Source organism: Natator depressus, chromosome 18 (assembly GCF_965152275.1).
Source record: "Natator depressus isolate rNatDep1 chromosome 18, rNatDep2.hap1, whole genome shotgun sequence".
Taxonomy (NCBI): Eukaryota; Metazoa; Chordata; order Testudines; family Cheloniidae; genus Natator; species Natator depressus.
The window spans coordinates 4273041-4416876 of NC_134251.1; the positions used below are offsets into that span (position 1 = coordinate 4273041).

A 143836-nucleotide genomic window follows, 5' to 3' on the forward strand; every position below is an offset into this window, starting at 1 on the left:
CAGCAATCAGTTCTTGGCCCTACACTGTTTAACTGTATTTGCACTGTATTTTTATCAATGACCTGGAAATAAATATAAAATCATCACTGATAAAGTTTGCAGGTGAAACATAGATTGGAGGAGTGGTACATAATGAAGAGGACAGGTCACTGATACAGAGCAATATGTCTCATTTGGTAAGATGGACTCAGGAAAACAATATGTGTTTTAATACAGCCAAATGTAAGGTCATACATCTAGAAACAAAGAATGTAGGCCATGCTCACAGGATAGGGACTCAAGGGTCACGGTGGAGCTCCCAATGTGACATGGAGGCCAAAAGGGCTCATGTGATCCTTGGATGTATTTGGCACCGGTGCAACTGCTGCTGGAATTCTGTGACCAGTTCTGGTTGACAAATTGGAGAGGGTTCAGAGAAGAGCCACAAGAATGATTAAAAAACTGAAAAACATGCCTTATAGGAAAAGACTCAAGGATCTTAATCTAGTTATCTTATCAAAGAGAAGGTTAAGGGGTGACTTGACCACAGTCTATAAGTATCTACAGGGGGAACAGAAATGTGATGATAAAGGGCTCTTTAATCTAGCAGAGAAAGTTATACCATGAACTAATGGCTGGAAGTTGGAATTAGTCAAATTCAGACTAGAAATAAGGTATGCACTTTTAATGACCAGGGTAACTAATCATTGGAAGAATTTACCAAGGGTTGTGGTGGATTCTCTATCACTGGCAATTTAAGATTGGATGTTTTTCTAAAAGATCTGCTCTGGTTTCAGCCCAGCTATGCGACTTGAAGCAGGAATTAATTCAGGGAAGTTCCGTGGCCTGTGCTATGCAGGAGGTCCGACCAGACAATCAAAATAGTCCCTTCTGGCCTTAAAATTTATGAATTCTCATTCAAAGCCAACAGCCTGAGAGATTTCCCAACATCCTGGCCAGACTCCCTCACAGGGTCTTGCTTCCCACTCAGGCTGTCAAGAGAGCAGGTCATTTGGGTGAGATGGGGGGGCCAAGTGAGATCCAGGGAATAGCTCAGCTCCAGCAGTGGTAGTAGGGTAGACAGCATCATCCATTGGGAAGAGAGTGGAGAGATTGTAGGGAGATAAGGCTGCACCCAAGGCCAGATCATGACCTATATGAGGTGGGGATGGCATGGCCCATTGGGAGGAACATGAGGGATGCTGAGGCTCCATTCCTGTCCTGGGTGATCCGTTCAGATGCACATAAGATGGTGAAAGAGGCCAGAGGGTGCATTGGGAAGTTGGAATGGTACAAAGGAGGGTGGTTAAGCACTGGAATGGGTTACCTAGGGAGGTGGTGGAATCTCCATCTGTCAGGGTTCCCTCCCCACTCTGAACTCTAGGGTACAGATGTGGGGACCCGCATGAAAGACCCCCTAAGCCTACTTCTACCAGCTTAGGTTAAAAACTTCCCCAAGGCACAAATTATTCCTTGTCCTTGGACAGTATCGCTGCCACCACCAAGTGAGTTAGACAAAGATTTAGGAAAAGGACTACTTGGAGTTCCTGTTTCCCCAAAATATCCCCCCAAGCCCCTTCACCCCCTTTCCTGGGGAGGCTTGAGAGTAAACAAGGTGAACACAGACCAGACCCTTGAGTTTTTAGGACACTAAAACCCCAATCAGATTCTTAAAAACAGAACTTTATTATAAAGAAAAAAAAGTAAAAGAAGCACCTCTGTAAAATCAGGATGGAAGGTAATTTTACAGGGTAATAAGATTTAAAACACAGAGGATTCCCTTCTAGGCAAAACTTTAAAGTTACAAAAAAGAGGGATAAACCTTCCTCTTAGCATAGGAAAAATTCACAAACTAAAATAAAAGATACTCGAACACATTTCCTTGCTATTACTTACTATTTCTGTAATTTTAGATGTATCATTCAGTAGGAGCTGGATTACTTGCTTGGTCTCTCTCTTTGTCTTGGAGAGAACAACAAAGAGAGCACAAACAAAAACCTTTCCCCCCCAGATCTGAAAGTATCTTCTTTCCCCATTGGTCCTTCTGGTCAGGTGCCAAGTAGCTTAATGGAACTGATTAACAGTTTACAGGTAAAGGAGGGATTTTATGCTACCCTTAGCTGTAAGTTTATGACACCATCGTTAGAGGTTTTTAAGGTCTAGCTTGACAAAGCCCTGACTGGGATGATTTAGTTGGGGTTGGTCCTGCTTTGAGCAGGAGGTTGGACTAGATGACCTCCTGAGGTCTCTTCCAACCCTAATCGTCTATGATTCTATGAAAGTGGCAGAGCCCTTCATACAGAGGGCCGTACAGAGACACTAGAGGTTGCATTGCTCAGCTGCATCTGAGGAACCAGCAGAGCCCTTGGGAAGAAGGGAGTGGGATGTTTGGGTGTGTAGGTGGAGGGACTTCATCAGAAAGCAGGAGTGTTTAAAACAGGTAGGGATGAGGGGAAGTTCATGGAGATGCCCAGGTAATGCAGGGCATGTGCTCAATGCTTTTTTTGCCTCTGTCTTCACTAACAAGGACAGCTCCCAGACTGCTGCGCTGGGCGTCGCAACATGGGGAGTAGATGGCCAGCCCTCTGTGGAGAAAGAGGTGGTTAGGGACTATTTAGAAAAGCTGGACGTGCACAAGTCCATGGGGCCGGACGAGTTGCATCCGAGAGTGCTAAAGGAATTGGCGGATGTGATTGCAGAGCCATTGGCCATTATCTTTGAAAACTCGTGGCGAACGGGGGAAGTTCCGGATGACTGGAAAAAGGCTAATGTAGTGCCAATCTTTAAAAAAGGGAAGAAGGAGGATCCTGGGAACTACAGGCTGGTCAGCCTCACCTCAGTCCCCGGAAAAATCATGGAGCAGGTCCTCAAGGAATCAATCCTGAAGCACTTACACGAGAGGAAAGTGATCAGGAACAGTCAGCATGGATTCACCAAGGGAAGGTCATGCCTGACTAATCTAATCGCCTTCTATGATGAGATTACTGATTCTGTGGATGAAGAGAAAGCAGTGGATGTATTGTTTCTTGACTTTAGCAAAGCTTTTTACACAGTCTCCCACAGTATTCTTGTCAGCAAGTTAAAGAAGTATGGGCTGGATGAATGTACTATAAGGTGGGTAGAAAGTTGGCTAGATTGTCGGGCTCAACAGGTAGTGATCAATGGCTCCATGTCTAGTTGGCAGCTGGTGTCAAGTGGAGTGCCCCAGGGGTCGGTCCTGGGGCCGGTTTTGTTCAGTATCTTCATAAATGATCTGGAGGATGGTGTGGATTGCACTCTCAGCAAATTTGCGGATGATACTAAACTGGGAGGAGTGGTAGATACGTTGGAGGGCAGAGATAGGATACAGAGGGACCTAGACAAATTGGAGGATTGGGCCAAAAGAAACCTGATGAGGTTCAACAAGGACAAGTGCAGGGTCCTGCACTTAGGACAGAAGAACCCAATGCACAGCTACAGACTAGGGACCGAATGGCTAGGCAGCAGTTCTGCGGAAAAGGACCTAGGGGTGACAGTGGACGAGAAGCTGGATATGAGTCAGCAGTGTGCCCTTGTTGCCAAGAAGGCCAATGGCATTTTGGGATGTATAAGTAGGGGCATAGCGAGCAGATCGAGGGACGTGATCGTTCCCCTCTATTCGACATTGGTGAGGCCTCATCTGGAGTACTGTGTCCAGTTTTGGGCCCCACACTACAAGAAGGATGTGGATAAATTGGAGAGAGTCCAGCGAAGGGCAACAAAAATGATTAGGGGTCTGGAACACATGACTTATGAGGAGAGGCTGAGGGAACTGGGATTGTTTAGTCTGCAGAAGAGAAGAATGAGGGGGGATTTGATAGCTGCTTTCAACTACCTGAGAGGTCGTTCCAGAGAGGATGGTTCTAGACTATTCTCAGTGGTAGAAGATGACAGGACAAGGAGTAATGGTCTCAAGTTGCAGTGGGGGAGGTTTAGGTTGGATATTAGGAAAAACTTTTTCACTAGGAGGGTGGTGAAGCACTGGAATGCGTTACCTAGGGAGGTGGTAGAATCTCCTTCCTTAGAAGTTTTTAAGGTCAGGCTTGGCAAAGCCCTGGCTGGGATGATTTAATTGGGGATTGGTCCTGCTTTGAGCAGGGGGTTGGACTAGATGATCTCCTGAGGTCCCTTCCAACCCTGATATTCTATGATTCTATGAGGCAGGAGATGTAAAAAGATGACATGTACAACCCCCAGAGGTAGTTTGGTGATGGCATATGGGATGTTCCAGGTAGTGGCAGCATACTTGGCCTGTCAAGTGGTGTCTTCAGGAGCCTAACCTGCAGGAATGAGGGGGTTTGAATTGCTTCCATAGTGTGGGGATGGATGTGGAAGAGCAGAGATGTAATTATAAATCATGTATACAGCATCAGAAATACACATGGTGCTTTACAGGACACAGGCACCTACAGGCTAAGAGCAGGCAAACAAACATTCAATAAAAAGGAGTACTTGTGGCACCTTAGAGACTAACAAATTTATTTGAGCATAACCTTTCGTGAGCTACAGCTCACTTCATCCGATGAAGTAGCTCACGGAAGCTTATGCTCAAATAAATTGGTTAGTCTCTAAGGTACCACAAGTACTCCTTTTCTTTTTGCGAATACAGACTAACACGGCTGCTACTCTGAAACCAAACATTCAATAGCAGCTTCTCTACAAGCTGTGCCTGCAGGACTGACTCTGTCCTCTGAGCCATGGGGTTTACAGGTGGTCTCCATTCTCTCTCTGGGTGCATGTCACTATAGAGAATCACACCAGTACGAAGTGTGAGTAAAATGCTACCATTTCATGCTGCCTACTAGACAGTATGTTTGATTGAAGTGTTTGGGAAATTTCACTTGAGACAAGAAGGCTGGTGCATAAACATTATTCTTTGCTTGAATGTCAGACTTCATATGAACTTGGGCTATACAGTGAAGGAACTGGGCAGTACAAGACACATATCTCTGGGATAGAAGTCTGGAACTAGAGAACTTGCTGGCATTGCTCTGCAGTTTAATTCTTGAGTATCTAGCAATAGCACTCAATACTGTATACTTGCGGGCAAATTACATGCGAGAGGCTGGGTGTGGGTGGAAACTGGAGGGGTGGCTGTTCACCAGCAAAGCACTATAAAAGGTGTCTCAGGCTGGAGAGCTGACAAGACACAGCTGTTTTGTACCCTGGGGAATGTCACAACCCTACCTACTTATTTTATTCTATAAACATCAAGGTCTAATCTTCATCTGCAAACAAAAACTAATTTCTAGAAAGTTAAAGGGAAGTGATGAAAACATCAAGGTCTTTGTCACGCCTATTACTCCTAGCAGACAACAATAAGCATAAGCTTTAGTTTTATTTTGGAAGCGTAGATTTAGTGCTGGTGAAAAATATTAACCTATTTGACTTTCCATGGGCTTAATTTGGCCCTTGAGCGTATGACTTAATTTACAGTTTTTAAATCTGACTGTTATATGCAATGTTGTAGCTGTGTTGTTCCCAGGATATTAGAGAGACAAACTCCTTTATCCCAGATGGCCTGTCACCAATGCGTGAACACCATCCCAAACCACTTCCACTTGGGCTAACCTAGTAACAGCAGGAGGCTGTCAGTCCATGGGGAGGTGGACTAACCCCTGGGGAAAATCTGACCCACACTTTGCCAGTGGGTTACACACATGCTGCTGGACCATAGCTCCAGCCTAAGCCATAGGCCTGGGCCCCACGCCCCAGCTCCCGGAGTCAGGCGATCACACAAGAGTCCCAGCGCTCATTCACGGAACAGGAAGGGTCCAGTCCTCCCGACTGCAGGAACCCACTGAAAACGCGAACCAAGCAACAGAGCCAGGCCCGAGCCTGCAGCCGCCCCGACCCCGCGCCCCGGGCTAGCAACCCCGCCCCGCCCCCGGGGACAGGCCAACACACCACCCCACCTGCCGAGGCCCGACCCCGGGGGGTTTCTCGCGTACTCCCCTCGTCACGTGATAAGGGAGCCTACTGGACATGCATCACGTGACCGGCCCAGCCACTTCCGCGGTGGTACCCGCCAGACCCGCTCTCGCCACGTGACATAGGCGGCCGTGCGCGGCGGGGGGGTAAGCTGTGGCTTCAAGATGGCGGCGCGCAGGCCGGGGCCCGGCACCGCCGGGGGGAGCCTGTTGTTGAAGCTTTATTGTTCCTGCTGCTGCCGCGCCGCTCCCAATAAAGGTAACCATGGAAACGGCCGGGCCGGGCCGTAACAGCCACAGGCGCCGGCCGGGCTGTCCCGGAGCCGGGCGGGGCCTCAGGGGAACGGGGGATTCCCGCCGCCTTTCTCCCCGGCCGCGGCCTGAGGGCTCCACCCCACGAGCCGAGGGAGCCCCCCCCCGTCCCTGCTCTCTGCGCCCCGAGCCGCTGTGGGGGCGGGGTTGTCCCTTATCACCCTCCCCCTCCCCGCGTGCCGGCTGAGGAGAGCCCCGGCGGGCGTGGGTCCCTCTGCCAGACGGTGTCCTGCTGCAGTGAGAGCGAGCCGGGCCTTGCCTTGGAGCGGCCGCAGTGCCGGGGGCCTCTTTCCCCGCTCCTCCCCGCCCCCGCAGCGGCGTCCCCGGGGCCAGGCCCCGGCCCTCCGCCGGGAGGCGGGGCGCGCCGGAGGCTCGGCTTCCAACCCAGACGCCGTTCCATGCCCGGAGGCGCTTTTGCGCCGCCCCGGTGCGCTCTGGGCCTTGGTGCGGGTCTGGACCGTTCAGGTCTCTGGGGGACTCTGTTGAGAAGGTCCCTAGCGGTTTTTCACATTTTAACTGAGAAAAATTGGATGGACATAATGAGCAAGGGTCAGATTTTGTCATGGTTGTTTCTAGTAAAAGTCAGGGACAGATCCCGGAAGCCGTGACCTGTCGGTGACTTTTGCTGCTGCGGCTCCCTGGTTCCCCCACCACCGTGGTGGCTGGGAGCTGTGGGGTTCCCGCTCTGCCCATGGCAGCTGGAGCTGTAGGGTGACCATATTTCCCCAAGAGAAAATGGGACCCCCAACTGCTCCCCCTATGCGAGCCTGTCACCGTCCCTGGAACCCTGAGGAGGGCCCCCTCAGGAATCTGTCACCTGTCCCAGGAACTTTGCAGAGGCCCCCTGTCGCTGCTTGTCACTCCCTGCCGGGGCCCCACTGGCTGTCAGCCCCAGAGTCCTGCAATCCCTGGGGCTGGAGCAGAGACTGTCAGGGAGGTCTCTGGAAGTCAGGGATTCAGTGACTTCCATGACCTCTGTGACATAAACGTAGCCTTAATAATTAGGGACATTCCCAGATCTCGTAGTCTGGGCCCGCAGCTCTGTCTGCTCTTCTAAAATGTTGAAAACCAGATTGTCGTATTTGTCTCATCTGACAACATGAACTGGCTTAAAAATTGCTGCACTGGTTGCTGGGCTTATAAAAATATTTTAAAACTACTTAGTGGGATAGGAATTAAAATCCCAGTTGCTGTATGTGTGGAGTTCTTCCAAGGATTTCACAATTGTGCTCCAATTCTTAGAATGCTGTTAGGGTTCAGAATTATGCTGTACACTTTATTATGATGATCTCCTCATTCTTAAACATATATCATATAAGGCACGCTTAAGAAAGCTGAAAAGCCTGTCCTACGCAGTCAGGTGTGCCCAACTAATGAGTGTTACTCAGATTCTTTCTTTGCAAGGTGGGGAGAGAGGTCACTTTATTTAGATTGTTAAATACAATGTTTATTTAAGCAAATAAATTAGAATGTAAATTTATGAAGAAAAAAACTAAATATCTTCTTTAGTTACTTTTCAAGTATAATTTAATTCATGATCGAGGACCTACTTATATTTGCATTAGGATGATGTATTTTATTTTAAAAATGTTATAGATATTTTCTCCTTTCTTTAAGCATTTCCTTCATAGATTCCCACCCTTGGGTTGTACATATCCCTCCCCCCATATAAGCTTGTGATCTGGAAAGCGACTGCATTTATGCCTTCATATCTCTGATGTTACAAAAATAAAAAATGAGGGTTTATAAAGAGCCATGGTCCTTAACCATCTCCCAGTTCTTTTTGCGTACCATAAAATCAGAACCCTTGCTAATCCCAATAATCTCTGCTTTATAAGCCATCTTTAGTGCTGTTTTAGCTAGTGGGAGGAAGGAATGGGCTTACGTTTAAGGCACTAGACTGGGATGCCACAGGCTTCATGTGTGACTTTGGGGATGTCACATAGGGCAGATTTTGTGGGGGGAAAAAAAAAAAGTTCAGCATCCAAAAGCTTCCATTTGGACACTCAAATAAATGGCCAGATTTTCAGAAAGAGTTAATTTCCCATTTGGGCATTGTTCTCAAAGGGAGCTGATGAATACGAAGTATTTTTGGAAATTTGGCCCTTAATTGCTCTGTGCTTCAGCTTCCTATTTGTAAAATGGAAATAGTAGTAGTATTTCCAACTACAGAGGGGAATTGTGAGGATACAGTCATTAATAACTGTGATGGTGGCCTTATCAGTACATAAAGAGAGAGATTTTAGGGTATAAAATCTTAGAAGATGTCTCCATGGCCAATGCTGAGAAGACAACCAGCTGTGAATCCTCTGAGGCCAAGATGCTTCTCTTGGGGATAAGTACTCCTGGGGGAATTCTGCAACAAAAAATTAAAAATTCTGCAACAAAAATTTAAAAATTCTGCTCACAATATTTCAAAATTCTGCATATTTTATTTGTCAAAATAACACAATATAATCACACCACTTTCAATTATTTTTGGTCATTTATTTCAAAATACCTGTCAGCAAGTATGTCTGTAACGATACAGACAACAACAAAGATTCAGGAAATGTTTTCTGACAAATAGATTCCTTACTAGACATATTAATACAGAACTCTCAGTAATAATTCATTTAAACTACAATACAGAATCGTATTTCCTGCACTCCTCAGAAGCAGTGTAAAGGCTTGGGGGAGTCAGGGGTAACAGAGGAGCTGAGGGAGATGGAAGTAAATTGCTGGGAAGGAGCCTGAATGTGAACTTGGAGGGTTGCTGGGTATGGGTGGGAAAAGTATGGAACAAGTTTTTTGGGGGGTGGGGAGGGATTGTTAGGGAGTTCTGCCATGCAGACCCTGGGTGATCCCTAGCTTCTCTCATTCAGTCAAGAACATCTGCCCCCTGTCCAAATGTGTCCCTGCACCCCCTGTCCATATGTGTCCCTCCACCCCCACTCAGACACCCACTTCCCCATCCCCATGTGGTCCTGCACCCCTCCCCCTGACCCTATGTGGCTCTATACCCCTTCCCCCCATCACCATGTGTCTCTGTGCCCCCACCCAGACACTCCCCTGTCCCTATGTGTCCCTGTACCTCTCCTCCTGTTCCCATGTATCTCTGTGCCTCCACTCAGCCACCCCCATCCCTACATAGCTCTGCACCTCCCTCCCCACTGTGGACCTGTGCCTCCACTCCCATTCAGCTCCTGCCCCAGTCTTTCTTCCCCCACTAGCCCTTATGAGCCCCTGTCTGATCCCTCTCCCCCCCCCCCCCCCCCAGCACCCTAAGCTGTCTGTCTCCCCATAGCCCCTGTTTCCTGACGTGGCCTGACAGGCGCTGCAAAGAAGGCAGGTTCTTTCTCTTCCCTAGCTGGCCTGGAGCTGCTGCTTTGTTCTATCACCACAGCGCCCTCTGGTGGGCAAAAGGCAGAACTGGGATGTATAAGTAGGGGCATAGCGAGCAGATCGAGGAATGTGATCGTTCCCCTCTATTCGACACTGGTGAGGCCTCATCTGGAGTACTGTGTCCAGTTTTGGGCCCCACACTACAAGAAGGATGTGGATAAATTGGAGAGAGTCCAGCGAAGGGCAACAAAAATGATTAGGGGTCTAGAGCACATGACTTATGAAGAGAGGCTGAGGGAGCTGGGATTGTTTAGTCTGCAGAAGAGAAGAATGAGGGGGGATTTGATAGCTGCTTTCAACTACCTGAAAGGGGGTTCCAAAGAGGATGGCTCTAGACTGTTCTCAATGGTAGCAGATGACAGAACGAGGAGTAATGGTCTCAAGTTGCAATGGGGGAGGTTTAGATTGGATATTAGGAAAAACTTTTTCACTAAGAGGGTGGTGAAACACTGGAATGCGTTACCTAGGGAGGTGGTAGAATCTCCTTCCTTAGAGGTTTTTAAGGTCAGGCTTGACAAAGCCCTGGCTGGGATGATTTAACTGGGAATTGGTCCTGCTTCGAGCAGGGGGTTGGACTAGATGACCTTCTGGGGTCCCTTCCAACCCTGATATTCTATGATTCTATGATTCTATGAACTGCAGCAACATTTTGGGAGAAGCTTTTTTCTGCGCAATAAATTAAAAATATGCATGTCTCATTAATTATGCACACGCACAGTAGCACAGAATTCCCCCAGGAGTAGATGAGGGAGTCTCACGTACTGATCCATCTGGTCCCGCCCCACTTCTCTTCTATTAGCTGGACATGCTGGTTGTTGTGAAGTTGCTTATGAGAGCAGAGCAGCTGGTATTGCTTTTATAGAGCAGTACTGAGGGATTTGTTTTGGAATAGGATAATTCTATGGACTTTACAAACAAATTTGAGGAAAATAGGCACCATTTTGGGCTGACCATTCTTACACCGTGTCCTTCCAAAAGGTTTTCCTTTAGAAGACTTTCAGTGAGGATCATTGTGGACTGCTTCATGCCCTGTCTGATATCCGTCTCTGTCAAGGCTAATTCCCCACTCTGGCACTTGGAGTACAGAAGGTGGGGGCCTGCAAGGATTCTAAAAATTAATACTGGCCACTCCAGGCTTGTATTAAAATCTCAAGGTTACAGCTTTTCTCTGACCTTGGATTGGTAGATGCTGCCACCACCCAAGTGCAGAACCCCTTTGAGAACCAAGGAAGGCGCACTCGAGAATTCCTTCCCGTGGGGTACCCTAAAGCCCTTTCACACATACACCCCCCTCCAGGAAAGAGCTGAGAAAGAAAGAAAGAAAGAAAAAAGGAAATCAGCTGTTGACACCAGCTAATTAAACAATGTGTACACAAACCTCTTAAGACACAAAAATCCAATTCTGTTCTTAAAAAAGGTAAATTTTATTAATAAGAAAGAAAATACATCTGGAAACTTAGGCTACTGCTAGATTTTAAAAGAGCAACTACAAGAATCGCTTTCTTGAGGTCCAGCTTAAAGGTTATAAGCAAAACAAAAACACTTGGGGTTAGCACAGAGTTGTCCACAAGCCATAACGAAATAAAAAGGATAAACCGAATTGCGTCTTCCTAGACGTTTCCTGACCTACTTACATATCTGGGGTTTTAAATGAGTAGTTTCTAGGTATGATACTGATGATTTTTTCATACCTGGCCCAAGCTTCTTACAGCATAGCTGTTGCCCTGTCTTTCTCTCCCCGGGAGAACAACAACAGACGGACAAAAGGGGAGTCTTTTTTCAATTTTAAAAAGTTCTAGTCTTCCCATTGGCTCTTTTGGCCAGGTGCCCACTCACTTCCTTTTACCTATCCATAGCAGTGACACTTTTTAACCCTTTATAGGTAGAGCAATTAGAGAACAGGTACTAAGAGGGATTTTACAGCTACTGGCTGGCTGGGTGTCCATAAAAGGGAGCTACTCCCACCCCCTTTCATTCATCACAGTCTCACTGGAAGAGTATGTTCTGTGCTTTATTGAAAGCAGACTGGCACAAAGGAGCTGGTCAAAACAGTGTAAACACCACAGTGAATTACAGTATGGAATCTATATGTGTGACGTAAACATGAACAGAAATTGAAATCTGCAACTGGCATCCTGTATGTATTGCAGGTGTTACTGAAAACCTGTATAATCTCAGTATTTCTCTCAGCATTTTTGGGCACAATGAGGCATGCTAGGAACAGAGTTTCAAAGCAGACTTTCTTTCAGAGTAGTAGCCATGTTAGTCTGTATCCGCAAAAAGAAAAGGAGTACTTGTGGCACCTTAAAGACTAACAAATTTATTTGAACATAAGCTTTCGTGAGCTACAGCTCCGATGAACTGAGCTGTAGCTCACGAAAGCTTATGCTCAAATAAATTTGTTAGTCTCTAAGGTGCCTCAAGTACTCCTTTTCTGTTCTCCTTTGTTTTTTGTTTTTTAGATTTCAACAGGACTTCCATGATTGTAATTTTGTACTTTCATTAGGGCTACAGCGTTCCAAGTAGGATAGATGGCAACCCTTGCTTCAAAGGATAATGGAAAACTCACTGTGAAGAGCTGGGACATACCAATTTGTTTTTCAATCTATTTTATTTCCATTCAAAGCATCAGTGCAGACAGATAGCCTAGGAAAACAAGCAATGCTTTGGCTGTATTCTGCCATGTTTAGAGATTGAGGAAGACTGAATATAGTCAAAGTGTTGCTTGTTTTCCTCTATCTGTCTGCACTGATGCTTTGAACTGAAATAAAAATAGATTGGAAAAACAAATTGGTATGCTCTGGCTCATCATACTGAGTTTTGCATTATCCTCTGGGAGCATTGCCTGCTCCTGCACTTTGGATCATCCAAGAGGAAGGTAATGACCCCTCAGTTTCTTTCAACTCTTCAAAAGACTGTCACTTTTGGTGGGAGAGGAAAGAAAATCCATTCATGTATGTGATGTTCTGGCTTTCCAATAACCCTTTTTCTAAGGTCATCATCTTGATAACAAGAAGACAAGAAACTGGTAACATGCACACAAAAAAGTATTTAAATTCTGAGTTAAGACAGTCACTCTGTCCTTAACTCTCACATTTACACAGCACTTGATATGGAGCCTCGCTCACTTTTCAGAGACTGCTGCAATGGCCAAGGGACAGCACAGTGAAAGAATGTGACGGAACGAACATCGGCTTTCTGTTCACTTGTGTTTATTGGTTTAGATGAGAACCTTTAAAAACATGATTTGAGCAGGTGCAACATGGGCATTGACAAGGCAAGCTCACCTCTCACTGAGAGCGGTCATCTTAGGAGAGAGAAGGATGTTTGCCCCAATGACCAATTCAGGGCTTAGCTACTGTAAGCAGAGTGCAAACAAGGGGGCCCAACTAGTGACGACAGTGATAGGATATTTCATGATGCGGGCTTTAGACTCATCAGCTGTCAGACCTAAGTGACTTTTATTTATAGCTGGCAGGCTGGATTATTCTATTTGCTGATCAGTACACCTTCATTTTATATACTTTGCATGCTTTGTAATTTCCTATAAGCTTGAATATAAAATATTTTCCCCTAATGTTCTTACACTCAGAGTGTTTAACAGCATTCCCTTGTTTAGCCCCTTATTAGGCAATATTATCTTCTTTTGCACATTGCTTTTATCACCAGTGTCTTCATTGTCCAGGTCTGGCAATAGCATTTGTTAGCAAAGTTCTGTCAGCGGGGGGAGCCCACAACTGTGAATCTGTAGATTGTTTAAAAAGTAGTGCTGAGTTATTGTTTATTAATTTCTTGGTGATGCAATGGTGGTTGATTTTCATTTTTTAAAGGGTAGACAAATAAAGACACTTGAAATCCTGAAGAAGAGCTTCTCTGTCATGTTATACATTTTAAAGTTAGTCACTTTGGTTCTAATAATCTTTAAACACAATGTTTAAAGCAGGTTTTGGTATTTTTATCAGTATCAGCAGAGGTGTTGGTCAGAACTTTATATATGTTAGTTAAGGCAGTGCCAAGGATATGAGATCTTCATGAATGCAATGGCACTGGCCCTCTGACAATCCCTGATGTTAACAGCTTTCTAATGGCATGAGAGCACTAGGTACTCCTGAGGGAATTCTGTGCCAAAAAATTAAAAATTCTGTGCACAATATTTTAAAATTATGCAAAATTCTGCAGATTTTATTTGTCAGTAAATAAACATGGAGGCTCCAGCAGTGGGGAGCACAGGCCATTGGCTGCATGGAGGTGGGAGATCACCCTGCAGTTCCCCCTCTCCACTCCAGAAGGATGGGGACTTGGCAATGAGGCCGTACCTGACCCTGACACAGCACAAGGTCCTGCCCGTTCACGCCAGGTGTACCAGGTATGGGCAGGCAGGCTTAGCCCAGCAGGATCCAAATGTAGAGGGGTGTAGTGGGGGGGATCCAGGTGTAGGGTGAGAGGGTTCTGTGTGGAGAAATCTGGGTGTGGAAGGCTTGGCGACAGGTCCAGGGGGGATCTGGATGCACGGGGCTTGGTGAGAGGTTCCAGATGCAGGGGCAATGGGACTCTGCGGGGGGGTCCAGGTGAAGGTGGTTGGGGCTCAGCAGGAGGGGTCAAGGTTTGGGGGGCTCTAGGTGTAGGGGTTCAGTGGAGGGAGGGGGTCCAGGTACTGGGGGAGTGGGGCTTGGTGGGGTGGGGAAGTTCTATATGCTTGTGTTATACAGAATGTCAGACTAGATGATTGCATTTGTCCCTTTTGGCCTTGGAATCTGTGAATATGGTCCTCAGTTCCCCTCCAAGCCAGCAAGCTCCCTGCATGAGAAGGCATGAAATGGCCTGCTTTTCCTCATATGGTTCTTCCTCTCTTGATCCATGAAGAAAGATTATAAATGGGGGGCTAACTCAGCTCAGCAAGTGTCTTGGCCTTCTCTCCAGGAGACCCCCTCGCACAGCCCCTTCTTTTGTTTAGATTGCAATGGAGTAGCATTGAAAATGAACAGAGGCAGCTTTCTGATCAGAAGAGGAACAATGTTCAGATGGCTCCCATGCCCCAGAGGAACCAACAACTGCACAGCTAAGCTGTGCTGTACAGAGGGTTTGAAATCCCTAAAGAAGTGAGCTCTCAAATCCTTGAGCTTGGCTCAGAAGTGGCCTCAGCGATTCAGGCTGAAAAAGCAATAAAATTGCCTTTTCCTTTCAAGCAGGGATGGCAAGAGGCACAAAGAGAACATGCTGTCAGTGCTTAGTAGATAAATAACAAGTAATAATGATGACCTGAAAATATTCCCTGTACAGCCCAGGCAGTAAGCCAGCTTTCCCAAAAGTCATCCATAAAGTGTCTGGAAGCTGAAGCCAGACAAATTCAAATTAGAATGAAGACACACATTTTAACAGTGAGTGTAATTAACCATTAGAACAAACTACCTAAGGAAGAGGTAGATTCTCCATCTCTTGATGTCCTTAAGTCAAGACTAGACACCTTTCTGGAAGATATGCTTTATCCAAACATAAGTTATTGGGCTCAATCCAGAGGTAGCTGAGTGAAATTTAATGGCCTGTGATATACAGGAGGTCAGACTAGATGATATAATGGTCCCCTTTGGCCTTAAACTTTATGAATAAAAGATATGTAGTCTGCCCAGGGAGCTTATGCATCTTGGACAACAGTCCTGAGGTTGAACATAGCTGTCACCTTTAGTGTAAAGAAAATGTCCATTCTCTTTGGGATCACAGTGGCTCTTTAGGATTCTGCAAGTGGATGACTGCAAAAGGGGCTATGACTTAGTGGCTCAGAAGCACTGGCAGCCAGGGTCTATGACCCTCTGCTTCAATGTTGTCTGTCTTGGAGAAGGGGCAGGGGCCTCTGAGGCTGGTCTTGGATTTCTTGTATAATGTCTTGACCCTGCAACCTTATCTTCACTACTCCTGACCATTAGCATGGTGGGAAGAAGACTCTGGCTTCAGCCTTGGCACTGTGACGTTTAAGCAAACAGGTGGAGGAGACTGACACTTTGGAAAAGATTTGAGGATGGGGCTGAGTAGAGAACTCTTCTTCCAGGACATAGATGCTCCCTATTCTCCTTTCACAGGGAATATCCCTTCTTTTATTCCACACCAATCATGATCAAATCCCATTTCAGATACTAGAGATCCTTCAGCTCTAGGCAAGCAGCAGGTGGGGTAATGCTGCTGATACATTGAATCTGGGAAGGAAAATGCGCCTCCTTCTCCTCTCACATACGCCAGTGTAATTCCACTGGTGTGAGTTGTTACTCCTGATTTACAGTGTTGTGGGAGGATAATTGAGCACATATGTTTAGTAAACCTGAGCCTAGGTAGCCGATCTGGCACTTCCCACGCAATGGAGAAGAGTCACAGACAACCAGTGGTAATAGTGACACACAGAAGCCATGTCTACCTTTGATCCAGGGAACCAGAAGGTTGAGCTGTTCGGTGTTCAGATTTATACATATTCATGGAAAGGAGCCTCTATGCTGTACTCTAGGCATTCCTTGACGCATTTTGAAAATGCATTTATTTCCCCGGCCCTCCTGCATCTTGTGTAGCTCAAAAGCTTGTCTCTCTCACCAACCGAAGTTGGTCCAATAAAAGATATTACCTCCCCTACCGTCTCTCTACTATCATGGGAGCAACACAGCTACGACCGAACTGCAGACAACTCTGTCAGTGAGTCATGCTGAACCCTAGAATGTCTGAGTCAGTGTGAAGCGATGGAAACCACTACAAGCATGGTTGAGAGCTCTCCAATCATCACTACGATTCGGCGTCTGTTCTCATATGTCCTGGTATACTGAGGCACATGACATTATGAATTGCACCCATTTGACAGAATGGGCGTTCATCACCAGGCAACTGAAGACATCGGTGTGGGGTCCACAATGGGAGTTAGGTGCCTAGAAAATCACAGGAACAACACTGCAATCCACAAAGCCTGAGTTCTCACTACAAAGAATGGGGAGAGCTGGGCGCTTAATAATGTGATCCACAAAAGCCAGCACACTAGGCAGGGAGCCACGTAAGCTAGCCAGTGGAAGATGATGAGCAGAGGAGTGTGTCCTAAGCCCTTCCCCAAGTCTGGGCTACAGAGATGTGCCTATTTCTGAGAGCAATATACAAGTGGGAGCTCCTCTGCTGGAGTCAGGTGGCTTAGGCACCTAATGGGTTTCTTGTGAGAATGAGTTAGGTGCCTGACTTGCTCCACAGAAAACAGGGTGGGAGTGTAGGTGCTGCCCACCATATAACTTTTAGCCTAGTGGTTAGAACACTTACCTGAGATGTGGGAGATCCATGCTCAATTTCCCCTCTGCCAGAGGAGAAGAAAGGATTTGAATAGGGGACTTCCACCTCTCAGGAGTGTGTGTTAACCACTGAGATATAGGATATTCTGATATGGGGCTCCCTTGGTGCCTCCTGTTGAAGCTGCTCCACTGTGTATCAATAATTAAAGAATCATTGGGCCAAAAAGTAAGAGAGATATTGACTTTATAGTCAAATGGTAGGGCACTCACCTTGGAGGTGGGAGACCCAGGGTCTAGTCCCTCTGCTTCAATGATGTTTTAATTATTTATCCAAAATGGAATGCTTCTCTTCCCCAGTATGTGGATCGCTCTGGGGTTTAGGCAGGAAATAGGCATCTGGATGCCTACAATGAGGCAGTAGTGCACATACTCACAGGCAGAAACATAGACATCTAGGGAACTTTTACAGTGGAAATTTAGGTGCTGAGACAGTTTAGGTGCCTACAGTTGTTCAGTGGGAGTTTTGTGGACCACAGTGGAGCCTAAAATTGAGATTTGGGTGCTAAAGTACCTTTGTGAATCTGGACCATAGTTTATATCTTTACAGTGTCAAAGATGCTGCACAACAGGCCTCCCACTTGCATTTCTTATCAAGGAGGCAGTAGCTAACACTAGACGCCTCACACCTTAATAATTCTGTGACTTCTGAGCCCCTTTACACTGTTGGTAAGTATTTCATAGGTGTGCTTTTCAGGAATGAAATTCACCTGTGTGGAGTGGCCCAGCAAAAGTCATGGATGCCTTCAGGCTTGCTTGAGCTCCCAAGACAAGATTTAATGGGATTCGGGTGGTGCATAGGTTTTGTGTGGGCCCTCTGCATGTGGCAAACTTCACCCTATGAGAAGATCCCTGCAAGATGTCGTGTGTAATGTTCAGATGGTGGGCATAACCAAGTACAATCAAAACCAGTTTTCACTAGAACTCTCTTCTCTGCACTTGTGCTATTTCTCTGCCAAATTTAAACTCTGAGCAGTTATGAGTTAAAAGCAGATTTAAAAAAGAAGTCACAAGACTGTTTTTATGATGGGGAAAACTGTGATTTTGTTTGTATTGTCTGTTCATTCTCCCCATTCTTAAATATACCTTAATTATGGTGGCCATTCCTTAGAAAATTAATGAAAATTTTAAACAAAAACAGGAAGTTTTTTTAGCTGTTTCTTTCCACCTTGCTATTGGCTGAGTAAAGTGCTAACAAGGTATTTTGTTTTATCTGTAGCTGGTTCGCATTAAAGCAGTGTGGCATCTGAAGGAGGAAGAGGCCAGTAGACCACTGGAGCAATGGAGCTTCCCAGTTACAGCAGGCAGTTTCTACAGCAGCTTTACACGCTCTGCAAAGAGCAGCAGTTCTGTGACTGCACCATCTTCATTGGGACTGTGCACTTCAGAGCACACAAGCTTGTGCTGGCTGCTGCCAGTCTGCTCTTTAAGTCCTTGCTGGATAGCACAGACACCATCTCCATTGATGCTTCTGTGGTGGCTCCTGATGAGTTTGCTCTTCTGCTAGAAATGGTGTATACCGGCAAGCTACCACTTGGCAAACATAACTTTACCAAAGTTATCTCTGTGGCTGACAGTCTGCAGATGTTTGATGTGGCTGTTAGTTGCAAAAACCTTCTCAGTGACCTCATCAACTGCTCCACTCAGAATCAGGTAATGAGGGACAGCTCCATTCAGACAGTAGATTCATCCAGAAATAATATTGATGCTAATGAGCTACCCCAGACTGAAAACCCTCCTGCTGAAGATGCTACAGATGCTCAGCTTCCTGAAAAGGCTTCAACTTCTGTTGGCTCTGAAGAACCTGAAATGGAGACAGTCACCTCCACCACAGCGCAAGAAATTACTGTGACTCACGCCTTGGGCCATGAGGAGATTCTGGAGGAGGAAACCCCAATGGATTCAAAATCCCGCAACGAGGATTCAAATGCCCATGCTGACCACCGTTCCCCTTCCAGGCAGGACAGCTGTGAGGAAGGGGAGGCTACTGAGCCCATGAAGAAGAAAGGAAAAATTGGTGATCCAGGTGAGCAGTTGGGACTCCAGTCACAACCCTGTCTTTCAGCAATTTGCAGCTGAGCTGCTTAATTGGTTCCTTGTGTCTGGGTGGGTGGGTGGGGTTCGTTTGGCATGTGTTCCCCTGCTAATGCCTAACTCTGAAACAAGGGTCCCCTTCTAAGAATTCAGTGGATGCCCTCTTCTCCTTTGAACCCAAACAGATCCCTTCTTGCCTTGGGCGTTACAAAGTCTGCTTCCTGATGTACTGTTGTTATTTCACCTGAGCTGCTGTGAGCAAAGTCTGTTCTGCCTATATGTGGACTTCTGCATCTGACATACAGTAGAATCCATTTTTGGTGCAGAGGAAGGGAGGTGGGTAAGGCAATCTGCAGAGCAATAGGTGACCACATAAGTCTGCTAATAGTACTTTTAGCCTTCAAACTTCTGTTCACCATGGGAGGAAATAAAGGTTGCATTTTAAGTAAATGCTTCTAACTAGTGTTAAACACTTTCTCCCCTGCAGGCTGGATGGCCTGTAAAAGGAATCTGTGAGTCAGTTTTTCCGTATTATATCAGAGGTGATATAAACCCTGTGTTAAGTGCTAGTTATAAACTGATGACTGTCCATCATCTTATACTTTCCATGAATCCTTTCAATAAATGAGTAACTCGGCTCACTTCTTACATGCAGAAGCAGAGAGCAAAACCTGTAAACTGGATTTCCTGCTTCAGTATGAAGGTGTTTTCTCAGAGGCCCTTTCTGATACCAAGACCGTGCTGAAGAGACTGGATGAGTGCAGGGGAATTGAAGGGTCTCAGAGAGAGGTAGGTGGTTTGCCGGACAAGCAAGAGGCTGTTCCTCTTCCCTCACCCTTTTAATGGTCTCTGTGTAGGAAATCCCTTCCTGAAGTTTGCCAGAAATTCTAGCAAGTCAGGTGTATGTGTCTGTGTTCCTGAAAATTTTTGACCGCTGGTAGGCATCAGCCATAAGCTTTTGATTCCAAGATCCTCTCTCAGTAAAGTATGCTTGTTCTTCAGATGGACAACACAAAGCAACAGATCTACAAAACCAATCAGCAGGGAGATTGGAGTGGGCCTTTTGGAAACAGACTCTTGTGTCATGTTGCTTGAAGGACAACGCCCTTGAGAGAACGATGCCTGTGAGAGAAGCATGTGTGAAAGCAAGCTTGCTGGGGCATGTAATCCAGAGATTTAAATTTATACAGCTCCCTGAAGGCACTTTCGTTTGTACTCTAGTCAGGGGTGAAAGTAAGTCCAGTGACTTACCGGTACTCTGGGGCCAGCTCTGGCCCCCGGAAGGGGCGGGGTTGAGGGGTCAGAGCCAGCCCCAGCCCACCCTGTAAGGTAAGTGCCCCCCCCCCCCACCAGGGTAGTAGCAGGAGCCCGGGGCTCCGGGGGCTATTTAAAGGGCCCGGGGCTCCCCTCTTCTACCGCCCTGGCCCTTTAAATAGCCGCCGGAGCCCTGGGGAAGCGGCGGGGCTTCAGTGGCTATTTAAAGGACCGGGACGGTAGAAGCAGGGGAGCCGCGGGCCCTTTAAATAGCCCACGGAGCCCTGGGGTAGGGGGGGCTCCAGGGGCTATTTAAAGGGTTGGGGCTCCAGCTGCCTCTGCCGCCCCGGTCCTTTAAATAGCCACTGGAACCCTGGAGTAGTGGCGGCGGGGCTCTAGCAACTATTAAAAGGGCCCGGGCGATAGAAGCAGGGGAACCCCAGGCCCTTTAAATAGCTGCCGGAGCCCTGCAGCCGCTACCCCAGGGCTCCAGCAGCGGGGCTCTGGAGGCAATTTAAAGGGCCTGGGGCTCCAGCCACTACTGGGAGCCCCAGGCCCTTTAAATTGCCCCCGGGGAAGTCGGGCTGCCCCAGTACGGTGCACCGGCTCTTACCGGTACGCCATACCGGGGCGTACCAGCTTACTTTCACCTCTAGTCCTCACTAGTACTGGCTGCTTGCCTCCTATTTGTGGTGGTCTCTTCAGGAACAGTATCAGTTTATTATTGTAAAGGACTGATATATGAGATGGCAAAATTAAACTTGGTATGATGGGGTATACAGACTCCTCACTTACCAAGAAAGAGTTCATGAGAGCCTGTGGGCCCAGTCATCCTCACCCCTTTATACATGTGCAAGGTGTCAAGCCTGGAGGGAGGAGATAAAAGAGGAAAAGTCCAGCTCAGTGGTGGGTGATTGGGAGAGGGAGTAGACCACTGGATAGGACTGGCAAGTCCCTGCAGAAAAACTAGGACAGGATATTGGTAAATACTACTTTAAACTGGGGAAAATAAAATTGTTGTTTCAGTATACTAATGAAAATTACTGAAAAATGTTTAGGATTTTGATAATAGTTTTGCAGTAATGTGGGGTGTTTAATTTTATAAATAAAATAAAAAAGAGCCTTAACCTAAAGCTGTATGCTATTGCCTTGGCTACTTCAAACAGAAACAAAAACTTTTTAATCTAAGAATTCCTCTTCTTTGTTTAGCAATGAATATTACATGTTTGTTTAGCAAACAAAGAAGGGGAATTCCCAGATTTAGACGTTTCAGTTTCTGTTTGAAGTAAACTGCCAAACTGTCTAGTCAAGGACTCCATGTCTTAATCTGGCTGCCTGGAGTTCAGCTGCTCCCATTGGACTCAGTGAGTACGGTGACTCAAGTCAAAATATTTCAGCATGAGCAAAGATGGAAACCACTTCATAGAATCATACAATATTAGCATTGGAAGGGATCTCAGGAGGTCATCTAGTCCAACCCCCTGCTCAAAGCAGGACCAATCCCCAACTAAATCATCCCAGCCAGGGCTCTGCCAAGCCTGACCTTAAAAACCTCAAAGGAAGGAGATTCCACCACCTCCCTACGTAACGCATTCCAGTGCTTCATCACCCTCCTCGTAAAACAGTTTTTCCTAATATCCAACCTAAACCTCCCCCACTGCAACTTGAGACCATTACTCCTCGTTCTGTCATCTGCTACCACTGAGAACAGTCTAGATGCATCCTCTTTGGAACCCCCTTTCAGGTAGTTGAAAGCAGCTATCAAATCCCCCCTCATTCTTCTCTTCTGCAGACTAAACAATCCCAGTTCCATCAGCCTCTCCTCAGAAGTCATGTGTTCCAGTCCCCTAATCATTTTTGTTGCCCTCCGCTGGACGCTTTCCAATTTTTCCACATCCTTCTTGTAGTGTGGGGTCCAAAACTGGACACAGTACTCCAGATGAGGCCTCACCAATGTCGAATAGAGGGAACGATCACATCCCTCGATCTGCTGGCAATGCCCCTACTTATACATCCCAAAATGCCATTGGCCTTCTTGGCAACAAGGGCACACTGTTGACTCATATCCAACTTCTCGTCCACTGTAACCCCTAGGTCCTTTTCTGCAGAACTGCTGCCTGGCCATTCGGTCCCTAGTCTGTAGCGGTGCATGGGATTCTTCCATCCTAAGTGCAGGACTCTGAACTTGTCCTTGTTGAACCTCATCAGATTTCTTTTGGCCCAATCCTCTAATTTGTCTAGGGCCCTCTGTATCCTATCCCTACCCTCCAGCGTATCTACCTCTCCTCCCAATTTAGTGTCATCTGCAAACTTGCTGAGGGTGCAATCCACACCATCCTCCAGATCATTAATGAAGATATTGAACAAAACCAGCCCGAGGACCGACCCATGGGGCACTCCACTTGATACCGGCTGCCAACTAGACATGGAGCCATTGATCACTACCCGTTGAGCCCGATGATCTAGCCAGCTTTCTATCCACCTTATAGTCCGTTCATCCAGCCCATACTTCTTTAACTTGCTGGCAAGAATACTGTGGGAGACAGTGTCAAAAGCTTTGCTAAAGTCAAGGAACAACACGTCCACTGCTTTCCCCTCATCCACAGAGCCAGTTATCTCGTCATAGAAGGCAATTAGATTAGTCAGGCATGACTTGCCCTTGGTGAATCCATGCTGACTGTTCCTGATCACTTTCCTCTCCTCTAAGTGCTTCAGAATTGATTCCTTGAGGATCTGCTCCATGATTTTTCCAGGGACTGAGGTGAGGCTGACTGGCCTGTAGTTCCCAGAATCCTCCTTCTTCCCTTTTTTAAAGATTAGCACTACATTAGCCTTTTTCCAGTCGTCCGGGACCTCCCCGATTGCCATGAGTTTTCAAAGATAATGGCCAGTGGCTCTGCAATCACATCTGCCAACTCCTTTAGCAAGCTCGGATGCAGCACATCCGGCCCCATGGACTTGTGCTCATCCAGTTTTTCTAAATAGTCCCGACCACTTCTTTCTCCACAGAGGGCTGGTCACCTCCTCCCCATGCTGTGCTGTCCAGTGCTTGACCCAATTCAGGGTTATTCTGAGAAAGTTCACAAAGATAGCAAAGAGAGTCTTAGGTGCAGAAATTGCAAAGAAAAAGTGAGTGTAAAGGCAGACTGTATGAGGAAACATTTTGCAAAATACAGTGGAAAGAACAAAGACACCAGAACTACTGACTTTGGCTAAACGTATGGGAGTTAGAATCAGACTCTGAGGATGAAAGTATTGATATTACTGCATTGCTATTGCCAAGAATATTAAAAAAAAGCCAGGGCCAGGGCCATATCCAGGGCCATGTGCGGTTTGCTATCAGGAACCAGGAAAGCATTGAAGGACCTCCTGGCTGGTTGCTAGGACTGACTAGGGACCAAGCCTGGCGAGGGCTGCGGCAAGATAGTGTCTCCAGGGAGGAAGCCCTGGGGATACAGCCCCATACCAGGGCTGGACTACTTAAACACCACAGCCCAGGGAGGGCTAGAGAGACATGCCCAACCAGAAGGGGGCACTCATGACAGGTGGGTGCCAACCCCATTATGCCCCCTATGCCATACCCAGCTGAGAGGGGGTGCGCCTGTGCGGAGCAGACTTTCATACTTCCCTGTGCTCAGTGAAGCCTCACAGTGGAAGAGCTGCTCAGTTCTCTGCATCACGGATTTGTCCTGAGTCATGTTAGACTGTTATAGATGTGCATCACTCTGGCTGGTCGTTCCTGAGTACTTCTAACGAAGAAAGTTCCATTCTAAAAACAGGGGCTATTGGTGACTTTGCTCGATGCTCCTTTTGTGTGAAAGGACGTTTCATGTCCTGAACAGCGGCAGCCGAGCACCAGCCATCATGTGAACTCAAAAAGCCACTGAACAAACTGTGAGGTCAGTTCTAAAACAGCAATACTATTATTTTCAAATATGTATGTTTCTGTTTAACTTTTCTTTCCAATTCATTTCCTTACTGTGGGCCCAGATGTGTTTCCGATGGAGCAGTTGCTAAGACAGTCTGTCCTGTTGCATAAAGTGTCCTCTTTACATTTTCCCATGTATGAGAGTAGGAGTCTTAACTATTTTTTAACAAGGATTACTTTTTCTGCTGTGCATTCCACTGGCCTCAGTGACATTCTGCCTTTCAATATGTGGCCACAGACCCACGCACCCATCCCAAATTTCCTGAGATGCTCCAGACTGCAATATTGTTCTCTTTCACATCCTGCAGGGTTGCTCTATGTAAACCTCCCTACTTCCCCCCACATATGATGGAATAAGGTATCACTATGACAGTATGACATGCTGTCCTGTGACAGTGTGACATAGCATCCTGTTATTAGGGCAGGTTTCCCCCTTTTTAAAACCCAAACCAACGTGTTTACTCATTGGAAAAAATCTACATTACTGAGATACTAAGGAGAAGACCTTAACAGCTCAAAAGTCAGGATATTCAAAGCTCTTCTCCAAAGATCTCGGAGTGTTCTCAATCACAGGACTGTTGCCCTCAATGCCTCGAATTCTGGAGCTCTGTGAAAAGCAGTGCTTGTTGCAGCTGCACAAGTGCTATCTGGTGGCACTGAACATTCAGCATCCCAAGTTAGAGGAAGGAAGTGAAGCTCCCATTTCTTCTCTGCAGGAGAGAGCCCAGGAACCTGCCTGTTGCACCCCCTTAGGCCATGTCTGAGCACCTTCTCTCATAAAGTTTCTTATACAGTTAGTTTCTATAGATTAGTTTGGTTTTCTAGATTCTTTCTGATTTTGGTCAGTTTTAGATTGTTTTACATACTCTGATGCCTTGCAGCTCGGCTCAGGGCCTGCACCGTGACTGGAGCAAAGTCTAATAAAGGCTTTAATGCATGTTCCTCCTGTCCTCCCTTGTGCCTGATGTGCTTGTTTGATGCCTCATCTGTCTGAAGGAGGCTCATTCATCAGTTCAGTGATCTATATGCTGGGCTTTCATTCCTCAGATCGGCTTAGGCTTGAAGCCTGCCTTATAGTGGAGGTATTTAAGGCCAAAGCACAGCCTTCAAAGAGCACTTGGGCCACCATTCTGTGATGGACCATGAACAGACATCCTTGGCACTTAGACCTGTCACTTCCCTGAGGACTAAATCACTGGCTCCACCTTCAGCTTCTGCACTGTCCTTGAAGAGAGGCCTTGTCAAGGTTCCTTCCCCACTCTAAACTCTAGGGTACAGATGTGGGGACCTGCATGAAAGACCCCCTAAGCTTATTCTTACCAGCTTAGGTTAAAAACTTCTCCAAGGTATAAACCTTGCCTTGTCCTTGAACTGTATGTTGCCACCACCAAGCATTTTAAACAAAGAACAGGGAAAGAGCCCACTTGGAGATGTCTTCCCCCAAAATATCCCCCCAAGCCCTATACCCCTTTCCTGGGGAAGGCTTGATAAGCATCCTCACCAATTTGTACAGGTGAACACAGACCCAAACCGTTGCATTTTTGGAATAATGAAAAATCAATCAGGTTCTTAAAAGAAGAATTTTAATTAAAGAAAAGGTAAAAGAATCACCTCTGTAAAATCAGGATGGTAAATATTTTACAGGGTAATCAGATTCAAAACATAGAGAATCCCTCTAGGCAAAACCTTAAGTTACAAAAAGACACAAAAACTGGAATCTACATTCCACCCAGCACAGCTTATTTTACCAGCCATTAAACAAAAGGAAATCTAACGCATTTCTGGCTAGATTATTTACTAGCTTAACAGGAGTTGTAAGGCTGCATTCCTGATCTGTTCCCGGCAAAAGCATCACACAGACAGACAAACCCTTTGTCCCCCCGTCCCCGCCTCCAGATTTGAAAGTATCTTGTCCCCTCATTGGTCATTTTGGGTCAGGTGCCAGCGAGGTTATTTTAGCTTCTTAACCCTTTACAGGTGAAAGGGTTTTGCCTCTGGCCAGGAGGGATTTTATAGCACTGTATACAGAAAGGTGGTTACCCTTCCCTTTATATTTATGACAGGCCTAATTACCAGGTTTTCTAAATCTTGGGCCCTTACTAGTGCTGAATCAATGAAGAAGCCAAAAGCATTCATGTTGGTGCCTCAGCCCAGGACTTCAGTTCTTACATGAATGTCTGGTACCTTAGTGCCAAAACCTTCAAACTGGGCCTCCGGTTAGTGCAGAATTGCTCAAAAATATCCGGGGAAAGGATTACAAGCAAGGTACTGGATCGCAAAGAAAGAAGTGGATCTGAGAAGTCAAAGCAGGTTCATTAATTCCTTCATCCTCACCTGTCCTGAGGAGACTGGAACATGGCTCTTGAGCTCAAGGATGCTTACATGCATGGAGCCATCACAGGAAGCCGATCTTCTGTGGGGAAGAGGCAGGGTCAGGGCAGAGTGTTGACTTTTAGTCTATCATAGAATATCAGCGTTGGAAGGGACCTCAGGAGGTCATCTAGTCCAACCCCCTGCTCAAAGCAGGACCAATCCCCAACTAAATCATCCCAGCCAGGGCTTTGTCAAGCCTGATCTTAAAAACTTCAAAGGAAGGAGATTCCACCACCTCCCTAGGTAACACACTGATGGTGTTTGCCTCAATTCTCTGCTGCATGGACATAGTGGAGAGCTGCAGCTGCAGAGAGCCAGTTGCAGCTCCCTGTTCCTTGGCTGTTTGGCCCTGAAGGATGTTGGAGCAGCAGGGGACCTACTTGAACTTCACACTGGTGTAAGGTCTGTAATAGAGTGTATGCCAGTGGAGGATCAAGCATGGTGGATCTTGGCTCCACCACATCCCCCAGCACACCTAGCCCACCTCCAGCATGCCCTCTCCTCCAGCTGTCCCAGGACATTACACCATCCCTGTGGGCTGTGTCCTGCCTTCATTTTCTCTGACTTTGTAACTCTGCTCCTTTTATTTTTCAAACATGGTGAAGTTTGCATTCCTTTGATCCTACTGTGAGTTGGTGCGCTTGGACCCCTGGGCCCATGTAGGGCCCTTTTGACTTCACTGGGGCTCCTGCAGGCACAGAATTCTGCCTGCACCGGATCAGTTTGAAATCCGCACTATTTTTTAGCTGTTTGACTGCACAACGGCACCTGGACAATTTTTCAGCAGCTATATATAAATGCCAAATAAATGAGAAATGGATTTTCTTCAAACCTTCCAGAAAATCATTTCTGGGCTGTGAACAAGCATGAAAAATTTCTGTCCCAAAGATAATTGTGGGGGAGGAGGAACCTCAACCCATTGTAACTGAGGGCTTAGACTAAAACTCCCCACTCAGCCAGAACTATCATTTCCTGAGCTTCCTGCTGGGATAAACAGGCTCTGTAGGCACCTACTCCAAATCCACACTTTATTTCCAGGGAGGGAATCCTGGTGTCGTCTTCAGGGAAACATAGTGCTGTGTTTTGAAGTGATGCTTAAAGTGCAAGTTCACCTCAGAGAAATCTAGCTCAGGACATATAATTAAGGCTGTAATTGTGTCAGTGGTAGGATTGAAAGAGTTTTCTTTCCTTTGTGTTATTTTGCCAGTCGCTTGTTGGAATCTTTCATATATGCCTTCAGTGGAAAACCTGGGAAACTTCTGGATTTCTATGAATATTGTGTGCCTCAGTTTGCCCACTTGTATTGCTGTCTGCTTGGGGCATGTCTACACTACAGCAGCTACAGTGGCACACCTATGGCTGTGCCATTACAGTACTGTGGTATAAATGCTCCCTACATTGACAGAAGGGGTTTTTCCATCAATGTGTTAATCCATCTCTGAGAGGTGATGGCTAGGTTGTGGGAAGAATTCTGTCGACCTAGCCATGTCTACACTGGGATTAGGTCAACCTAACTATGGCACTGAGGGTTCAAATTTTTTCACAGTCCTGTACGATGAAGCTAAGTCGGTCTAATTTTTAAGTGTAGCCCAGGCTTTGGTTTCAAGGGGTACATCTACACTGCAAAAAACAAACACCCCACCTTGCAGCAGCAAGTCTGAAAGCCTGAGTCTATAGAGCCCTAGTCTACAATCTATAGCTCAGGCTGAAGGTTGGGCTCTGAAACCCTTGGGCTATTTTTAGTACTGTAGCACGAGCCCTGGGCTCTGAGACTCACTTGCACTCCTTATTTTATTGCCGTAGTCATACCCAAGGAATTAACATCTTTCCAGAGACACTCCTTGTGCTAAAGAGACAGGGAGGGGTGCCTGAGTCTGTACTTCTGAATCAGAGAGTCCTTAAGAACTATAGCCAAGTGACTAAACTGGTTCTGGCAGAACAAAGGGGTAACTGCAACCTAGGTGAAACCAGCCCTCCAAATCTCTAGAGGAGGAGGAGTGGAAAACAGAGACAGCAGTGTTCCTAAAGGCCTTAAAACCACAGAGACTGAGACGTTGAAGAGAAAGGAAGAAAGGGACGTGTTTCCTGAGTGAAGAGGAAATCTTTTTTGGTCTGGTCTACACGATAGAGATAGGTCAATGCAAAGCAGCTTATGTCAACCTAACTGTGGAAGTGTCTACATTTAAATTTCACTCCCGCCAATGTAACTACCTGGCTACGCCAACTTAATAACTCCACCTCCATGAGCAGCGTAAAGTAAAGCGTGATGTAGTTAGGCCGCTGCAGAGTCAGTGTAGTCCAGTAGAGATAAGGGAAGTATTAAAGCCATTGTACAAGGCATTGGTACGACCTCATCTGGAATACTGTGTATGATTTTGCTCACCTGTGTTCAAGAAAGAATGAATTCAAACTGCAACAGGACAGAGAATGGAGAGCCTGTCTTAAGAGAGAAGTCTGAAAGAGCTTGGCTTGTTTAGCCTAGCAGCAGGGCCGGCTCTAGGAGGTGCGGGGCCTGGGATAAATCAGCCTCCCTGCTAGTCTCCTTTCCGTCCGGCAGCATCTGCCCGACCGCCGCTCTTCTACTCACTGCCGCCCAACCACCTGCCTTCTCCCCTCCCCTCCCGCCTGCCCACCTGCTGCTCGCTTCCCTGTTCATCTCCTCACCCCGCTCGCCTGCCCGCCTCACCTTCCCACCTGCCTCCTCACCTGAATATCGGGACAAATGGCGTCCCTATTATACATCAGTCGGGATGCAGGACAAAGGGCTAAATATTGGGACAGTCCCGATTTTATCAAACTGCGGGGTCCCTCAAAGTGCAGAGCCTAGGGCGGTCGCCCCAAATCACCCTACCCAAGGGACAGCTCTGCCTACCAGAAAGAAGGCTGAGAGGGGATCTGATTGTTTTTTATAAATACATTGGGGGAAGACACCAGTGAGGTAGAGACCTATTTAAGCTAAAGGAAGTTATTCACACAAAAACAACTGGGGATAAACTGGCCATGAATAAATTTAGGCTGGACATCATAAGAAGGTTTCTAACCATCAGAGGTGTGGGGCTCTGAAACAGCCTCCCAATAGAATCATAGCATTGTAGGACTGGAAGGGACCTCGAGAGGTCATCTAGTCCAATCCTCTGCACTTGTGGCAGGACTAAGTATTTTCTAGACCATCCCTGACAGGTGTTTGTCTAACCTGCTCTTAAAAATCTCCAGTCATGGAGATTCCTCAACCTCCTTAGGCAGCTTATTCCAGTGCTTAACTATCCTGACAGGCAGGAAGTTTTTCCTAATGTCCAACCTAAATCTCCCTTTCTGCAATTTAAGCCCATTGTTTCTTGTCCTATCTTCAGAGGTTAACGAGAACAATTTACCTCTCCTTGTAATACCATTTTTTTTGTACTTGAACACTTATGTCCCCCCTCAGTTTTCTCTTCAGACTAAACAAAGCCATTTTTTTCAGTTTTCTCTCATAGGTCATGTTTTCTAGACCTTTAATAATTTTTGTTGCTCTTCTCTGGACTCTTTCCACATCTTTGCTGAAATGTGGCACCCAGAACTGGACACGGTACTCCAGTTGAGGCCTAATCAGCTCAGAGTAGAGTGAAAGAATTACTTCTTGTGTCTTCGCAAAAAGAAAAGGTGTACTTGTGGCACCTTAGAGACTAGTACTCCTTTTCTTTTTGCAAATACAGACTAACACGGCTGCTACTCTGAAACCTGTTCTTGTGTCTTGCTTATAACACTCATGCTAATACATCCCAGAATGACGTTTGCTTTTTTTTGCAACAGCGTTACACTGTTGACTCATATTTAGCTTGTGATCCACTATGGCCCCAGATCCCTTTCTGCAGTACTCCTTCCTATGCAGTCGTTTCCCATTTGGTATGTGTGCAACTGATTGTTCTTTCCTAAGTGGAGTACTTTGTATTTGTCCTTATTGAACTTCATCCTATTTACTTCAGACCATTTCTCCAGTTTGTCCAGATCATTTTGAATTTTAATCTTATCCTCCAAAGTACGTGCAACCCCTCCCAGCTTGGTATCATTCACAAACTTTATAAATGTACTCTCTATGCCAAGTAGTGGTGACAAACAACCTAGTTAGTTTTAAGATAGTGTTTGATAAATTTATGAGTGGGATTGTTTGACATGGTTGCCTTCTATGATGCGGGGCGAAGGTGGGGGGCGAGGCTTGATGGCCCAGGGGATCCTTTCTGGCCCAGTCTCTTATGTCCTGAATCTCATGCTTCAGGCCTTCAGCTAGTTTCCCCTAACGGTCAGGAAGGAAACTTTTCCCTTCCTGAGATAGTCTTATTTTATTTTTCTCTTTTTCATCTGAAGATTTAGAGATGGCTGTGGCTGGAGATGGGATGCTGTATGGTGTGGGCCAGTGCTCTGAATTGGTACAGAGTATTCTTTCTCAGCTGCATGGTGGTGGGTCTTGCTCACATGTTCAGGGTAAAACTGATTTCCATTCTGGGAGCTGGGAAGGAATTTTCTCCCAGGTCAGATTAGCAGGGACCTTTGAGCACAAGAAGTGGGGGTGTTTCTCCTTTCTCTGCAGCATGTAGTGCAGGTCATTTGCTAGGTTTACCTGGGTATATCTCACCAAATTAATTCCCTGCCAGTCCTGGGGCCTCAGTCATTGGTGCACTTTGGTCCCACCTGTTCTCTGCCTGTGGCATACAATAGTTTAGTCTCCAGAGGGCTGTAATAATTTGGTCCAGTCTGCGTTGTTGGGCTTGGTGTGGGGATGGCTAGGTGGGATTTGATGACATGTGCCATGCAGGAGGTCAGACTACATGATCTTCTGGCCTTGAATTCTATGACTCTAAGGCCACGTCTACACTACCCGCCGAATCGGTGGGTAGTGATCGATCTATCGGGGATCTATTTATCGCATCTAGTGTAGACGCGATAAATTGATCCCTGATCGCTCTGCTGTCGACTCCGGAACTCCACCAGGGCGAGAGGTGGAAGCGGAGTCGACGGGGGAGCGGCGGCCGTCAATCCCGTGCTGCAAGGATGTGAAGTAAGTGATTCTAAGTTGAGCTAAGATATGTCGACTTCAGCTACGCTATTCTCGTAGCTGAAGTTACATATCTTAGATTGATTTCCACCCCCCCCCCCCATAGTGTAGACCAGGCTTAAGTGGCTGCAGAGGTCTGAGGGGAGACTGATTCAGAGGAGAAACCATGAGCTGGAGGTCCAAGAGAGGAGACTTGGAATCCTGGAAGGACTCTGTCCCACATAACAAAGACCACTCAAGAATGTTGAGGAAACTGAGGCAGGGAATGGCATACATATTTTGAATGGCTCTGTATATCTCTTGTACTGTCGAAAGTGAAGAGTGATTGTTTTAGATATCCTTCACAAAGACTGTCTCTTTACTTCAATTATCATGTGTCTTTGAAAGGGTAAACTCTAAACCAGAGCACTCACAAGGGTGGAGTTCTGGGAAGGGTGAGAGAGGTGTGACGGGTTCAAAACTGGTCTTGGGTCCTACGGCAGCTTCCATGAAGGGGTACCAGAGAGTCTGTGCCCAGGGAGTAAGTCCGGAGGCTAAAGAAAAAAAGGGCCTGGAGCCTACTCAGACCAAAGGGGATCTTTAAAAAGCACTTGGGCCCAGCATGTGGGTCCTAAAACACCAGCTGGATGAGTGTCCAGCAAGGGAGCATGACCAGGGCAGTGATAGCAGGTAATAGCCATTTTGGAGCCACTGGAGCATACTATGAGAAGAGCAGTAACCAGGTGTGCAGGGAGCGCCTCTTTCTGCTTCACACTGCTTCATGCTAGCTACTGCTGTTAAGTCCTCCAGTCTAGGGGAGCTTTCCAACTTTTCAGAGCCTTCTTTCTCTGCTAGTGCCTCTTTTGTGAGTAACTCTTCTCTGCTGGCAAATGAAATATATGTATTTTTAATAACGTGTCAAGAGAGGGCAAGCAGACTCTGTACCATAGCTGGTAATTTTATGGCGATTTTGCAAGGATGCCCATTAAATCATAGGCAACCCTGGCTTTTCGGCTCCTCAGGTTTCAGCAGTGGTTTGCCTTGGACATGGCCGGCAATTTCTCTGTTCCTTTAGCATTTCGTATTCTTTAGCTTTTTGGACCTTTTCCTCATCCATGAAGGGGTACCTGGTTCTTTACAGTGGACACATGGCACTTCTAGGAAGGGGGCTACACTATGCTCACATTTCCCTCTATGGTGCCACTTCATTATTTCCTGGCACATCCAGTTAAGGTGTGTAAAGTCACAGGGTTTCTTCCTTAAGTAATCTTTTGGCTCATGGCTCAGTGGACCCATTCTCTTAAATCCATGAGAAATCTTAGGTCAGGTCTACATTACTACTTATTTTGGTATAACTTACATTGCTCAGGGGTGTGAATAAGCCACCCCCAAGCTACATAAGTTACACTGACCTGAGAGTCAGCATAGAGCGTCTTCACGAGACACACTACAGTGTGTGCGCTGATGTAGCACTTCTACTGTGGACTAGCCCTTAGTTTCTCCAGTTTTGACTCTACAGTCTCTGCTTCTGGGGATGGAAAATATAGACATGCCCTTGATGAGTTACTTTTCTCTTTAGGGCAGAGGTGGGCCAAGTTTTTGGCCTCGGGGCCACATCTGGGTATAAAAATTGTATGGCGGGCAATGAATGCTCACGAAATTGGGTGTCGGGGTGTGGGAGGGGGTGCGGGATCTGGGGTGGCATCAGAAAGGATGAGTTCAGGATGTGTGAGGGCGCTCTGGGGTGTGGGGAGGTGGGGTGTGAGGGCTCTGCCTGGGGGTGCAGGCTCTGGGGTTTGGGGTGCAGGAGGGTGCTTTGGGCTGGGACTGAGGGGTTCGGAGGGCAGGAGGGGGATTAGGGCTGGGGCAGGGGGTTGGGACGCAGGGGGGTGGGGGCTCAAGAGTGCAGGCTCCTGGCAGCGCTTACCTCAAGCAGCTCCCAGAAGCAGCAGCATGTCCCTCCTCCGGCTCCTGTGCCAATGGTTCCCAGCTAATGGGAGCTGTGGGGTGCGGTGCTTGGGGGAGGGGCAGCATGCAGAGAGCCCCCTGGCTGGCCCTACGTGTCGGAGCTGGAGGGGGGACATCATGCCGCTGCTTCTGGGAGCTGTGCAGCAAGCTTCCAATCCTGCTCGCCGACTGGAGTGCCGGAGTGGGGCAAGCCCTTGACCCTGCTCCCCAGAGGGAGCTCGAGGGCCAGCTTAAAAGGCCTGACAGGCTGGATGCGGTCTGTGGGCCGTAGTTTGTCCACCCCTGATTTAGGGAGATCTGAGGTTTTTTGGTTAGAATCTCTCTGTGTATCTCTCATATAAACTATTCCTATATAATTTGGTTCTGGGCTCGCTGAAACCTGCTTGGAAATGAGAAGGAGACTAAAATTGCAGTAATTTGGGGAAGCATGGAAGAGCTTTGCTGGTGTCAAATCTTATCTTCCTGTGCTGTCTTAGAGAAACTCAATTCAAATTATTGCACAGCTCATTTGTTCCATTTACTGCTAGGTTCAGATGAAGCGAAAGGAGTGTTGATTTTTCCATGTAGAGTAAATGTCACTGTGCTTGTGGATCATTTCCATTATATATGAGCCTGCCCAATTATTGCTCTCCTTTTGTAAAAGCAGGAATTTTTGAACAAAGTTATGAGGGAGTAAACTCCTTTATCCTCTGCATCCTGAATATTGGGCAATTGGCTGAAACTTTACTTTCTTTACTAAAGGCAGTGCTAGAGAAATGCTCTCTGTTGCTGGAAAAAGGATCCTGAAGTTCTGGTCTAAGACAAGGCCTTTGTCCCTGGTTTTAGTTTGTCAGTTGATTTGACATTTTGTGGGCTGAGGTTGAGATGGGGCTTCTCTAGCGACATCACCGTTGTTTAAGGATCCACTTGTCAGTTGTCCATGAGAATGCATGTTAGAAAAACAAAAAGACCTCTGGTGTCTGAACTGGCAGCATTGGAATCGGAGTGCAGATTTTCTCTATGACTTCTGTGTGCATCATGACATTTGATTAACTTTATAATTTGGTTATAGCCTGCTTGTTTTTTCTATGGTTCAGATATGTAAAATTAGTCCCTGTGCCATCCATGCTGATAACAATTCTGTCTGTATTGAGAGGGGAAGGTTCTGATGAGTCTTTTACTTTTGCTTCAGTGTGTGCACTTCAAAAATTGCTCACTAAAAAAACAACTTCCTTTCACAGAGGATTGATCATTATGTCTCTGAATTTTCCCAGCAGAAACCTTCCTTTTATAGATGGAAAGCCTTGTGTTGCAGGAGACTTTACAGCAATGCTCAGCTAGAACTCTGTGTACAGCCTGTCTCTGAGAGAATATAAATGGGAATGAATTATGGAATCAGCAACTACCTTGTTTAGGGATGACTTCGTTAACCAAATATACCTTGGATTGGGGTGTAGTAGAGTGGGATGGGGGAAGTTCTACATTGAGCATGACCCTTATATCTTGTAGTTTTCCTGAGTTCCAAGGATCCATTCTGCTGTCCCTCAGGTAATCAGTTTCTCTATGAAAGTGATGTGCAGGAGCAAATCATGCAGTAATGGAGTCACATGAGTTGCTCTGTAGCTAAGGTGTGCTAGGTATCCTGTTCTAAACTCTGGTGTGTGGTTTTTGGGGGTTTTTTGTTTTTATCACATCTCATCATAACTTTTGAGAAAATGCCCTTTTGACTTTCATTAGGTTAGGTAATCAAGCCATTTTGGGGATAGTGCAGCTGATTTTAGAGAGTACTGCTTACTGCCCCAGCTAACTCTCATAAATGTGTCAGGATTTGTCTTTCAGGAGAAGTACACGCGACCTGACTAGTAACAAGGCTCGGTTTAAAACCAAGGAATCATAGAATCATAGAATATCAGGGTTGGAAGGGACCCCAGAAGGTCATCTAGTCCAACCCCCTGCTCGAAGCAGGACCAATTCCCAGTTAAATCATCCCAGCCAGGGCTTTGTCAAGCCTGACCTTAAAAACCTCTAAGGAAGGAGATTCTACCACCTCCCTAGGTAACGCATTCCAGTGTTTCACCACCCTCTTAGTGAAAAAGTTTTTCCTAATATCCAATCTAAACCTCCCCCATTGCAACTTGAGACCGTTACTCCTCGTTCTGTCATCTGCTACCATTGAGAACAGTCTAGAGCCATCCTCTTTGGAACCCCCTTTCAGGTAGTTGAAAGCAGCTATCAAATCCCCCCTCATTCTTCTCTTCTGCAGACTAAACAATCCCAGCTCCCTCAGCCTCTCTTCATAAGTCATGTGCTCTAGACCCCTAATCATTTTTGTTGCCCTTCGCTGGACTCTCTCCAATTTATCCACATCCTTCTTGTAGTGTGGGGCCCAAAACTGGACACAGTACTCCAGATGAGGCCTCACCAGTGTCGAATAGAGGGGAACGATCACGTCCCTCGATCTGCTCGCTATGCCCCTACTTATACATCCCAAAATGCCATTGGCCTTCTTGGCAACAAGGGCACACTGTTGACCCATATCCAGCTTCTCGTCCACTGTCACCCCAGGTCCTTTTCTGCAGAACTGCTGCCTAGCCATTCGGTCCCTAGTCTGTAGCGGTTCATTGGATTCTTCCATCCTAAGTGCAGGACCCTGCACTTATCCTTATTGAACCTCATCAGATTTCTTTTGGCCCAATCCTCCAATTTGTCTAGGTCCTTCTGTATCCTATCCCTCCCCTCCAGCGTATCTACCACTCCTCCCAGTTTAGTATCATCCGCAAATTTGCTGAGAGTGCAATCCACACCATCCTCCAGATCATTTATGAAGATATTGAACAAAACCGGCCCCAGGACCGACCCCTGGGGCACTTCACTTGACACCGGCTGCCAACTAGACATGGAGCCATTGATCACTACCCGCTGAGCCCGACAATCTAGCCAGCTTTCTACCCACCTTATAGTGCATTCATCCAGCCCATACTTCCTTAACTTGCTGACAAGAATACTGTGGGAGACCGTGTCAAAAGCTTTGCTAAAGTCAAGAAACAATACATCCACTGCTTTCCCTTCATCCACAGAACCAGTAATCTCATCATAAAAGTTATTAATGTTGATGCATGTTTTGCTGTAGTACTAGTTACTAGCTGACCAAATTCAGATTTAAATAGGAATTCCAGCAGCACTTGTAAGGAATTCCTAGGGAATTTGTAAGTTCTGCAGTTTCTCTTGCATGAGTTTCTGTTAAAACTCACTGGACCAACTGTTGTGTGCAGTGTTGTTTGTCATATTGGTCCCAGGAGAAGGGTTTTATGAGCATTCTAAACAATGCTGGAAAAGCACCAACTCTCTGATGCAGATGGGGTGTTTGGGAACTTTAGTGTTTTATTCGGAAAAATTGGTTTGATGTGTTCAAGGCTCTTTACAATGAAAAGGGTTTAAAACGTTAATTTATAATAAGTGAAAGCTTAGATTCCATCTAAATGTGATATTTCTTAAGCTTTTCCAGGACCTGAGGCATTTTTAAAGTTTCATAGCCAATAATTGTAAAATGCACTATTGAGTCTTCCCCCCAAATGCTGGAAGGTTCTAGTTCTCATGGAGGGCTGTGTCTGAGAGAGGCTGTTCTAGAAACACTGAGAACAGTGGGATTCTTCATCTTCAGAACACCCATCTAACAAGTCCCAAACAAATTGGAAAAACATTCATCAATATAGAGACAAGGTGGGTGAGATAATATCTTTTATTGAACCAATTTCTGTTGGTGAGAGAGAGAAGCTTTCGAGCCACACCTTGACCAGTTCCTTAGCATATGTGCTAACTACTTATGCTAAACAATCTGTTGTATCTTGCATTTTTCTGTGATGCTTGGAGTACCTTTCCCAGACCTGTGACTCAAAATCTTGTCTCTCTCACCAACAGAGACTGGCCCAATAAAAGATATTACCTGGCCCACTTTGTCTGTCTGTCTATCCTGGGACCTACACAGCTACAAGTGCACTGCGTTCACCAAAATAGTCCATTGAGAAAGACCTGCAATCGGGAGCTTGGGTTAGCTATTCTGTTTACCTTTTAAAAAAAAATTACGAACAATGCTACTTACTTTCTCATATAAGCAGTGAAAGTCTGATCCTGGGAAAGTGCTGAGCGCTCTCAACTCCCATTCACTTAAGTGGAAGTTGAATGTGCTCTGCATCTCACAGCATCAGGCCCTTAAAGAAATGGGCCGGGTGTGCAAAACCAGAGAATTTACTAGGTCTGGTTATCAACTTTTTATTCCAAAATGCTCTTCACATTAAAGATCTTTAAGTCAATACTCCAAACATGTCTGCATCACCATTCTTCCCACAGGTCCTTTATAACGGAACCCTTGATGTCCATGTTCCTCTCTTTGGCAGTAAAAAGGCCATTAGAAGGGTAAGAGCTGGGGCTCATGCAGCTCTCCCTCTGTGGACGCTCTTTGCAATAGCTCATTGCACTGTCACACAATACTAATGCGTGAGCATTTACACCTGTTACAAAAAGCACGTACCCCATCCCCGATGGGGCCTAAAGCAGTTCTCCTCAGTCTTTTTACCAGAGAAATGAAAGTGACGATGATAGCAGAAAATGGCCGTTCTCCCTGGAGCTGGGCTATGCGCTCAACTTCAGAGGTACTTTTGTAACATCCCTGGAGTCTTTAATAAAGGATGCCTGCTCTGAAGGGACGCCTTCTCTCCTTGAGAGTGAGACAGCTTGTGTCTTAAGGGGCGGTATTTACAACATTAGTGGGCTCTAAGGAATGGCCATGAGAGCTCCAGCTTATTTTTTTCCCCTGTTATATCCCCGATTAATAGGTTCCCTAGCAGCACAAGCACATCCACCCTATTGTGCTGGTGTGGGACATAGTGATAGACTTTAGAACCCCACATTCTGATCTTACCGCTACCAGCTGAAGCTCTGTGTGCTTGGCATTGCTGAACATCAGGCACCAAACCTTTTTCGGTGTGGTGTGCCTGGTTTTCTGACTTGAGGTCAAAGGTTCCCAGACAGTCTTGCTTAAAAAAAACTTCCCTCTCTCCATGCACACAAGTGACCTCCTTGTTTTGCAGTGAAACGTAGTATTCCCCACTCCGGCCTTGAGTTGCCAAAACTGCTTTGAATGTGTTTTATTAGGTACCTCAGCACTGTTGGAATCTGGCTCATGCACAGGCTCCTGAAGAGATGTATTCAGGCCTGAAATAGGGCCACTTGCCAGCTACAATTTGTCAGACTGACAATAAATATAAAAGCTGGTCAAGTAGGCTTGTCGTTCTCCTTCCTGAAGGCTTAGGGTGAATTTAAAAAAGTATTCTTGTAGCTGACACAGAATTTGATGTGGTTGGAGAGAAGAATGTGCCCCTCCACTGGGCACCTCACCAGTCGGTGGGCTGAAGCTCTCTGCTGAGCTAGGGGCTGTGGGTGGCTGACCTTTGTGTACGTCCGCACAGGGCAGTTAACTGTGTTACTAACCCCGGCTAGCGTTTTCCTGTTGTCTTACAGATGCTAGTGGCATGCTTGGAAGACACCAAAGAACAGCCAGCGTTCAAGAGCTTGCTCAGCAAAGTGAGGGATGAGCAGAGTCTGGATGCTGAGACTGTTGTGTCTGTACTGAAGCTGTTCCGAAACACACATCCCAAGATAAAAGCAGCACTGCTAGAGAGAGAGCAGGACAGTGGAGAGACCCTGCAGCAAACAGGTAGGAGGGCAGGCACACCCCATGGGCATGAGAGCAGCTCTTCACCGGGTCCTCCAAAACCCTTCTGCCGCTCTCCCAGCACGCTGTTATTCAAGCATGCGGATTTCATTTCACTCAGGCCCTAGCTCTCTGTTGTGTGTGATATAGCCACAAACGCTAACCGAGATCTCCACGCTTTTCGGAGCAGGATTTTGCATTTCCACTCTGACTGCCTTCAGTGGAGCAATCTCAGAAATTTCTTTGCCCTTCACTCACTGTAGGTCTAAATCAATGGCTAGGTGGCCAGCATCGGCCAGTTCTCTGACTGTGCCTCAGGATTGACTGTTCCTTTCTTATTTGAGTTTGACACAAAGCAGTGGCCTCGCAAACCTGTCATTAACCTCCAGTTTGCTTTGCGGCTTTGTGCTCTGTTAGATAAGTGAGATATTTTTCTTTCATAGAGTTTAAAGAGAATAGTGAAGTGTTTTTCTCTGCTGCTTATGCTCAGGATAAGCTTTGCTATTCACTTAGATCTTTCTCTCACTGGAAAATCTCTTGCTGTCACTTTTTTTTCAAACGTGACTTGTTTTGTCTCTTGCATTTCCGAATGTTTCTTCCTCAGGGAGCACAGAAGAGGGAAAGACCCTGTCTGCTCTATTACTGGAATACAGGGAAGAGCTGATTCAGAGCGTAACACAGCTGAGCCCCATCATAGAGTTCCTAGAAACAGGAGAGGAGGGATTCCTGACTGGCTTGGAGAAGCGGGTAACGAATCTGAAAGCTCTGTATGTGTGAGGTGTGCATGTGGTTCCACAGCACTTATCACATGATTTGCCAGGTCACAGTTGCTTCCCTGAGCTGGTAACTACCTTATTTACCCTGCATAGCATGGAATAGAAATAGTTCAGTTCCTCCCATTAACTTTCTAATTGAACCATGTGAATATGAGAGCTGAATTGCAAAGGTTCATCACTGAGATGAGCACTCCCAGTCCCAGGTCTATGCACCGAATGCCCCACTGGCCAAGCTGCGGGAGGGGAGGCAGCTAGTGTTAGATATATTGGGTGAAATTCTGGCTTCATAGAATCATAGAATATCAGGGTTGGAAGGGACCTCAGGAGGTCATCTAGTCCAAACCCCTGCTCAAAGCAGGACCAATCCTCAATTTTTGCCCCAGTTCCCTAAATGGCCCCCTCAAGGATTGAACTCACAACCCTGGGTTTAGCAGGCCAATGCTCAAACCACTGAGCTATCCTGTTCTTTATAAGTTCTGGGAAAGTCCACTGTAGTGAACCCAGAGAGCAATGCACTACCACAGGGTTGTGAAGGTCAGGTCAGGAAATTAAAACTCCAGTGTTGAATACCCGCACCCCAGCCTAATTAGTAGGCATGTCATTGTGTATGTGTTTGTCTCAGTTGTTACGTTATCTTTCAGGTAACTCTCCAAAGCTTTTGGTTTACTTAAACTGGAAAAACAGTTGTTCATACGTGTAAAACATCCCCATATGCAGAACATCCTCTTCTCAATTTTTGATATTCAGCATAGTTGAAATTTACAAATTGCAATGCTTAGTATTTCCTGGTGGATTAGCAGTGTTCACCTGCGAGTGACTGCGTTGTGCACACAGACTGGCCTAGCCTAAAGGACCTTCTGTTTTATACGGTTTAGCACTTTCTGCATTGTTTGGGGAAGGCTGTTTACAATCCATCTATGTACACCAAAACTCTGAATTCTCTTGCGTGTGACCTGTGATATATTTGGTAAAGGTGCCTGCAACCTCATTTCTGTTGCAGTTAGTTGGGCCTGTTTGTTGCCCTATGACACAGTATTGCAATGAATAGAGAGTATCCTTGGGGCCATTGGTGTGAATGAAGCCTGCTTTCTGTGTGAGTGGGTTTGACTTGAGGCCACAGCACCTGAGCTGAGAATCTCTGTTCTTACCTACGATAGTCTCTTAAATTACTGTTTGTTACAGGCTCCTTTTATTAACTGCTCCCAGCAAAATATCTCTGAGCATGAACTGTGCTGCCAGCCATTCTAGAAGGCCAGAGAAGGTGCTATTATCAGAATCCCAAGTTTACCCCTCCTGGCTTTAGAGATTAGCCCAATGTTTGGTAAACTTCCTCCATTGAAGGAGACATGATTAAATGGGAGTGGGTACATGAGAAGGAAGGGTCACACAAAGCAGTGAGCATCCACCACAGGTATTACAAAGCCTGAGGCACAGATGCTCCAAGAGGTTGCATGGATCTGAGCTCTTGGTCCTTGATGCTGCATCAGGAGTGTAGATCTGTATGCATTAAGAGCAAGTGGAGCTAGCTGAAATTTTTCAATTTTTTTTTTGTTGAAAAACCATCTTTTTTTGAAATCTTAAGTACTCCCCCAAAAATTCTGTTGATTTTTTCTTTGTAGTGGTGTTTTATTTATGAAATTGTAAAATGTAATGCAGACTTCTTCGTTGAGTGATGTCCCTATGGGTGCCCCGAGCTATAATCAGAGATTTATGTTAGCAGTGCCTAGTTGGGTTGCACATATGCGGTCTCCGTCTTGTGCTGCTTTAGGCAGTCAACTGGCGTTGTGCGACCAACTGCCCTTAGTTCCTTCTTTACCGCCATTGGCTGTGAGTCGGTGCACTTAGCAGTGCCTCAGAGCTTATTTAGTGTAGAATAACCCCAGTTAGTTCTAGTACTATTAGAAATAGTCAACCTGTTTTCATTTGTTTTGTCCCTGTTTATTCCCCCTCCCTCCCCAAAATCCTATTTCCTGACTAGAAGTAGGTTTTCGTTGAACCTTTACTCCCAGTTCTCCCTTCATGGGGGGACGAAGCTCTCCTCTCAGGGGCACGCCCTGTTCCCCTGGCTTTAAACGCTGCCTCACCTGTAAGGCTATCGATACCAGTGTTGGACAGAACACATCCCTCAAAAGTGTTCGCACTGCCATAAGTTAACAACCAGGACCAGGAAAGCCAGGAACTTGTAACTAAAATTACTCCTAATGGAGAAGTCCCTCAGGCCAGCATCTGAGCTGGAAGCAAGGACACTCACCCCCTGCCTTCCCCCCCACACACACCCCAGACACAAATCACCTATGGCAACCTCTGACAGAGGCTCTTCTACTAAGGCTCAGACAACAGACCACTCAACTGTAAAGGCGGCTGAAAAGCATCCTGTGGCTTCGCCAACTCGGGAAACGGCCAAGAAAAGGCGTTCCCCGCACCAGCATGCTCAGTCTGTACCGACCACTCCATAAGCCTCTACAACTGAGGTAGCAGCACCCTCCGGTTCCATGGATACAGCGAGAGCTAAGGACTCTAAATGAGTCAGCTCTGATACAGTAGTAAGGGGAAAATGAAACCCCATGCTTCTGCACCGCCGGAGCCAACCTGGCACCCAGCAATTCCCCGCTAATGCAAGCCATGCTGCTACCTACTGGTGGTATACTGCAGCTGGCGTGCATGCCTGTACCGACACAATCAGCAGCACCAACTGCTACGACCCCAATGGCACCGCCACAGTCGGTACTGAATCAGTTCTAGCTACAAAAGGATCTGACGGTCTCTTCAATGCCTGAATTACCCATCTTCGGCACTAGCGTTCCCCCAGCTCGCTCAGTACCAAGTCACCTTTCCAGTATACCTCATTCAGCTCCCCCTCTTTCCAGCGATGATGATGATGATGATAATGGAGAGATTTATTTCTCCCAACACTCTTTTCCCATTCACGATCCGGCAGGGCATGCCCCATCACACAGAGGATATCATGCCGAGGCCAAAGAACCTCAGTGGTACAAGTACCCATGGATGACACCCATGCCACCTCCACCACAATGGTCATATTGGACACCACGGATGACACATCCCTCTAACCACTGCAAACCTCCCAGTCCATGGTACTGGGACCATCTCAGCCCCCTGAGGAGGTGCCTGCAGAACAGGATGAACCCTGTGACTAGGATGTTGAACCTACCCTCCACTTTTCTTCATCTTCTCCTGATGACACCACCATCCCCTCCGCCTGCCCCTTCCCCCTCAAAAAAACACTGGGGACGACTTTAAACAATTTTGAAGACCTCTATAGGAGGGTCGCAAGCTCCTTGGACATCTCACTGGAAGAAATCCAAGAAACACAACACAAACTTCTTGACATTCTATAGATGTCTACCTCGTCTAAAAATCTCCCTACCCATGAATGAATCCATGATGGAACCAGTTAGACTGATTTGGCAGACTCCAGCAACCATTCCACCAACTTGTAAGAGCTCTGACAGAAAATATTATGTGCCATTGAAGGGCACAGAACTCCATTTTTCCCACCCCACATCAAATTCTTTGGTTGTTGAGGCAGTCAGCAAACAGGGCAGACAACCATTCCCCAAAAATACATCATATGACAAGGACTGGAAGAGGCTTGACCTCTTCAGCCGCAAGGCTTATTCTTTGGTGACTCTCCATCTTCAAATTGCCAACTATGAAGCACTACTTGGAAAATACGACCACACAAATTATGTAAAATTAGCAGACTGTATTGAATTTCTCCCCGAGGAGAAAAAAGAACAATTTAGATCACTCACCTCTGAAGGACAACTGATTGCCAGAATGGCTTTGCAGGCTGCTTTGGACTCTGCAGATATGGCAGCCCGGTCTACAGCTACTGTGATAGTCAGGAGGAGAGCTTCTTGGTTGCATCTCTCTGGCTTCCCCAGAGAGGTGCAATTGACACTGAAGATTTTCCATTAATAGACCTAAATTCTTTGCGGCCAAAACTGATGAGTCTTTACATACTCTCAAGGACTCAAGGGCAACTCTCAAATCCCTGGGTATTTATACCCCTAGGAACACGAGAAGACAGAGCAAATATTACAATCCACAAAAGTTCCAATCTACACCATATACACAATCAAACAGGCAGTACGAACCTCAGGGTTGTAAACAAAGGTCTTTAAGGAGACAACAGTCTCCACCACAAGCTGCCACGTCCACCAGCCATCCTCTAGACAGCAAGTTCGATGTGTTGGTCGAGGGCCCGAGAACGCTACATCTTTCAACGCTGGAACCCTTTCCCTTCTCAGACCGTCTTATCCGATACTACCCAGACTTGCAGTCCATCACAACAGACGGATGTGTATTGGAGATAATCAAGATCGGATACTCCATCCCATTTACTTCCATCCACCCTCCCTCTCTATCCTCCTTAAGGGACTCCTCTCACAAACATCTACTGTAACAAGAGGTTGCCCATCTCTTGCATCTAGGAGCAGTAGAACTGGTACCATCAAAATAGCAAGGGAAGGGTTTCTATTCATGTTATTTTCTCTCTCAGAAAAAAAAGATGATGGAGACTCATTCTCGATCTCAGACTTCTCAACAATTTCGTAAAAACCCAACACTTCAAGATGGTCATGCTAGCCTCCATAATCCCGGCATTAAAAAAGGGGGACTGGTCCTCTAGGATGTGTATTTTCATATAACCATCCATACCTCATGTCGGCAGTTTCTTTGGTTGGCAATAGGACAGGATCACTTCCAATACAAGTTCCTTCCTTTTGGCCTATCCACTGCCCCTCGAGTTTCTTCAAAGGTCCTTGCTGTTGTGGCTGCCTGCCTATGCAGAAAAGGAATTATGATATTCCCATACTTGGACGATTGTCTGATTGTCAAAGCACCGACACAACAAGCGGCACTAGATGGCACAGAACAGACACTCGGGCTCTTTACAAGGTTAGGCCTCCGGATAAATGCACAAAAGTCTACACTGACACCAGTGCAAGAAATTAAGTTCATTGGAGCTTACCTCAATTCTCCCGGGGCGATGGCCTCTCTACCACAACAACAATTCCTCACCTTAACCCACCTGATTTCCATGGTACAAATCAGTCCTCAAGTTACTGCCAAGACATGCGTGCAACTACTAGGCCACATGGCCTCCACAACATATGTCGTCAAGCATGCAAGACTCCATATGAGGTGCCCACAAGCCTGGTTCCAATTGGCTTATGTCCTCTACAGACACAATATAAACAAGTGCCTCACAATATCAAACAAGGTAAAAGAGTCTCTACTCTGGTGGACTCAACCAGACAATGTCTGCCTAGGGATGCCATTCACACAAACTCCCCCAATGATGACCATCACGACAGATTCTTCACTTCTGGGCTGGGGAGCACATTTACGCCTGCATTCTATCCAGGGCCACTGGTCCCCAATGCAAATTCTTCTGCACATAAATCTTCTAGAACGGAGAACTGTTCGCAATGCTTGCTCCCAGTTCCTGTTGATCATCAAAGGCAAGACCATACAGATCCTCACGGACAACATGGCTTGCATGTTTTATATAAACAGACAAGGGGGAGCACAATCACACTCCCTCTGTGTAGAAGCCATAAGACTCTGGCAATGGTGCATCAGACACAATATCCACATTACAGCACAATATCTACCTGGCTGCCAGAACACTATGGCAGATACACGAAGCAGGAATTTCTTCCAGGACCACAAGTGGGAACTGGACACACACGTTCTCCAGAACATCTTCAAGAATTGGGGATTCCCTATGATAGATCTGATTACAACGGCACAAAACACCAAATGCCCACTGTTCTGCTCCAGGGCGGGACTCGGTCACCGCTTTCTGGGTAACGCTTCCTTGTGAAGTGAAAAGCTCCTCTCCTTTACGTAATTTGATAACATGATTTTGGCAATTAATTGATCTTTAACTATTCATGATAAATAGGACCAATGGCCTGTGATGGGATGTTAGAAGGGGTGGGATCTAAGTTACTACAGAGAATTCTTTCGTGGGTATCTGGCTGGTGAATCTTGCCCACATGCTCAGGGTTCAGCTGATCGCCATATTTGGGGTTGGGAAGGAATTTTCCTCCAGGGCAGATTGGAAAAGGCCCTGGGGGTTTTTCGCCTTCCTCTGCAGTATGGGGCACAGGTCACTTGCTGGAGGATTCTCTGCACCTTGAAGTCCTTAAACCATGATTTGAGGACTTCAATAGCTCAGACATAGGTGAGAGGTTTATTGCAGGAGTGGGTGGGTGGGATTTGGTGGCTTGCATTGTGGAGGAGGTCAGACTAGATTATCATAATTGTCCCTTCTGACCTTAATATCTATGAATCGACACGCGTTTCCCCCAACCCTCCTCCTAACCCTGGTGAGCCACAAGATCAGACATGAAAACACCAGGGTAATTCTGATTAGCCCACACATGGCCTTGCCAAACTTTGTACCCTTACCTTCTCAAACTCTCGGTATGCCCACCACGGACACTCCCGCTTCTGCCTCGTCTTCTGTCTCAGAACACAGGTCACATTCTTCATCCGGATCCCCAAAGACTCCATCTCAAAGCATGGCTACTCCGTGGCTGAAGGGATCTGAAATAATGTGTTTGAATGAAGTACAAAACACTTCACTACATAGCTGCAGAACAAACACCCGCACCACCTACCTATACAAATGGAAACAATTTGATGCATGGCGCCAACAAAAACGAACTGCAGCAATTTCAGCCCCTTTGCCACTAATACTGGACTACTTATTACAACTTAAAAAGTTGGTTCTTTCCATGAGCTTGATTGCAGTGCATCTCTCCGCTATCACAGCGTTTCACGACAAGGTAGACGAATTATCTATATTTGCTCACCCGCTCACCAAAAGGTTCCTCAAAGGCCTCAACAACTTCTACCCTGAAGTGAGAAAAGTTACCCCACAATGGGACCTTAATCTAATCTAGTCCTTCAAATGCTCACCTGCCCTCCATTTGAACGCAGGGTGACATGCTTTTTGTTGCATCTTTTCTTACGGCGATTACATCTGCCAAATGGATGGGAGAATTGGGCGCTCTCATGGCAGACCCACCATACGCAGTCTTTTTCAAAGATAAAGTTTCCCTTGTAAGATTTTGCCTAAAATTGCCTCATCATTTCACCTCAATCAACCTATCCACCTACCGATATTCTACCCCAAACCCCACAAGGATAGATGGCAGTCCAGACTACATACCTTGGATGTACGCAGGGCAATAGCCTTCTACATAGACAAAACAAAAGCCTTTTGTAAGTCTCCAAAACTGTTTATTTCAATCACTGAATGAGCGAAAGGGAATGCCATATCCACACAGAGGCTATCCAAATGGATTTTGGATTGCATAAAACTGTTACCATCAGCATGTCCAACAACCCCATTTGAGGATTCGCATTCATTCCACCATGGCCTTATCAACCCCCAGAGCATTCCTTAACTATGTTCCCATTACAGAAATCTGTAAGACTGCAACCTGGGCCTCAGTCCATGCATTTACTCAACATTATGCTTTAGAACAACATGCAACCTCCGCTACCCTGTTTGGACTCTCTGTACTCTCATCTGCTATGACTTCAACTCTGAAGCCCCTTCCACCTACCGGAGGGCAGAAGAAGAAGAGAAAGTTACTCACCTTGTGCAGTAACATAGGTTCTTCAAGATGTTTCCCCTGTGGGTGCTCCACTACCCTCCCTCTTCCCCTCTACTTCGGAGTTTCACACTAGTGCTCTGCAGTAGAGAAGAAACAGAGAGGGGGTTGGTCGCATGGCACCAATTAGCCTTCTGAAGTGGTGCGAGATGGGGACCACGCATGTGTGACTCAACCAGGCACTGCTACCATAAATCTCCAATTCTGAGGGCAGGGGCACACAAACACCTAAAGTGGAGCACCCACAGGGACACAGATCTCGAAGAACCTATGTTTCTGCAGAAGGTGAGTAACTCTCTCTTCTTCTCCCCCCCCCCCCCCACACAATGCTGATTCACCCCGAGAGCAGTTCCATCCTGTGCACTGAATGAGGCAGGGGTCCCATGGAAACAATAGTATGTGATCATGTAATTAAAAGCTATCATAATGCATACAGACAAGGGGGCTGAATTAAGGTTGCATGTGCAACCTTAACTGTGGCATTTCCTAACTTGTGAGAGCTTGACTTTTCAATCCTAATGTTCTTTTAACGTAACTTTTTGATGCAGTTTCCTAATTTAAAAAACAAATTGAAAAAATGCAAATTCCATCATGTAGAACCATGCTGACCCCCAGGCTGTGTCATTAGCAGGGTCTGGACCTTTTACAGTCACAGCACAGATCTACAACTTGAGCTAACAGAGTAATCGGTAGCAGTAGCAGAAGGAGATGAAACACTTTTCCAGTGGGTTTCACAACTATTTGCTGACAGCAGAGCAATGTAGAGTCTGCTATTTGTAAAGGGTTTTCTTGCATAGTGTCCATGCTAGCCTGTGTTTGGAATGTGGTATCTGTTATTCCTTGTGAAAAGACCATCTCTTCTGCTACTGCCTGTATTCGAGAAGTGCAATCTTGTATTCAGAGTGTGTTTTTAATCTTGTGCTAAGTATTTGTTATACCATGCATAAGGGATGGTCCATGGCTGGGTCATATAAATAAATCACTGTTAACAAATAAGGTATTTATTAAAATAATAAGGTTTCTCTCCCTTCCACCCATTTTCCAGGAGCAAAAAAAGAAAAAAGTGAAAAAACAAACAAAAAAAACTAAAACCAAAAAAATTTTTTAAAGGAAATTTATTTTGAATAAATCAACAATCTTTTTGGAACCTGCAGAATGAAAATAACATTGAAATTCTTTGTCAAAAATGTTTTTTCCATTTTTTGACCAACTCTAAGTGCCAGGTTCAGTGGGAAAACATAATCCTACTGGGGGGAGGGATAGCTCAGTGGTTTGAGCATTGGCCTGCTAAACCTAGGGTTGTGAGTTCAATCCTTGAGGGGGGCCACTTAGGGATCTGGGGCAAAATTTGGCGATTGGTCCTGCTTTGAGCAGGGGGTTGGACTAGATGACCTCCTGAGGTCCCTTCCAACCCTGATATTCTATGATTCTATGATCTGACCTTGTGCATAGAGGGAGGTCAATAAACTACATATACCTATGTGACGGGTTCCCTGAGGTGCCATCTGGAACTGGGTGCCACTGAGCAGTCTGTGCCACCAACTGGGGCTCCCTCTCATACTGTGATGCTGTGACAAGCTGCAAACCTTTCCAGGTACTGCACTTACACAACAGCAGTAGAGAGACTCCAGCCAATTCCCCCCAGCTTCCCAGCCTGACGCCCCAGGGCTGTACCATCTTGCCCTGGTCAGAAGCCTGAACAATGTAAATTTATTACTCAGTCTGCCACTTCTACAAAGGAAAGTGGACGTCCACCAGCCCTTACAATCTGAGCGGATTTCCCAAGCTCTTCAACCAAAAAGCACTGTTTTAGGTAATATATAAAACAGGTTTATTAACTATAGAAAGACAGATTGTAAGTGATTATAAATAATAAAGCGTACAGATCAAAGTTGGTTACATAAGAAATAAAAGTAAAATTGCAATCTGAGTTCTATAAACTAGACAGGATTTGAATCAAGCAGTGTCTCACCCTGATAGATAATGCAAACAGATCTTCCATACACAGGTTGGAAGTCTCTTTCAGCCTGAGACCACCCTCCCCCGTTCAGTCTTTGTCCTCCAGACGTGTTTCTTCACAACCTATTTTTCTGGTTGACAAATGTCAGTCACATATAGTGTGCTTAGAAACCAAAGTTACAGGCACCTTATAAATACTTCAAAGTATGATGTGAAATACAGCTGAAGCAATGGATACAGTAGGTGCAATACTAGAAAAAGTGTAAAAAGATTATACAAAACTAATAGAGCATTGTGTAATCTTATGCCATTTTAGGCCATCTTGAGTCATTCAGACATAAAAGTCATTAAGAATTTCTCATAACTGGTTGTTTGCTTGTTCCTTCAGGTGATTCTGGATTGCTGTGAAGGCAGCTCCCACGGGGAGGCAATGGAGAGTCTGCTCAGGAAGGTGGTGGAAGAGAAGACCCTGAAAGCTGAGAGCTTGGTAAAACTCCTTGGGGCTGTAAAAGCATCATTCCCTGATCTGCACCTTCTGCTAGACAATTTGGTGGCAGCAGCAGTTGTGTCTGATGGCACAGGTATTAATGGATTTAGCTCAACAAAGAAAAGCTAAGGGGTGACTTGATCACAGTCTATAAGTACCTATATGGGGAGCAAATATTTGATAATGGCCTCTGCAATCTGTCAGAGAAGGGTATAACACAATCCAGTGCCTGGAAGTTGAAGCTAGACAAAATGAGACTGGAATAAGATGTAAATTTTTAACAGTGAGGGAATTAGCCATTGGAACAATTTACCAAGGCAAATTCTCATCACTGGCAATTTTTAACTCAAGATTGGATGTTATCCTAGAAGATCTGCTCTAGGAATTATTGTGGGGCAGTTCTGTGGCTTGTGTTACACAGGAGATCAGACTGGATGATCACAGTGGTCCCTTCTTCCCTTAGAATCCATGAGTCTGTGAAGTCTTCAAAGTGTTCAGATAATGGCCAGAAAGTTTGGATGTTTGTCTGGACTTCAGTGCACTTCTGAAAGCTTACTTTTATAAAAGCAGAAATGGAGACTATTTTCACAAAACACCAGATGAGTGAAAGAACAATGGGATAAGAGGACCTTGCCAGTGACAATGGTCTGTCCCTCCCCAGGCCCATGTTATGATACAGAGCAAGTGTTACCATATGCAAGCCCATAACTGCTTCTTGGTGAAATTTAAATCTAATGATTTAAAGCTAATCTGTTAAATAAAAGAGTGTTTCTGTCCAGTATCTAATTACAAATAAGCTTTTTAGTTAATCACATGAACATAACAGCACTGGTATCTGCGACAAACCTAGGGTTGCATACAGTGTTCCTTTTATAGGCAGAATTGCCAAACTCCACTGTTCGATGCACTGATGTGTTAGTGGCATATTTGGCTGCTGGTACAGGTGCCCCCTTATGTGAGAAAAGCAGATACCAAAATCTCGCAGATACCAAAGCATTCAAGCACAAACATCGCCTTTCATGCCCAGTATTTCATGTTAGCCAATCTCACCGCTGAGGGAAATGAGTCTCTCTCCAGAGCTCAGGATGTGACTAGCTTTCTTTTAGAAGGCTGGTTTTGAGTGCCTTTCCCCATGGCTTGGGACTCCTGTGGAGAATGTGGGCTAGATTTTCAGTTTGTGTATATCGATGGAAATCAGATGCCAGCTGAGAATCTGACCCACTAAATTCCACAGGAGTCTCTTTGGTTCTGCAGAGCATATAAGCCCTACAGTCTCCCAGAGCTGATGGGTGTCCCTGAGATCTTTCTCAGGATCTTACAAGGTTTTATCAGAGAGCTAGATATAATTTACAGGACTAAGGAGAGAACCAGAGGTGGAGAGTGGGCAAAGCTATAACCTCTGCAGCAGATGGGCCACTTAAACAGTTACACCTTCCACATCATGAATGACCATATGAAATATAGGTTCCCACACTGAACCCAGGCCTTCCCTTGGAGCTCTTTCCGTTAGTGGCTGCAATCCTGCAGCGTTTAGTTGGCATTTATACAGTTTGTTTTGTAAATTTATAATGTAGCCCTATGAAAATCCAGCTCTAATAATCTAATCTAGAACTGGTGTTTGGCCTTACCCAGGAGGGTCCCACAGATGTGTCATAGAGTAAGTTAAAAGGGAGGGGCTTTCCTGTGTCACAGGTACATGTCGATATAGTAACATGGGAGAGTCAGTAGTTCTTTCCCAGGGACAGGACATAGGGCTGTCACATAGACTGGCACTGTTACTGTGTTTAAGCATCAGTGTGTGGTAGTAATGAGACCTTTGAAGCAGTCCCTATGTGATGGCTGCTGCTGGAGTCCTTGAGTCTGCATTAATATCTGTTGAATGCAAAGTCCTTGAGTAATTGTGCTGCTGTGTTTTGCCACAGCTGCAGTTTGGAGTAGGTTGCTGGGCAGTGTCAAAGTGTAATTGCAGCTTGAGACCACGAAAGTATGGATCACCACAGCATTGGGGAGAAAAGAGTGTAACTCCCAAATAACCACTATGAATGCATTTGTAGTCATTTCTGTGAAACATTTCAGGCTCCAAGGCATTCGATCCCACACAGGAGACCCTGGCAGATGCCTACCTCCAGTGTGCCCAGTGCAGCCCCTATTCTGGCTCCTCTATAACCTCCTGCTGAGGTTCTGGTTGCACCTTCTCTATTTAGGCACTCCCTGTCCATGGCTGCACTGAGTCACTGCACCTCCTCCTCAGCAATGTTCCATCTAATTTCTTAGATCCATGTGTGGAATGAATTTTGTTATGTGCACCAATATGGAGGAGATGTGTGGCGGGGTGGGGTCGAGGGGTTCAGAGTGTGGGAGGGGGCTCAAGGTGCGGCAGAGGGTTGGGGTACAATGGGGTAAGGGAATTGGGGTACAGGAGGGGGCTCAGGGCTAGGGCAGAGGGTTGGGGTGTAGGGGGGGCGAGGGCAGTGGCTGGGGTTGAAGGCTCTGGGGGGGGCAGGGATGAGGGGTTTGGGATGCAGGTTGCAGTGGGGAGAGAGGACTTCCCCCAGTCCTCTCTTGCTGCAGCAGCTCAGGGCTGGGGGAAGGGTGCCTCTCCTCGGCCACAGCAGCTCTGTTTTTTGAGCTCTGAGGACCATTCCTCATTTGAGTGGGGTTGGACCTTCTGTCCTATGTGGGCCTAGGTCCTCCGTCCTGGACTTCAAATAGGCCAGCATCTTTCATCAGTGCTGAAGCCACTTAAAAATTAAAAACTAAATTGAAATGCAGTGAAATGTAAATGAAAGTTTAATAGAAAGCAAATTTGTGCTCATAATACCAAGAAATCCCTCTGTGACAAACATTCCAGGCAGACAGTTTGCCTCATCATTTGTTGAGCACCATTGCTTCCCTTGAAACATCAGACTCCGAATGCGGTTAATTATCTAATGATAATACTCATTCCAGGGAGGAGCATTCCTTCATTACATGAGTTGCATATTCTGGAATTGAAATTGGAATAAATAGAAGCACAGTTCTTTACCATGGAAGTAAAGAGCAAGGGAGAGTCCACTGATACCGCACTGCACTGTGTGTCAAATTGAACAGCTCTGGATTTGGTAGAGTATTACTGTGATGTGAAATGTACCTTATTGCTATGGACAGAGTTTAAGTGACTCATACTAAGTGTGCTTGCATTTTCAGGGCTAGACATGATTACAAGATTTGGAATCAATTCTAAGAATTAATGTTTGTTTAATGAAATCTTAAACATTAAATATGAGAAAAAAACCTACTAGTTCTTAGCCCAGCTCCCTGCTCAGTGCAGGATTGTTCCTTACAGCTCCAGGATGCTACATTTAAAGCTAGATTGGGCAATGAGGCTTTCACCGCTTCCCTTGGGAGACCAGGCCACTGTCTCATTTAATTCACTGGCAGGAAGTTTTTTCTGATGTTCACTCTGAATCTTCCTTTTCTTAATTTCATCCATTAATTCCCATTGCCCCCTTTCACCACCCTAAAGAGTTGTGCTCTCTCTTTACAGTGTGTACATTTCCAATTCTTTGAGACTCTCTATCTATTCCCCAAAAGCCCAATAGCTCTGTAATTGTAACTCATTCCTTCCTTCAGCATCTGAATCTCATTGGTGCTCTTTCCTGATTCACTCAAGTTTTCAACTACGTTCTGGTGTTGCTGTGCCTACAGTGGAATGTGGCATTCTAGGTTCCTCATTTCTCAGGTCTTCAGAAGAGGCATTGGGGTTTTTTTGTTTGTTTGTTTTTTGGCTGCTCTTTTGTAATCCACAATTTGCTTTACTTTCCCCTAAATATTCTCATCAAAGATAACCCCGCCTACCCAGACCCAGATTATCTTGGCCATGTGGTTGTTTGGGAAATGGTGTAGTGTATTTAATATATTACTTGTACGCACCTGAAGAGTTACTCACAGTCTGTGACTTATAGACCATAGGCGCCCTCAATGTAACGACAACTAAAAGTCAGCAATGGAACCTTCTAACTACAGGGGAATCGAAAGGAGAAACTGTGAAGGATCGTCTCACAATATTGTCTTCATATGCTGGACTATAAGGTCTGTTTAAGAAGCTGAGCCTTTGATCTTCTGAACTAGGCGGACTGTGACTGATGCTTTGAATAGACTAGGAATATCTATCTGCAGCCAGGAGACTTATGTGTATACACACACTGTACAGTTTATAATGTCTCCTTTTATATGGATAAGTTTAGAGCTCAGACAACTGAATGGCTAATAGCCTTTGGCTAGACCTCACTAAAGGGCAGGTGGACACTGCAAACTTCTGTTACACAGCTCAGCCAGTGCAGTGCACCTCACACCTGCTGCCATCCATTCCTTCTGATCCCCGGGGCTCTGCCAGTGGCACTCCATTCTGACTGGAGTATCTACCTCTGATATTCATAGCACAGTACTACCAAGACACCTCAGACCTGTCCTGCAACCCCCTGGCCTCCAAGGCTCTTGTGAGGAGAATCTGTGCTTCCTTCAGTTTTCAGTTTACAGATCATTAGTGATTAGAACTGAAACCTATTTTTTCCTTGCATCCTGTGCTTGGATTTGGACCCAGGTCTCCCAAATGAAAGGCTACTGCAGTAACCTAGTGTGCCAGTGTGGTCCCCTATCTGCTTTATCCCCTTAGCTCTGAGCATCAGAAAGGCACAACATATTGAACTGTTGTTTTCATTTGCATTCAGCCAGAAGGACCCCAGAGGATTATGGGACCCAATTACTGAAACGATACCAAGAAAACTTTGCAGAGCTCTTCATGGACACACAGATGCTGCTGCGAGGGATCTCAGCTGCACAAAACTTAGCTCCTGGAGAAAGAGAGGTGAGAGGATTGTCTGTCTTCATATTTGACTAGAGTATGGTGTCCTAAACCCTGATTTGTATGTGGAAGGCTAAGGAGGACCTGATTATTTCATTCATCAGTGCAACCCGGTGTGGGTTTTTTTACTGCAGAAGTTGGGTTAATGTCTTGTTAGCTTTCACCAGGTGCGGCAAAACACAGCAAAAGATGGATTCATGGAGCTAAAAGTTGCCAAATAGCAACTACTCGCTCCACAGCCAAGGGAATGGCCTCAGTTTCTCTTGGTACTGGCATGTCTCATCGCACACTAGTACTCCTGTAAGTACCCAGTCTGGCTGCACATTAGCTGCTGCATGGCTCAAGCATTTTGGTCACGTGACACATGTTCCTGGTATAGGTCTCAGCAGGGCAGTATCAAAATGAGAGTCCAGATCTCCAGCAGGCAGATGGGTAGTTGGCTAGTCTGTGGCAGATGCATAGAAGTTCCTCTTAGTGTCTTGGTGCCTGTTTCTTGAAGGTAATGGAACAGATTGTGAAGAGGGAGACTGACTCGAGTGGTTTCAGCTCACTCGTATCTGCAGCACTGGAAGAACAAACTGTGTCGGTGACTGCCGTTTGGCAGCTGCTACTGGCAGTGCGAGAGGCAGAGCTTCCTCTGAACCTGCTCATTGAGGAAATCCGGAAGGAACCCGATGCAGAGTTTTTCTTCCAAACAGGTAGTGATGTTGTATTCTGGACAAAGATGCTTTCCTTCTAGATCCCACCAGATCCTCCCTGAGGTGCCTTTCTCATTGTTCCCACCCATCCTTCTCCCCCTCATCCCCGCAGACATCGGAAATGGATTATCTACAGAGCCTCCCTCCCGCAGTCAACAACAAATCTCACTCAGTCTACTTTCCTCCTATGCTTTAGAGGTGCTTTCCTCTCAGATCCCACCAGATCTTCTCACTTCCTGCACTCCCCCCTGCTGCAGATGTAGAGATGTACAACAGTTCTCACCCCAATCCTGTGAAGTGGTGACTAAATGCTTCAGAGTTCAGATAAGCATCTAGAGGTTTGGCTGTGTGTCTGAATCCCTTGGGTCTTCCCCCAACTTGGCTGGAAAAATGGTGAAAGCCATCTTTCTTGTATGACTTCCAGCACACACTCTTTATAGTTGGAGCCGTAAACACCAGAACAACAGCTTTTCATGTGGTGTTATGCATTGCTAGAATTGTGTAGCATATTGCTCATTGAAATGAGAAATAAGGGGACACAGCAGGACTGGAGAACTGATATTTACTAAACTCTTTCAAACAACGCAGCATTTGTCTCTAGAAATCAGCAAAGCTTTTGAGGCCTGGGGAGGGTGTTTGTCTTTCCCTGACTCAGTTCCCCCTCCCTGGTGTCCTGCCAGGTAACGAAAATGCAAGTGTGTCACCTCCCTGCACCTGGTTAGCACTTTCAGTAAAAAACTGATTTTGAAAGAATTCAAGAGGTACCATCAAACTGAAACCCTATCAGTTTGAAAACATAAGCTAATGGTAACTCCAAGGCCACAGCTGATACAGGTCCACTGCCTGACCCTCTAGAACTTATTTCTGCCTCAGAGTTTCCCTGCCAACTATAATTACATTTTTCTACTTTAAAATGCTTTTCTTTCCCCACTTACTGAATAATAATCTCACACAAACGAGAGTGGCGCTCAGCTGGCTGACTCGCAATGTTGGGAAAGAGTGAAGCTGACTGTACACAAACTGCTGTTAAATGCACCAGGTAAACACACTGGAAAAACTAGAGAAAATATATTTATCCTCTAATTTGTTCCACTACAGCAATCTTGGGCACTGCTGGTTACAAAAGCAGGCAGGATGCACTCAAAGAGAAGTGTGATGATTGTTTAAGTTGACTGTGTTTCTTTAAAGAAATTCCTTCAAAAGAATCACGAAACCTGTTCTTCTCACCCCACGCTCCAAAGTGGACAAGCATTGAACACTGTTACTCCTGCTTTATTTCTAATTGGATTTGTTGTTGAATGGTGTTTTCACAGCCATAACTAATGCCACCAAAGTCTTCACCTTAGTCCTTGACCCTCCCCCAGCTCTCAAAGGGAAGCCTTCCCACTGAGGGGAGGTGCCCCTGTCTGAAATGGGGTGAATAGAGATAAGAGCCTGCAGGAACCCCCTCCATTCTTAATATATTCTTTTCCTTCAGTGGCCACCAGTGAAAGTACAGCCATCGAGATAATACTGAGACACAGCAAGCTGATCACGGAGGCCATCAAGCAGAGAGCTGGACTGGAGGGCTTGGCTCCAGGAGAAGTGGGCCTCACAGAGGCAGTGAAAGAGGTACTGATGGGGTGGTAAGGTGGCCCACAGCTGTCCTCTGCTTTAATGCAATGTACATTCCATGATATTGACGGCTCCTAGCTTGAAATGTTCCATCCTGGTTCAAGTTGAAACCACTTAGATCAGAGTAGAACATGGCATACTGGCATCTGTGTTCTCGGAGCTACCCTTCTCTGAGAATGAGGGGTTGACAGACATTTTATGCAAGGTATGCATGCAGCTCTGGCTCCTGGAAGTTACCAATAGGCCCTCATTTGAGCAAAATGTGGGTGCCCTGCTGTACAGTACCAGCTCATTTCTGCAAAGTGGCATAGATGCCTTAGGGAAAGCACAGCTGTCAACTAGCATGGTGTGGACTGTCCTGTAGGTCAGCAGCCTCCAGACTGCCTGTCAAACAAGTGAAGTATTCATAGGGGACATGCTGAGAATGATATGGCTGTTGCTATGACTTGGTGGATTTTAGCTGTCTTGTAATGTTGGCGAGCCCACCTTGGCATTCACCTCTAGGAAAGGGAGACTAGGCCACATCGAGCCTGTAGAACTAAAAGAGGCAAAAGCATCTGCTGGGCTCCTCAGTGGCTGGCTGGCGGGTGAAATTTATTCACAGAGCAGCCTTCAGCTGATCAGCTCTGCTCTTCTAATTGATGTTGCAGCCTCTCTGAGGATTTGGTGTTATTTAGACTGACTGTAAATATTTGTTAAAATGGAAAGCTCTCTCAAGCCTTGACCTGATGCAAACTCCCTAGTAACATCCTCAACTCTTCCCATGCTGTTGCTTATCTCATACACAGTTAATGCTTCTATGGCCAAGAAGAGCTACAGTGGGTATAGTACCATGGGATCAGGATTGAAGGGGAGGGAAACACCCAAAGGCCATCGAAATGATGACTTTAATGTCCTATAAATCACAGCACATCAGTGCTATCTCCCAATGAAAGGCTGGAGTTACCAGTTAGCTAACAATGTCATTACCCTCAAGGAAAGCGAGCTATTGGGGATTGAAATGGTCCCCACTTCCTTGGAGCAGCAGTGCTAGTTTGGCTCAGTCCAAAAGCAGCAAATTGAAATCATGTAACCTTTTCTTTTTTCAAATCCCCAGAAGCCCTTTCAGCTGGTGCAGAGTTATAAACTAAGTAAAACACAATATCTGACAAAGGAAAGTCAGCAATAGAGGAGGTTTTGGAACAAATTAATAAATTTAACAGTAATAAGTCACCAGGACCAGATGGTATTCACCCAAAAGTTTTGAAGGAACTCAAATATGAAATTGCAAAACTACTAACTGTGGTATGTAACCTATCATTGAAATCAGCCTCTGTTTCAGATGACTGGAGGATAGCTAATGTAACACCTATTTTTAAAAAAGGCTTCAGGGGCAATCCTGGCAATTACAGGCCAGGGAGCCTGACTTCTGTACCAGACAAATTGATTAAAACGATAGTAAAGAACAGAATTATTGGATGCGCCGATGAACACAATATGTGGGAAAGAGGGAACATGGCTTTTGTAAAGGGAAATCATGCTTCACCAATCTATTAGAATTATTTGAGGGAGTCAACAAGCATGTACATAAGGCTGATACAGTGGATGTAGTGTACTTTGATTTTCAGAAAGCCTTTGACAAGGACCCTCACCAAAGGCTCTTAAGCAAAGTAAGCCGTCATGGGATAAGAGGGAAGGTTTGGATCAGTAACTGGTTAAAAAATAGGAAGCCAAGAGTAGAAATAAATGGGCAGTTTTCACAATGAAGAGAGGTAAATAGCAGGGTATTCCAAGGATCATAGAATCATAGAATATCAGGGTTGGAAGGGATCTCAGGAGGTCATCTAGTCCCACTAATCAATCCCCAACTAAATCATCCCAGCCAGGGCTTTGTCAAGCCTGATCTTAAAAACCTCCAAGGAAGGAGATTCCACCACCTCCCTAGGTAACGCATTCCAGTGCTTCACCACCCTCATAGTGAAAAAGTTTTTCCTAATATCCAACCTAAACCTCCCCCACTGCAACTTGAGACCATTACTCCTTGTTCTGTCATCTACTACCACTGAGAACAGTCTAGCTCCATCCTCTTTGGAACCCCCTTTCAGATAGTTGAAAGCAGCTATCAAATCCCCCCTCATTCTTCTCTTCCGCAGACTAAACAATCCCAGTTCCCTCAGCCTCTCCTCAGAAGTCACGTGTTCCAGTCCCCTAATCATTTTTGTTGCCCTCCGCTGGATGCTTTCCAATTTCTTCACATCCTTCTTGTGGCGTGGGGCCCAAAACTGGACACAGTACTCCAGATGGGGCCTCACCAATGTCGAATAGAGGGGAACGATCACATCCCTCGATCTGCTGGCAATGCCCCTACTTATACATCCCAAAATGCCATTGGCCTTCTTGGCAACAAGGATCTGTACTGACACATGCTATTCAGCATATTCATAAATGATGTGGAAAAAGGGCTGAACAAAATTTGCAGACAATACTAAAGTACTGAAGATAGTTAAGTCCAAAGCTGACTGGAAAGAGTTACAAAGGGATCTCACTTGACTGGGTGACAAAATGGCAGATGAAATTCAGTGTTGGAAAGTGCAAAGTAATTGGAAAAAAATAATCCAAACTATACGTACGAAATGATGGGGTCTAACTTAGCTGTTACCACTCAAGAAAGCAATCTTGGAGTCATCGTGGATAGTTCTCTAAAAACGTCTGCTCAATATGCAGCGACAGTCAAAAAAGCGAACACTGTTCGGAACCATTAGGAAAGGGATAGATAATAAGAAAGAAAACATAATAATGCCACTGTATAAATTCATGGTACACACACATCTTGAATATTGTGTGCAGTTCTTGTTGTCTCGCCTCAAAAAAGATAAATTAGAATTGGAAAAGCAGAGAAGGGCTATGAAAACGATGAGGGGTGCGGAACAGCTTCCATAGGAGGAAAGATTAAAAAGACTGGGACTGCTCATTTCAGAAAAGAGACGACTGAGGGATCTGATAGAAGTCTATAAAATCACGAATGGTCTGGAGAAAGGGTTGTTATTTCAAGTATTCTTTACCCCTTCACATAACACAACTTAGGGTCACTGAATGAAATGAATAGGCAGCAGGTTTAAAACAAACAAGAGAAGGTACTTCTTCACACAACTCACTGTCATGCTGTAGAACTTGTTGCCTGGAGATGTTGTGAAGGCCAAAAGTATAACTGGGTTCAAAAAAGAATTACAGAAGTTCATGCATGATAGGTCCATTGATGGCTATTAGCCAAGATGGTCAGGGATACAACCCCATGCTCTGTGCATCCCCAAATTTCCAGTTTCCCGAAGCTGGGACTGGATGACCGGATGGATCACTCAAAATTGGCCTGGATTGTTCATTCCCTCTGAAGTATCTGGCGCTTGCCGCTGTCAGAAATGAGTTACTGGGCTAGATGGACCAGTATGACTGTTCTTATGTTCTGAGCTCTGTGGCGAAAGGCATGTTCTTCTGTTTCTCATACAGGGGTCTAAACCAAGCTAAAGCAATTACAGGAATGAAAAAAACATCGTCTGCCATGTGACTACTTCTTCTCTCTTGTGTTTCTTTAGCTACTGAGTATTTCTTCTCAGAAGGAGAGTTCAGAGGCCTCCTTGAAAGCAGCTCTGAGCGCTGCACAGGAGAAGTCTGTACCTGCCGTCAAGATCTGTCAGCTGTTATGCACTGTTCATGAGTCTTTCCCAGGCCTACAACCAGTGATGCAGGAGCTGGGGCATGTGGGTAAGAAACCTGCAGGTACCACTCCAGTTCGCTTACACCAGTCTCTGGTAATTGGAGCTGTGTGTGGTTTAATGTGGGATCACAGCATGGAATTGTTGCCTGCCCAACCCCTGTATTGTACTATTAGAATGGGGCATTCACTAAAGGTGTGCTTGGGATTCTAGTGGATTCATGCATGTCCCCTAGTACTAGGAAATGTACTGTAAGGTCATTCCTACATTAGCAGGGACATGGATTGGTTGGCTTAATAGGTGTTGACCATCTCTAACTTCAGTGATTCACCCACTACCTTTATATGTGATTTCATGGGCTAGGCTTTTGCTCAGGAAACACTCAGGCTGTTTGTTAGCTGCATTGCATGTTCACTAGTTTACTTTCATGTGGAGCTATCTCAGCCCTGGCTGTTCACATGATACTGGATCCATGTAGGTTTCTGTGTTCATATTGTAAATATATTAGCCATCTCATAGGTTGACCTAAGATAACGGTATTGTCCAGCACAAGTCTGTAGTGACATTACAACCCTATAGCACAAGGACTATGCAGTTTAGTGGTTGTTTGAACATTCAGGCTGTTTTTCCCAGTGTATTCTTAATTTGGCCCTATTGTACGTATGCTTACCCTCTAGTTCCATTGATTCAAAGTGACCAGGCTGCATACAGCCAGAATGATCATGGTAGTGCCAGCATGGCTGAGGCTGTTCTGATTCTCAGACCCATCCAAACTCCAATACAGATATGATATCTCAAACAGATGGACAGATCCTCCATCCAGATTCACATTCCCTGTCTGTCATAGCCTGGATACTGGTTGGCATACATCAGCACAGAGAATCTGTTCAACTGAGATACAAAATGTTCTCCTCCACAGTAGAAAGGACTCTGAGACTTACTCTGCCAAGTGTAAAAGATTCACTATCTCGACACAATAATGCCAGTTATTGCCATCTCTGCTTCTGATACCAGGCATCCTGCAGTCCTACTGTCATTGATAAGCTCTCTGAGAGTCCACCTAGCAACCATCTCACCTTTCCACCCTACAGTTCAGGGGTATTCCACCTTTTCAGACCCTACGGTGACTAGGTGTTCCTAAAAGGCCGTATGAGGGTATAGCCTCCAGACAGAAAACTTTCCCCTGCTAGGGATCTAATTATTATGCTGGCAGGGCTATGGGCCCACCTTCTGAGCCACCAGCTCTATGTTTCCTGTTTCGTCTTTCTACCAGAACAGATGTTCTAGTAGCAATAACATCAGAAGGTAAGGATGATAAAAGTACTAATGACAGGGCCCCCACATGTGTTTTTTAATAATGACAAGGGTGTCCTCAAGACCTCATCCAAAATTTATACCGAACATAGTTTCTGACTTCCACCTAAACCAGGTTATACATGACCTGTGTTTTCCCCAAAACCACATTCAAACAAAGGCAAACCTAAGTGTCACACCCTAGCTGTTCGCAGAGTGCTCCTTTCACACTGATAAAACTAAGGCATTGAGGGTATTCCCCAGTCTGTTCATAGCTTATGCAGATGAAAGGTCAGGCCATTTCAACACAGAGACTTCCTAACTGGATTTCTACTTATTCTTAGCCCACATAGACCCACCAGTGAGAGTGACAGTGCGCTCTGCTAGAGCACATGCAGCTTCTGTTGCTTCTTTGAGCAGTGTTCTGACACTAGAAATATGTCCAGCAGCAACCAGCTTTACTAAATAGTGGAAGCATCAAGATCTGATGCTCATTTTGGTTGGTCTATCCTGTAATCATTGTTGAGGTATCTGGGTGTGGGGTTGCTCAGAGCACCTCAGAAAACAGGGGGGTTTCCTGCTTAGCTTACAGCAATGGTGGCTCTTTGAGATGTGTTGTTCACATCTATTCCAGTGTTTGGTGCAATCGAATTCAGCACCTGTTGGCCAAAGGTGGCTGTTGGGGGACTAAGTGTCCTGGTGCTCCCAACCAAGGGCATAAAGGGCAGGGTGACCCCACCTGCCCCTCAGTTCCTTCACCTGTGCAGAGTCCAGGCTTAGTCAGACCTCGCAGTAGCAGGAAGAAGGGCAGGTTATGGAATATATTTGAACAACCAGTCTTGAGGAACTACAGTTCCTGTAATTTGAGTAATCATTTCTTCTTCATTGGGTGCTTGTCTATATACATTCCACTGCTGATGTCTCACAAGCAGTGACCTAGATTACAGGAGGTGGGTTCTACGAGTCTTCCTTACGCACCTGCCTCATATACACATCCTGTGCATTCTTCGGGTAGTTTATGTACTATAAGAAGTATTGCAGCTCAATGGCAAGTTCAATTCAGGGGGTGAAATCCTGGTCACAATGAAGTCAATGGCAAAACTCCCACTGACTTCAGTAGGGTCAGGATTTTCACCCAGGATGCCGTATCAGTCAGCCAGGGCCTGGGAACATCTTAAGTCCCAAGTTCCTTGCTGCTCATATCTTAGAGAATGTTCTCTGTAGCATATCCAAAAGAGTGTGTATTGTCTAATCACAAAAACCTATTTAAGGTGCTGAAGGCTACAGGGAGCCTCAATGCTGTGAGTGGGAAAAGCTTCCTGTGCTGGTGTCAGGGGAGTAGATTTGGTCTGTGGGAGGGGAGTAGAGTGGAACTTTAGTGGGGCTGAAATGGAAGAGGTGAGATATGGATGGTGCTGTCTTGGCAAAGGAGGGTGAACTGGAGGCTCGTCTTAGAGTTTATTTTACACTCTCTACATTTTCAGTATGCCACAGAGTGACATCTTTAGGTTTCAGAGTTAATGATGCATTAAAATACATGGGTATTTAACATCCCTCAGCTGTTTTTCAGGCTGCCTACAAACTCAGGGTGACAACGCTGCATTGGTTACACTCAGTTTACATTTGCAAGGTTTGCTCCATAACCACAAAAGTTAGAAACATACTTTCAAAAATGCAGCCTGGAGTTCCTGAGAACCGTGCTGTGGCAAGGGGTGAATTCTGCACTAGTTTCCATGGCCACAGATTTGCAGAATTCTACCTATAATGAAGAAGCCAAATAACTGTTTATATTTGTATTGCCTCCCCCACACCGATTACCACGGGGGGGGAGGGGGGTTCCTGTAGGCTGGAGTCTGGTGTACATTTTCCAATTTGTGCCTTTTGGGATTGTGCTGTTGCTGGGGCTTGAAAAATTGTTAGAATCTCTGGAAAGGGGGCACTAATGAGTGATTTTAAATCCAGTAGCGGTCTTCCCAGAAGAGCATGAAGCACCATTAACCCAGAGCGTTAATGTGTCCTCTTAGAAACAGGCTATGATGGAGAGGGATTCCTGGGATTTACCCTGTTCAATTACGGGATCTGTATTCACTTTAAATGGAAAATTCAATGCTGCCTTATCTCTGGTGCCACTAGAGTGCCATCATAACAAAGGCCTCAAACCTGCAAATCTTTACCCACACAGTAATTTCACTCATGTGAGTAGGAGGCAGTTTCAGAAGTGCTGAGTTCCCTGCAGCTCTGGTTATTCTCATTGGTGCTGAAATGAGAGTTGAGTTCTTTTGAAATTCTGCCCAGGTGCTCTGTCGCTTTATCCAACCCTCTGTAGATATTGGCATTTTTGACAGAGAAATTCAGGCCTGATGCTCCACTTCCTTGCACCTGATATTGTCATTGCGACCTTCACAAAGTGAATGTGAAGTGCTGCCATTCGGATGTGACCATGTTCTGCACACATTCAGGCATCCATTCACACCTCTTAGTAGGCATGGGGTGAGGAAGGCCAGAACCTGGAATTGTCAGTAAGCACTGAAATGGGAGTTGTGCACACAGGGCTCCTGACCGAGGGAAGTGGGGAGAAGGCTGGAATCAGGAAATGGAAGGTGAACAGTGAATCCCAGATTGAAGCTATGGACAAGGAGGAGGAGAAGGCTGGAGGTGCAAGCGCCAAGGAGCAGAAGGAGCCCCAAGAGAAAGCTCCCTCCAAGAAGAACTTTGTCTGCAAGGCCTGTGATAAGAGCTTCCATTTCTACTGCCGTCTGAAGGTGCACATAAAGCGGTGTCGTGTGGCCAAGGGGAAGCAAGTGCAGTGTAAAGAGTGCAGTGAGATCAAGACCTCCAAGAAGGAGCTGGAAAAGCATCAGCTGGAAGCCCATGGAGGGCCTGGAGCTGCAGGGACAGCGAAAAAGAAGAAGAAGCGGCTCCCAGTGACATGTGACATCTGTGGAAGAGAATTTGCTCATGCCTCAGGTAGGGTTAGACCTGGGAGAGATTCCACAAGCAGCAGGGGAAGAGGTGCTTAGATACCAGGGTAATGGCCATGTTGACAACACATTAGATAGCCTGAAATCAGAGCCCCTTCCCTCACTTATGCACTGGGGACTCTAGGGGAGATTGAGAAGCCCTGAACTGCACCGTGGAGAGGGGAATGCAGTTCAATTCATTTCACCTGCCCTGCTGATTGCCCCAGCTTCTTGCGTGATTGTTTTTTCCACCATTGCATGAAGCTTATGTTGGAAAAGTGGGGCTGCTGGCAATTTAAAAGGCCTCCAGAAATAATTGCACTGCAAGATGGCCTGTTCAGTTCTTCAGCTGGTGGTAAGAAAAGGGCCAAAGCTTCTCAGTGCTCTGGATTCTTTTTCCCCTTACCCCAAGCCTCCCTGCTCTCAGCGTGGTGGATGGGGTAACACCGCTCTATGGGCAGAAGGAGTTCACTGCCATGTCATTCTTTCCTCTTATCAGCAAGTGGCAGCTAGGGAAGCAGTTTGGGGCTGCTGGCTGCTAAGAAAATCAGCTCCTTGGATGTGAAGTTAGGCAGTCACCTGGTGTCAGGGCTGGGATGGGGTATTGCTTTTGTACAAAATACCTTTGTGCCGGGCATTAACTGCTGCCCTTGGTCTCCTACCCCCAGGAATGCAGTACCATAAGCTGACGGAGCACTTTGACGAGAAGCCCTTCTCCTGTGAAGAGTGTGGTGCCAAGTTTGCGGCCAACTCCACCCTGAAGAACCATCTGCGACTGCACACCGGAGACCGCCCCTTCATGTGCAAGCACTGCCTCATGACCTTCACACAGGCCTCCGCCCTGGCCTATCACACGAAGAAGAAGCACTCTGAGGGTGAGCCTGCTGGAGTCATTGTGTCCCTGTTGTGCCCCAGGGCCTGTGTGCCTTTGTGTATGCTTAGAGGAGGAGCATGGCCTGGCAGTTAAAGCACAGGGCCGCACTATAGGTGCCCTGGTTGCAGAATGGGATATTAGTATTTACATATGTGAGGGGTCATGGCTTCATCCATCCACGCCTGGCTACCTCTACTGCTCCTGCCTTGCTGGTGGGTTGTTCCCTCAGCCTCCCTTGTAATGGCTCCTCTGCTTTTGTCCTTGGCTGGTGCCTGTCTCCCTGACTGCCTGCCTTTCTCTAACCTTATCTGCTGACAATGGTTTCAGCTACTCACATTAGCAGTTGATGCAGATCATTCCCCAGCTCCAGCTGCCTCTAACATCACCCTGTCACTGCCCAGCTGCCATCTCACTCTGTCTCTGAAACAGACCTTCCTGTGTTCCCTCTCTCTGCCTTTGTTCTCTGTGTCCACTGCCCTTCCTGTCTTCTGGGCCCACAGCTCCAGTGTCTATTGACTCCTCCCCTCAGCCCTACATTGAGTCCTTCGATGAATCAATGCTTCTCCCTGTCTGGTAAACCTGCCCTTTCCTCTCCATCCCCACTGCTGAAACCCCAATCCCCACGTGGGTCATCTCTTGCCTTGATTATTGCTGGCTTTCCTGCTTCTCTAGTCTGTCCCAGCCACAGCTGTGAAACTCCTCTGACCTCAGTACCCACTTCTGGAATCCCTGGGTTGGCATTCTGACTTCTACAGTCTCCCATACAAGCTCCAAGACCTTGCCTGGAAGGCAGCACATACTGTTGTCCCCACCTAGTCCCTGTCTCTTTCTCCTCCCCCATTGCCCCCACCCCCCATTCTCGTCCCAGGCCTCTGCCCCTCTCTTCCCCCTTTGTCTCTTCCTCCTGTTCTGAGCTTTATACCTTCTAAGCACTGCCATCTCTGCCTGGAACAACCCTGCTGTCCTTGCCTGCCTGATGCCCTCTCTGCCTCCAATCTCACTGTTTCAAACACGATTGAATTCATGGAAGTTCTATGGCCCATGCTTTGCAGGAGGTCAGACTAGTATAGTTGTCTCTTCTGGCCTCATCTATGAAAGCAGCCTGCCTTCCCCTCTTCTCTGCAATAGATTTTCCCATGGTACATTTTGATAACAAATCCAAACACAACACATTTCCATTTTGGTTTTCGAAAACTGAAAAAGTTCCTGCTTTTTAAAAAAAAAAAAAAAAAAAAATTATTCCTTTTTTCTCTGTCTCTCTTCTTAAAACAAACAAACAAACAAAAAGCTTCCTTCCTCTTTTTCCCTTCTGGAAAAAAGGTACAAAAAGTAGGAAATGGGGAGAAGGTGAGGGGAACCCCCAAAATCAAAACCCATTTTTGGAAGGTTTTGAAAAATTAAATTAAATGAAAAAATTTTGCTTCATTTTAATTTTTGTCACTGAAAAATATAAAAATCAAACTGTTTTTCCAAAACATTTAAATTTCAAGGAAATTGCACTTTAGATCGGAAAATGTTTCAGTAGAAATATTCCACCTCACTCTACTCATCAATGCTTCCTACATCCTCCCTCACAGAATCATAGAATCATAGGACTGGAAGGGACCTCGAGCAGTCATCTAATCCAGTCCCCTGCATTCATGGCAGGACTAAGTATTTTCGAGGCCATCCCTGACAGACTGCTGCCTTGGGTGTGTTTCCTTTTCTCGTGGAAGCCTGTAAGCTCCTCTGAGCAGAGAACGTGTTGCTGTGTTTGTAAAGCACATTGCAAACTTGTGGCACAGCATAGATGTTTTACGGTAATAAATCTGTGTCTATAGAACAGCTAGTAGTTAAACGGTCTGCATTGTAGCTGCATGTATGTTATTATCTGTGTTTATAGTCAGAGAGAGCTCACCTTTTGCACACAAGGTTTTGTGGTTCTGATGCCAGCGTCTTTGGGAAGGACTGCTTTTGTCTGGAAGTTTGTGTTGGAACCGACACCTTGCTCACATGAGAGCTTTTGTGTTCCGTAACCTCCGGCCTCCTTTCCTGAGAAGTGAGCTTATGATGTCCAGAAATCCTGTCCCCCTTGTCAGAGCCAGCTGGAGAAGTTCCAGCCTCTGATCTCTGCTCTCACTGCAGGGAAGATGTATGCCTGCCAGTACTGTGATGCGGTATTCGCCCAGTCCATTGAGCTGTCTCGTCATGTGAGGACTCACACCGGAGATAAGCCATATGTCTGCAGGGAGTGTGGGAAAGGATTCAGGCAGGCTAATGGGCTCTCCATCCATCTGCGCACCTTCCACAGTGAGTATCTGAGCCCTGCCATGCCTCAAATAGAGTCCTTCCCATAAGGCAGAACAGAGCTGTTGGAGCTCCTTAAACAAATGGCCATCAGAATGTGACTGAGAGGCAGAGATGAAGGGGCAAAGCCATGTTCAAGTGCTTGATGTTCCAGACCACAGCAGTCCTTGCTCTGCCAGGCAATGCGAGGGGCAGTCCTGGTGTCCTGGAGCTTCATGGGCGCTATGAAGGACTGCAGTCTGGTCTTTCACTGGTGCTTCCATGGTGGTACTTTCCCTCCTGGAAAGGAAAAGGCTGTTAAGCTTTACATGGTGGAGGTAGGGGTGGGATCTTCTCAAGGAAACAACAGCACTGTCTAACAACACAGGCCAAGGGAAAGTGGGGCTCCAAAGAACCAACTGGGAATCTTCATCACTGTAAGTGACGGGGGAAGAAAGAGGGGAATAGTACTTACCTGCAAAGATCCTAAAACTCAAATGTTTGCTATTGCCTGGAAATAACTAGCATTTCTTTTCCTCTCTTGCTCCCCTCTTTCTTCTGCCTCTTCTCATTTCTTTTCTTCTTGATCTGTCTGTCTTCCTCTCTCCTCCCCATCCCTGCTTTTCACCACCTCTTTGTGGGAGCAGATATTGAGGATCCGTATGATTGTAAGAAATGTCGGATGAGCTTCCCCACCCTGCAGGAGCATCGCAAGCACATTCATGAGGCCCACTCCAGGGAGTACCATCCCTGCACTACCTGTGGGAAAGTCTTCAGTGCTCCATCCCTCCTGGAGCGCCACATGGTGACCCATGTTGGAGGGAAGCCATTCAGCTGTGAGATTTGTGACAAAGCCTATCAGGTGGGCTGGGCTCAGTGCACATGTTACCCCAACATCCCAAGTACCCTAATGCACGTGTTATCCCATCCCTCCAGCATACCCCATTGCATGTTGCTTTTCAGAGAAACCACTCACCGACAGCGTGCAATTAGACACTCACACAGGGCAATGCCTCCATTGCAAAAGGAACAAGACGACTCGTTGTTCAGAGCAGGGTTAGTCTTGTGACCAGTAGAAAGAAGGGAGGCATACAAACAAGGACAATAGAAATCTGTAGGCTCTGAAAATGTGCCAGTTGCAAAGATTTAGATAAATTCCTGCCCTGGACTCCCCAGAATCTGAGCTTTGGCTTCAATATAAAGTTTCTAGCCTTCTTGGCTGCTAAGAGCCGTTAGAATAGAATTCCCCATTTTGCAAATGGCTCCCTAGTGAAGCAGCAGATATGAAAATTTAGCGCCAAATGGGCCTGTAGTGAGGAAGATGGGAGAGAATGAATAGTGCTGGGCTTTTCAGAGGCTGTGGGATGAATTTTGTTAGTAGAGCTCACATGCTTTCTAAGCCCCACTCAGGATGCTATACTGCTGATGTAAATGAGTTACAGTAACACAAGCGAAGTATCAACTGTGTTGAGTGGCACAGGGTGGGTTGGGATCAGATCAGATGAGCAGTACAGTTTGCTGTGTCTCTTCCCACGGCGCACAGCTGCTGTATCCATGTGGCCTTATGACCACAGCCTGTTGCTGTCACATTACCCTGTGGAACAGCTTTGCCATTGTAACATGGTTTGCTTTATGTCTTTACAGCAATTGTCAGGGTTATGGTATCACAACCGGACCCATCACCCTGATGTCTTTGCAGCTCAGAATCACCGCTCTTCCAAGTTCTCCTCACTGCAGTGCAGCTCCTGTGATAAAACCTTCTCCAGCACTACTGCTCACAAGAAGCACGTCAAGGCAGAACATGCAGGTAAGAATCCAGCACTGTGTGCTCTGGGGAGCCAGTGCTGTGGAGTTCGAAGTGAGCTGCATGAATAGCCCTAGCCTGGCAGGATTGTGCACAGCAGTCTCCTGAGACAGCACTAAAATTCACTATATCCCATCAAACCAGTCTCCTCCAGTGAGTCCCCTCTCTAGGAATATCTACACTATAATTAAACACCCGCAGCTGGCCCGTGTTAGCTAATTCAGGCTTGCAGGGCTCGGGTTACAGGACTGTTTAATTGCAGTGTAGTCAACAGTGTGCCCTTGTTGCCAAGAAGGCCAATGGCATTTTGGGATGTATAAGTAGGGGCATAGCGAGCAGATCGAGGGACGTGATCGTTCCCCTCTATTCGACACTGGTGAGACCTCATCTGGAGTACTGTGTCCAGTTTTGGGCCCCACACTACAAGAAGGATGTGGATAAATTGGAGAGAGTCCAGCGAAGGGCAACAAAAATGATTAGGGGTCTAGAGCACATGACTTATGAAGAGAGGCTGAGGGAGCTGGGATTGTTTAGTCTGCAGAAGAGAAGAATGAGGGGGGATTTGATAGCTGCTTTCAACTACCTGAGAGGTGGTTCCAAAGAGGATGGTTCTAGACTATTCTCAGTGGTAGAAGATGACAGGACAAGGAGTAATGGTCTCAAGTTGCAATGGGGGAGGTTTAGATTGGATATTAGGAAAAACTTTTTCACTAAGAGGGTGGTGAAACACTGGAATGCGTTACCTAGGGAGGTGGTAGAATCTCCTTCCTTAGAGGTTTTTAAGGTCAGGCTTGACAAAGCCCTGGCTGGGATGATTTAACTGGGAATTGGTCCTGCTTCAAGCAGGGGGTTGGACTAGATGACCTTCTGGGGTCCCTTCCAACCCTGATATTCTATGATTCTATGATTTGGGCTTGGGCTGGAGCTAGGGCTCTAGGACCTCATGAGCAGGGAGGGTCCCAGAGCCTGGGCTCCAGATCAGGTCTGGACATCTACACCACAGTTAAACAGCTCCACAGCCCGGGCCCAAGTCAGCTGACACAGGCAAGCCGTGGATGTTTAATTGCAGTGTAGACATACCCTCTGTGTGATTAACTAGTTCTGTAACAACTTCCCTTTGCTAAGTCATCTCTCCTAAGATGCTTCTTGTTACTGTAGTGAGATGGGCTCTTGCTGCCATGGCCCCTTGAGAAATGGCATGTGTCTAGGTCGGGAGCCCTGGTCCAGAGTGACTGTCTGATCTGGAAGGAACTTTGAGCCCACACCTCTCCCCATGCTCTTCTTTTCAGATGTGAAGTTCCATGAGTGTGAGAAGTGTAATGAGCTTTTCCCCACGCTGGCTCTGCTGCAGGTCCATGTCAAGTGCAGGCACTCAGGTCTTTTTTTATTGTTATTTGTATTCCCATAGCACCTAGGGAACCTGTGTCATGGACCAGGCCCCCATTGTGCTAGGTACTGTACAAACCCAGAACAAATAGCCCTTGCCCCAGAGCGCTTGCAATCTGAATATAAGACAACAGATGGCTACTGAACAGAAGGGGGAGTACAAGGAAACAGTCAGACACTACTGGTCAGCACCAGCAGACTCAGCTCACCAGCAGCCTAACTGTTGTCAAGTGTTTTGTAGGCATCATGGCAAAGGAGAGTTTGAAGGAGGGATGTGAAGAAGGCTAATGAAGTGGCTTTGTTGGTGTTTATGGGGAGCGCCTCCCAGACATGAGGGGCAGTGTAGGAGAAAGCACAAAGGTTCTTGTTTGAAAATTTAACAAGTGGGTGATGGAGGCTAGCATCACGAGCCAATCAGAGGTGGGAATCAACATCTCAATAGTGAATGAGAGATGATAGGTAGAGTGGGGATAGGCTGTGAAGGGTCTCGAAAGTGAATACAAATAGCTTATGTATGGTACGGTAGAGAAGAGGGAGCCCGTGGAGGGACGCAAAGGCAGGGGGGATGTCATGGTCCGTGCAGCGAGCTCAGAGAATGATCCTTGCAGCAGCATTCTGAATGGATATGAGTGAGGCAAGGTTGCCTTTGTCAAGGCCCAAGAGAGAAGCATGTTGCAGTAATCAAGACATGAGATGAGAGCCCGGAGGAGAGATGTAGCTGTGTGGATGGATAGGAAAGGCCGTATCTTAAGGATGTGATGGAAGAAGAATCTGCAAGATTTAGACATAGCTTGGATGTGAGGCCCTAGAGAGCATTCCAAGTCACAGATGATGCCCAAGTTATGGGCCTGTGTGACAAGCTTGGTTGGGTAGTTGTCCACAGTGATCAAGAAAGGAGGTAGGGGAAAGGTTTGGAGGGCTGGGGAGATTAAGAGCTCTGTTTTTGCCATGTTGAGCCTCAGTTAATGGCTAGACATCCATAAGGAGATGTAAGAGAGGCAGGCCGAGATTTTAGTTAGGACAGAAGGAGACAGGTCTGGAGTAGTGAAGTAGATCTGTGAGCCCTCAGCATAGAGATGGTAGTTGAATTTGTGTTTGCAGATGAGATTATCCACAGATGAGGTGTAAAGGGAGAGGAGAAGGGGATAAAGACAGAGCCTTGTGATAGCACCACAGACAGCTGGGGTGGGGTATGAGGAGGATCCTCCTAGGACATGCTGAAGGAGGAATTAGAGAAGTACAAGGAGAACCAGGAGAGGACAGTCAGGGAAGCCAAGGGAGAACATGATTTCAAGAAGAGTAGCATGGTCAGTGGTGTCAAAGGTGACTGGCAGGTCAGGGAGGATGAGGATAGAGGACTGGTTCTGAGATTTGGCTAAAAGGGGGACACTGGAGACTTTGATGAGAGCAGTTTCAGTAGAGCTGAAGGGGAGGAAGCTACTGTGGAGAGGTTCTGGAATGGAGTTCCACTTTTCCAGTTCCATACAGTGATCGTAGAGAGCAAAGAGGGAGATGGGGCACTAGTTTGTGAGGTAGGTGCGGTCAAGGGTGTGTTTTTAAGATGGGAGAAACTAAAGCATGTTTGTCTTGTGAGGGGAACGAGAGAGGAGAGTGAGAGTTTAAGGAAAAGAATAAGGGAGGGTGTGAGGGAGATCAGGAAATGGGATGGAGTCACTGGGGCAAGTGGAGGGGTTGGAGGAGGAGAGCAGATGAGAAACTTCTGTGTCTGTGAGCAGAGGAGGAGAATGTTGTAGGTGGGGAGGCGGGAAGGGAAGGCAAGCTGAGGGGAGGGGGAAGGTCACTGTCATATTTTGTCAATTTTCTCATGGAAGAAATCAGCAAGTTCCCGTGTAGAAAGAGAAGTGGAGGCAGGACGAGGCGGGAGGAATGAGTCAAAGGTGACAGAAAACGCAGCTGGGATAGAGGACATGGTGTTCAGTTAGGTTGGAGAAGGAATGTGTTTAGCTAGGAAGATGGCGGAACTGACGGAGGAGAGAACAAATATGTAGTGGAGGAAGTCACTTTGGTTGCAGGAATTTGACCCAAGACAGGCTGGAGCAGGAGTGGAGGAAGCAGATGTTGGGGGTGAGCTGGGGCTGAGCGTTGTGAAGGCAGATCTTGCAATGGTCTTTTTAAATCAAAATCGGAAGTTTTTTCTAAGTGATCTGCTCTAGTTCAAACAGGAATTAATTCAGGGCAGTTCCTATGGCCTGTGTTGTGCAGGAGATCAGACTGCCTGATCACAGTGGTCCCTTCTGGCCCTATGTTCTATGAATGTATGAGTTGAGATTGGAGAGGAAGGCTGGTGGATCGTAGATGACAGCAGCATGGCAGGGGAGAGGAGAGAAGGGTCGGATGCAGGACTGCTCAAATGAGGAGGAGTGAGGAGGGAGAGGCTGGCAGTAGTAGTAATGGGAGAGAAGAAGCCCAACAGCCCCACCACAGTCTGATACAGGGCAAGGAGTATGAGAGAAAGAGGGCAGCTGTAGAGGCAGTATCAGCTTGAAGGGATCCAGGTCAGTGTGAGAGCCAGGAGCTGGAGAGAGCGAGGTAAGAAGAGGTCGTGGATGGCTGAGATCTTGGTGGAGATGGAGTGGGTGTTCCAGAGACAGCAAGAGAAGGGGGAAGGAGAGAGATGGGTATGAGGGGTGGAGGTGGTGGCGGTGGCAGGGATGGGGTTGGCAGGTAGAGAGGTTGGGGGATGGAGGGAGGGCCAAGTTTGGGGCAGATATCTCCCAAGGTGAGAAGGGGAGTGTGGATATAGGATCTGGATTTGAACTGGTGGAAGGAGATGGGAAGAGAAGTAGGCGGGAGCTGGTGGGAGCTGTAGGGGGTGAGGGTAACAGGAAGAGGCAATTGAATCAATGCAGGGAAGAGAGGGATGGAGGCTGTGATGCAGAAGGGGGGTGGAGAGAGCTATGGGTGAGAGGCAGATGGGCAAGATAAAACCAAACCCCCACAACAATCCACACCATAATGCATCACAGGGTCCGGGCAGGATCCCTCACCATCACATTCGGTGTCCCACCCCTGCACACACCACTGTGCGGCTCATTGCAGAGCCTCTCACACACTGCTCCCCATTGTCTCCAGCATCGCACTCCTTCCTCCCATGCCTGCCCCAGCCCTGGCTCTCTGCTCCTCCAGTATGTTCCACTCAGAGTGATGCTTTCTCCATGTCTCTTACACAGGGACCCAGCCATTTCGCTGCTTGTACTGCGTGGCCTCCTTCCGCTTCCCGGGGGCCCTGCAGCACCATGTCACCACAGAGCACTTTAAGCAGATAGAGAGCACCTTCACTTGTGGGCTGTGTGGGGAGCTTTTCGCTACTCGGGAGCAGCTGCAGAGTCATTACAGCGCTGAGCACCCAAAGGTGACGTTCACGGAATGCCAGGCCACCACTGCCCAGCTTGTGCAGGTAACTGATTCCTCCAGTCGCTGGCAGTCACCATGAGTGCCAGGCAAACCTCATGTAGGGGAGGCTGGAATAAGCTCCCAAAGTTGAAATGCCTCTGTTGATAGAATCATAGAATATCGGGGTTGGAAGGGACCTCAGGAGGTCATCTAGTCCAACCCCCTGCTCAAAGCAGGACCAATCCCCAACTAAATCATCCCAGCCAGGGCTTTGTCAAGCCTGACCTTAAAAATATCCAAGGAAGGAGATTCCACCACGTCCCTAGGTAACGCATTCCAGTGTTTCACCATCCTCCTAGTGAAAAAGTTTTTCCTAATATCCAACCTAAACCTCCCCCACTGCAACTTGAGACCATTACTCCTTGTTCTGTCATCTGCTACCACTGAGAACAGTCTAGATCCATCCTCATTGGAACCCCCTTTCAGGTAGTTGAAAGCAGCTATCAAATCCCCCCTCATTCTTCTCTTCCGCAGACTAAACAATCCCAGTTCCCTCAGCCTCTCCTCAGAAGTCACGTGTTCCAGTCCCCTAATCATTTTTGTTGCCCTCCGTTGGACTCTTTCCAGTTTTTCCACATCCTTCTTGTAGTGTGGGGCCCAAAACTGGACACAGTACTCCAGATGAGGCCTCACGAATGTCAAATACAGGGGAACGATCACGTCCCTCAATCTGCTGCCAGTGCCCCTACATATACATCCCAAAATGCCATTGGCCTTCTTGGCAACAAAGGCGCACTGTTGACTCATATCCAGCTTCTCATCCACTGTATCCCCTAGGTCCTTTTCTGCAGAACTGCTGCCGAGCCATTCGGTCCCTAGTCTGTAGCGGTGCATGGGATTCTTCCATCCTAAGTGCAGGACTGTGCACTTGTCCTTGTTGAACCTCATCAGATTTCTTTTGGCCCAATCCTCTAATTTGTCTAGGTCCCTCTGTATCCTATCCCTACCCTCCAGCGTATCTACCTCTCCTCCCAGTTTAGTGTCATCTGCAAACTTGCTGAGAGTGCAATCCACACCATCCTCCAGATCGTTTATGAAGATATTGAACAAAACCAGCCCCAGGACCGACCCTTGGGGCACTCCACTTGATACCAGCTGCTAACTATACATGGAGCCATTGATCACTACCCCTTGAGCCCGATAATCTAGCCAGCTTTCTATCCACCTTATAGTCCATTCATCCAGCCCATACTTCTTTAACTTGCTGGCAAGAATACTGTGGGAGACCGTATCAAAAGGAACAACACGTCCACCGCTTTCCTCTCATCCACAGAGCCAGTTATCTCGTCATAGAAGGCAATTAGATTAGTCAGGCATGACTTGCCCTTGGTGAATCCATGCGGACTGTTCCTGATCACTTTCCTCTCCTCTAAGTGCTTCAGAATTGATTCCTTGAGGACCTGCTCCATGATTTTTCCAGGGACTGAGGTGAGGCTGACTGGCCTGTAGTTCCCAGGATCCTCCTCCTTCCCTTTTTTAAAGATGGGCACTACATTAGCCTTTTTCCAGTCGTCCGGGACTTCCTCCGATCACCATTAGTTTTCAAAGATAATGGCCAATGGCTCTGCAATCACATCCGCCAACTCCCTCAGCACCCTCGGATGCAGCGCATCTGGCCCCATGGACTTGTGCTCGTCCAGCTTTTCTAAATAGTCCGAAACCACTTCTTTCTCCACAGAGGGCTGGTCACCTACTCCCCATGCTGTGTTGCTCAGCGCAGCAGTCTGGGAGCTGACCTTGTTCGTGAAGACAGAGGCAAAAAAAGCATTGAATACATTAGCTTTTTCCACATCCTCAGTCACTAGGTTGCCTCTGTCATTCAGTAAGGGGCCCACACTTTCCTTGATTTTCTTCTTGTTGCTAACATACCTGAAGAAACCCTTCTTGTTACTCTTAACATCTCTTACTAGCTGCAACTTCAGTTGTGATTTGGCCTTCCTAATTTCACTCCTGCATCCCCGAGCAATATTTTTATACTCTTCCCTGGTCATTTGTCCAATCTTCCACTTCTTGTAAGCTTCTTTTTTGTGTTCAAGATCAGCAAGGATTTCACTGTTAAGCCAAGCTGGTCGCCTGCCGTATTTACTATTCTTTCTACACATCGGGATGGTTTGTCCCTGTAACCTCAATATGGCTTCTTTAAAATACAGCCAGCTCTCCTGGACTCCTTTCCCCCTCCTGTTATTCTCCCAGGGGATCCTGCCCATCAGTTCCCTGAGGAAGTCAAAGTCTGCTTTTCTGAAGTCCAGGGTCCGTATTCTGCTGCTCTCCTTTCTTTCCTGTGTCAGGATCCTGAACTCGACCATCTCCTGGTCACTGCCTCCCAGATTCCCATCCACTTTAGCTTCCCCTACTAAGGGTTGAGAGGTCCATCCCTCTCCTTCCTCCCCTGCCTCCTCCCAGCCCCATTATTCTCTGCATTGGTGGGCATCCCCAGCTCCCCTACTTCCACTCCTGCTCCACAGCTCCCCCACAAAAAAGCGTGACTCCAGTGAGCCCCATGTCTGATAGGTCCTTAGGCTGCTTGGAGCTCCCTGGGCTCTGGTATGGAAAACACAGGGGTGTGACTGGTTTGGTGGGGAGGAAGGAGGGAGCCCTGTCAGTATGTTAATACTTTAACATCAGTCAGGGTTTGGGTAAGCAGGAAGTGCTGAGGCTTTGTTCAAACTGAATTGGTTCCCCATCACGAACAGCCCTTTACCTCCACGCTTTCCATTCCATAGACCCAGACTCCCATTCTCACCCATGCTCTCGGGGAACTCAGGCGGAGGTGTTGGCGAGATGTGTGGAGCAGACTGATTAGCCAAAGGAAGAGTCTATTGGAATCCAGATGACATTCCCCATTAGATTATAACTATTTTGTAGAAGGCCAAATTAGGCCTGGAACCCCGTACTGTCCCTTTAATACTGACGCTATCAGTAGAGAATAACTCTTTGGATGTGGGAGCCCGGTGTGTGAGATTCCCTGGGATGGTGTTCCACTCGTGTGTTATCATAGAATCTTTATGATCCAAGACTGCATATGGTGCTAAATTATAGCAGCTTTGTGAAGAGAAATATTTAAATTGCTTGCCTGACTTCTCTTTGCATCACTGGTGCGTGCAGCTTGGAGTTTCCCATTAGGCTCATGCCTATTGTAATTGCAGTCCTCTGGCGTGAAAGTAAATGTTATCATTAGAGCTTGGGCCGAGAATGAATGATGCAGACGTTGGAGCAATTTAGAGGAAAGCTTGCTCTAAGTGTCTCCTTGACTCTCTCATTCAGGTGATTCAGACATCGGAGCAAGGAGAAGCAGCTGAGCAGATGATCACCTTGGACGAAGCCCAGCTTGCTGACTCCCAACTCTTTGTGACATTGCCAGATCCCCAAACTAACCAAGCTGGCTCGGAGCTGGTGGCAGTGACTATGGACGACTTGTTTGATGACAAAGTAACTCTGATTTGTGAAGAGGCTAAGTGAGGCATGGCTGAGAGCACTTGGAGGGGAAACCACCAAGCTGGCTTATCGGCTGTACGTACCGAGGTGTGCTGCTCTGGCAGTGAAATTCTGGTTTTTTGCAGCAAAAAACTGGGATATGTGAGACTGGCAAAAGAAGTGACACACACTGCAGGCCCAGCACGTGTGAGAATGTGAGAGATTGGCAGAACTCACCCTGCTTGGAAGTCATGGATCCAGGATGGCGTCCTTCCCTAGCAGGGGCGGTGGGCAGCAGCTTTTGGTTCTGAGGGAGCGGGCCACAAGTCCCTTCCAGCCCAGGTTTGAGTAATAGGAAAAGAGAGAGATGGAGCACAGCTAAGCAAAGGCTCTGCACAAGCATGTGTGGGGAGCAGAAGAGGGAGATGGAGGGAATTTCAGTCAGTCATAGAAAGAGTTAGGGGCTGCCCGTTCAATAATCAAGAACCAGACTAAGAGCTGCTCTCAGCTATGTTGGGGTGCTGGTGATAGATGCTTATGGAGAAATCAGAGAGTATAAAGGCTGTACATGGACACACACGATATTTGCGAGAGCATAGATCTGTGTGGATAAGGCAGCTTCTGGTACACTGCTTCATTTTTTCTCTTGCCCCCTCTCACATGCTACACTGCTCTTGAGGCCCTCTGATGTGTCTACACTGCATTTTAAACCCCTGGCAGCAAGTCTTAGAGCCTGGGTCTACAGACTCAAGGTCACAGGGTTCACTCTACAGCACTAAGAACAGCCATGTACATGACTGGGCTTGAGCTCTATCGCCCAGACATACCCATAGAAAATTTGGCTGCAGCTGGGCCATCCCTTTGGATCTCTGCTCAAGCTGAAGTTTCAGGGGCATTGCCCTAAGTGTCTGTCTTAACCTGACAAAGGGAAATCCAAAGCTTAGTCATGGGAATGAAAATAAGGTGTCTGGGGCTGGCAGCTGTAGGGTCTCAGGATCAAGCACGTGAGACAAACCATTGTGCATAGTTACAGGATGTTGGGTCACCTCTCTCAGCAGATGTAACATATCTAATTAGCTGTCTGTTATTCAGAAAGTGGCTGCTAAGCAGGTGGGAGTGGCCCAGCCTCATTCTCTCCTTTAGTCAGGACCGTTAAGCACCAATCTTGCTAACTTGGGGACTACTTGGAGCCTTGTAGGATTTCAGCGAGTGGCCCTTGCCTTTCTCAGGCCGAGTCCTCCTGGGAAAGCTGGCTGTCCATCCATCCCACATCTTGCATCCCCCTCAGCACTGCACAACTTTTAAAATGGTATACAGGAAGCTCTAACCCAAAGTCAAAAAACACTAGCCTCCGATAGCCCCTAATATCTGCAGCTGGCTCCGTTAACCTGTCTCCAGCAAGGGTTAGCAATGCCTTGTGTAGGCAGAGCCTAATCCTGGCCAAATCACTGCCAAGGCTATCAGTTCATGCCCTACGCTAAGTAGTAGGGTCAGACCCACAGCTGGACAGCTACAGCTTGTAGCCTCTTTGTAAGATGACAAAGCCGCAAGATCTCCCTGCCTCCTCTAGTGCAGCTGAAGCTGCAGTGTTTGAAGAGAGAAGCAGCTAATCTGAGTGCTGTGGCCCATCATTTCTCAGGCGTTTAATACTATTACCGATGAATTGGCGCTCATGCAAATATTTCTCTTTGAGCACATAATGGTTGCCAGAATTGTACACGGCCATTCCCCTGCAGCACACAATACATGGCTTTGTGAAACGCTTTCAGATACCTTGCATAAAGCTCGCTGTCTGTGCCAGCACAATGCAAAACCTTCATTGCTGTGTAATGGCCCCTTTAAGAATAAATTTCACAAAGCATTCTTATCTGCAGTTTCCTAAAATATAATCTGATAATTAATGGTTTGCTGAACCCATTACGAAGTGCGAGTAGATGGATGCGGGGTTCCTGCAGCTCAGAGGGAAGTAGTAGCATTTATCTTCCTTTTCCTCATGCCAGAAGGTTGAACTCTGCCACTGCACCATTTACATACTGAACAGTGATCCTCATGGGCCGAGCCCCCACGGTGAGCTATACCCATGTAATCATACTGCCCAGAGACACACAAGAGCAGAAGATGAACAGATCCTGGCTTTCCAACAGCATCCTGTGCTGGTTCCTTGCAACCACTAGCCTGAGACTGTTGTTAAATAGTCCAAGCTTTCCTTGCCAATCACCTTGCTTGATGCCCCTATTTCAACTTGAAGGATGTGAGCAAATGGTCAAGGTGCCATTTTCCTTGCTGGGAGCAAAGGCCCAGAGAAGCAGACATTCTGCAGCATGAGTTTGTGGGTGACGGATGATGATGTCGCTGAAATGCTGCACAGTGTAGTGATGTGCTCCTACCTCTGAATCTCCCTCAGGCAGGCACATGCTCAGGCTGTCTGTCCCTGGGGATTTTAAGTCAGAAGCAAATCGAAGACCCTTAAATTAACCCTGAATCCAAGCAAATCGAAGACACTTAAATTAACCCTGAATCCAAGAATGGCAAGGAGATGGTGCTCAAGGTCTTGGGAGGTCATTGCAGTGGAAAGGCCTCTGCTAACTTTTGCTGAAGCTCTCCTTGGACATTTCCAAACCTTCTCTCGCTGCTGGGCTCTTGGGCCTCTTGGGAATTTGACCTAGCACCCCAAGAGTTAAAGCACCACTCTGTTAACACAGCATGAAACTGGTTTGATGAGGCTTAGGGCCAACCCCCTCTCCCTAGGGAGGGTAAAAATGCTGCTGCTTATTGCTAGCAGCAATGACATGGTCCAGGAACAATTCTTCCTTCGAACAAGAACAGTGAAGAAAATAGCATTGATACTTATCATATCTAAATATAATCGTCTTTCCTTTGCAGGATGCTCATGAAATTGGGAGTAGGGATGTGGGAGGGGGTGAGGGCTTTGGCTGGGGGTGCGGGCTCTGGGGTGGGGTCAGAAATGAGTGCAGGGTGTGGGAGGGGGCTCCAGGTTGGAGTGTGGGGGCAGATGAGGGCTCGGGTGGGACTGGGGATGAGGGGTTTGGGGTGCAGGAGGGGGCTTCAGGCTGGGACCAAGGAGTTCAGAGGGCAGGAGTGGGATCAGGGATGGGGCAGGCTGATGGGGAAGGGCTCTGGCTGGGGGTGCAGGTTCTGGGGTGGGGCTGAGGCTGAGGGGCTTGGGGTACAAGAAGGGCTCTGGGCTGGGATCGAGGGGTTCGGAAGGCAAGAGGGGGATCAGGGCTGTGGCAGGGGATTGAGGCGCGGTGGGGGCTTGAGTGCAGGCTCTGGGTGGCGCTTACTGTAAGCAGCTCCCGGAAGTATGTCCCCCTCCGGCTCCAAGGCATGGCCAGGCAGCTCTGCACGCCGCCCCGTCTGCAGGTACCGCCCCTGCAGCTCCCATTGGCCACAATTCCTGGCCAATGGGCGCTGTGGGGGCGGCGCCTACAGACGGGGCGGCGCGCAGAGCCGCCTGGCCACCCCTCTGTGTACTGTGTAGGAGCTGGAGGCTGGGTCATGCCAGCTGCTTACTGGGAGCCGTGTGGAGCAGGGCAAGCCCCCGACCCCGCTCCCTGGCTGGAGCACCGGAACAGGGCAAACCCCCCTCCCCACTCCCCGGCGGGAGCTGAGTCCAGATTAAATGGTTTGACTGGCCGGATGTGGCCCGCGGGCCATAGTTTGCCCACCCCTGGTCTAGTTAGAGAAGCGTTTGTTGCTGTAGTTTGTTTCCCTCGGTGGTGCCCTCACTGGGGTTTAAACATAGCTCTGTCATGTGGGAGAGCAGGCCCCACACACGGTGCTTGCTCAGTCTCAGCAAGGCCCATATCAAAGAGCATTGTACGTGTGATGAGTCCCCCCCGGGGTGCAACCTGGAACTGTGATATCACTGAGACCTCTGATTCACCAGCCTGGGTTCCCTCTCACACTGCGCTGCTGTGACAAGCTGTAGACTGCTCCTGGTCCGACACTTCCACCAGCATTCACACAGGCAGGACTACACCCAGCTGCAGTTACATGTAGGCTCTAGCCAGCCACTGCATGAACCAACAATAGAGAGGCTACAGCCGAAATACCCCCCACTTCCCAGCCTAGGACCCCAGAACTGTACTGTCCTGCCCTGGTCAAAAACCCAATCGGTATGAATTTATTACCCAGTTCACTTGTCCCTTGATGTGGAGAGGTCAATGCATACCAGCCCTTGTTAACTGAGCTGAGATTTTCCCAGATACTTCACTCAAAACCACACTGGTTAAGATAAAACAAGTTTACTAACTACAGAAAGACAGATTTTAAGTGATTATAAGTGATAACAAACAGATCAAAGCTGGTTACCTAGGAAATTAAACAAAAATGCAAACTAAGCCTAATATACTAATAGGATTTGAATCAGCAATATCTCACCCTCACTGATGATACAAGCAGTCCACCAAGTTTCCATATACAGGCTAGAAATCCCTTTAACCCAAGACCAGCACTTCCCCCAGTTCAGTCTTTGTTCCTCAGGCATTTCCAGGTGTTCTCTTGTGTGGGGAATGAGGCCCCAAAACATAAACGCCGACTCCGTGGGTGCTCCAGGGCTGGAGCACCTATGGGGAAAAATTAGCGGGTGCTCCAAACCCACCGGCAGCCAAGCTCCCTCTTCCTCACCTCCTTTCCCCTGCCCCCCGCGAGCATGCCACATCCCCACTCTCTCCCTCGCAGCGCTTCCCACCCCCCTGCCACTTAACAGCTGTTTGGCAGAGCTTAGGACTTTCCGGGAGGGAGGGGAAGGAGCAGAGACGTGGCGCACTCAGGGGAGGAGGAGGAGAAGAGGCAGGGCAGGGGTGGGGATTTGGGGGAAAGGGGTGGGAAGGGGGGCATGGCTGGGGTGGGAAAAGGCGGGGTGGGGCAGGGACTTTAGGGAAAGGGTGGAATGGGGGTGGGGTGAGGGCGGTGCAGGGGTGGGAAGAAGCAGGGCAGGGGTGGGGCCAGGTATGGGGGGGGTGTCGAGCACCCACTGGGCAGAGAGGAAGTTGGCGCCTATGCCCTGAAAAGATGTCACTCCCTATCTTTTATAGTCTCTCCATAGGGCGGGAACCCCTTTGTCCTAAGCCAAGTTCCCAGCCCAGTTTGTGGAAAAGTACAGGTACCAAAATGGAGTTCAGTATCATGTGGTCTGGTTGCATGCTTTGCTGACTCATAGCAGCCATTAATCATAGGCTGGCTGAAGCATTCGCAGATGAGGACAAGCCTTTTCCATAGTCCATTGTTTTGGTGATGGGCCATTAGCACTGTCTCTAGCTTCTTGTTGTACCTGAAAGGCTAGTTGTGGGTGTTACCCAGAGGAAGCACATTTGAAATACAGATACATAGTCAATATTCATAATTTCAGATACAAAAATGATACATGCACACATAGGATAATCATAGTCAGCAAATCATAACTTTTCCATAGACACCTCACTTGATACACTTTGTACAAGGTGCATCATAATTGTCATGATCATAACATAATTATACCACTATGAGGAATATGGGATGCAGTGTAACAGTACGATCTGCAGATTGTTTAGATCACCCTTGGGTTCCAAGAGCGCTGCCGCCTCACGTTCTGGAGCAGGTGCCTCTCTGAAAAAACAGAGGAGCTACTCCCTGTTGACTGCACTCCACAGCATCTCCCCACTCTCACTCCCCACCCCTCTTCAGGGATCCCTCTCATGAAATACCACTCTTCAAGCATGTCTGTCTTTTGCTGGCTTTTGGAGCGGTGGAGGAGATTCCACTGGAACACCAGGGTCATGGCTTTTACTCCCAGTACTTCCTGATACCCAAATCCAAAGAAGGGGTAAGACACATCCTTGACCTTCGCAGCCTCAACAAATATATCAGGTACATGAGGTTCTGAATGGTCACTCTATCAACTATTTTCCCTATGTTGTCTCAGAATGATTGGTTTGATGCTCTGGACCTTCAAGATGTCCACTTTCATGTGGCAATTTTGCTGAGCCACAGAAAGTTCCTTCAATTCATTGTGACAGAACACCACCTTGAGTACACAGTGCTTCCATTCGGCCTCTCCTCTGCCCCCTGGGTTTTTCCCAAATGTGTGGTCGTTGTATCTCAGGAAGAAGGGAATTCACATCTTCCCTTATCTGGAATACTGGTTACTGAGGAGAAGATTCAGAGAAGTTCTTGCTCGTGTCAGCACAACATTGCATTTGTTTAACAGTCTGGGTCTCGTTCTAAACACTGGAAAGTCAACCTTGGCTCCCACTCAAAAAATCGAGGTCACTGGAACCCTGTTATATTCCCTGACATTGAGAGTGTTTCTGCCAACCAACCGTTTTCAGATAATTAGCCATCTTTGCCTCAGTCTGCAATCTCAGTCCTCCATGATAGTTCGGACATGTCTGAGGCTCTTGGACCACATGTCTGCATGTGCGTTGGTAGTCCATTTTGCAAAGATGTGCCTTCACCCCCTTCAAATGTGTCTCAGGATGATCTACCATCCTACTCTTCATTCTCTAGACCAGCGTTTCTCAAATGTGGCCACCAACAGCCACCAGCGGCTGTTTTTGCGGCCACGACCACTTCCTGGGCTGTGATTGGGAGACTGGGGGACAAAGCAGCAGCCCCTCCCCTCCCTGTTGCTCCTGGATGCGCCGACTTTGTGTTTGCTGGCGCCGCCAGCATGGAGCGGTGCCTTGCAGCACCTCTGGAGCCACTCGGGGCACAGGGCCGGGGGAGCCTTGGACTCCGCAGGCAGCTGGTGAGTTCCCAACCCACCTTCCTAGGGGCAGCAGGGCTCCGGCTCCGGCCTGGCAGGGCTTCAGGCTTGGGCCCCAGGGCTCTGGCAGCGGGGCTTTGGGCAGTGGCAGATTACTGCATGGGCCGACAGGGCCCGTGCCGAGGGGCCCCGGACAATTTGCTCCTTCTTTCCCTGCCCCGGGCTCCTCCTCACTGCTCCTCCTCTTCCCCCTGAGGCCCTGCCCCCTGGCCTGGCTGGAAGATGGAGCCTGTGGTAAGGTGAGTCTATTCCCCCTGCCCCCACACAGAGCTGGCTGAGCTGCACACCAGAGCCCCTCTCCCTTTGTCCCCCATGCAGAGCAGAGCTGGCCCGAGGGTCATCCCTCCTCCATGCTGAGCTGGCCCTAGCCCCTCCATACCTCTGTGCAGGGCTGGCCTGAGCCACTTGTCCAAGTCTCCCTCCTCTCCCATGCAGGGAGTCCAAAGACCTGCCATCCCGGGGCCAGAGCCTGAGCCCAACCCTGCTGCCCTGGTGATCAGTTGCCAAGAGCAAACTGGACAAATGCCCAGTTTTGCCAAAAAAGTTGGGACATCTGGGGCCAAAATGGGACATATGGTCACCCTAGGCTGGGGTCCCCAAACTTTTTTTGGTCATGCCCCTCCCCCCTTACCCGGTCCGTGCCACCCTGGGAGCTGGTGCCAGGAGCAGGGCTGGATTTGGGGACCAGGAGTGGGGCCGCAGCTGGGAACAGGATTGGAGCTGCAGCTGGGGCTGCAGCCAGGAGCAGAGTCACAGCAGGGGCTGGGGGCAGGTCAGGGCCCCACCGTGCCCCCCCGAACATTTCTCTGTGCCCCCCTAGGAGGCGTGCCCTACAGTTTTAGGGACCCACTGCCCTAGGCTGTGGTCAGAGCCGCCCAGGGAGCCTGGGCTGCTGTGGGGAGCCCTGGACCCTCCATCTGCCCTGGGCAGCATGCCTTGGGGGTCAGGGACATGTGCCAGGGGCTGCTCTTGGGGAGGAACAGGGGGCAGGGCCCATGGCGGGGGAAAGGGAATGTGGGGGGCCCAAATGTTTGTGCCCAGGGCCCCAATAAATCTTAATCCACCTCTGGCTTTGGGCTCAGGCTCCAGCCCCAGGGTGGCAGGACTCGCCACTTACCCACCCCCACATCATCCCTGACCCCCAACTTCCTCCCTGGGCTTCTCTCCCATCCCATTACTCATGTCCCCCGCTACCTCTCCAGTCTCCCCACCCCTCCCATTGCCCCTGGCCCCCACTGCCTCCCCAGACTCCCCCCAGCCAATCACCCACAGGCCTGGCTGCCTCCCTCTCTCCCCCATTGCCACGGACTCCCTTCTGCTGCCTCACAACCTAGTCCCCACCCGCCCCTGCTCCTCACCTCTTGACCACGGCCCCCCATCTGGCAGTGACACCCTGGGAGGTCGCCCACATCTCCCTCCTGAAAGACCAGCCCTGGTTAAATCTGCCATGCCTGCCCCCCCATTCCCCAATACAGACATCAAACCATGGTGTTTAGGTCCACTAAACAACAGAGAAAACTGTGCATTATTTTTATTACTGAGTCTGCAAAAAAATAAACCTACATAAATACATTGCAATGATTTGGGTGTGTATATGTGCATAGTTATTTGTTTTTCCTAAAATTAATTAATTATTTTAGGAAAAAGTGTCAGAGCAGCCACCAGCAGGAACTCTGAGCATGACAAATTTTGTTGTGAGAACCCCGGCTCTAGACAGACCGGTTCATCTTCCTCCAGGGTTCCTGGACTCCTTGTAGTAGTGGATGTGTCCAGAGAACATTTGCCAAGGTGTTCCCTTTGTCCGTCCCTTGCCAACCAGGTTGGTTGTTACCAATCCCTCCCTGATGGCTTGGGGGGCGCACCTGGGTGCTGAAAGTAGGGGGATTGTGGTCAGAGCAGGAGGCCTCACAACATGGTGGAGATTTAGAGCATCTACAGTGCATGTCACACTTTTTGGGATCGTATCAGAGACTTGTAGTTCATATGCTTATCAACAATACCACTGTGATATATTATGTGAACAAACAAGGGGGAGCATGCTCCAGATTGCTCTGCCTGTGGAAGCAGCAGGCTGTGGAAGTTCTTCCTCTGGCTGTGGAAGTTTTGCCCTGAGGAGAACATTACTCCAATAAGTGTTCACTTGCCTGGGGTTTGGAATCATCTTGCGGACCATCTCAGCAGGTATTTTTCCCTGATGGTCCCTAAAGACAAGTGTTCTCCAGGTCATCTTCAAAGCTTGGGGTATCCCAACAATCAACCAGTTTGCTGGAAGGGACAACAGGAAATGTCGTTTCTGCTCTTGGGGGGCCTCAGTCCAAGCTCCCTGTCTGATGCTTTCCACCTCAGCTGGCAGTCGGCTCTCCTGTATACCTTTCTCCTGATCATCCCTCAGGTCATCCTCAAGCTTAAGGTGGATTGGGCCTAGCTTATTCTCGTTGCCCCAGCATGGCCCAGTAAGTTCTGGTTCTCCAACCTTCTCACACTGTCTATTCAACTTCCCATACCGCTTCCTCTTCATCCTGACTTACTCACTCTGAACCAGAGCTGCACCTTTCATCCTGTGCTTAGCTCCCTGCATCTCATGGCATGGCTGCTGCTTGGCTAAATCTTCGGTGGCTGTCCAGCAGGTGCTCCTCAACAGTAGAAAACCTTCCACCAGATGGCCTATTCAGCTAAATGGAAGCGATTTTCAGTGTGGTCATTAGCTCACGGAATCCAACTAACACTGGCCTCTATCCAGGACATTTTGGAATAGCTACTGCACCATCAGTCGTTGGGGCTTGTGTTTAGTTCGTTAGAATTGTATCTGGCAGCGATATCAGCATTTCATTCCCCCATTCAAGGAAGATCAGTCTTCTCCAAAGCCATGGCAGCAAGATTCTTAAAAGGTCTTTGTCTACATCCTTGAATCCGAAAGCCAGTTCCTCTGTGGACCCTTAACTCAGTCCTAGCGGTCTTAATGGGACCTCCATTTGAGCCCCTGTCATCTTGTCCCTTTCCGTTTTTGTGTCAGAAAACTGCATTCCTGGTAGCAATAGCATCCACCAGGAGAGTGTATGCATTGCAGGTTCGGATGGCCGGGCCTCTTTATGCACAACTCTCCAAAGACAAAGTGGCTTTACAATATCATCCAAAATGTTTGTCTAAAGTGGTTTCTCGGTTTCAGTTGAACCAGGTGATAGATTTGCCTTTGTGTTTTCCTAAGCTGCATCCATCTCAGGAGGGGCAGTTTGTCCACACCCTAGATGTCAGGCGATGTCCTGGACAGGACTAAACCATTTCATGCTTCGCCTCGTTTGTTTGGGTCATGTGCAGATCGCATGAAGGGCCGAGTGGTCTCTTCGCAGATGATCTCCAAATGGATAACATCCTGCATCAAGACTGCTTATCAAATAGCCTTGGCTACCCCCTCTCAGCAGATGCGAGCTCATTCTCCAAGGGCAGAAGCAATGCCTGTAGCATCCCTCAGTGACGTTTCCATATTGGACATTTGCAGGACTGCTAGATGGTTGTCAGTACCTACGTTCATGGACCATTATGCCATAACCGTGTCTTCCATGGCAGATGCCAGCTTTGGTAGAGCAGTCCTGCGTTCCTTGTTGAGTTGGACTCCGAGCCCTGCTTCCTGGGGTGAGGGTACTGCTTGTGAGTCGCCTAGGTGGAATACATAGCTGCATCTACTCAAAGAAGAAGAAGAAATGGTCACTGGTTCTTCAAGATGTGAAGCAGACGTGTATTCCTTGACTTACTCTCCAGCCCATCTGCATCAGAGTACTGCCCCTCTGTGGGTACTGCTAGGCAAATTTCTCTGGCTCTGGTGCTCGGGACATGCACGGACATCCAAGTCACATCTCGAAGGACCGCAGTTAGTGAGTAACTCTTTCTGACTGCCATGGATTAGGCCTCAGGCCCCCAGTACTATTGTGCTGTCATCAGCATCTCAGCTACTAGTTGAGCACTCTTGTTTAACGCCTCAAGCTTCCCTCTACAGTGCGTGAAATTAGGGGCTGGGGCTGGAGCCATGCCTGAGAAATTTGTTACTGCAGTGACTGCTCCTGAGAGGTGGACACTTATGATAGGCCTGGCCTTTCCAGCCCTGTGCTCGGTGCAGTCACTCACCAGCAGGACAGCCCCAGGCAGCGCTGTTTCCACTCTTGGTGTTCTCACCCAATCTAACACAAGGTCTGATTTAACCAACAGACTAGCCCACCCATTTAGGGTGTCGGCTTCTTGCATTTGTACGTGGGCTGTTGGAAACAAAATACTCTCCCCTCTGGGGATCCAAACCCCCAGGAGTGTCCATCCTGCAGGATCTGCGATGCTGTGAGTATCTTGAAGGACTCCCATGGCATCTGTTTAATCTACTCAAATTCCCTGTACGTTGGGCAGTTCTTCAGGAGGAGGTTTGTACCAATAAGCTCTGCTGCTCTCTGCAGACTGTGGCCTGAGGTGTTTAAGCTCCCCCCCGCTCCCACACTCCCCCTCAAGATCCAAAGGTTCCCACTCCCAACATGTTCTTCCCCTATGGAAATCCCTTCCATTGTGCTTTCCTCCCGCCAAGGTCCAGGTCCTGTCCTTGGATCCTTGTGCTGCATGGCAGACTCCTGCTCCCTACAGCAGCAGGCCGAACCTAGTTTTCATAGGAATCCTTGCTGGTGTTCAGAATGGGCAGTGTGATAGCAGAGCCAGTTGTGCTGCTGCAGTCCCCAGAGTAGTGATGCGCCTGCAGGCGTTTCCCCGAACACGGGGAAAAACACGTGTGAAAACAGGTTTGTGCCCAAGGGACAATGTAATCTAAATTCTGTAGGTGTCCTCTGCACTAAGTGGCCCAGAGCCTGACCCTAGAGCTGACATCCCAGATCAGGCCCAGACAGTGCAAGGGGTGAAGAGCTAGCCTTTGGGTCAATGCAGCAGGATGTCTTCACTTCTGAAAGTCTCTGGAGAAGCCAGGGCGGGTGTTAGATGGGAATTCACTGACGAGCAAGCCTCAGCTAATGGAGCTGGGTCTTTCAGCTGACAGTAAAGCCTCCTGCTTTTAGATTTGAAGATCCTGGGTTCAATCCCCACTGCTGACGATTCTACCAGAGGTGTCCTACTATGCTTGCAGTGGATCAGAGTGAAAGTGGTCCTAGTAATGGGTAGAAATAAGCAGATTTATCATGGTGAAAAGCTGGGAACTAAGGGCCCTACACATAGAGTTTGGGTCAATTTGTAATAAGTTGCTTCTTTAGACTATTCATGGCTAGAGGTAGAGAAGATACCAACAATGGAGGGAGGGTGTGGCTGGGTAAGGATGTCCTTATCGAATGTGAGCGAATCATTTTGGGAAGGGGAGTAGCTCTTTGCACGGTTCTGGTTCTGAGCTCCTCCATCACCCTCAGCCAGGAGCCATTCCACTGAACCAGTGGGGTTGCAACAGCATAAACCCCATGGAAGACCTGAACGGGGCCCTACGCATGTCTGCCTGGGCACAGCCATATCTCCCCTCCAGACTCCTGCATTGTGCCACTGTGTGCTGCAGCAAGGCCTACCCCAGAAAGGAGATAGAGGATGGCACCAGCACTGTGAACTGTTAGCCAGAGTATTGCCATTGTACAAAGTCCATCAAGCATCTCCTGCATCATTGCGAGAATAATACCTCAACCCCCCACTTCCAGCTCTTTCTGCAGTGATGCAATATACATGTCAGAGCAAATGGCAACATTAACGGCACCTGCATTCTATCTAGAAAGAGAGTGTATTTTTCAGAGCATATACTAGCATGGAGTATGTACAATGTAAGGTATTGATTGATAATTTCTTACTTTATTCTGCATTTGTTTTTCCTCTATAAAAATAAAATGTATACGATGAAATATGTAACTGCACTGCAAAATGTAAATGAATTGATTGTTTGGGAGGAAAATGCGGTTTTAGAAATTGCCTGTATCTGTGATTTTCAACTTCCCTCCCAGCTGTGGGGTAGAAAGTGGGCACCTGGACTTCTGGAGTTCTGTTGTGTCTCTAAAACATTGCGCCATCCTGAAGGCAGCCAGGCGCTGGGCCTAAGTCATGTGCAGCATAGGCTGTGTTGCATAGGAACTGCCAGACCTAAGCAGAACTGGGCCCATCTAGCCCTTTAGACGGTCTCCAACTGTGCCCAGTATCAGATGCTTCCAAGAAAGAACCTGCAAAAGAACCTTGTAATGGACAGTCGGGGAATAACGTGGCCATTGGGGAAATTTCTTCCTGACCATGATCAATTAATGGTTGTTGGCTTATGCCCTGAAGCAGGAAAGTTTATAGCCCTTATTGTGGGGTTGTTTTTTTTTTAATCTGTTAAAATGATGATGTTTACATTTTAAAGTTGAGTATCTGAAAGTTAGGAAACGACTGTTGCCCATCCCGTTCATGTGTCCATTGTGTGCACTGTGTGAGGCAGGATCCTGTTGAAACAACAGTCTGTAATCATCTAATTAAAGATTATCTCATAAAATAGATACCCAAGGGGCCCATAGTAAGGTTGCACAGTAATGGTAAAGTGGCATTTCTTAACTTTTGAGTGCTTGACTTTGTATTCTAAATAACATTCTTTAGTTTTTTCTAGGAAATTTCCTGTTTTGGGTTGCGTTTTTGTTTTCCTTTTCTTTTCAGGAAGTTTAAAAACTGAATTCTAGTACGTACAGAATACCCGTCAGGCATCTCAGCAGAGTTAGAACCTGAACATTTAACATTACAGCACCAACTTAGACCACGTGAGCTTCAGGACTAACTATGTTAGTGGGCAGCAAGAGAACTCTGTGAGCCTGGAGCGTTGGGGGTGGACTCAACGCTCCAGGCTCACAGAGTGCGGAGAGTGGACCAGATGATACGTCTGAGGGAAGGGAGCAGAAGGAGACTCCGCTGGTTGGAAGGCATGAGATGCACTGTCCTGAGATGGGGGGTTCCACGACCACCACTCCCAAGAGAAGGAGGCGGGTGGTGGTGGTCGGGGACTCTCTCCTCCGGGGGACTGAGTCATCTATCTGCCGCCCTGACCGGGAAAACCGAGAAGTCTGCTGCTTGCCAGGGGCTAAGATTCGCGATGTGACGGAGAGACTGCCGAGACTCATCAAGCCCTCGGATCGCTACCCCTTCCTGCTTCTCCACGTGGGCACCAATGATACTGCCAAGAATGACCTTGAGCGGATCACTGCGGACTACATGGCTCTGGGAAGAAGGATAAAGGAGTTTGAGGCGCAAGTGCTGTTCTCGTCCATCCTCCCTGTGGAAGGAAAAGGCCAGGGCAGGGACCGTTGAATCGTGGAAGTCAACGAATGGCTACGCAGGTGGTGTCGGAGAGAAGGCTTTGGATTCTTTGACCATGGGATGGTGTTCCATGAAGGAGGAGTGCTGGGCAGAGACGGGCTCCATCTTACGAAGAGAGGGAAGAGCATCTTTGCGAGCAGGCTGGCTAACCTAGTAAGGAGGGCTTTAAACTAGGTTCACCGGGGGAAGGAGACCAAAGCCCTGAGGTAAGTGGGAAAACGGGATACCGGGAGGAAGCACAGGCAGGAACGTCTGTGAGGGGAGGGCTCCTGCCTCATACTGAGAATGAGGGGCGATCAGCAGGTTATCTCAAGTGCTTATATATGAATGCACAAAGCCTTGGAAACAAGCAGGGAGAACTGGAGGTCCTGGTGATGTCAGGGAATTATGACGTGATTGGAATAACAGAGACTTGGTGGGATAACTCACATGACTGGAGTACTGTCATGGATGGTTATAAACTGTTCAGGAAGGACAGGCAGGGCAGAAAAAGTGGGGGAGTAGCACTGTATGTAAGGGAGCAGTATGACTGCTCAGAGCTCCGGTACGAAACTGCAGAAAAACCTGAGTGTCTCTGGATTAAGTTTAGAAGTGTGAGTAACAAGAGTGATGTAGTGGTGGGAGTCTGCTATAGACCACCGGACCAGGGGGATGAGGTGGATGAGGCTTTCTTCCGGCAACTCGCAGAAGCTACTAGATCGCATGCCCTGGTTCTCATGGGTGACTTTAATTTTCCTGATATTTGCTGGGAGAGCAATACAGCGGTGCATAGACAATCCAGGAAGTTTTTGGAAAGCGTAGGGGACAATTTCCTGGTGCAAGTGCTAGACGAGCCAACTAGGGGGGGAGCTTTTCTTGACCTGCTGCTCACAAACAGGGAAGAATTAGTGGGGGAAGCAAAAGTGGATGGGAATCTGGGAGGCAGTGACCATGAGATGGTCAAGTTCAGGATCCTGACACAGGGAAGAAAGGTAAGCAGCAGGATACGGACCCTGGACTTCAGGAAAGCAGACTTTGACTCCCTCAGGGAGCGGATGGGTAGGATCCCCTGGGGGACTAACATGAAGGGGAAAGGAGTCCAGGAGAGCTGGCTGTATTTCAAGGAATCCCTGTTGAGGTTACAGGGACAAACCATCCCGATGAGTCGAAAGAATAGTAAATATGGCAGGCGACCAGCTTGGCTTAATGGTGAAATCCTAGCGGATCTTAAACATAAAAAAGAAGCTTACAAGAAGTGAAGGTTGGACATATGACCAGGGAAGAGTATAAAAATATTGCTCGGGCATGTAGGAATGAAATCAGGAGGGCCAAATCGCACCTGGAGCTGCAGCTAGCAAGAGATGTCAAGAGTAACAAGAAGGGTTTCTTCAGGTATGTTGGCAACAAGAAGAAAGCCAAGGAAAGTGTGGGCCCCTTACTGAATGAGAGAGGCAACCTAGTGACAGAGGATGTGGAAAAAGCTAATGTGCTCAATGCTTTTTTTGCCTCTGTCTTCACTAACAAGGACAGCTCCCAGACTGCTGCGCTGGGCATCGCAACATGGGGAGTAGATGGCCAGCCCTCTGTGGAGAAAGAGGTGGTTAGGGACTATTTAGAAAAGCTGGACGTGCACAAGTCCATGGGGCCGGACGAGTTGCATCCGAGAGTGCTAAAGGAATTGGCAGATGTGATTGCAGAGCCATTGGCCATTATCTTTGAAAACTCATGGTGAACGGGGGAAGTCCAAGATGACTGGAAAAAGGCTAATGTAGTGCCAATCTTTAAAAAAGGGAAGAAGGAGGATCCTGGGAACTACAGGCCAGTCAGCCTCACCTCAGTCCCCGGAAAAATCATGGAGCAGGTCCTCAAGGAATCAATCCTGAAGCACTTACACGAGAGGAAAGTGATCAGGAACAGTCAGCATGGATTCACCAAGGGAAGGTCATGCCTGACTAATCTAATCGCCTTCTATGATGAGATTACTGATTCTGTGGATGAAGGGAAAGCAGTGGATGTATTGTTTCTTGACTTTAGCAAAGCTTTTGACACGGTCTCCCACAGTATTCTTGTTAGCAAGTTAAAGAAGTATGGGCTGGATGAATGCACTATAAGGTGGGTAGAAAGTTGGCTAGATTGTCGGGCTCAACGGGTAGTGATCAATGGCTCCATGTCTAGTTGGCTGCCGGTGTCAAGTGGAGTGCCCCAGGGGTCGGTCCTGGGGCCGGTTTTGTTCAATATCTTCATAAATGATCTGGAGGGTGGTGTGGATTGCACTCTCAGCAAATTTGCGGATGATACTAAACTGGGAGGAGTGGTAGATACGCTGGAGGGCAGAGATAGGATACAGAGGGACCTAGACAAATTGGAGGATTGGGCCAAAAGAAACCTGATGAGGTTCAATAAGGATAAGTGCAGGGTCCTGCACTTAGGACGGAAGAACCCAATGCACAGCTACAGACTAGGGACCGAATGGCTAGGCAGCAGTTCTGCGGAAAAGGACCTAGGGGTTACAGTGGACGAGAAGCTGGATATGAGTCAGCAGTGTGCCCTTGTTGCCAAGAAGGCCAATGGCATTTTGGGATGTATAAGTAGGGGCATAGCGAGCAGATCGAGGGACGTGATCGTTCCCCTCTATTCGACATTGGTGAGGCCTCATCTGGAGTACTTTGTCCAGTTTTGGGCCCCACACTACAAGAAGGATGTGGATAAATTGGAGAGAGTCCAGCGAAGGGCAACAAAAATGATTAGGGGTCTGGAACACATGACTTCTGAGGAGAGGCTGAGGGAACTGGGATTGTTTAGTCTGCGGAAGAGAAGAATGAGGGGGGATTTGATCGCTGCTTTCAACTACCTGAGAGGTGGTTCCAGAGAGGATGGTTCTAGACTATTCTCAGTGGTAGAAGAGGACAGGACAAGGAGTAATGGTCTCAAGTTGCAGTGGGGGAGGTTTAGATTGGATATTAGGAAAAACTTTTTCACGAGGAGGGTGGTGAAACACTGGAATGCGTTACCTAGGGAGGTGGTAGAATCTCCTTCCTTGGAAGTTTTTAAGGTCAGGCTTGACAAAGCCTTGGCTGGGATGATTTGATTGGGGATTGGTCCTGCTTTGAGCAGGGGGTTGGACTAGATGACCTCCTGAGGTCCCTTCCAACCCTGATATTCTATGATTCTATGACTCAGACCTCAGGATGGGCTTGGGGGAGAGCTCAGTCCAGCCTTACTCTCTCTTTTCACCTCCTCCCTGAAGTTGGAGGAGTTCTTGTCCCTTTTGTTGCCTCAAGAGGGGGGGATGTGATGCTGGGTCCGTATGGTGGTACCAATGGTGGTAGGAGGGAACCTGGCCTGCTGTGAGGGCTCTCTCTCCACCCTCCTTGGGAGTAGGGGGAGCTCTAGTCACATGTTCAATATCTTCATAAATGATCTGGAGGATGGTGTGGATTGCACCCTCAGCAAGTTTGCAGATGACACTAAACTGGGAGGGGTGGTAGATACGCTGGAGGGTAGGGATAGGATACAGAGGGACCTAGACAAATTGGAGGATTGGGCCAAAAGAAATCTGATGAGGTTCAACAAGGACAAGTGCAGAGTCCTGCACTTAGGACGGAAGAATCCAATGCACCGCTACACACTAGGTACCGAATGGCTCGGCAGCAGTTCTGCAGAAAAGGACCTAGGGGTTACAGTGGACGAGAAGCTGGATATGAGTCAACAGTGTGCCCTTGTTGCCAAGAAGGCCAATGGCATTTTGGGAGGTATAAGTAGGGGCATTGCCAGCAGGTCGAGGGATGTGATCGTTCCCCTCTATTCGACATTGGTGAGGCCTCATCTGGCGTACTGTGTCCAGTTTTGGGCCCCACACTACAAGAAGGATGTGGAAAAATTGGAAAGCATCCAGCGGAGGGCAACAAAAATGATTAGGGGACTGGAACACATGACTTCTGAGGAGAGGCTGAGGGAACTGGGAATGTTTAGTCTTCAGAAGAGAAGAATGAGGGGGGATTTGATAGCTGCTTTCAACTACCTGAAAGGGGGTTCCAATGAGGATGGATCTAGACTGTTCTCAGTGGTAGCAGATGACAGAACAAGGAGTAATGGTCTCAAGTTGCAGTGGGGGGAGATTTAGGTTGGATATTAGGAAAATCTTTTTCACTAGGAGGGTGGTGAAACACTGGAATGCGTTACCTAGGGTGATGGTGGAATCTCCTTCCCTAGAAGTTTTTAAGGTCAGGCTTGACAAAGCCCTGGCTGGGATGATTTAGTTGGGGATCGGCCCTGCTTTGAGCAGGGGGTTGGACTAGATGACCTCCTGAGGTCCCTTCCAACCCTGATATTCTATGATTCTATGTGGTGGCCCCAAGAGTGAGGGGAGGAAGAAAGGGCCACTAGGATTCTGTGCCAGCTCGGGAGGACCTCATCCTGGTTCTCTTCCTTTATACCAACTTCCTTTATACCACCCAAAGCTGCTCTAGGAGCTCCCCGATGTTCCTTGTATAGTGGCTGCTGCTGCTTTGGCATATTTACTTATTATTCTGCCAGACTGCCAAAAGTATAAAGAATGCAAGCCAGAGAAAGGAAATGGAGATTTTTAGCAGATTGTCTTAACAGAATTTCATGGGACAAAGAAAAGGCACTTCTGTAGTCCAAGGGCATTCACCTTCCTGAATATCAAATGTCTGCTTCAAACAATGAAGGTGTGAGAGCTTCTCAAAGAAACAGTTGAGTGTTAGAATAAATACAGGGGTCACTACCTGCTGTCCCTAGAATATTTTTTTTCACCCTAACTAATGTTTCCATTATCCAAATAAATGGCTAATTCTAATATGCCCCTGACTGCAGTGATACCTTATGGCAATGAGTTCCACAAGTTAATTATGTATTATGTCAAAAAGTGCAAACGGGAGCCCTCACTTTACCTTCTCTAGATGATTTTTTTGGTCTAAAGCTTTGCCCTGTCCCCTCTTTTCTGTGTCCTCTCTAAATTGTCCTAATGTTATCCATCTCCCCACACATAGAAATCTGATTTAAAATGTGCCAGTTTTTAATCCGTTTATGATGTGTCATGTTGATTTTGTGTAGTGTTCACTGATAGATTTTAAAATATAATTGTTAATGGGGACTCATCATCAAACGGGGGTCTTTTGGTGGAGCCCTGGCAGGAGCTGGTTCTCAGCCCAGTGTTTTGTCAGTGATCTGAAAGAAAATATAAAGTCATTGCAGATAATGTTTGCTCATGACGCAGAGATCAGCTGAGTTATAACAAAGTGATCTAGATTTCTGGGTAAGCCTGGTGCCATTAAACAATGTGTATGTTAGTATGGCCAGATGTAAGGTTATAGAGGTTATATGACTAGAAACAAAGTACATCAGCCACTTACATTTACAGAGATATCCTACAAAGCAGTTATGTTGGAAAGGACTTGGCCAAATGAATGTGAACTCCGAGTGATGCTATGGCTAAGACCATACTTGGATATTTTAACAGGGAAATATCAAGTTGGAGTAGGAAAATTGTATTACCTCTGCACGCATCGTAGGTTTGATCATTTGTGAAACTGGAATATTATGCACAATGCTGGTGTCCACATTTTAAAGGGATGTTGGAAAGGGTATAGAGAACAGCTACCAGTATGGTTCAAGATCTGGAAACCTGCCTTACAGTGAGAGACTTAGGGAACTCAATCCATTTAGCGCATCAAAAAGAAGATTAAGGGGTGATTTGATCACAATCTGCAATTGCCTACACAGGGAGAATATTTCTGATACTAGAAAGTATTTTCATCTAATAGCCAAAGGCAGAACAAGATCCAATGGCTGAAAATTGAAACTAGAAAATTTCAAACTGGAAATAAGGTACAATTTTTAAATAGGGTAATTAAGCAGAGGAACCATTTAGAGGGGTGGCGGATTCTCTATCATTTGAAGTCTTTTAATGGAGCTGGGCTGTCTTAAAATCTACAACCTATCAATTGTTTCAGAGTAGCAGCCATGTTAGTCTGTATTCGCAAAAAGAAAAGGAGGACTTGTGGCACCTTAGTGACTAACCAATTTATTTCGTGAGCTACAGCTCACTTCATCGGATCCGATGAAGTGAGCTGTAGCTCACGAAAGCTTATGCTCAGATAAATTGGTTAGTCTCTAAGGTGCCACAAGTCCTCCTTTTCTTTTTGCGAACCTATGAATTGTTCCCCATCACTGGTCCTTATCTAGTTCTGCTTTTTTCTGACATAGAGTGGTGTGGCTGGGTAACATCTGGCCTTTGCTGCTCCCCACAGGTGGCGAGGCAGTCCTACTACACCCTGCCCCAGGAAGCAGCAAAGTGAAGGGGAAGGATTCCTCTAAGCCTGCCTAGAGAAGCCTCACAGAAGCAGCCAATCAGAGCCCAGCAGGCTCAGATCAAAGGCACTGCCAGGCCTTAGCAGGTTAGTTCATGGCTGGGACCCGAGGGGGAACGAATGGCTATGGAAACTCGAGGGCTAGCCAGAGTCTGTTTTCTGGCTGCATTTTGCAAAACTGGATTTGCAAGGAGAGAGAGGATCTAAGAACCATACCCCAGTATAAGGGCGAAGCTCAAGGGGCCAGGTGGGAAGAGGCTCAGGGAAGAAGCAGCAGCAGTGAATTGGATCGAGCCGTTCGTGGCTGCTGTTTATAGAATCTCTGGGTTGGAACCTGGAGTTCCCACACTGGCCACGTTTAAAGTGGTATAAACCCCAAGAAGAGGAGCAGGCTTAGTTGGGAACCAGAACAAAGGGCTGAGTTTGAAGGGCCCAGATCCAGGGCTGAAGATCTTAGTGAGGGCAAATAGACTGTCTACTTATTGGACTCCTTACTACCCCAGAGGGGGTTCATTCAGGCAGGAAGGCCAAGTCACTGAAGACCCATCAAGGTTGGCCGGTAGCCTGCAGGGAGCACCAGGGATGAGAAAAGGACTGCAGTACTGCACTTAGCTGCTTCCAGGAACTCCGGAGGTGAGTGCCCCGTTGTAAGTGGCCACAACTGAAAACAATATCGAAAGTCAGATCACGGCATCAATTTATATTTAACAGCATGGCCATATTCTCATTGTTATTTTCTACTGTCCCATTCTACATACTGCTTTTTTTATTGTCTCTGTGCACTGAGAAGTTGTTTTCATTGAACGGCCCACAATAACATCTAGGTCTTTTTCCTGAATGATTACAGTACATTTCAAATTTAGCAATATGCAAGATCAATTCAAATTGTTCCTTCCGATGTGCATTACCTAGCATTTGTCAACATTATATTTAATCTGCTGTTGTGTTGCCCCCTTTCCTAGCTTTGTTAGCTCCCTCTGAGGTTCCTCACAGATCTTTCTAGTCTCAATTAACCTAAATAATTTTGTGTCATCTGCAAATTTAGCCACCTCACTGTTCCCTTCTCTTGCCACGTAATTAGTCATTCTGTTGAATACACACAAGTCTAGTGCAGTTCCTGGGGGAACCCTCACTGTTCCTCTTTTGCCATGAAGAGCCAGTTTGTGATCCATGACAAACTTCACCTCCCACTCTGTGATTTCTTGGTTTTTTTAACAATCTCTACTGAGGCTTTTGGAAAGTCCAAATCAATTAAATAAACTAGTTCTTCTTCATCCATTGCTTTATTGACACAAATAATTCTAGTAGCAGATGCATGATTTTCCTTTATGGAAACTATACTACTTGGTTCCTCTGTGTTTTACAATTCTCTTTTTAAATTATTGTTTCAACCCTGGTACAGCTGAGTCTGCTGAGTCATAGAATCTTCTTTGCTTATTTGGAATTGCACTTTTTGTTATTGAAGAGGCATGGGGCGTGCAGTACTTGGATGGTGTGTGCATAGTGATTTACATTTTTATAATGCCTTTAATTCTAAAGAAACCCAGACTGTCTTACCTGCTATATATCCAAAATCTCTTAACCCATATTTCTCTGATTTATGACGCAAACAGTTGTTTAACTGCACAGGGCAATGCTGTATGACAGCGTAGCAGAAGAATGCTGAGGACAGCTGAAAATACAGGAGCAATATAGGGAGAATGTAATCACCCAAAGCGGGACGTGTAAGCTCAAAAACTTGTCTGTGTCACCATCAGAACTTGGTCCAGTATAAGATATTCCCTCACCTATCTTGGCTCTGCCCTGGTCTACACGAGGACTTTAGGTCGAATTTAGCAGCGTTAAATCGATGTAAACCTGCACCCGTCCACACGATGAAGCCCTTTATTTCGACTTAAACGGCTCTTAAAATCGATTTCCTTACTCCACCCCTGGCAAGTGGATTAGCACTTAAATCGGCCTTGCCGGGTCGAATTTGGGGTACTGTGGTCACAATTCGACGGTATTGGCCTCCGGGAGCTATCCCAGAGTGCTCCATTGTGACCGCTCTGGACAGCACTCTCAACTCAGATGCACTGGCCAGGTAGACAGGAAAAGAACCGCGAACTTTTGAATCTCATTTCCTGTTTGGCCAGCGTGGCAAGCTGCAGGTGACCATGCAGAGCTCATCAGCAGAGGTGACCCTGATGGAGTCCCAGAATCGCAAAAGAGCTCCAGCATGGACTGAACGGGAGGTACGGGATCTGATCGCTGTATGGGGAGAGGAATAGATGCTATCAGAACTCCGTTCCTGTTTTCGAAATGCCAAAACCTTTGTCAAAATCTCCCAGGGCGTGAAGGACAGAGGCCATAACTGGGACCCGAAGCAGTGCCGTGTGAAACTTAATGAGCTGAGGCAAGCCTACCAGAAAACCAGAGAGGTGAATGGCTGCTCCGGGTCAGAGCCCCAAACATGCCGCTTCTATGATGAGCTGCATGCCATTTTAGGGGGTCAGCCACCACTACCCCAGCCGTGTTGTTTGACTCCTTCAATGGAGATGGAGGCAACACGGAAGCAGGTTCTGGGGACGAAGAAGATGATAGCTCACAGCAAGCAAGCAGAGAAACCGGTTTTCCCAACAGCCAGGAACTGTTTCTCACCCTGGACCTGGAGCCAGTACCCCCCGAACCCACCCAAGGCTGCCTCCTGGACCCGGCAGGCGGAGAAGGGACCTCCGGTGAGTGTACCTTTTAAAATACTATATATGGTTTAAAAGGAAGCATGTGAAAGGATTAATTTGCCCTGGCATTCATGGCTCTCCTGGATGTACTCCCAAAGCCTTTGCAAAAGGTTTCTGGGGAGGGCAGCCTTATTGCGTCCTCCATGGTAGGACACTTCACCACTCCAGGCCAGTAACATGTACTCGGGAATCATTGTACAACAAAGCATTGCAGCGTATGTTTGCTGTTAGCCACGGGGAGGGGGGAGGGTTGAGGGGGTAGCCACGCAGTGGGGGAAGGCAAAATGCGACCTTGTAACGAAAGCACATGTGCTATGTATGTAATGTTAACAGCAAGGTTTACCCTGAAAGAGTGTAACCACTGTTTTACAAAATGTGTCTTTTTAAATACCGCTGTCCCTTTTTTTTCTCCACCAGCTGCATGTGTTTCAATGATCACAGGATCTTCTCCTTCCCAGAAGCTAGTGAAGATTAGAAAGAAAAAAAAACGCACTTGTGATGAAATGTTCTCTGAGCTCATGCTGTCCTCCCACACTGACAGAGCACAGACGAATGCGTGGAGGCAAATAATGTCAGAGTGCAGGAAAGCACAAAATGACCAGGAGGAGAGGTGGCGGGCTGAAGAGAGTAAGTGGCGGGCTGAAGAGAGTAAGTGGTGGGCTGAGACAGGGCTGAAGCTCAAATGTGGCGGCAGCGTGATGAGAGGAGGCAGGATTCAATGCTGAGGCTGCTGGAGGACCAAACCAGTATGCTCCAGTGTATGGGTGAGCTGCAGCAAAGGCAGCTGGAGCACAGACTGCCACTACAGCCCCTGTGTAACCAACCGCCCTCCTCCCCAAGTTCCATAGCCTCCTCACTCAGACGCCCAAGAACGCGGTGGGGGGGCCTCCGGCCAACCAGCCACTCCACCCCAGAGGATTGCCCAAAAAACAGAAGGCTGGCATTCAATAAATTTTAAACTTGTAAACTTTTAAAGTGCTGTGTGGCATTTTCCTTCCCTCCTCCACCACCCCTCCTGGGCTACCTTAATAGTCATCCCCCTATTTGTGTCATGAATGAATAAAGAATGCATGAATGTGAAGCAACAATGACTTTATTGCCTCTGCAAGCGGTGATCGAAGGGAGGAGGAGAGGGTGGTTAGCTTACAGGGAAGTAGAGTGAACCAAGGGGCGGGGGGTTTCATCAAGGAGAAACAAACAGAACTTTCACACCGTAGCCTGGCCAGTCATGAAACTGGTTTTCAAAGCTTCTCTGATGCGTACCACGCCCTCCTGTGCTCTTCTAAGTGCCCTGGTGTCTGGCTGCACATAACCAGCAGCCAGGCGATTTGCCTCAACCTCCCACCCTGCCATAAACGTCTCCCCCTTACTCTCAAAGATATTGTGGAGCGCACAGCAAGCAGTAATAACAGTGGGAATACTGGTTTCGCTGAGGTCTAAGTGAGTCAGTAAACTGCGCCAGCGCGCCTTTAAACGTCCAAATGCACATTCTACCACCATTCTGCACTTGCTCAGCCTGTAGTTGAACAGCTCCTGACTACGTCCAGGCTGCCTGTGTACGGCTTCTTGAGCCATGGCATTAAGGGGTAGGCTGGGTCCCCAAGGATAACTATAGGCATTTCAACATCCCCAACAGTTATTTTCTGGTCTGGGAATAAAGTCCCTTCCTGCAGCTTTTGAAACAGACCAGAGTTCCTGAAGATGCGAGCGTCATGTACCTTTCCCAGCCATCCCACGTTGATGTTGGTGAAACATCCCTAGTGATCCACCAGAGCTTGCAGCACTATTGAAAAGTACCCCTTGCGGTTTATGTACTCACCGGCTTGGTGCTCCGGTGCCAAGACAGGGATATGGGTTCCGTCTATGGCCCCACCACAGTTAGGGAATCCCATTGCAGCAAAGCCATCCACTATGACCTGCACATTTCCCAGGGTCACTACCCTTGATATCAGCAGATCTTTGATTGCGTGGGCTACTTGCATCACAGCAGCCCCCACAGTAGATTTGCCCACTCCAAAGTGATTCCCAACTGACGGGTAGCTGTCTGGCGTTGCAAGCTTCCACAGGGCTATCGCCACTCGCTTCTCCACTGTGAGGGCTGCTCTCATCTTGGTATTCATGCGCTTCAGGGCAGGGGAAAGCAAGTCACAAAGTTCCATGAAAATGCCCTTACGCATGCGAAAGTTTTGCAGCCACTGGGAATCGTCCCAAACTTGCAACACTATGCGGTCCCACCAGTCTGTGCTTGTTTCCCAAGCCCAGAATCAGCGTTCCACAGCATGAACCTGCCCCATTAGCACCATGATGCATGCATTGGCAGGGCCCATGCTTTGAGAGAAGTCTGTGTCCATCTCCTGATCACTCACGTGACTGCGCTGACGTCGCCTCCTCGCCCGGTATCGCTCTGCCAGGTTCTGGTGCTGCATATACTGCTGGATAATGCGTGTGGTGTTTAATGTGCTCCCAATTGCCAAAGTGAGCTGAGCGGCCTCCATGCTTGCCTTGGTATGGCGTCCTCACAGAAAAAAGGCGCGGAACGATTGTCTGCCGTTGCTCTGACGGAGGGAGGGGCGACTGACGACATGGCTTACAGGGTTGGCTTCAGGGAATTAAAATCAACAAAGGGGGTGACTTTACATCAATGAGTATTTCAGGCAGGACTTCACAGGGGGTTCCAATAAGAAATGGTGCACCTAAGTTATTGTTCTTATTGGAACAAGGAGGTTAGCCTGGCCTCTGATTGATACATGGCTAGATTTACCTCGCTGCACCTTCTCTGTGAGTGACTGCAGTGTGACCTAGAGAAATGAGTTCCCTAGACGGGGGAGGGGGGCGAAGCAAATGAGTACAAAACAAATCTGGTCTATTTCTTGTTTTGATCCACTCCATCTATCTTTTACATCTTTGGCTGGCAGCAGACGGTGCAGTAGGACTGCATGCCATCCACATCTCATGGCTGCTCGGCAGAAGATGGTACAATACGACTGCTAGCCATCCTCATCTCTTACCTGCCTGGCAGAAAATGGTACAGTAGGACTGCTAGCAATCCATATCGCCTGCCTGCTCACCATAAGATGGTTCAATAGGACTGACTGCAGGACTAAAGAGAATGACCTGGTCAAGTCACTCCAAATTTAGTCCCTGCACCCATGTCTGCCCAGGCGCTCCTGGCCGACGTGGCCAGGAGCACCTCGGACATGATGATGACGGCTACCAGTCCTACTGTACCGTCTGCTGCCACAAGGCAAGGGGTTGCTGCTGCTGTGTAGCAATGCGTACCACGTCTGCCAGCACCCAGGAGACATACGGTGACGGTTACCTGAGCGGGCTCCATGCTTGCCGTGGTATGGCGTCTGCACAGGTAACTCAAGAAAAAAGGCGCGAAACGATTGTCTGCTGCTGCTTTCACGGTGGGAGGGAGGGAACAGGGGCCTGACAATATGTACCCAGAACCACCCGTGACAATGTTTTAGCCCCATCAGGCATTGGGATCTCAACCCCGAATTCCAATGGGCAGCGGAGACTGCGGGAACTGTGGGATAGCTACCCACAGTGCAATGCTCCGGAATTCGACGCTTGTCTCAGTACTGTAGAAGCTCTCCGCCGAGTTAATGCACTTAATGCACTTAGAGCATTTTCTGTGGGGACACACACACTCGACTATATAAAACCGATTTCTAAAAAACTGACTTCTATAAATTTGACCTAATTTCGTAGTGTAGACATACCCTCTGAGTGGAATGTGACAAAACAGTAGGGCTAATGTTTCCTACTCTTGCAGAAAGTGCCATGGCATCCATCATCAGGACTGTGGTTATATATCACATCAGACACGACATCTCCAGCAGCACAGCACCCTCTAGCACCCTAGTGGAGCACTGGCTCAGTGCTGACTCAGGGGATTGTACCACCTACTGAATTGTCAAAACCACTTTCACTGGCACCTAGGCTTTCTCTAGAGCAGTGGTTCTCAATCTTTTTGGGCTCAGGACCCATTCGTAAATATTTATGGCCTGTCGTGACCCAATAAATAACCTGGGGATGGAGGCCCTGGGGTGGTTTCAGTTGCATCCCGCTCCCCGGAGGGTTGGGTCCTGCCCAGAAGTCACCCCACAGTGATGGCTCCTGCAGCTCCTGTCTGTGGGGCTGGCTGGGTGAGGCTCTCTGCTCCCGGCGTTGCAGGCTCCAAGGTGGCAGTGCTGCTCAGATTTGGCCCCAAGCTCCTAAGTGGACCAAATTTGTGTGAGTGGAATTGTGACCTGGCTTGTGGGGTTGCAGTGTCACTCCCTCAAATTTGGCCTACTCGGACTCCCATTGTCATGATGGCTGGCCCAAATCTGAGTGGCGCTGAGACCCCAGAAGTTGCCGTGCCTGGAGCAGGGAGGCGAGCCCAGCCAGCCCCATGGAGCAGGAGCCACCATGCAACCCTTTGAAACATTCTGGCGACCCAATTTTGGGTCCCAACCCATGGGTTGAGAAACCCTGGAATAGAGACTCTCATCCAAGTAGTAGCCAGGCCCAGCTTTGTGTTGCTTATGGGATTTGACTTGGGAACTTAGCCCGGGCTGGCAGCAAGCTCCCAGCCCCTCGTACACACTGGAATTAGCAGAAATGATGGCATAATAGAGAATGCAGCTGGATCCTCATTGCTAGTATCTGTCTTGTTCCCCTCATATTGTTACCTGTTGTTTTCCTCTACTCCGGTTCTTCTGGCTGCAAAAGGCTCTACTGCTCTCGCATACCTAATGCTAGACATTGCAGAGAGACGGCCTTGCATTTGACAGGGAATCAGGCGTTGCTGAGTGATCATTCTGAACTTGTCGGAGCAACTCCGCGAAGAAGCAGCAGAGAAGGGTCCCTTGGCAGTGTCAGTGCTGTCAGCACCTTTCCTCCAGACTGCCATGTGCCACAACTAATGCAGGCTGGAGCCCTGCCGCTTCCATTGGCAACTTCAGACTCATCTGTCAAACAACCTGGCACGACAAATTGCTTTCTTTACCCGGTGTGTCAGCTGCTTGTCTCTTCCCCTATTACACCTTGGCTGTGAGTGTGAAGGGTTTAGCCAGAAGGCTCTGGGCAGAGCTGCAGTGCTTCCTCCGTGACCCACACGGTGCTGGGCACTCACCTCACTGCACCGATCGAACACAATTTCCTTTCCCATGTAACAAGCCTGTTAGCAGCTGGAGAGAACAGAACCAGGGCTGGCAGGTGCTGGCTGAGAGTTTGATTAGACGCATCGGGACAATTGTATACCAAGGAGCAGTCATTTCCCTTCAGGGGAGGTGTACACAGATACGTAATGAGGGGCTAATCCAGGGGTCGTCAGCCTTTCAGAAGTGGTGTGCCGAGTCTTCATTTAATCACTCTAATTTAAGGTTTTGCATGCCAGTGATACATTTTAATGTTTTTAGAAGGTCTTTTTCTATAAGTCTATAATATATAACTAAACTGTTGTATGTAAAGTAAATAAGGTTTTTAAAATGTTTAAGAAGCTTCATTTAAAATTAAATTAAAATGCAGAGCCCCCCGGAGCGGTGGCCAGGATCCGGGCAGTGTGAGTGCCACTGAAAATCAGCTCGCATGCCGCCTTTGGCCCGCGGGTCATAGGTTGCCAACCCCTGGGCTAACCAGTGTCCGTAAAAGCAGCCTGACTTGTTTGCACTCCGGAGAGCACAAAGGTTCTACCAGCAGCAAAGCCCCCTGCCCAGAGACCAGATCCCACTGCCGAGTCACAGAGGTCACCCCAGTGTGCTGGTGAGTTCTCAGGGGAATGAGCATCATGCCTGGGTGCTCTAGCAACAGATCCCACACGTGAATGGCTGTGCTTGGCCTGGGGAAGATGGAGAGGATGGTGGGTTCAGGGATTCATAGAATATCAGGGTTGGAAGGGACCTCAGGAGGTCATCTAGTCCAACCACCTGCTCAAAGCAGGACTAATCCCCAACTAATTCATAGAATCGGAGGCCAGAAGGGGCCATTGTGATCACCTAGTCCGGCCTCCTGTGTAAGCCAGGCCCAGGAAATTCCCCATAATGCCTAGAGCAGCACTTTTACAAAAACATCCAGTCTTGATTTTAAAATTGTCAACGATGGAGATTCCACCATGACCCTGGGTACATTGTTCCAGTGATTAGTTACCCTTACTGTCAAAAACGTACCTGCTATTTCCAGTCTGAATTTGTCTAGCCTCCACTTCCAGCCAGTGGATCATGTTAGACCTGTCTCTGCTAGACTGGAGAGCCTGTTATTAGATATTTATTCTCCATGTTGGTACTTACAGACTGTGGTCAAGTCACCCCTTCACCTTCTCTTTGTTAAGCAAAATAGATGGATCTCCTTGAGTCTATCACTATAAGGCAAGTTTTCTAATCCTTTAATTTGTTCTCATGGCTCTTTGAACCCGCTACAATTCATCAACATCCTTGAACTGCGGGCACCAGAGCATGGCACAGTGTCCCAGCAGCAGTCACACCAGGGCCAGGCAAAGTTCTGCTGCTGGATTTGCCAGCTGGCAGGGAGGAAATGGCAGGCTTGTCACATGGGCTAGGGCTGATGTGGGACGTTTTTTGGGCTTGTTTCTAGGGAGGGGAGGGGAGGGGTGGGGTGGGGAGAGGGAGCAGGTTGGCAGGGCTGCAGTGGGGTGGGCTTGTCATATGCAGGAAAACAACAGCTTTCTATCACAACTTTACCCTATAGGCACTTCACCAATGGGTCACTGAGCACTGCAGGTGGAGAGCCTGGCCCCTACCCCTCTCCACAGCAGAGACTGCTTCTACCTGGGGCCTCCACCTACCCCAAGCGTGTGAACTCTGCAGGGCCCCACCCATCTCAGGGCAGATTGGTACCTTCTGCTCCCTGGTGCCTACCTGGAATTCCCATGAAGACCCTAGAGTGTCCATCCCAGCTCTGGGGATTTGGCCCATCCAGCCTCGTCACAGGTCCATGCTCTAGCCTCTTTGTTAGGGCAGCAGTGCTATTGCATCCAGGCTGTCTGAGGACTTTATTCTGAACCTACACTGACCAGTAGGGGAGGCTTCCCTCATTAATGAGTCTCCAGCGACGTGCAGGGAAGCATCTGGGAATTAGGGGATAGCTTAATGGCCAGTCAGCCTTCAGGTCCCTTGTCCCCGAGGGAGGCTGACAAGATCTCTTTATTCCCCAGTGAATTGCTTTTCCAGATTAGCCTCAGGATGTGGATCAATAGAAATGGATGCAGATGGCGCAGCTGCCTTCTCTGCCTCCACCGAGCCCTATTTGCACGTGTCCAAGATCCCCCCCTTCCCTACCCTTTCCAACGGGGCCTTTAGCTCAGTGCTCTTGTAGCACAACCTTTCCCTGTCTTTATGAGACCCACATTGAACATGAGCCTAACTGTGCCACATCCCTGGATTCGCCCCTAGAGTTGGGGGGCCACTCTTAGGTCCAAGCTGTCCTCCTGCCTCAACCCTTGCAATGACAAGGTGGAAACTGAGGGTGCAGGTACATAGCTAGATGGCGGGGTGGGGGCTGCTCCTCATAGCAGGATGCCGCCAGTTAGGAAAGCTGCTTGCTGTGATGTGCATTCCTGCTGCCTCTGGTATGTCCCTTGCTTTTCTTCTGGCTGGTTTCAAGATGGCTGACAGAGAAACCTGGCCCCAGGCCCTCCCTAGCCATCTCAGTGACTTGCACTCCCAACAAAGGTGGAGAACTTGGCTCTTATCCCGATGTGCAGAGATCTAAGCATTGACCAATGGGCCTCTGGGGAAACCTTATCTCTGGTGTCCCAGGTGCTCCTGGAATCCTCTTCAAACCTTTATGGGATGTAGCCTGAGACTGTATCCCCTCAGGTAGGTAGAAACCACTTTCTCTGAAAGCAGCGTGTTCTGTGCCAGTGGCATTAGCCTGCAGAGCGAAAGCATTACACCCACTGAGTTTGTTCTGAATGAGGAGTTGTGTGTTAATGAACCAATTGCTTTACCTCGCTGCCGATTTCTCCTTGTTGTCCCTCTCCCTGAGTCAGATGAGTTCTACTTGCGGGTTTACCTCTCCTGTACTCAGAGATTCATAGAGTTTGTGGCCAGCAGGGACCATTAGACCTCGTGTGTAACACAGGCCAGGGTATTTCACCCTGCTACGAGTGCATTGAGCCTAGTGACTTGGGTCTGGCTAACGCCTCTGCCAGAAAAGCAACCAGTCTGGTTATGAAGACATCAAGAGATGGAAAATCCACCACTTCCCCTGGCAGTTTGTGCCAGTGGTTAATCACCTTCACTGGGAAAAGTGTGTGCCTAATTCCTCATTTTAATTTGTCCGGCTTTAACCTCCAGCCATTGGCTCCTTGTTCTGCCTTTTCATAGCAGCTGCAGGGAACGTAGCAGCTTATTCATTTTAAAGAGTGAAACAAGCATGAGAAGCCCCCCTCCACAGGGGCTCTGTGGACTGAAGACTGTGCCCCACTGGTGTAGGACCAGGCTGGTATTATTGAGTGGCTCTTGGTAAGAGGTAGGGCAGCCCCCTGGGCTCAGAGGGAAGCAGCAGTTGCCTCTCCAATAAGAGGCAGGCACCTCGTCATGGGAGGAGGGATAGCTCAGTGGTTTCTGCATTGGCCTGCTAAACCGTGGGTTGTGAATTCAATCCCTGAGGGGGCCATTTAGGGATCTGGGGCAAAAATTGGGGATTAGTCTTGCTTTGAGCAGGGGGTTGGACTAGATGACCTCCTGAGGTCCCTTCCAACCCTGATATTCTATGATTCTGTGTCATCTCATGCCTGGGCCTGGCATCACCCATTGGGTCTCTTGGCACGGAGTGGCTGGTGGGGGTTCCAAGCACCCTTGAAATGCAATCCCACTTGCGTTGGCTCACAGCCTGGGACACTCTGCAATTGCAGCTGCTGGGTCAGCTGGGAGGAGAGGAACACCCGACACACTGGCTATTCTGGTAAACAGAGTCCCCTCTTCTCCATTGGGGATGTGTGGGAGGGTGTTTGGTTGGAGCGTCTCTTCCCTTCTCCCTTGATCTTTCCAGCTATTACTTTGCTCTGGACATTGCTAACTGGAAAGGAAGTGGGCCAACGGATGCTCATGTATTGGCTCCTCTGCCTCCCTGCATCTGTTAGTGGGGCCGCACTGCTGTTGCTGGAGGAGGAGGAGGAGGATTACAACGAATGGAATTACCAGGGAGTGACTTATTTATTTACGCCCCCTGGTTTTAAACTCTGGTAAAACAGAGCATGTCCAGAGATCTCCTTCCCAATTCCCCCCAACCTTTTGCTCCAGGATGAAGCATAAGACATTTCAGCACAAAGAATTCGTTCTCAAAGTTGTTAGTGACTGAAAAGAGGGGTTTAGAAGAGAATGACCTTCAGTGTAGGCTATAATCTCACTCCCTGATGTTCTAATATGCCCCACTCACACAAATACATATATCCGGCGTCCTCCAGCGAGCAGCCCTTCGAGAAAATCAATGAGGAAATAGGATTTGCCAAACCTGATCAGACCACTGGGCCAGCTCCTCCAGTGCCCTGCCTCTGGCCAGGACCAATAGTATACATGTCTCAGGAAAGGGAAACACCCCCCGTTTACCCAGGCACTTATGCAATAATCTAGATGGATAAAATCCTTTCTGGGCTCTGCATGTGACCAGCTCCTGCTTTTAAGTAAGAGCTTAAGTTACCCTTGTCTCGGGCCCAATCCTGTTCCCATTTTCTCCTGTGCAAATCCCACGTCACTCCACTGGTTTCGGATGAGTTACACTCACAGAACTGCGTAGTTCTGCAGGCTGGAGGCTAACAGCTCGTATTAGAGACTGGAGGGGCACATGCTTTGTTGCTCATGTGGGCCCATGCTATGTGTTCCTCAGCTTTTTAAGTGCAAATGGTTTTTCAGGTTTAGGGACCCCTGGAGAAGGTGTCTGGGGGAAGGATCCTAGCTGGGAGAGCTGAAGCCAGAAGAGTTGTAACAATGAAATTGGGCAGGGAGAGGAAAACTCCCAGGAGATTTGGATGGGAATAAAATAAAGTGTGACAGCAACATGAAAAGGTCCTGACAGAAAAGCATGGACGCTTCCTAGCTTGTGTAGGCTGAGTGCATTGCACCCTGTGTAGGCTGAGTGCATTGCACCCTGCAGGGGCCCCTTGCATCCCTCCTTCTATTCCCCCACGCCTCCCTCCAATCCCCCTCTATTGAGGGACTCCCTGCACCCTCCCTCATTCCAGGGGCTCTGTGTGCTACCCATCCCCCTCCCTCACCCACCAGGGGTTCTGTGTGCATACAGCTGGGGGCAGGAGACAGGAATTGCCAGTGTGGTTCCTCATTCCTCCTTTTCCCCTATGTCCCCCTTCTCCACAGTGCCAGGGACTCTGTGTCCCCCCCCCCCATTTCTTCCCCATTCCTCCCCCATCAGGGTCCCTTATTCCTCCTCCCACAGGGCTGCAGTGTGCAACTCTGTGCTGGGCTGGGCATCACAGAATGGGGAAGAGATGGCCAGCCCTCTGTGGAGATAGAGGTGGTTAGGGACTATTTAGAAAAGCTGGACGTGCACAAGTCCATGGGGCCGGACGAGTTTCATCCGAGAGTGCTGAAGGAATTGGCGGCTGTGATTGCAGAGCCCTTGGCCATTATCTTTGAAAACTCGTGGCGAACGGGGGAAGTCCCAGATGACTGGAAAAAGGCTAATGTAGTGTCAATCTTTAAAAAAGGGAAGAAGGAGGATCCTGGGAACTACAGGCCAGTCAGCCTCACCTCAGTCCCTGGAAAATCATGGAGCAGGTCCTCAAAGAATCAATCCTGAAGCACTTACATGAGAGGAAAGTGATCAGGAACAGTCAGCATGGATTCACCAAGGGAAGGTCATGCCTGACTAATCTAATCACCTTTTATGATGAGATTACTGGTTCTGTGGATGAAGGGAAAGCAGTGGATGTATTGTTTCTTGACTTTAGCAAAGCTTTTGACACGGTCTCCCACAGTATTCTTGTCAGCAAGTTAAGGAAGTATGGGCTAGATGAATGCACTATAAGGTGGGTAGAAAGCTGGCTAGATTGTCGGGCTCAACGGGTAGTGATAAATGGCTCCATGTCTAGTTGGCAGCCGGTGTCAAGTGGAGTGCCCCAGGGGTCGGTCCTGGGGCCGGTTTTGTTCAATATCTTCATAAATGATCTGGAGGATGGTGTGGATTGCACTCTCAGCAAATTTGCAGATGATACTAAACTGGGAGGAGTGGTAGATACGCTGGAGGGGAGGGATAGGATACAGAAGGACCTAGACAAATTGGAGGATTGGGCCAAAAGAAATCTGATGAGGTTCAATAAGGATAAGTGCAGGGTCCTGCACTTAGGATGGAAGAATCCAATGCACCGCTACAGACTAGGGACCGAATGGCTAGGCAGCAGTTCTGCGGAAAAGGACCTAGGGGTGACAGTGGACGAGAAGCTGGATATGAGTCAACAGTGTGCCCTTGTTGCCAAGAAGGCCAATGGCATTTTGGGATGTATAAGTAGGGGCATAGCGAGCAGATCGAGGGATGTGATCGTTCCCCTCTATTCGACACTGGTGAGGCCTCATCTGGAGTACTGTGTCCAGTTTTGGGCCCCACACTACAAGAAGGATGTGGATAAATTGGAGAGAGTCCAGCGAAGGGCAACAAAAATGATTAGGGGTCTAGAGCACATGACTTATGAGGAGAGGCTGAGGGAACTGGGATTGTTTAGTCTGCAGAAGAGAAGAATGAGGGGGGATTTGAGAGCTGCTTTCAACTACCTGAAAGGGGGTTCCAAAGAGGATGGCTCTAGACTGTTCTCAATGGTAGCAGATGACAGAACGAGGAGTAATGGTCTCAAGTTGTAATGGGGGAGGTTTAGATTGGATATTAGGAAAAACTTTTTCACTAAGAGGGTGGTGAAACACTGGAATGCGTTACCTAGGGAGGTGGTAGAATCTCCTTCCTTAGAGGTTTTTAAGGTCAGGCTTGACAAAGCCCTGGCTGGGATGATTTAACTGGGAATTGGTCCTGCTTCGAGCAGGGGGTTGGACTAGATGACCTTCTGGGGTCCCTTCCAACCCTGATATTCTATGATTCTATGAACTCCTTCTCCCCATCCTTTCCCCCGCTCCATTCTCATGTATTTTCTTTCTGTCTGGGAGAGACGTATTTCCTGGTGTCCCCAGGCAGACTCCTTTGGGATGACAGGGTGGAGCTGGGAAGGATGCTGGACGGGGTCAATGACAGATGGGCCATTACAGGGCTGGTTAAAGTTGCTGGCCAGCTGCCAGGGACTCCATATGTGTCTCCCACTTCCCCCTTTTGGTTTTTCCAATTTTCACCCAAATCCACTGGGTTCTGGCCCGTGCTGCCGAGACCATTCCTGACAGTCTGGAATTGCTCAGGTGGGTGGGTTACAGACAGAGAAATGCCACCAAGTTAAACATAGACCTTGGCTTCACTCCGCCACACCACTGACAAACCGCAGTGTCCCCTGGCCTCCCCCCACCCCAGCCCTGTAGTTACCAGTGCCCTTGGCAGACTGGGTGATCTGCACCTGTCCCTGGTACTCCCTCCATCTCCGCTCTCCTTGGCCCTGGCCAACCAACAGTTTGCTGAACCACGTTTCAGCTCTGTTGCCTGGTCTAGAAATTGGTTTCTAAGTTATCAGGGGCTCTGGCTTCACCCACCCCAGTGAGCTGCCCTGCACTCTGTCCTGACTAGCTCCACCTGTGCTGTTGTAACTGTGACGAAGTGGGACTGTTCTTAATGTTTCCTCTGAATAGTGTGGGGGGTGCCTCAGTTTCCCCTGTGCAGTTCTTAAGTATCTAGGTGGTGGGGTAAGGGTGTATGGTCACTGCAGAGCCCTAGAGGGAAGGTGTGTGCAGGAGTCTGAACACAGAGAATGGCCGACACCCTGTTTCCTGGCAGCTAATGGCCTGGGTCCTTCCCCCCTGCAAGGTTATAGCTAAAGGGATGGAGAACAAAGGAATCAGGTGACCTCCTGGGCCAGGAAAGGAACAAAGCCCAGAGGAGGAGGGGCTGGAGGGAGTTTTCAGTTTGGGGCTGGCTGGGGACATGGAGTGAAGTGCAGACATGGTTGTCTGGCTCACTGCCCCCCAAAATGGACCCAGCTGAGGGGTCCAGTTCTCTGCACCTACAAGCTCTGTTTTAGACCATGTTCCTGTCGTCTAATAAACCTTCTGTTTTATTGGCTGGCTGAGAGTCATGTCTGATTGCGAAGTTGGGTTGCAGGACTCTCTGGCTTCCCCAGGACCCCGCCTGGGCGGACTCGCTGTGGGAAGCGCACAGAGGGGCAGAGGATTCTGAATGCTCCAAGGTCAGACCCAGGAAGGTGGAAGCTGTGTGAGCTGTGTGTCCTGCAGACAGGCTGCTCACAGAAAGGAGACTTCCCCAGAGTCCTGCCTGGCTTCATGGGGAGCAATTCCAGAGCATCACCCAGGGGCTCCGTGACAGTAACCATCTGAGCTTTGTTCAGAAAACTGTGACAAAGTTCCTCCTCTACCGTGGTGGGTCTTGCGCTTATTGGCAGGTTTGCTTGCCTCGGAGATTCACGGCAGCCCTCAGCTTGGCCGTTTTCATGAACCCACAGTCCAGGGCAACTCCTCCTGTGTCTGACCAGGAGTGGGGAGGTTTGGGGGGAACCCAGGCCCACCCTCTACTCCGGGTTCCAGCCCAGGGCCCTGTGGAATGCAGCTGTCTAGAGTGCCTCCTGGAACAGCTGTGCGACAGCCACAACTCCCTAGGCTACTTCCCCATGGCCTCCTCCCAACACCTTCTTTATCCTCACCATAGGACCTTCCTCCTGGTGTCTGGTCATGCTTGTACACCTCAGTCCCCCAACAGTCCACATTCTCACTCCTAGCACCTCTTCCTCCCAGCTCCTCACACATGCCCCACAAACTGAAGTGAGCTCCTTTTTAAACCCAGGTGCCCTGATTAGCCTGTCTTAATTGATTCTAGCAGCTTCTTGATTGGCTGCAGGTGTTCTAATCAGCCTGTCTGTCTTAATTGTCTCCAGAAGGTTCCTGATTGTTCTAGAACCTTCCCTGTTTCCATTGGGCCCCTACCCTGCCGATCCCAACACACCCCTCATCCTTTCACTGCAAGCCGGCTGCATGAATTGCAACCGGTCGGTTTTCAAGTTGCATCACGGCAATATTTATATACACTCACGCTCCATACCCTTCACGCCCGCACCCTGGTGTCCCGCCCCGACACAAAGTGGCGAGACCTCCTACCACCCTTGGAGGGGGAGCAACCTCGGTGGGCCAGCCTGTACTCCACCTTGGTCCCGAGGCCCGTCGGGGACATCAGTTGGCGGCTCCTTCACGGGGCCGTGAGCACGGGCGTGTTTTTGACACGTTTTACCTCCGTTCCAGAGACTTGCCCCTTCTGTAATGTGAGGGAAACCCTGGCGCACGTCTATTTAGAGTGTGCCAGATTGCAGCCTCTTTTTCGGCTCCTCACAAACATTCTTTTGCGCTTTTGGCTTCATTTTTCCCCTCACCTCTTTATCTATACACTCCCCATCCGTGGCCCCACCAAGTCGCGGGATCTCCTGGTTAGCCTCCTCCTAGCCTTGGCTAAGACAGCCATTTATAAGACCAGAGAGCGGAGGTTGGCTCATGAGGCGTCCTGCGATTGTAGGGCCGTTTTCCGATCCTCAGTACATTCACGCATCCGGGCGGAGTTCCTCTGGGCGGCGTCCACCGACTCCCTTGACACCTTCGAGGAGCGGTGGGCGCTGTCCGGGGTTCTCTGCTCGGTGACCCCGTCCGGTTCCCTCCGTCTGACCCTCTGATTGAGGGACAGAGCGAGAGACGCCAGCCACAGCCGTTAGCTGCTGTGAATACCATCATTATTGTTATTTAGGAGGGGTCTTATAATACATGGATGTGCCCCCCTCCCTCCCAGCCACCCACCCCGCAGCCGTGCCCATCTTGTCGGGCACTCTCAGGAGAGGGAGGGTCGGTGACCCTGGGCGCGGCACTAGGTAACTCGAGGGGGTGGAAGACCACGAGTGTCGAGGAAGCCCCCCCGCTCTAGGCCACCAGGTAACTCAGGAGGGTGGAAGACCACGAGTGTCGAGGAAGCCCCCCCGCTCTGGGCCTGGGCTAGCCTGAACACCTCTCCCTCCTGAAAGCTGTTGTGTTATACCTTCTGATTGCGTTGTTTTGTTGCTAAGTTTTTCTTTATCTTTTTGTAATTTCTGTAATTGTTACAAATAAATTTCTTTTCTGTTTCAAAAAAAAACCTTCCCTGTTTCCATTGGGCCCCTACCCTGCCGATCCCAACACACCCCTCATCCTTTCACTGCAAGCCGGCTGCATGAATTGCAACCGGTCGGTTTTCAAGTTGCATCACGGCAATATTTATATACACTCACGCTCCATACCCTTCACGCCCGCACCCTGGTGTCCCGCCCCGACACAAAGTGGCGAGACCTCCTACCACCCTTGGAGGGGGAGCAACCTCGGTGGGCCAGCCTGTACTCCACCTTGGTCCCGAGGCCCGTCGGGGACATCAGTTGGCGGCTCCTTCACGGGGCCGTGAGCACGGGCGTGTTTTTGACACGTTTTACCTCCGTTCCGGAGACTTGCCCCTTCTGTAATGTGAGGGAAACCCTGGCGCACGTCTATTTAGAGTGTGCCAGATTGCAGCCTCTTTTTCGGCTCCTCACAAACATTCTTTTGCGCTTTTGGCTTCATTTTTCCCCTCACCTCTTTATCTATACACTCCCCATCCGTGGCCCCACCAAGTCGCGGGATCTCCTGGTTAGCCTCCTCCTAGCCTTGGCTAAGACAGCCATTTATAAGACCAGAGAGCGGAGGTTGGCTCATGAGGCGTCCTGCGATTGTAGGGCCGTTTTCCGATCCTCAGTACATTCACGCATCCGGGCGGAGTTCCTCTGGGCGGCGTCCACCGACTCCCTTGACACCTTCGAGGAGCGGTGGGCGCTGTCCGGGGTTCTCTGCTCGGTGACCCCGTCCGGTTCCCTCCGTCTGACCCTCTGATTGAGGGACAGAGCGAGAGACGCCAGCCACAGCCGTTAGCTGCTGTGAATACCATCATTATTGTTATTTAGGAGGGGTCTTATAATACATGGATGTGCCCCCCTCCCTCCCAGCCACCCACCCCGCAGCCGTGCCCATCTTGTCGGGCACTCTCAGGAGAGGGAGGGTCGGTGACCCTGGGCGCGGCACTAGGTAACTCGAGGGGGTGGAAGACCACGAGTGTCGAGGAAGCCCCCCCGCTCTAGGCCACCAGGTAACTCAGGAGGGTGGAAGACCACGAGTGTCGAGGAAGCCCCCCCGCTCTGGGCCTGGGCTAGCCTGAACACCTCTCCCTCCTGAAAGCTGTTGTGTTATACCTTCTGATTGCGTTGTTTTGTTGCTAAGTTTTTCTTTATCTTTTTGTAATCTCTGTAACTGTTACAAATAAATTTCTTTTCTGTTTCAAAAAAAAAAAAAAAAAAAAAAAAAAAAAAAAAAAAAAAAACCTTCCCTTTTTCCATTGGGCCCCTACCTTGCCGATCCCAACACACCCCTCATCCTTTCACTGCAAGCCGGCTGCATGAATTGCAACCGGTCGGTTTTCAAGTTGCATCGCGGCAATATCTATATACACTCACGCTCCATACCCTTCACGCCCGCACCCTGGTGTCCCGCCCCGACACAAAGTGGCGAGATCTCCTGCCACCCTTGGAGGGGGAGCAACCTCGGTGGGCCAGCCTGTACTCCACCTTGGTCCCGAGGCCCGTCGGGGACATTAGTTGGCGGCTCCTTCACGGGGCCGTGAGCACGGGCGTGTTTTTGACACGTTTCACCTCCGTTCCGGAGACTTGCCCCTTTTGTAATGTGAGGGAAACCCTGGCGCACGTCTATTTAGAGTGTGCCAGATTGCAGCCTCTTTTTCGGCTCCTCACAAATATTCTCTTGCGCTTTTGGCTTCATTTCTCCCCTCACCTCTTTATCTATACACTCCCCATCCGTGGCCCCACCAAGTCGCGGGATCTCCTGGTTAGCCTCCTCCTAGCCTTGGCTAAGACAGCCATTTATAAGACCAGAGAGCGGAGGTTGGCTCATGAGGCGTCCTGCGATTGTAGGGCCGTTTTCCGATCTTCAGTACATTCACGCATTCGGGCGGAGTTCCTCTGGGCGGCGTCCACCGATTCCCTTGACACCTTCGAAGAACGGTGGGCGCTGTCCGGGGTTCTCTGCTCGGTGACCCCGTCCGGCTCCCTCCGTCTGACCCTCTGATTGAGGGACAGAGCGAGAGATGCCAGCCACAGCCGTTAGCTGCTGTGAATACCATCATTATTGTTATTTAGGAGGGGTCTTATAATACATGGATGTGCCCCCCTCCCTCCCAGCCACCCACCCCGCAGCCGTGCCCATCTTGTCGGGCACTCTCAGGAGAGGGAGGGTCGGTGACCCTGGGCGCGGCACTAGGTAACTCGAGGGGGTGGAAGACCACGAGTGTCGAGGAAGCCCCCCCGCTCTAGGCCACCAGGTAACTCAGGAGGGTGGAAGACCACGAGTGTCGAGGAAGCCCCCCCGCTCTGGGCCTGGGCTAGCCTGACCACCTCTCCCTCCTGAAAGCTGTTGTGTTATACCTTCTGATTGCGTTGTTTTGTTGCTAAGTTTTTCTTTATCTTTTTGTAATTTCTGTAACTGTTACAAATAAATTTCTTTTCTGTTTCAAAAAAACCTTCCCTGTTTCCATTGGGCCCCTACCCTGCCGATCTGGACAAACCCCTCACCCTTTCACTGCGAGCCGGCTGCATGAACTGCAACCGGTCGGTTTTCAAGTTGCATCACGGCAATATTTATATACACTCACGCTCCATACCCTTCACGCCCGCACCCTGGTGTCCCGCCCCGACACAAAGTGGCGAGACCTCCTACCACCCTTGGAGGGGGAGCAACCTCGGTGGGCCAGCCTGTACTCCACCTTGGTCCCGAGGCCCGTCGGGGACATCAGTTGGCGGCTCCTTCACGGGGCCGTGAGCACGGGCGTGTTTTTGACACGTTTTACCTCCGTTCCAGAGACTTGCCCCTTCTGTAATGTGAGGGAAACCCTGGCGCACGTCTATTTAGAGTGTGCCAGATTGCAGCCTCTTTTTCGGCTCCTCACAAACATTCTTTTGCGCTTTTGGCTTCATTTTTCCCCTCACCTCTTTATCTATACACTCCCCATCCGTGGCCCCACCAAGTCGCGGGATCTCCTGGTTAGCCTCCTCCTAGCCTTGGCTAAGACAGCCATTTATAAGACCAGAGAGCGGAGGTTGGCTCATGAGGCGTCCTGCGATTGTAGGGCCGTTTTTCGATCCTCAGTACATTCACGCATCCGGGCGGAGTTCCTCTGGGCGGCGTCCACCGACTCCCTTGACACCTTCGAGGAGCGGTGGGCGCTGTCCGGGGTTCTCTGCTCGGTGACCCCGTCCGGTTCCCTCCGTCTGACCCTCTGATTGAGGGACAGAGCGAGAGACGCCAGCCACAGCCGTTAGCTGCTGTGAATATCATCATTATTGTTATTTAGGAGGGGTCTTATAATACATGGATGTGCCCCCCTCCCTCCCAGCCACCCATCCCGCAGCCGTGCCCATCTTGTCGGGCACTCTCAGGAGAGGGAGGGTCGGTGACCCTGGGCGCGGCACTAGGTAACTCGAGGGGGTGGAAGACCACGAGTGTCGAGGAAGCCCCCCCGCTCTAGGCCACCAGGTAACTCAGGAGGGTGGAAGACCACGAGTGTCGAGGAAGCCCCCCCGCTCTGGGCCTGGGCTAGCCTGAACACCTCTCCCTCCTGAAAGCTGTTGTGTTATACCTTCTGATTGCGTTGTTTTGTTGCTAAGTTTTTCTTTATCTTTTTGTAATCTCTGTAACTGTTACAAATAAATTTCTTTTCTGTTTCAAAAAAAAAAAAAAAAAACCTTCCCTGTTTCCATTGGGCCCCTACCCTGCCGATCTGGACAAACCCCTCACCCTTTCACTGCGAGCCGGCTGCATGAACTGCAACCGGTCAGTTTTCAACTTGCATCACGGAAATATTTGTATACACTCATGCTTCACACCCTTCACGCCCACAACCTGGTGTCCCGCCCCGACACAAAGTGGCGGGACCTCCTGCCACCTTTGGATGGTGAGCAACCTCGATGGGCCAGCTTGTATTCCACCTTGGTCCCGAGGCCCGTCGGAGACATCAGTTGGCGGCTCCTTCACGGAGCTGTGAGCACGGGCGTGTTTTTGACACGTTTTACCTCCGTTCCAGAGACTTGCCCCTTCTGTAATGTGAGGGAAACCCTGGCGCACGTCTATTTAGAGTGTGCCAGATTGCAGCCCCTTTTTCGGCTCCTCACAAATATTTTGTTGCGCTTTTGGCTTCATTTTTCTCCCCACCTCTTTATCTATACACTCCCCATCCGTGGCCCCACCAAGTCGCGGGATCTCCTGGTTAACCTCCTCCTAGCCTTGGCTAAGACAGCCATTTATAAGACCAGAGAGCGGAGGTTGGCTCATGAGGCGTCCTGCGATTGTAGGGCCGTTTTCCGATCCTCAGTACATTCACGCATCCGGGCGGAGTTCCTCTGGGCGGCGTCCACCGACTCCCTTGACACCTTCGAGGAACGGTGGGCGCTGTCCGGGGTTCTCTGCTCGGTGACCCCGTCCGGTTCCCTCCGTCTGACCCTCTGATTGAGGGGCAGAGCGAGAGACGCCAGCCACAGCCGTTAGCTGCTGTGAATACCATCATTATTGTTATTTAGGAGGGGTCTTAAAATACATGGGTGTGCCCCCCTCCCTCCCAACCACCCACCCCGCAGCCGTGCCCATCTTGTCGGGCACTCTCAGGAGAGGGAGGGTCGGTGACCCTGGGCGCGGCACTAGGTAACTCGAGGGGGTGGAAGACCACGAGTGTCGAGGAAGCCCCCCCGCTCTAGGCCACCAGGTAACTCAGGAGGGTGGAAGACCACGAGTGTCGAGGAAGCCCCCCCGCTCTGGGCCTGGGCTAGCCTGAACACCTCTCCCTCCTGAAAGCTGTTGTGTTATACCTTCTGATTGCGTTGTTTTGTTGCTAAGTTTTTCTTTATCTTTTTGTAATCTCTGTAACTGTTACAAATAAATTTCCTTTCTGAAAAAAAAAAAAAAAAAAAAAACAAACCTTCCCTGTTTCCATTGGGCCCCTACCCTGCCGATCTGGACAAACCCCTCACCCTTTCACTGCAAGCCGGCTGCACGAACTGCAGCCGGTCAGTTTTTCAACTTGCACCACGGAAATATTTGTATACACTCACGCTTCACACCCTTCACGCCCACACCCTGGTGTCCCGCCCCGACACAAAGTGGCGGGACCTCCTGCCACCTTTGGACGGTGAGCAACCTCGATGGGCCAGCTTGTATTCCACCTTGGTCCCGAGGCCCGTCGGAGACATCAGTTGGCGGCTCCTTCACGGAGCTGTGAGCACGGGCGTGTTTTTGACACGGTTCACTTCCATTCCGGATACTTGCCCTTTTTGTAATGTGAGGGAAACCCTGGCACACGTCTATTTAGAGTGTACCAGATTGCAGCCCCTTTTTCGGCTCCTCACAAATATTTTGTTGCGCTTTTGGCTTCATTTTTCTCCCCACCTCTTTATCTATACACTCCCCATCCACGGCCCCACAAAGTCGCGGGATCTCCTGGTTAACCTCCTCCTAGCTTTGGCAAAAACAGCCATTTATAAAACCAGAGAGAGGAGGATGGCCCATGAAACGTCCTGCGATTGTAGGGCCTTTTTCCTATCCTCAGTACATTCACGTATCCGGGCGGAGTTTCTTTGGGCGGCGACCACCGACTCCCTTGACACCTTTGAAGAGCGGTGGGCGCTGTCCGGGGTTCTTTGCTCGGTGACCCCATCCGGTTCCCTCCGTCTAACCCTTTGCTAGGAGGGCCCTATAATACGTGGGTGTCAACCCCCCACCCCCAAACTGCCCACCCCGCAGCCGTGCCCATCTTGCCGGGCACTCTCAGGGGGGGATAATTGGTGACACTGGGCGCGGCCCTAGGTAACTCGAGGGGGTGGAAGACCACGAGTGTCGAGGAAGCCCCCCCGCTCTAGGCCACCAGGTAACTCAGGAGGGTGGAAGACCAAGCCCCCCGCTCTGGGCCCAGGCTAGCCTGAACAGTTCTCCCTCCTGAAAGCTGCTGTGTGATACCTTCTGTTTGCGTTGTTTTGTTGCATACTTTGATTTGGTTCTTGATAATTCTTGTAATTGTCACAATAAAATTTTTTTTCTGTTTCAAAAAAAAAAAAAAAAAAACCTTCCCTGTTTTCATTGGGCCCCTACCCTGCCGATCTGGACAAACCCCTCACCCTTTCACTGCGAGCCGGCTGCATGAACTGCAACCGGTCAGTTTTCAACTTGCATCACGGAAATATTTGTATACACTCACGCTTCACACCCTTCACGCCCACACCCTGGTGTCCCGCCCCGACACAAAGTGGCGGGACCTCCTGCCACCTTTGGACGGTGAGCAACCTCGATGGGCCAGCTTGTATTCCACCTTGGTCCCGAGGCCCGTCGGAGACATCAGTTGGCGGCTCCTTCACGGAGCTGTGAGCACGGGCGTGTTTTTGACACGGTTTACTTCCATCCTGGATACTTGCCCTTTTTGTAATGTGAGGGAAACCCTGGCGCACGTCTATTTAGAGTGTGCCAGATTGCAGCCCCTTTTTCGGCTCCTCACAAATATTTTGTTGCGCTTTTGGCTTCATTTTTCTCCCCACCTCTTTATCTATACACTCCCCATCCACGGCCCCACAAAGTCGCGGGATCTCCTGGTTAACCTCCTCCTAGCTTTGGCAAAAACAGCCATTTATAAAACCAGAGAGAGGAGGTTGGCCCATGAAACGTCCTGCGATTGTAGGGCCTTTTTCCTATCCTCAGTACATTCACGTATCCGGGCGGAGTTCCTCTGGGCGGCGTCCACCGACTCCCTTGACACCTTTGAAGAGCGGTGGGCGCTGTCCGGGGTTCTCTGCTCGGTGACCCCATCCGGTTCCCTCCGTCTAACCCTTTGCTAGGAGGGCCCTATAATACGTGGGTGTCTACCCCCCACCCCCAAACTGCCCACCCCGCAGCCGTGCCCATCTTGCCGGGCACTCTCGGGGGGGGATAATCGGTGACACTGGGCGCGGCACTAGGTAACTCGAGGGGGTGGAAGACCACGAGTGTCGAGGAAGCCCCCCCGCTCTAGGCCACCAGGTAACTCAGGAGGGTGGAAGACCACGAGTGTCGAGGAAGCCCCCCCGGCTCTGGGCCCAGGCTAGCCTGAACACTTCTCCCTCCTGAAAGCTGCTGTGTTATACCTTCGGTTTGCGTTGTTTTGTTGCATAGTTTGTTTTGTTTTCTTGGTAACTCTTTTGCAAGTGTTACAATAAAATTCTTTTCTGTTTAAAAAAAAAAAAAAAAAAACCTTCCCTGTTCCGTTACCCAGAGCTAAACCTCACTGCGCTCTACTGGTTGGGGCGAGTAGGGCTCATCCACACACCTGGAGTGACTCTGTAAAGCTATTACACTTTAAATCATACTTTCTTAATCCCAATTTACTCTCCAGTGTAGATGAGCCCTTCCCAGGATTGTTCAAGCCCAGAGGGCCCCAGCTCCAGCTCATGGAGCACTGCCTGGTGGCCAGTGAGCTGGGAGGTTGCAGGGTGCCAGCAGTGCCTCTTTATCCCTGCCAGGGTCAGCCCAGCTACGGGCCTGCTCCCCTGCTAACTTGCCTGCTAGGCAACTAATTGGCTCAGATACACTGTCCTGGAACTGCCAAATTAATTGCAGCGCCTGATTGCCTGCAGGATCAGCAGCCTGGTTTATAAGCCCAGCAGCAACAACAGAGATTAGCTGGTCAACACACATGCCCATAGATTCTCTGCTTTCCTGTGCTGGCCTCGTTCCTAGACCCAGCCCTGCACCCAGCTTCATTCCAGTTCTGTCCCAGCCTTGCTTCTGCCTCAGAACCAGCCCTGCTCCTGCCTTCCCTGACTCCAGATAACCCAGTTCTGACCCACAGCTCTGATTATTGGCTCTTACTCTGTCTCACTTGGCTCTGGCATTTGTACTCTTACTCAAGTTCTGACCTCCTGATCCCACCACAAGGCTAGACTACCTACGGCCCAGTCCCCTGACAGTTTGCCCAGCCCCAGAAATGCAAAGGCGAGGGACTCAGCTCACCGGCATGAATCCCATTAAGACCAATTTCTCCCTGATGGAGCTGGTAGACACTGTACAGAACCTACAGCCAGGGGTGTCTGCCCTGCGGGTGCAGAACACGACCCTGCAGGCACACGCTGTTCCGCCAGCTGCCCCGACCCCCTGGGAGCCAAAGATCCCACTTCCAGATTAACCTGACAGCGATCATGGCCGATTGCGAGGATTCCTGAATCAGTGCCAGCTCCTATTCCTATTACATCCCTGCTTGTTCCCCATCGACCAAGCCCAAGTCGGCCTTATCATTAGTTTGTTGACTGGCAAGGCCTTGGCTTGAGCCTTTTCCCTCTTGGAACAATCCAGTCCCTTCCTAGGCCAACTGGAAGAGTTTGTTCAAGCCACGTTAGCCATCTTTGACAACCCCAACAACACATGAACTGCTGAGGTCACAGCTCAAGAGCTCTAGCAGGGGCACCAATCTGTTGCCAAATTTCATTGCTGGGCCATGGACTTCTAGTGGAAAGAGGCTGTGCAGTGTCAGCATTTTCAACTGGAGCTGAACTAAGTTACTAAAGATAAGATGAACAGAGAGAACCTCCGCCCAGCTTGGATGATCTGATTGAGTTATGTGTTAGGATATGACCGCCTGATGGTACAGAGCCATGAATGTGGTCAAACACCCCCCCACCCCAATCCTGCTGACACTTCAGACCAAGTGTCCTCAGCTGCGCTTTTCACCCCAGGTGCCAGAGCCCTTGCAAGTTGACCAGTTCTGCCCCCGCTCTCTGAAGCAGAGGAGCACCAATGCCTGGCCTCAGGACTATGCTTATTTTATGGGGACCTAGACACCTTGCTTCAGCATGCGCAGAGAAAGCTCCGTTGGCTCATGGATTGGGAAACATCCCAACAAGGGGGTCTGGATTGGGTGGCTCCCTGTTCCCTTTTGCAGTTCTTGGTGTGCCCCCATCCGAATGGTAGCAACAGCAAGTCAGCACCCAATGCACCTCCAGCTTCCGTTGCAGATTCTGTTTCCATTTGGAGGTGCTCGTTGACTCAGGAGCCTCCTACCACTTTATGGAGTAGGGCTTTGCTAAGACTCCTGCACAAAACCTGGTGGAGACCATTGAGACCTCCTCTTCTCCAGCCCAGTAACCGTCAGACTGTTCTCTCAGTGGTGGTAACCCTTCAGGGCCATCAGGAAACCTTCCAGTTTGGGTTAATCCAGGCCTCCCACCCGCAGGTTATCCTTGGGGTGCTCTGGCTCATCACCCATGACCCCTGTGTCTACTGGAGTAAGGGGATGATATGATTCTCCAGTATTACTGGCAATTTGTCTCCCAAAACCCAGTACCCTATGCAGCTCCCACTGCCTCCTAGAGAATCCCTGCTGCAAGGCAACAAGTCCACAAGAATGCACAGTCCCCACCACAGGCAAATCTGCTGCCACAGATACCTCACAAGAACCACAATTTTCTGACATGTTTAACAAAGGAAACGCCAACACCCTGTTCCAGCACCAGACTTCTGACTGCCCAATCACCTTCAGGCCAGAGCTGGGGTTCTATTCAGTCAGAGATATGCTCTTTCTGAACCAGAACTTCAGGCTCTTCACACCTATCTGCAAGGAAACCTATAGAAGGGGCTTCTCCATCCATCCACATCACCGGTGGGAGTCCCAATTTTCTTTGTTAAGAAGGGCTGCTCCTTGGGACCCTGCACTGATTATTGGGCACTCAACAAGATGACCGTTTGGAACAACTCTCTGCTCCCTTTCATCCACAAACTTTTAGATTGACTGCGTTCTGCTCAAAAGTAGACCTGTGCGGAGCCTATAACCTGGTGCGCATGTGAGAGGGAGATGTGTGGTTCTGATTCTGTCTCTTTTGGCTCTGGCATTTGGACTCTGATCTCTGTTGCAGGATCTATGGATTGTTTGTTGATTAGATGATTGATTTTAGTTTTCCCAGTTAGGACACTGTAATTTGGTAGGTTCTTGTCCCAAGAGCAGACCCAGTATTATCAGAATTGCTGCTTTGGGAGCCATGCGGGGCACAGCAGTGACAACCACACTGACACTCAGGGAAGACCTTCTGTAACTGCAACAGTTTTATTATTACAATCATTAGTCCAATAAATAAAACAATCCAAATAAGTCTAAGCAAGATTTGAACGAGCTCCCCCCTGACAGCTAGTGATGAGCTTGCGGGGGAAAGGCTTCAGGGCCAGACTTTATTTACATGACACACCCACTCCGCTTAGGTATGAGCAGACAGAGCTGTGTTGGCAAAGTGATCAACTTTGGCTGGTGCTGGGTTACAAATCACTGTAGTACTGAGTGCAGGGGTAATGAAATGTTGTAGGAGTAAAGGGCAGCAGAACTGTGCTTGGCCTGTCCTGATTGAGGGGGTCACTCTCAACTGAACTGAATTCTCTAAGCAGGGGGCTCAGATGCCAGAGTCCTGGGAAAGGTTCAAGGGGGTGGGGACAGGTGTTCCTGCTGCGAGGTGTGGGCTCTGCCTGAGTCCTAGGCATGGTTTAACCTGCCCTTCCCCACTGGTCAAAGATACAGATAATTAAGGTTCCATTCGGAGTTTTTTTGTTTTATTAAGTGATCACTAGAGCTGAAATCATCAGTTGTGGGACAGCATTTGTGTCCAGCCTGCTTCAGCAATGAGGTTCCCCCACTAAGAGCTGACAGTGACTGAGAGTCGGGTGGAACCTGAACCTGCAGAGGTCATAGTAGAGAGGCAGGTGGCAGCAGAAGGTGACAGTGTGCATCGCTGATGGCCACAGGGCAGTTGGCGGAGCAGAACGGCCGATGGTGGAGTGGCGGGTGGTGAGCAGAGCGGCAAGTGGCCAGTCACCCAGCAGGGCAGCTGACACCAGAGCAAGCACCCAGACAACGGAGCGAGCAAGGTGCCTCCCGCTTCAGCCGGGGTGGGAGGTGAACTCACACAGCGGCACCTCTCAACTCTGGGTCTTCACTGACTAAGGGCAACAACTGTGAGTGGGGTGTGGTGGAGGGATGAGGGAGGGACACGTTAAAGGAACTTTTGGTTGTTGGACTCAAGAACCTGAGGCAAAAGACACTGGCCAACATACTCTGGGGGGGAGGGAGGTTGGCTCATGGTTTTATGTTTATGAATCCTGCTTGTGGTATTTTCCCAAATTAATTCTGGGTAACTTCCCTCCTTTTTATTAAACTTTTCTTTGCTATACACATGCTCTGTGCTTGTGAGAGGGAAGTATTGCCTCGTGGAGGTGCCAAGGGGTGGTGTTTCATTTTCTCAGGTTACTGGGTGGGGGCTTGAGCCGGTTCTGTGTTGTATTGTTAAGATGGATCCCTGACTATTGAACCCAGCCCTTGTTGCTGCCGACGCCACCTGGCAGAAGAGTTACACAACTATGGTGATGTAATATAACACTGTCAGTGACCAGCACCTTTACAGGTATATACTTGCTCTGTCCTTGGGGAGAGCTCTAGAGGTTGAGACAGATGCTCTGGCATGGTGATGAAGAACTCCAACAGCTGTACCTGAGACCAGACATTTTATAGACCTTGATGGTCCTCATGCATATGTATGCATAGCTGTTTCTTCCTTGACCATATCTTAACTTTCTCAACCTCATTACATTGCGGTGTCCTTACTCTATAGCTTAGTATATTAATGAAATTAAGTGTATTAACATATACGTCAACTGGATTACTGTGGTTATCTGCGGTGGAGAATCTGTTGATATTCCTCTCCAAAAGTACTCTACTGTACTACAACCTGCCTTCTTGCACTTACCAACCAGCAGTTTGCAACACTTGTGATTATTACAAAACCATAAACAAAGTCTTATGCCATCTTGAGGCTTTAGGTCACTGTTAGTTTACTTACTTATGCTGAGTTATTGAGCATCTACTTCTACTCAGGCTAGAAGGCCATATACTCATACTAACTGCTTAAGCTGTTCTAACAGGTCTACATCTATGGGTCTCTTGCATTCCTGCTATCAATTCCTTACCCCCTTTATCTTCTGACTACTGCTACGATTACTACATGGCTACGCCTCCTGCTCCAACCAGTAGGCCTGACTCCTGCTCTGACCACTACGCCAGACCGCTTACGACCTGGTCCTCTGACACTCCCCCACTGTAGACACTGTAAAGACACCAAATGCTTTTCCAGGGAGGCCATTGCAGTGCATCATCCCATCACGACGGAGGAGCTGGCCTGCACCTTTGTCGATGGGAGGCCAGGTGGGCCCCTCACTGGCCTATCCCTAACCCACGGGATCTCAGACTGGGAGTCGGGACTCCTCAGGGGGTCACAAGGCTATTACATGGGGGATCGCGAACTGCCAGCCTGTACCCCAAACCCACTTTGCCTCCAGCATTTATAATGGTGTTAAATATATAAAAACATGTTTTTTAATTTATAAGGGGGGTCGCACTCAGAGGCTTCCTATGTGAAAGGGGTCACCAGTACAAAAGTTTGAGAACTGCTACCCTAACCCATCCTCCTATGGGGGACGGCCTGCAGAGGGACTTTCTGAGTGCTGATCTTCTTGGGGAGGTGGGGCTCCTTGCTAGGGGTGTGGCTTTATGAGGCTTCCAATAGCATCACAGGAGTGCAGTGCACTTGGGGTGGTGAACACAAATGTGCACAGCTGTGGGGAGGGGTGGGGGAGGAGGGCTGCTCCCCAGAACTGCCCAGCCACTTGGAGAGCCCAGCTCCCTCAGCAGCAGTGCTGACACAAGTCCCGGTCTGCGGCAGGGGCAGCGTGCAGAGGGGGTCACTCAAGTAGGGTCCGTGGTGATGTATGTGGGAAATGCCTGCAGGGTCTGATGGGGTAACACTGTGGGAAGGAGCCATCTCCCATCCCCCCAGAGGGAGGGGCATATGCAGCTCTCAGCACTGTGGGGCGGAGGATGCAATTTCACCCCCTTCTCTCGGCAGGTGTGTCCCCAGCCCTAGAGGGAGGCTGCCAGCTCAGGGATGCTGAGACTCTCCTTTGGCTCCATGTTAGTGGCCCCAGAGGAGCTGCTGTTGCTGAGGCTGTTGCTTTCCTCATCCACATCTCTGCTATTTCACCCCTGGGGACAAGCTGGCCTCAGGCCTCTCGAGGGGCCTAGTTCCTTGGCTTCCTCTTCAGAGCCAGCTCTGCTCCAGGCATGCCTATTTCCTGGGGACTGTGCATTTGGTACCAGGCCTGTCCCTCTCTTTTCTACAGGGCAGGCTGAAGCCAAAAAATGCCCTACTGTTCCCCATCCTCTGTGATGACCCTGTCCGGGCTGGGGCCCCACACGGACCTGTGCAGCCTCCCTGCTTCTCCTTGGCTAGGGAATGGTGCTGGGGTCATTCATGGGTCTGTGTCTCTCTCCTGTATGCCAGGGTTGCACCCTAGGCAGGACTGTTTAGGCTTCCGTCCAGTTCTCCCCTCCCAAGTGGGATGCACTTTCCCCCAAATGAGTGCCCTTCTCTGACTTCCCTCCCCGTAGTGCAATAGCTGCTGCTCGTAGGCACATGCTGCATCTGTGCCTGGAACATGGAGTCTCTCTTTGCCTGCAGGCTCATTCCACGCTTTGACAAGTTGTTTTAACTTAGCCCTTCTGCCATCTGTTCACCAGCTTCCAAATCTGCCCACTCAGAGCTCCTCTTCCTTGTGTTCTCTCAGGGCATCTCCGTGCACTTGTTGGTATCTGGCCTAATGGTGCAGAGACAACCACACGGCCAGCGGAGCTTGGGGCTGCTATCAGCCCCACACTGGAATTGCCTAGCCGGAGTCCCACTCGCCTTCTCTCTTGGCGGCACCAAGCAAAGCTGCTCTGAAAAGCAGGTCCAGCTTGACAATATGTTGCTCGTCCAGATGATGGTGATGGGTCATCACCCCGTTGTGGTTATTCCTGCACAAAATAAGTCTTGAATTCATTGGGCGTCGCATGGCTGGAATGTATTTCCTTATAAAGCCACAAACACTGCAAAGCCCAGCAATCATCTCTGAAGACAGCATTCAGACTCAATTCGAAACCACTCTCCAAGCATTTGCTTACTGCTATCCCCACCTTCCACCACACTAACGCCCTCCCAGCATGCTCCCTATGGTGCCAGAAAGATGTTTGTGCACAAATGTGTTATGGACTCAGGATTATCGCAGGATCCCCTGGGAGAATAACATGATGGGGAAAGGAGTCCAGAAGAGCTGGCTGTATTTTAAAGAATCCTTATTGAGGTTACAGGGACAAACCATCCCGATGTGTCGAAAGAACAGTAAATATGGCAGGCGACCAGCTTGGCTTAACAGTGAAATCCTTGCTGATCTTAAACACAAAAAAGAAGCTTACAAGAAGTGGAAGATTGGACAAATGACCAGGGAAGAGTATAAAAATATTGCTCGGGCATGTAGGAATGAAATCAGGAAGGCCAAATCGCATCTGGAGCTGCAGCTACCAAGAGATGTTAAGAGTAACAAGAAGGGTTTCTTCAGGTATCTTAGCAACAAGAAGAAAGTCAAGGAAAGTGTGGGCCCCTTACTGAATGAGGGAGGCAACCTAGTGACAGAGGATGTGGAAAAAGCTAACGTACTCAATGCTTTTTTTGCCTCTGTCTTCACGAACAAGGTCAGCTCCCAGACTACTGCACTGGGCAGCACAGCATGGGGAGGAGGTGACCATCCCTCTGTGAAGAAAGAAGTGGTTTGGGACTATTTAGAAAAGCTGGACGTGCACAAGTCCTTGGGGCCGGATGCGTTGCATCCGAGAGTGCTAAAGGAGTTGGCGGATGTGATTGCAGAGCCATTGGCCGTTATCTTTGAGAACTCATGGCGATCGGGGAGGTCCCGGACGACTGGAAAAAGGCTAATGTAGTGCCCATCTTTAAAAAAGGGAAGAAGGAGGATCCAGGGAACTACAGGCCAGTCAGCCTCACCTCAGTCCCTGGAAAAATCATGGAGCAGGTCCTCAAGGAATCAATTCTGAAGCACTTAGAGGAGAGGAAAGTGATCAGGAACAGTCCGCATGGATTCATCAAGGGCAAGTCATGCCTGACTAATCTAATTGCCTTCTATGATGAGATAACTGGCTCTGTGGATGAGGGAAAAGCAGTGGACATGTTGTTCCTTGACTTTAGCAAAGCTTTTGATACGGTCTCCCACAGTATTCTTGCCAGCAAGTTAAAGAAGTATGGGCTGGATGAATGGACTATAAGGTGGCTAGAAAGCTAGCTAGATTGTCGGGCTCAACGGGTAGTGATCAATGGCTCCATGTCTAGTTGGCAGCCGGTATCAAGTGGAATGCCCCAAGGGTCGGTCCTGGGGCTGGTTTTGTTCAATATCTTCATAAACGATCTGGAGGATGGTGTGGATTGCACCCTCAGCAAATTTGCAGATGACACTAAACTGGGAGGAGAGGTAGATACGCTGGAGGGTCAGGATAGGATACAGAGGGCCCTAGACAAATTAAAGGATTGGGTCAAAAGAAATCTGATGAGGTTCAACAAGGACAAGTGCAGAGTCCTGCACTTAGGATGGAAGAATCCCATGCACCGCTACAGACTAGGGACCGAATGGCTTGGCAGCAGTTCTGCAGAAAAGGACCTAGGGGTTACAGTGGATGAGAAGCTGGATATGAGTCAACAGTGTGCCCTTGTTGCCAAGAAGGCCAATGGCATTTTGGGATGTATTAGTAGGGGCATTGCCAGCAGATCGAGGGATGTGATCGTTCCCCTCTATTCGACATTGGTGAAGCCTCATCTGGAGTACTGTGTCCAGTTTGGGGCCCCACACTACAAGAAGGATGTGGAAAAATTGGAGAGGGTCCAGCGGAGGGCAATGATTAGGGGACTGGAACACATGACTTCTGAGGAGAGGCTGAGGGAACTGGGATTGTTTAGTCTGCGGAAGAGAAGAATGAGGGGGGATTTGATAGCTGCTTTCAACTACCTGAAAGAGGGTTCCAAAGAGGATGGCTCTAGACTGTTCTCAGTGGTAGCAGATGACAGAACAAGGAGTAATGGTCTCAAGTTGCAGTGGGGGAGGTTTAGGTTGGATGTTAGGAAAAACTTTTTCACTAGGAGGGTGGTGAAGCACTGGAATGCGTTACCTAGGGAGGTGGTGGAATCTCCTTCCTTAGAAGTTTTTAAGGTCAGGCTTGACAAAGCCCTGGCTGGGATGATTTAGTTGGGGATTGGTCCTGCTTTGAGCAGGGGGTTGGACTAGATGACCTCCTGAGGTCCCTTCCAACCCTAATATTCTATGATTATCTTCTCAGTCATAGGGCACAAAAACACAGATTGTTTTAACAAAAGCTGAGATGCTGGAACCTCCATTTCATCTGAGATCTATTCAAGGGTTAAAACATTCGCCCATCATTGCGGTACTGAAATACATGAATAACACCTAGTAGTAATTTTAGATTCAACACAGTAATAAACTTTAAAAATAGCCCTGTGCTTTAGCATTGGCTGAAATCTGGAAGGGAGGCAATTGTTAAATCTCACAATTCAGTAATGATTTGGTGAAAGGGATATGGAAACAGGTTAGATTCACCCCGTCTCCCCCTCCCAAACTCTTAAATACTCCTTTTTAAATGACTGATGTGCCAGTATGTTTGGGGCCCATGGCGTAAGTGCTGTATGTTTGAGGGGGAGACTCTGTTCACACATAACAGAGATGGACTCTCTGCTTTAAGTGCAAAACTCAGCCTCTTGAATCTCTGTTAACATACCCTGGCCTTTAGCCTGGCTCGGAGCTGGGAACTACAGTTCTGTGAGTATTTCTAACTCAATAGATCCCCCCTGCCCCACCCAGCTGTCTCTTCCATGCCCCGCTCTTGGAGGCTCTTTTATAAAACAGGCAGGCTCCCTTTCCCACCCCATGACCTCTCCTGCCCAGGACTCCCATCACGAAGAATCCCCGCACGGTACCTTGTCCCACACGCCCACAAGCTCCTCCCTGGGGGTCAAACCTCATTATCCGCCAGCCCTGTCTCATTAGCTGCTCTCCTCTTGGACACCGGCCGGTCTCTTCTCCTGCCCCCGCAGGCATGTGCAATGTTTGTGTCCAACTTGAGTGACCCTTGTGGCTCCTTCCAGCTCTGAGGGCTGACACCCCCACCTCCCCCCTCAACCCCGTGTCTAGCTGCCAGCAGCCCGGCTCCTGGGTGAGGAAATTGGAGCCTGTTGTGATAATAGTGACTTCTCCATAAACCTGCCCTCTCAGGATGGGGCCTCCTGCCCCAAAGGGTCCCCAGTGCCTGAGAAACCTGAACCCCTTCTCCAGCCACGGAGATACCTTAGCTTCACCTGGTTGGCCCTACCTGTGGATCCTAGTGCTGAGTATGTCCCTTCCTGGACCTCCCTCCTATGCTGTGATGCCGTGAGGCCCCCACTGCTGGCTACCAGCTCACCAAGGTGATGAGCTGTGGGGTGCTCAAACCCTGTCTCCCTCGCACTCCCTTGCCCCTGTGCTGCGGTCAGCACCGAGAGGGAAGGGCTGAGCTGTTTTGCTGGTGAAGCGTCGCTATTCTCATCGGCTGGGCCAGGAGCCTCTGTTATCGCGGCCGGATCCAGATCACAGCCACACAGGGCTAAAGCCACAGCAACTGCGCTGGCTTCGTCAGGGTTACTCTGCCCGGTCAGGCCGGCGTATCCCAGAGCAATGGTCCAAGGCCTCTGGTGCTGACTGTCCCTGGAGTTCACCGAGCATTACAAGAGCTCAGCAGAGCAGCCTGTCTTCTGAGCAGAGAGGAGGAATGGGAGCGACTGGCCAGGGGCTCTCGCCCTGCCTGTTATTAAGGGTGGCTCCCTTAATAACAGGCAGGGCGAGAGCCCAACGTGCAAAGCCTCTGAGCCTGCACTACTTGAACTTTTCGTAGATTTTCCCCCCCTTTGCATGTGAAAGGAAGTGGCATGGAGAGTTTGAGGCAGTAAGTGAGCTCATAAAAGGCTTTTGCTGGGAGCTGCTGCCAGCTGGACTCTGGGTGAGAGCCCCTGAGAAAACCATTTTCACTTGAGTGAAATCCTCCCTCCTGTGACCCGTGCAGAGATGTGACCTTTTGTGTGCAAGGAAGATTATCCTCTCCGCTCACCGGGGCTGAAGTCTCTGTGATAAAAGCTTTACTTGAGATCAAAGCCCATGTTTTAACTACCACCACCTGAAACAAAAAGTTTGGTTTTTGCTGGATCCAAGCACTGAAGTGGTGACAGTTCCTGAGCTCATGTCCCCGGCATGCATGTGCCAGGGCCTTGGGCCAGGCGGCTGGGATGTCGTGATTATCCCTATGCCAAGGGGGCTCATCTCAGTTTCCTGTTTCATAAAACCACTCAGGGATTCAGCTCCCCTTTCACTCTGAAGGATTTGCCAGGCAGCTGGGGAAAGAAGGGAGGGGACCCGCGAATGGCTCAGGTTTGATCTGACTGAGCAGTTTCAAGGGCATGCACACACCAGGCATCGGCTTTGCTTAAAGATCCGCTGATGCTGCCAGGAGACCTTCTGGGCGAACGTCAGAGGTGACGGAAACTTACACAGCCCTTTCTCTGCAGTGTGTCCCACACACTGCACGGCCTACCCAGGCATTCAAAAACCACGAGACAGGCCCCCAAATTCAAGAGATTGATTTTTTTTTTTTTTTTTAAATCTCATGGTTTTAAAACCAATGTTGGGAGAAATGGGCTGAAGTAAATAAGGTGAAATTCAATGAGGACAAATGCAAATTACTCCACTTAGGAAGGAACAATCATTGCATACATACACAATGGGAAATGACTGCCTAGGAAGGAGTATTGCAGACAGGTACCTGGAGCTCAGAGTAGATCACAAGCTAAACACAAGTCAACAGTGTAACACTGTTACAAAAAAATGGAACATCATTCTGGGATGTATTAGCAGGAGTGTTGTAAACAAAACACGAGAAGTGATTCTTCCGCTCTACTCCACACTGATTAGGCCTCAACTGGAGTATTGTGTCCAGCTCTGGGTGCCACATTTCAGGAAAGATGGGGACAAATTGGAGAAAGTCCAGAGAAGAGCAACAGAAATGATTATAGGTCTAGAAAACATGACCTATGAGAGAAGATAGTAAAAATTGGGTTTGTTTAGTCTGGAGAAGAGAAGACTGAGGGGGACAGGATAACAGTTTTCAAGTACATAAAAAGTTGTTATAAGGAGGAGGGAGAAAAATTGTTCTTGTTAACCTCTGAGGATAGGACAAGAAGCAATGGGCTTAAATTGCAGCAAGGGGACTTTAGGTTGGACATTAGGAAAAACTTCCTAACTGTCGGGGTGGTTAAGCACTGGAAGAAATTGCCTAGGGAGGTTGAAGAATCTCCATCACTGGAGATTTTTAAGAGCAGGTTAGACAAACACCTGTCAGGGATGGTCTAGAAATACTTAGTCCTGCAGGGGACTGGACTATGACCTCTCGAGTTCCCTTCCAAGTCCTATGACTTTTTTTCTCTGCCTTCTGGCTCTTGAGCCTTTAGGTGTAACATTTGTCAAGCTTGTCTCTGGAACCAGGAGGGCTAGAAACTCACTTTTAAAAATATGCAAACTGAGATTCTCCTGTAGTCCCCTGACTCTAGGAGCTGGGGCTTTAAGAGAAGCATCACATACTTCACGTAGGGAACGGCAGCTTTGTAGCAGGAACAGTCACCAGCAGGAGGATGTCAGATAGGGCAACTGATCCCACAGTCCCACGGACACTTTGATTTACACCATCTCACACCCTCCTTGTGCTTGTTTCTCCTATTACAACCTGCCCATCTGTCCCTTTCTGCGACAGTTATGCCCACTTACTGCCTTACATCCTTTGAATCCCCTCTGAATTTGGTCCTCAATAAAAATGGGGTCAGTGGGTCAAGTCCTATGCTTGGGGTAACTCCACTGAGGTTAATGGACCTATTACACAAGGGTTAAATTTCACCCTGTGTTTCTAAGGGTAAGCTCAGTAACAGCTGACGTCGGTTCCTCCTGCAAAGGAAACCTCTCACCAATAATGCTAATTACTCCAATGTCCCTCAGAGGAGCTCATTTGCTACAGAGTTAAACCACCTTTCCATCCTCATTCTGAATCCTGATCAGCACACAGAAGCCCTTCCCCTATATTTGGCTGCCTGTTCTCGCCCCTCTGGCCAGAGGTGGAATGAACCTGCCCCGGCGGCTCTATCATGTCGGAGCCCAGAGGGAAGCAGCTGGACAGACAGGCGCTGACTGAGGGAGAATTTGATGATGCCTGTCAGCTTGTTCCAGTAACAAACAATGGGAGCTAACTCTGGGCATTGGAAAAGATCAGCATGCCTTAAACTGGGGCGGGGGGGGGGGGGGAGGAATCAAACATTAACTGCATTTTTAACAATGCAGCTTTGACTTTTCACCCACAGCAATGGAAATAGTTTTTTCTTCCTTTCACTTGATTTGTAACTCAGTTCTACACATATATATTAACATGCACACGCACACCTACACGTGTGCACACACGAGCGTGTACACATGCACACACACACAGACACACACACGTGCTACTTTTTGTTTTTGCTAAGTCTGCTGCTGTGCTTTATTTTCGGTATCTTTCTCTCCAGGTATTGAGATCCCGATGCAGGCTGAGCACGGTGCAGATGCACTCCCAGGTCTCTGTGTCTCTGCGTTGCCAGTGGCAGAGGGCTGTTCCTGGTGTGGAGGGAGGAAGAGCTGCCCCTCACGTCCCTCTCTTGATGCACTGAATGCCATGAACATGCTGATCAGTCTGAGTCCCACACTTCTGGACCAGCTGCGCAAGAAGAGCTGCTCCTGTACCAGAGTCACCCTGCAGCTGCCAGCTCCACAGCACTTGTACCGTGTAGCTGCCTTGGGGGAACTTGATCTCACAGGGGGCTCATCCCCAGTGAGAGAAGCTCCCCGAGCGTTTCATGATAACACAGGCCCAGCCAAGATTGGCTCAAACACCGACGCAACCTGGAGAAACTCACCTCCGAGCACCGTGGCCGAGGGCCATCTCTGGTTAGGATCAGCCCCACAGTGCCACCCTCTAGGCTGATGACAGCACAGCTGCCAGCTCGTCATGCCCTCTGGGCTCTCTGGCCAGATGTGGACACTCCACCACCTTCTGAATTTAACCTGGCTTGAGGAAAACCCCTCTGATTGGCTGCCTGCCCCCCCGACCTCCTCGGGAAGAGCAGCCAATCAGAACAGTGGCGGAGGGCAGGTAGCGCTCCATCCTAGGATGGGCTGTCCTCACAGGATGGGAGGAGGGAGCTAAGGAATCCAGCATCTTAGGACGGCTCTTCCCCCCCTCCCCCTTTCTTCCTTCCCTTCTGTGAGCAACGTGGACAGGATGGTCTCACTGGGGGGGCTGGGGCAGAACTGATGGGGGACAGGGGGCAGAGCTTGCAGGGGGGCTGGGTGCAGAATTAATTGAAGGACTGTGCAGATGTAGGGTGACAGCTTTTGCAGCAGGGCCCAAGATCACCTTAGTACATTTGGGAGCTTGGGAAGTGCCACTAGCCTCTTGCGCTACGCCGGGCAGGGGGATTCAAACGTCAGAAGACAGATGAATACCCAAGATATTTCTTTAAAAAATCCCATTGTTTTGGGGCCAATCTCATGATTTTTTGGCCTCCAGGGCTGGCATCACTGTAATAATATAGTGGCGAGCGCCAGTCACTCGCAGCATTACTCCCAGTAATGGAAGAAGGATAATCAACTGGGCATTGGCTGTTCCCAATAGAGGCAGGGGAGGAATTTCTTCCATGTGAAGAACTGCAGTTGCATTGTGAGTAATTTTCTCCTTCTGCTGAATCACTAGCTGGTGGTGCCTGCTGGTGGCAAGACTCTGTCACGAAGGACCAAAGCCCTGAGCTGGGAAGGCAACGCTAAGTTACATCACTCCCCAGAGTGTGCTAGAGGGGCAGGGGCTCACCACTGTGTTGCACATTACCCATTCCATGAGGCTGTGGGACTTGAATCCTCAGGAAAGGGACGTTTCTCGCACGGGGGGAAATGGACAGAGTGCAGCAGTGTGCATCCTTGCAGGACAGGGAAAGAAAGGTCTGCTGCAATGTGAACCCAGTCTGCAGAAGGACTACGCCATTCCAGCCCTTATTAGCTCTCCAATCTCAAGACCAGGTGAAGCTGCAGTTTGTAGTGAGGACTTCCTGGGGGAGCCATTTAAAGTAAGTGGTTTACAGCAAGCAGGCTGCCTGTGGAAGGGGAGAGGGGGAAGGGGGAATGGCCAGGGGGTTGACTAAGGCTGGGCCTGTTCAGAGGAGATTGTCCTTTCGTCTTGCGTATCAGCGCTGCTTTCGAGGAGGGTGGTTCGGGACACCAGAAAGGCTGGCAGTAAGGCAGTGTTGGGATGCAATCTCAGAGGGGAATCCAGGAGCTCTAATGATCTGCCTTTGATCTTCTATTCAATGTGAAGATTTATTACAGCTTTCATTTCAAGTCAAAACCGATGAATTTCACTGGACCTCTCAAGTGGCTACAATCTGGAGGCATTTATCTTCCAGAGGGAAGAGACAGTCTCCTCTCTTATCTTGCTTCCCTGATGTGGGGGCAGCTGGGACTCTCAGATGCCAGCTGTTAACACTGTTGGGGACACTGGAGCATGGCCACTAGGTAACTCGAGGGGATGGAAGACCACGATTGTCGATGAAGCCCCCGCACACTAGGCCCAGGTGTCCTTGCCCCTCCCCCCCCCGGGCCTGGAGGCACTCGCAGCAGCTCTGCGTACTAGGCCCAAGTGTCTTTGGCCCCCCCGCCTGGAGGCACTCGCAGCAGTTATGCTGAGGATCTGCAATAATATGTTGCAGAGTCAGACTGCCTGAAACTAAGCAAGGCCAAACAGGGCAGATATGGAAGAACAATGCTGAATAAAGCAGCTTTATGTATGGTTTAACAAATGATACAGAGAACAAGGGAACTAGCTGGGAACTGGATTGGCTGGCTATATGGATACTTGGGGCAGCTTGCTATTGGATAAGTATGCTGGGAAAAAGGATGTATAAAAGCCTGTGTAACTTCCTGCTCTGTGTGCAGGATTTGAGATTCTATTCTCCCTGTACCTTTTTGCAGCTGCAAATAAACTTTTCTGCTTCTCCACCCCGTTGTGATTCTTGGGTGTAGCACACCGGGTAGCGAACCAACTCCAGCTGTTGTCTAGCCTCTCGGCGCTGGGTGCCGGCAACAACACTGTCAAAAAGTGCCAGTTATGTGGTAGCAACAGGGTTCTGCATAGTCAGGGTGAGACCCCTGGCTCCAGCTGTAGGATTGCACCTGGGAAAGGTGCACAACAGTCATGCCTTGGGGAGCAGGCCCAGACGTAGCTAAGCTTTGAAAATTCTCTGCAATCCCTTGTTTCTATTCTTTCAGTGAATTCAATGTTGACTGATGTCTCCTTCTACATCTCCCAGCCTACGTTGCATGGTGCCCTCAGAATCCACTGGCACAGTATCTTTCACTTGTAGCTGAGCATTGGCACAGATCTAGAGAAAGCCCTTTTGACGTTCTCGGAAGAGGGCACCAGACTTAGTCACCAGCGAGGCCTCTCAGATCACCTCAGCCTGAATTCAGTGAGATGATCCTGGTTTTAGCTTCCCTTATTAGCCACTGCTGGAGGTTTCCTGAAGGTTACTTTGATCTGACCATTGTGTTGTGAAGTCATCACCTATGTCGCAGCATGATGATGTTTCTTGATGACATGGTCTTATGGTGAGGCACTGTAATGATATCTCACCCTAACCCTGGGACACAACAAGTGTGTAATGCAAATCTAACAGCTGAGCTGGCAGCTTTAGGCCCAAGTGCTGCCCCAAATGAGCATGTCCTCCTTCTGCCATGAGCTTATTAACTTTCCCACTGCTAGTATAAGACCTTACCTATATATGTAATATTAAAATTAACATTTAATGTAATACAAAAGTTTAAACAGAAAGAATCCAAATGGGAAAGTTGAAACAATTTGTTTAGACTGGTCAAAAATTTTTCAAAATCTACACATTCCCACAAAACGTTTTGATTTTAACAAAAACACATTTTCCCATGGAGTCCAAGGGTTCCATGGAGTTCCAAGAGTCAACCTGTGGAACTCTTTGGCAGGGGATGTTGTGAAGGCTAAAACTATAACAGTGTTCAAAAAAAGCACTAGATAAGTTCATGGAGGACAGGTCCATCAATGGCTATTAGCCAGGATGGGCAGGGATGCAACCCCATGCTCTGAGTGTCCCTAGCCTCTGTCTGGATCACTTGATGATTACCTGTTCTGTTCATTCCCTGTGAAGCACCTGGCATTGGCCACTGTCAGAAGACAGGATAATGGGCTAGGTGGACCATTGGTCTGATGCAGTGTGGCCATTCTTATGTTCTTTGACCATCTCTGATAGATATATAGAAGGCTATGTGTAGGGATAGATCACCTTAGAGACATTGTCAGCTTCTTTTTGTGGTTTTTAATTATGTTTATTCCAGGCTCTTCCCTGTAGCTGAGTATCTCTGGGCTTTAGAGAGACAAGGTGGATGAGGCAATATATATTATTGGACCAACTTCTATTGGTAAGAGAGACAAGGTTTCGAGCTTACACAGAGCTCTTCTTCAGGTCTGGGAAATGTACTCAGTGTCATAGCTAAATACAAGGTGGAATAGATAATACATATTTCAAGGGACTATTCAAGGTGAAGTGGCCCGTTGACACCTCTCCAGCCATAGGTGGGGGGAAAAAAAGCTTGGGGGTGGAGTTTAGTGGATTATAGATTGTTGTAATAAGCCATAAATCCAGTGTCTCTATTCAGGCCGTGATTTTTAGTATCTAGCAAAGTTATGTATGTAAGCTCTCAGGTTCGTCTTTTGAAGGTGTTGTGCAGGTTTCCTTCGAGGACAAGGACTGAGAGGTCAGATATGAAGTGATCACTTTGTGAAAAGTGTTCACCCACCTGTGATATGGTGTTTTTGTCTTTTCTCATTTTTCTGTGTGAATTCATTTGAGACCATAGTAATTGTCTGGTTTCACCCACATAGTTATTATTGAGGTATTTAGTGCACTGGCTAAGGTACACTTCATGTTGTGATAGGCATGTGTAAGAACCATGAATCTTGACAGTGTGTTGTGGGGGGTTGTGTTGATCATCATAGCAGTGAAGATATGTCTACAGGTTTTGAATCTGCTGTTCTCGCAGCATGGCATACTACTTTGAGTTGGTGTGTCCTGGCATGTGGGGGAACCTACTTGTGATGAGAAAAAAGAAAAGGAGTACTTGTGGCACCTTAGAGACTAACCAGTTTATTTGAGCATGAGCTTTCGTGAGCTACAGCTCACTTCATCGGATGCATAGCATATGCATATGTATATGCTATGCATCCGATGAAGTGAGCTGTAGCTCACGAAAGCTCATGCTCAAATAAACTGGTTAGTCTCTAAGGTGCCACAAGTACTCCTTTTCTTTTTTCTTTTTACGAATACAGACTAACACGGCTGTTACTCTGAAACCTACTTGTGATGATGAGCTTGGAGAGGTTGCAGGGATTGTTTGAAGGCCAGAAGAGGGGGTTCAGGAAAGATTTCTTTCAGGGTGTGGTCCGCATTGAGTATGGGGTGTAACTGTTTGCTGATACCCAATCTGGGTTCCAGGATGAGGTGGCAGGTGACAATTAGGGGTGTTCTGTTGGAGAAAGTTTTATTTCTGTATTGAAGCGCATTTTCTCAGGGTATTTGGGTGGCCTGTTCCATGAAGTGATCTATTTCTCTGGTAGAGTGTCCTTGTTTGGTGCAGTGTGTTATGGTGTACATACCGGACTTTCTCCTTGGAGCATATTCTGTGGTATCTGGCTGTAGAGAACAGTTTTATTGGTGTGTTTAGTGGTGGTTACTGGATCTGTGAAGGTAGGTTTGATGATCCACATGTTTCTTATATATAGTCTGTAGGGTTCCATTGTTGAAGCTGATAATGTCCTGGAAGTTGATGCTGGTCTAGGAATGTTCTAGAAAGAGTTTAATGGATGGGTGGTGGTGGTTGAAGTTGCGGTGGAAATCTATGAAGGAGTTTAGGTTGTTTGTCCAGAGGATGAAAATATCATTGATGTATCTTAGGTATATCATCGGTTTTGTGGTGCATTCATCCAGAAATTCTTCTTCAAGGTTGGCGTGTTGGGGAACCATCCTCGAACCCATGGCTGTTTCCCATGGTTTGGACAAAATGTTTGTTGTTGAATATAAAATTTTTGTGGGTGAGGATGGAATGGATGAGTTTGGCAATGTGTTTAGGGTAGATATCTGGGGATTGTCCATTATCTTGTTTTTTTGAGGCAGGTAGCGATGCCGTCACTGTGTGGGGCATTGGTGTATAACAAAGATAATGTTTGTTGAGTTTCTGGAGGACCCAGGAGAAAGTCAGTCGTGTCCTGGAGGAAGCTGGCCCTTTTTGTGCTGTTCATCAACTGCTCGCTGGTCATTGTTGGTGATTGGTCACCAGTCACGTGTTGTTATTCCCTGACTGATTGACCCTAACTTTTAAAGCAAATAGTAAATAATGCATCTCCAGATGTACATTTTTAGAGACATTAACATTTGGACTAAAATGAGTGACATTTTCAGGACGTGTGAACTTTTTCACCAGTGTCTGTTGCCAGGAGGAGTCTGTGACGCTGTAGGGAATTGTGAAACACTCTATATTATTATTAACACCAGTATTATAAAATTGCAATGAATCATGCCAGATATGCCATATAAGGTGTCAGTGAAAATGTTATGATTTGCCAAGTATTATGATCTTGTTTATATATTTGTATCACCTTTGTATTATGAGTTATAGATATGTAGGGTATATCTGTATTTCCAAACTTGTGCTGTGTTTCTGAGTGACACCCCCAGACAGGTTGGCGTCAGCACTGCGTTGCCTGTTAGATGGCCCATCAAGGGTCATCAGTGGTACAATGAACCCATGGAAAGGAGCCAGGGGATACACCTTATGACACAGCAAGACGTAGGGGCATGCCTGTGGACAGAGAACTCCTAAGGCTTTTCCATGCCATGTGCTGCGAAGCTTGTGTTTGGGACAAAGGAATTACATGCCACATGACAAAAGAATATAAAAGGCAACTGCATCTTCTCCATTTTGTCTTCATTCCTGCTTCTTACCCCTGGAGTAACTTTTCTACAAACTGAAGCTCTGAACAAAGGACTGACTGACCCATCCAAGTTTTGGAGGTGTTGCAGAGGGACTTTCAAGCCAGCAAACTCACCAATACTGCTAAGAACCTGATATATGGACTTTGAAGTCTCTGTATGTATCTGATTGCTT

At 48.4% G+C, this 143836-nt stretch overlaps 1 protein-coding gene across 2 annotated transcripts; it reads left to right on the plus strand.

Annotated features, from left to right (window-relative positions):
* Positions 1–6065: 6065 nt before the first annotated feature.
* Positions 6066–81135, plus strand: ZBTB40 (zinc finger and BTB domain containing 40). Of its 2 annotated transcripts, XM_074975135.1 has the most exons (18): positions 6066–6186; positions 18144–18950; positions 19614–19747; positions 38986–39181; positions 39783–39925; positions 49960–50152; positions 54768–54904; positions 55401–55599; positions 57077–57210; positions 60783–60951; positions 64746–65162; positions 65824–66030; positions 68154–68318; positions 68942–69156; positions 69939–70101; positions 71388–71474; positions 74676–74902; positions 78163–81135. In XM_074975135.1, exons 2-18 carry the CDS (start codon positions 18206–18208, stop codon positions 78355–78357), a joined length of 3726 nt encoding a protein of 1241 aa, XP_074831236.1. In that variant the 5' UTR covers positions 6066–6186; positions 18144–18205; the 3' UTR covers positions 78358–81135. The 2 variants fall into 2 exon arrangements, with proteins under 2 accessions (XP_074831236.1, XP_074831237.1); XM_074975136.1 differs by lacking the exon at positions 71388–71474.
* Positions 81136–143836: the final 62701 nt, after the last annotated feature.

Coding starts and splice junctions, on each gene's coding strand:
- ZBTB40 (XM_074975135.1), top strand. CDS start 18,206: ATGGAGCTTCCCAGTTACAGCAGGCAGTTTCTACAGCAGCTTTACACG. Junction 65,163..65,823: donor AGAATTTGCTCATGCCTCAG/GTAGGGTTAGAC, acceptor TCCTACCCCCAG/GAATGCAGTACCATAAGCTG. Junction 71,475..74,675: donor TGTCAAGTGCAGGCACTCAG/GTCTTTTTTTAT, acceptor TCTCTTACACAG/GGACCCAGCCATTTCGCTGC.